The sequence below is a fragment of the Castor canadensis genome, chromosome 14 (genome assembly GCF_047511655.1).
Source record: "Castor canadensis chromosome 14, mCasCan1.hap1v2, whole genome shotgun sequence".
Classification (NCBI taxonomy): Eukaryota; Metazoa; Chordata; class Mammalia; order Rodentia; family Castoridae; genus Castor; species Castor canadensis.
Genome location: NC_133399.1, coordinates 45,015,831 through 45,160,009, shown reverse-complemented (window position 1 = coordinate 45,160,009; position 144,179 = coordinate 45,015,831). Strand labels below are relative to the sequence as shown.

General features: G+C 40.8%; 1 long non-coding RNA gene across 3 annotated transcripts; it reads right to left on the bottom strand.

Moving 5' to 3' along the window:
- Nucleotides 1-28,386: 28,386 nt before the first annotated feature.
- On the bottom strand, nt 28,387-116,848 carry LOC141416836 (uncharacterized). 3 transcript variants are annotated; one of them, XR_012441411.1, is made up of 5 exons: nt 116,700-116,848; nt 74,096-74,296; nt 67,429-67,490; nt 66,298-66,359; nt 28,387-36,074 (listed from the first exon to the last, which is right to left on the bottom strand). It is a non-coding gene; the product is annotated as an uncharacterized lncRNA (long non-coding RNA). The 3 variants fall into 3 exon arrangements; XR_012441410.1 differs by lacking the exon at nt 28,387-36,074 and having other exon boundaries at nt 59,710-66,359; XR_012441412.1 differs by lacking the exons at nt 28,387-36,074; nt 66,298-66,359; nt 67,429-67,490 and adding an exon at nt 69,484-73,095.
- Between the last annotated feature and the right edge of the window lie 27,331 nt (nt 116,849-144,179).

Below are 144,179 nucleotides of genomic sequence, written 5' to 3'. Positions count from 1 at the left end.
AGTTTGTGCAGTATATAATCTTTTCTGAACAGATGCTATAAAACTTTTAATATGTTAAATTTACTTATCCCATTTTAACTGTTATAAACACATATACTTAGAATCATCAATAAAAGTTTAATATAGCAGGGTGCCCAGTGTCTCACTCCTGTAATCCCATCTACTCTGGAGGCAGAGATCAGGAGGAGTCAGCCCTAGCAAATAATTCATGAGACCCTATCTCAAAAATACCTAACACAAAAAAGGGCCGATGGAGTGGCTCAGAGTGAAGACCTAGTACTGCAAAAAAAAAAAAAAAAGTTCAATATAACGTTCTTTGGTTCTTAAAGCAAGACAGTCCATAGTAAATTCTTAAGAAAATCTTGAACAGTCATCCAATTCATTACCTTAAAAGACATTCTGTTTATTAGTCTGATTAGAAATGATGGTACTGGTTGTTTGGCTCAGGAATTTTAGCATGGAGCTATTCCTTGGTTTAGTTCAGGATTAGAGCATAGGTGAAATCACTCTTCACAATTAAGATGACAGTGTTTATATTCCCTGTTGGCAGCTGAGACATCTGTGTGATTTAAGATGGTTTTGCAGTGGCTCAAGCCTCTAACCCTAGCTATTTAGGATGTTGAGATCAAGAGAATCATGGTTTGAAGCCAGCCTAAGCACTAGTTCAATAGACCCGACATCTCCAAAATAACAGGGCAAAATGGACTGGAGGTGTGGCTCAAATTCTACAGTGCCTACTTTGCAAGTACAAAGCTCTGAGTTCAAACACCAATTCCACCAAAAAAGAAAAAGAAAAGATTTTTTTTATGGGTTCCCATGACTCTTATGCTCTTGTTCAAACACTGTGGAATAAATAATTCTTTGCCACCACCTTGCCTTAGGTGATAGTATGTGTACCAGTTTGAACTCTGTCACCTTGTTTTCCTTTTATTCCTATCCAATAATGCTGCCTTGCTTTGCTATGTGCTGCAGTGGATCCTAGTTGCATATTAGCTTTCCTGAGTTGGTTTTCAATTTGTGTGGTAATATTGGTGTTCTGACTGTAATTTATATAACTTTAGATAGTATCACACTGTTATCCTGTCTTACTTAACTGCTTAATTTATCATAGAACAGAGGTAATATAAACTTTAGGTTCATGAATAGCTAGGAAGGGAAGGGGAATGAACTATGTAAACATAGACAACTATAGTTTATCAGTATAATTTTATGGTGCTTTTTTCCCTCAAAATATTTTTCTAGCCTTGAACTCATTTTACGTTCTTTATTCCTGTGAAGCGGTGGGTAGGGCAAGAATGAGGGGAGGTTGGTTGCTGAAATTATAGGCCAAAGACTGATAGATACACAAAACGGTTACTAACTCTAGAACCTTGGGCACTCTGGTTAACCACTTGAAGATTCACTTTCTTCATCTGTTAATTGAGAATGATCTGTGCTGCCTATGTCACAGGATTGTTGTGATGGTGAAATGAGAATATATATGCAAGATCTGTGAACAGTAAAGCTCTAAAAATAATAAAAAATAAAAGCTATACATATGCTGATAATTCCATATTTATTTCATTAGTCTTGATGTCTCCTCTGAGCTAATTTATACTCTCAAATAATGACTCAGTGTGTTCATTGAGATGTCCATATCAGACATCAACATAATTCCACACTAAAGATGGAACTCAACTGTGGCCTACCAACAGTGTTGTACACCTCACTGAATGGTGTCATTACTCAGTAAGCTAGTCAGGTCAGAATTATGGAGTCATTCTTGACTTTTTGCTCACATATTAGTACATAATTTAGCAGAAGATCACATTGACCACATTTTCAAAATATATTTTAATTCAACTACTTGTCAGAATCTCCATTATAATTACTTAAGTCAAGAAACCATTATCTATTGCTTGAAATATAACATCTTAGTATGTCACCGTCTTCCCCTCTTGTTGGGTTAAAAGTACATTCCCCATCTTACATTCAGGTAAACTCATTCATAACTTTGAATTTTTCGTGGCTTCCCATGATTGACTAAAACATACACTCCTCACTTTGGCATGCTAAATCCCATAAAATCTGGTCCTTGGATGCCTCACTGATCTCAGTTCCTACCAACTTGTCTTCACTTCCGTAACTGGTTTCTGCTCTTGCATCTGTGTGTGATTTCCCTGAGATATAGCCATGGCTTTCTGCTTTATTCCATGGGTCCTTCTGTGAGCCTATCCACGCTATGTAAAAATAAGGGAGTCACTCTGTCTATCTTATTTTTCCTTCATACAATGACGCCTTCTCATTATTATATTATTTGTATTCACTTACTACTAGAATCAAATATTCAAGACAAGTATATCTCTTTATTTGGTGTGCTGTTGCATATCAGAGCTCACAATGGTCCTGTGAAAGTAAATTTTCTAATGAAAACTTTACATTTCAAGTAATTTTATGTCTTAATTATATTCAATTTCAACTATTCATATGTCAATATAGATAATGTCTAGGTGGCTATAGCTATTCACTAAGAGATTTCTCTTTTGATTATTTTCCATTATGTGACACATATATTTATATATATATGTAATGTATATTTGAGTATCAAAAACCATTTAAATGAAATTTTCCCTTTTAAAATTGTGTTTGAGAGCATGATATACCATCCAGAGAAATATTTGCAGCAGTCCTGCCCATCAAGATTATTCTGAATTAAAGTCATATGTATGTGAATGTATAATATCAAATCTAAATTCAGAGGTGATATAAGTTAATTTGATATTACAAAATAAAATTGTTTTAAACAGTTCATCTAGAAGTGCAATACAATATAAACTTTATACCTTTTCTATTACTCATTAACCTACAATAAATCTTTCTAAGGTAAAACCAATAGCAAATTAAGCCAAGTGACTTTATCATTGGTGATTCTTTAGATAATATAAAACAATCTTGAAGTCATTAACTTTTTATATCCTGTATAATAAGATACTAAATGTAATGATTATAATGATTGGGATGAAGTACTGTCAATTAAAATCACATCAATTATCAGGTTATTATCCATTTATTCCTGTTTTCTAAAAAGTATATTTTTATCTTACCTTTAAGAAAATACATTGTTATTAAAAATATTATTCTGAATAATCTGCACGGCCAGGGCATATTAACAATCAATTTATGGAACAATTCAAATGCATAAAGACATGATTTTGATTCCTAGATATTCAGTCTTCTTTCTTCTTTCAGGAGAATCCAAAATAAGACAATGAGTTTACAACATGGGAATAAGGAATCCAGTGAGGGCTGTCAAATCCCAGCTATGGAACATAGTTCCTGTTTTTGCAAGTATGTAAGACATTTGAAGAGCAATTTTTTTAAACTGACAAGAGTGTGTGTCTGAGTACACTTACTCAAATTGTACTTCTTGGAATTAAGTGAATTCAAAATTATTTCACCTATGGAAACTAGAGAATGAGACCATAACTCCACAGGCTCCATAAGTGGTATACCACCAGTAGTAGGAAAGTACTTTACTCTTGAGACTATGCACTTGATTCCCACTTTTTGACTTTTGATTGCAGAGTTTAATCCATTTACATTAGAATTAATTATCAATATGGAGAGATTCCTTTCATTTTCCTTTCTGTTTTCCAGGTTTTTTTCATCCATAATTTCCTGAGTTTTCAGCTGGCCTCTATCTCCATGGGTACAATACTCATGGAGTCGGCCAAATAAGAATAGAAAATATTTGGTAAAACTACTGAGTATGTACATGCACAAATTTGTCTTCTCATTACTCTCTAAATAATAGAGAATGATAAACTACTTACATAGAAGCTACGTTGAACTCAGTATTTTATGTCTAGAGGTGACTTAAACTGTAAGAGCAGATGTCCGTAGATTCTATGAAGTAGTACATCATTTTACACAAGGATGCTATGGTTTGAATGAATCTTCAAATTTCATGCATTGGAAGTTTGCTCCCCAATGCAGCAAAATGTTTCCTTTGGGAGCTGGCAGAGTCATGAGGACTCTGCCCTCATGGCTAGATTAATGGATGTGTAAGTGACCACATGGATGTGAGTTTGTTATAAAAGCAAGCTCTTTCCAGCTTGTTTGCTCTGTATCAACACATGATGCCCTCTTTATTAAGATATAACTCACACACCACAAAATTCACCCCTTTAAGGTACACAGAGCAGCAGTTCTTAGTATAATAATAAAGCCATAGAGCAGTCACCAAGTAATTAATTTTAGAAAATTTTTATCATCCCCAAAAGAAATGTCATACCAATTAACAGTATCATGTCATTATTCCCTCTCCCTCATTTAGTGTCTGGAGAACACAAATGTACTTTCTATCTCTATAGATTTGCCTACTTGTGACTTTTAAAACAAGTTTGATAATAAATATGCTATTTATGTCTCATATTTTTACATAGCATAATATTTTAAGGTTTATTCATATTGTAGCATATATTAGTACTTCATTGCTTTTTGTTGCTGAACAATGTCCCATTATATGGATGTACTATATTTGTTTAACATTTGAGTTTCTACATTTTTCTACTGTTGATCACTTTCTATGAATATTTACATGCAAAATTTTATATGTATGCATGCTTTCAATTACATTTAATATATATTTAAGAATAGACTTTTAGGGTCATATATGCAATGAGTATCACTCATCTAGGTTAAAGGACCCACTGTCTACTCAGTGGTTCCACTGAAACATGTGAAAACTGTGTTCATGGTTCTCTTTTTTTGTCAGTACTGAAGTTTAAACTCAGGGCCTTATGCTTGCTAGGCAAGAGCTCTACAACTTAAGCCAATTCCACCTCCTTGTGCTTCTTTTACTATTGCTGTCAATAGTCAGTGATGCTTTCTTTCAGTTCTGCCTTAAAAGTGCCCCTTAAATATGTCTCTTGTTTCTCTATTATTCATTATTTAGTTCAAACCACTGGATTACTGCTGTAATATTCTCAGCCTGCTTATTTCCATTTTTATCCTTCTCCAAGAAGTTCTTTACAGAATTGTCTTACAGAAAAAAACAATTTTTATGATTTCCAGATAAAAATAAATGAATGATTTTTATTTTATTTCTTAAAATAATCAGAAACCTCTTAATTTAAATTAAAGGACTTTATAAAATCTGCTCCATCTCTGGCTTCTTTGTCAAATTTATGTCAGGACATTATCTTTGTTTACATGCAACTGCATATACAATTCTCTACTCTATCTACTTCTCAAACATGCCATACCATTTTCCATTTGGAATGTTGATTGTCACATATCATCTACAGAAATTTCCTTTCCACAAATCTGCACAAGGTTATTTCCTCTTTATATATCTCAACTATGATGATGTTCTCTTCAAACAGACCTCCTTATAAACAAATATCTCATATTTAGCCTACTATGATACATTTTTATTTTCTTCTCAGATATTTCATTAATTTATAATTATCTCAAGTATTATTTTATTATTAGATGTCTTCCCAGAACAAGTTTCACAAAGCAGGAATTTTGCCTGTTTTCTAATGTAAAATAAACATTGAAAATATGACTTTCTAGAAATGTGGATTTTGAAAGCTGTTACCATGAAGACCTGATAAAACTTAGAAGTGATGGTTTATCTAATACTTTAATCACTGGGCAATGTATGCATGTGTCAGGACATCACAGGGCAACCCAAAAGCATCTACAGGTATTATGTGGCAATTAGAAATGAAATAAAAGTTTTTTTAAAGATGAGATGAGTAACTCATTCTTTAGTAATGTCAGAACAAATGAAACAACTGAGCATGGATTAAGATACTATGAACAGATGTTCACAACTATTCAGCAAGATTTTTTTCTGTTAAATTCTGAAGTCAAAAGGCAGCTCCCCTGATGAATCTTAGATGCAAACAGATAAGAGAAAACTGTGACATTAAATATAAAATGAAGTTTATTTCAAGTTATGATAAAACCACAACTGAAAAATCCTGAAATCTAAGAAGAATAAACATGAATGTATTATCAATTTAAGAATCTAATTTTAAAAGGCTTAATGGATAATACTTACAGAATTTAATATACTTATTCTGAAGTCCCTAAGTAGTAAAAATGTAAGAAAAAAAAACACTGAAAGGACAAGTTACAACTCCATTTGTACCAAAGTAATAATCTAGGGAAGAGAAAGACTTAAAAATTACTCAATCATTAAGGCTGTGGTTCTTTTGTATAATTTAGACATCATACTCAGAAAAACATTCCATTAAAATTCATTATTATTTTTAAGAGTCTTTGTTTAGAGTATTTTATTCTGTTCCTATAATTAAATGTATCCTGGTTGTATACATCATAGATTAGGGTTTTTATTTTACCCCTCCTACAATTTTTAGTAGTTTTCATTATGCCATCTTCATACATTGACACAATGTACTATGATATTATTAACCCCCACAGAACCCAATTTCCCTTTTCCTGTTCCCACTTGTTCCTTCAAAGAGTTCCACATTTACATTAATGACATATATACATACATATATAGATTCCTCATATGAAAAAATATATAATATTTTTCTTTCTGAACCTGGCTTACTTCTCTTAACATGATTTTTACTTCTATTATCTTTCTTTCTTGCAAATGACATAAATGCCTTCATGTATTGAAAGACACCTAGGCTGATTCCATTAGCTTGGGTGTTATGTATAATGCTATAATAAACATGGGTGAAGAATTCTATGGTATCCTTCAGTTGTATACCCAAGAGTGGTATTGCTGGATCATGTGGTAGTACTACTTTTACTTTTTAGAGTAATCTTCATGTTCCTTTTCATAATTTACAACCCCGCCAATAGTGTATAAAGGTCCCTTTTCCCCTGCATCCTTGCCAGCATTTGTTATGGTTTGTTTGCTTGATGATAGTCATTCAGACAGGGGTGATATGAAATCTCAATATTGTTTTTATTTGCATAACTATTATGGCCAAGGATGTTGAACAAACTTCTTCCCATATTTATTAGCAATTTGTACTTGTTCTTTCTAGAATTGTCTGTTGGCCTCTTTTGCTCATTTTTAAATAAGATTATTGGTTGTTTTAGAGTTTAGTTTTTTGGCTCTTTACATATTCTTGCTACTAATTCCTTAGATGAATAACTGGGAAGGATTTTTCTCCCATTCTATAGGCTGTCTTTTCAGTCTAGTGACTATTCCCTTTGCTGTGAAGAAGCTTTTTAGTTTGATACAATCGCATTTGTTAATCCTTTTTCTTATTGCCTGACCTACTGATTTCCTATTCAGGAAGTTGTTGCCTATGCCAATATCTTCCAATATTTTTTCTGTTTTCCTGCAGTTGTTTCAACATTTCAAGTTTTACATTAGGGTCTTTGATCCACTTTGAACTGATATTAGTACAGGGTGAGAAACAGGGATATAGTTTCAGTCTTCTACATGTGGAGATCCAGTTTCTCAACATCATTTGTTGAAGATGTTATATTTTTTCCAATGTAAGTTTTTTACTCCTTTGTCAAAAATCAGATGGCTTCATGCAAAAAAGTTTGTGAGAACCCCCGTCATAACAGGAAGAAAAGTGGGCTTGGTGGCCCTGTCATGTCATCTCAGCAACTCCAAGAAGCTTAAAAAATAGAAGGGTTGCAGTCCTTAATGGTTGGGAAAAAAGTGATACCCTATTTCCAGAATGAACAGAGTAAAAAAAAATGACTGGAGGTTGTTCAAGTAGCAGAGTCCCGGCCTAGTAAGCACAAGCCCTCAGTCTCAGTTCAAATGCCAGTATGGCTTAAAATAAATAAATTTAATTTAATTTAAAAAGATGTCCATAGCTATGTGGGTTTATTTCTGGTCTTCTTATCTATTATATTGATCACATACACCATGATAGTTTTGTTAATACAGCTCTTGGGCATTATTTGAAATCACATACTGTGTGACCTCCAGTATTGCTATTTTGCTTAGAATTGCTTTTGCTATTCAGAGTCTTTTGTGCTTCCACATAAATGTTATGATTGGTTTCTGAATTACTGTGAAGAATGTCATTAGAATTTTATGGGTATTGCATTGAATCTGTAGATTGCATTCAGTAGTATAACCATTTTCCAAGTATTGGTTCTGCTGATCCATGAACATGCAAGTTCTGTCCATCTTCTACTGTCCTCTTAAATTTCTTTCTTAAAGTTTTATAGTTTTCATTATGAGTGTCTTTCACATTCTTAGTAAAATTTATTCCTAGGCATTTTGTAGAGGCTATTGTGATAGGAAATGTTTTAATAACTTCTTTCTATAGGTTAAGGTGTTTAAATAGATGATGAAGTTGCCTGAGCTTGCATTACCTCTGAGAACATTGGGTCTCTAACTTAATGAGGAAATAACAAATAAGAAATTTAGATTTGGTGTAATCATATGTGCTTTTTCCATTAATAGATATTTTGGGAGTTTTGTTTGCTTTTTTGTTGCTTTGTTGGTAGTGGGGACTGAACTAAGGGCCTCATAATTGCTAGGCAGGCACTTTACAACTTTAGCCATGTCCCTGAAAATTTTTTCTTTAGTTATTTTAGGAACACAGTCTCATTTTTGGTCAAGCTGGCCTGGTTTAAAATCCTGCCATGTGCACTTCCTTCATAACTGGGATCACAGGTACACATCACCATGCCCAGCTTACTGCCTGACATGGGACCACACTAACTTTTTTATGCAGTCTGACCTTGAACTGTGATCTCTGTCTCCTCAGTAGCTATGGGTATGAACAATAACATCCAGCCTCATTACTAAATATTTTGGAACATGTATTTAGATCTCAAATAATTTAGACCAAAACATCACTATGAAGATAAGAAAAAAAATTAAATTCTACATAAGTACAGTTTTGTGATTTTCTTCACGAATATATTTCCAAAATTCAGTACAGTGATAGGCACATTCAAAGGCCCCAATTAGTATTTCAAAAACAAGTGAATGCTAATATTAGGAAAATTACAGTGATTTTTGAAATGTAAATATAGAATTTAAACAAGTTTAGGTATAGATATATTCATAGAGGGAGTCGTAAAGAAATTTTGCAATATATTGTATTTTCTCTAAGTTATATGAGTATGGTAAGAGTCTATGACATTAGAACTTCTTCTCAAGTGTACAGAGAATGTTAACTACCCACAAGATTTTCATTAAAGAAATAAAATCAAAATCATTGATGCTTTCAGTAAAGCCTGCCTGATGATGTGAGCAGTCTAATTAAAGTTCATTGTTTAAGAAATATTAGTTGGAGATAAACAACCAGCAAATGTACTGAAATAATTAAGTCTGAAGGCTGGTTTTCAGAAGTAGAAGTTAATTTTATGTGATTTTCTAAAATAGAAGCTTAAGCAAAAAGCTTTGTTTCACTGTTACTGAGAATTCAGAGATGGAAGCTCAGCTCAGCTCAGCTCAGTAAGTGAATATTGAGATACATTTCATTTTAATACAAGGAGCATGTAAGACAGCCCCTTCCATCAAAGACACAAGAGCCATGGTAAGACAACAAGCATTTATTGAGAACTACAGTTTCATTGGCCATTGATCACTGGTAGTGGATTTTGAAGATTTGGACAGAGTTTTAGTCATCACATCATAAGCTGACCTGGCTGGGACATTGGTCCAGAAAAACAGGAAGAAAATGGTGCGCAGTTGGTGAGGGCTCCTCTGTACCATGCTAAAAGGAAATGTCACATACAATCCCAATGCCATGAATTAGACATTTTGTATGGCTTACATTTGGAGAGAAAGGACAAATTTAAATAAATTGAGGTCAAAGGATGGTAGAGAATTAGGAGCTGACATCCAGGTTTTCATTTTCTGAAATCTATAACTACATCTGAGGAGACCTAACAATATTCTAGCAAACAGGCCAAAAAAATATTCTGAAAAGTTTTATAACTTTTAGAATAAATTTGTGAAAGATTTAAGTTCTTAGGAAACCAGTCATGTGAAGCTGAAAATAAAATAGCACACATGAATCTCAAAAATTAAACTCTCTGTACACATTTTTATTTTTTTCTTTATTTCTATCCAATATTGACAAAAGCCTCTGTACCTATTTCAGCCATGAACCTGAAGGACTGAAGGACGGACTGCAGGAGGTCCCAAAAGGCGATAAGTGATCAAGGAGACACTTCTCCTCCCTAGGAAATGCCTGTTTGCATCTGAAAGGCATCTCCGCCATCAGGCAATGCAAATAGGCTATAAAACCCCACTCCCCACCCTGGCCCATGGGATCACCGGTTTCTGGGTTCCCCTGCATTCTCCAATATGCAGTCTTTCTCTTTTCTTTTCTCCAACTAAATTCTCTGCAAATAAAATCTTTCCAACCTCTGTGGTTAGAGTGTATCTGTGCTTTCATTCTCAGAGCAGGCTCAAGAACCCTGAGCACCTGAAATTCCTGTGCATGTCATCTGTGCATCATATTTGGTGACCACAAAGGGACCAGCCATCACCTGAGGTCAGTATAGGTTGTGCCAAACTGGGAAAGACTGCCTAGGAATGTGACCGTAAGCATCCAGCACTTGGGTGGAGTCTGCTTTCCAGGAGAGATCCCCCCACCACGGCCTAGCTTCAGTGGAACTCTCAGGTCGACCTTTTCTCCCTCTCTCTCTGTCTTGTTAAGGAGGGTTTCTTCCTTGGGAAACTGAGGAAAAAGTCCGAGCCCACTACAGCTGTACGGCAGGCAATCTGAGGAAACTCAGAGACCAGGAAGGGATTTATACTGCACTGCCAATGCTATGTGGGTGGTACTCGACTTCAGTGCACCAAGGCCTTTTCTTTTTTCCTCTCCTTAAATGCTAACACTCTCTTTCAAGATCTGACCAGCTTAAGGGGAGATCCAAAAACAGCTGGTGGAAAGGAAAGTTTGTCTTCAAGCCACAAAAGGTGTTCCAGCTGGGGCACTCCCCAGTGTCACCCAAAGGCTAGAGAAGCAACTTCATGACCTGCCCTGAGGCCCCAAAGGCGGCTAAGTCTTGGACCCCTCCAGCCATGTCCACAGCAAACAGACAGTCAGATCTCTTACACTACCTTCATGGTTTCTGTGGCCCGAGAGTGGAGGTCACCTTTTGCTTCCAGTGCTAAAGTACTGCCTTTGGGCAGGATCAACCTGGACAGCAGGGATGATCAATAATCTCTCATGTGTTGAGCCTGGAAACTCTCTTTTTCCCCAACCCTCAGCCTCTCCTTCCCCTTTCCCACGCAGCTCAGGATGAGTGTCCAATCCCCGCCTTTGCTGTAAATAGGAGTGAGCTTCTTTCTTCAGGGACTTTGGGAAAAATCCCTACAGGCATCAGAAAGTGCTAATTACCAATTTAGTTTTAACTGTCTTTGTCAAGCATCAGATTAACTGATTAAACAGGTTCTGCAGCCCACCCTCAGGGAAAGAAAAAAAAAAACAACAGTTAAAAGGCAAAAAACTCAGGTCTCCTCTTTTTTTTGCTTCTTACCAGAGCAAACTTCCAGATGCTCTCTCTCTCTCTCTCTCTCCTTTCATAGAAAGCATATATGCCTCACAGGATATATAGGGGGAAAAAAGTCTACTTCATCAAGAGTCCCCATCCGTGTCTCTAAAGGGGTCCTTCTTCTGGCCATGCAAGCCCTCTTGGTTACTTTGACAGAGTTATTTTTTAATTACAAGTGTTCAGCTGGGAGAGGAGAACTAGGCCTACCTGTGTTGCAGGGCAAACAGGCAAGTCAAAATAGATGAGAGATTGGTCAAAGATCATTTCAGGGGGGTATGTATAACTGAGATATCTATCTGTAAATCCTCCAAGACTCTACCCACAAGTGGCAGTGGAAGTGTTGGGGTACTTTAACTTGTAGCCCACCTAGCCTAAAAATCAGCTATAACTGGCATGACCCTTGGGTAACCTCATGAAGAGGAAGATAGACTTGAAACAGGGTTGTAAAACATGGTAAACTGTCATTTAAAAGCTGTAACCTCAGACAGAGCTGTGAGGAATTGCCCATTAGAGCCATGCAAAAGTTCGGGACCGAGATGAAAGGCACCATGCAGAGATAAGCACCCATTCCTGCCTTTCTTTGTCTCCACTTGTAAATAAACTTTTCAAAACAGGACCCCCCTGCTGTTCTTATCTAAACCTTAGGTTTCTATTCCACTACTAGTCCCTAATTTATGGGAGAACACATTCCTTGTAACCTGATAAGTAAACCTCTGGTGTTTCTCCAGTTCCCAATAAATAATCTTACCCCACCACCAGGATGTGGGCAATGTCAGGAAAATGTGACCCCAGGGGCATGAGGAATTCCTATGTGACAATGATTGATGCTTTAAAGAGTATAAGACCTGCTTAAACTTTGCATTCAGGGTCCTTGTTGAAACCTGCTGCGTCAGGCGGATGCTCAGACCCTAGCTAGCTAGAAAATAAACCTCGCCTTGTGACTTCCTTTGTCTCGAGTGTCCTTTGTCCTCTCAGAAGGTGGCCAGCCTTGTACCCTAACAGCTGGAGGCACCAACGAGATCGGCCCCTTCCTGAGAGGAACAAATGGCTCCGATACCGAGGTTTAATTGGGAAAGACCACGGAAGGAGGATTGGCCACCTCCGTTTGGAGAGACCTGGGGTCCCCATCTAAATTTGGTTGGGAATTTTCATTGAGTGGAGGGAAAGGGTTACAGCCCTGGAGGCTTCACTATTGGAAGTCATGGGAAGCGTCCCCAACAGTCAGGAGCAGCACCGACGTCCTCAGTGGACACCATTTGGGTGGTCTTTGGGTAAGGATCCTGAATCTGGTGTGAATGGAAATGCACCTGTGAGAGTAGTCTGGTTGACCAGCTGGTACTTGTGTGTGTTGGAGAGTCCTGTGTGAATTTGTTTGTCAGCTGGAATTGTCTCTTTTGTTGTTTGTTGTCTCCTTTGTCCATCTGTTCTGATCATCATGGGACAGGCCCAGGTAACTCCTAAGACCCTTCTTCTGAGTCATTTTTCAGAAATCCGTGCTAAGGGACACAATTATGGCGTGGAAATTAAGAAAGGTAAGTTTGATGCCCTTTGCTCAGTGGAATGGCCAACCTTTAATGTAGGCTGGTGTCCTCAGGGACCTTCTCCTTGGACACAATTAAGAAGGTCTGTGATGTCATGAATAAACCTGGTCTTCATGGCCACCCTGATCAATATCCCTACGTCCTTATGTGTCAGACTTTAGTAGAGGACCCTCCTTCCTGGCTGTAGCCATTTATCCATGAGGCACCTACAGACCGGCCCATGATAATGGCAGTGTTGGGGAACACCCCCACTCCTGTTAATTCCCCTAAGAAGTCTATTCTGCAGGAAGAACCGACTTCCCATCTGTCCTTGATAGACTTAGATTTTGAGGCAAGCCCCCCCACCATATGCCACTGCCGCACCACTCCAGCCAGAGGCAGTTGCCCCTCTTGAACCTCCCCATTCATCAGCCTCTCCATCTGCACCCCCCAGACTGGTCTCTGGACCGGTGAGGGGACTCAGGCCCCATAGGCAGAGAGAAGAAATTCCAGAGGAGGAGCCCTCCTCCACTTCCACCACCACCCCCCATCCTCCCAGTGCTGGCTCTGGGCAGTGCTGGTCCCGATGGGGGACGCATCTATCAGTATTGGCCCTTTTCAAGTAGTGACCTGTACAACTGGAAAGCCCAGAATCCTCCTTTTTCTGAGGATCCTAGAGGCCTGACTGATCTGTTTGAGTCCATTTTACATACTCACAGTCCTACATGGGATGACTGTCAGCAGCTCCTTAAGACTCTTCACCACTGAGGAACAGGAGCAAATTCTCACTGAAGCCAGAAAGAATGTCCCTGGCAACAATGGACAACCAACTACCCTGCCAAACCTGATTGATGACCGTTTTCCCTTAAACAGACCCAGCTGGGACTATGGGAACGCAGAAGGTAGGGAGCGTCTCTGGGTCTACCACCAGACTCTTATGGCAGGCCTCCGGGCGGCAGCTCACCGCCCTACCAATCTGGCTAAGGTAAAGATGATAGTGCAGGGGGAGAATGAAAGCCCGGCCACATTTCCTGAGCACCTTTACAATACATACAGACAGTATACCCCCCTAGATCCACTAGCAGAGGTGAATCAGTCAGCCATGATAATGTCCTTCATAAATCAGGCTGCCCCCGATATTAGGAAGAAACTATATAAACAGGAAGGACTTGGGGAAATGACTATCTGGGATCTGATGAAAGTAGCCAAAAAAGTTTTTAACACCCAAGAAAGCCCAGAAGAGCGAGAGGATAGAATCAGGAAAGAAAATCAGGAACTACAAGAAAGGATTCAGAGGGAGGACAGGGAACACCAGAGTAAGGAAAACAAGAAACAGCAGAAGGAAATGGCTAAAATATTGCTAGCAGGGTTCCAAGGTTTGGCTGGACTGGGCTCTGGATGGACTGGCCCCCCCCATCCCCAAAGAGATCAACCCCAGTTGGGCCAGGGACAATGTGCCTATTGTAAGGAATATGGACACTGGAAGAGAGAATGTCCCAAGCTCCAGGGTCGCCCAAGGCCAAATAGCAGACCCAACAATGACACCTGGGTCCTGTTAACTGAAACGGACAATGACTAGAAGGGACAGGACTCGGAACCCCTCCCCGAGTCTTGGGTAACCATATATGTGGAGGGGAAGCCCGTGAGATGCATGGTGGACAAAGGGGCTCAATATTCAGTTCTAAATAAACCTACTGGGCCACTGTCTCAGAAAATTAGTCTCGTGCAAGGAGCCACTGGGTCCAAGACATATCAATGGACTAGCAAGTGTCAGGTGGATTGGGGCCGGCATCAGGTGACCCATTCCTTTTTGGTCATTCCTGAATGCCCTGCCCCACTTCTGGGATGTGATCTGCTAACTAAGGTGAGGGCTCACATTCACTTTGAGCCGGATGGTATCAAAGTGACAGATGGACGAGGACAGCCCCTCCAAGTCTTGACTGTGTCTCTCAAGGATGAACATCACTTGTTCTCCTTGTGGGACCCTCCCCCGAAACCTATTGAGTGGTCCCCTGAAATGACTTATTGGATTCAACTCTTCCCCCAGGCTTGGGCAGAAATAACAGGTGTGGGGCTGGTGAAACATCGAACACCAGTAATAGTAGAAATCAAGGCTTTGGCTCAGCCCATCTGAGTCTGTCAGTATCCCATGTCTTCCAAGGCATGGAGGGGGATTGCCCCTCACATTAACCATCTCCTGGAGGACGGAATATTACAGCCCTGCTGTTCTGCTTGGAAAACTCTACTCCTCCCCATTAAGAAACCTGGGGGAAAAGACTATAGACCAGTCCAAGATTTAAGGGAAGTAAACAAGAGGGTTGAGGACATCCACCCCACAGTCCCCAACCCCTATACCTTGCTGAGCCATTTGCCCCCTTCCCATGTTTGGTATACCACTTTGGACTTGAAAGATGCTTTTTTTAGCATAGCCCTGGCACCCAACAGTCAACACATTTTTGCCTTCGAATGGCATGATGAAAATATGGGAACTCCCAGACGGTTAACATGGACCAGACTCCTACAGGGTTTCAAAAACTCCCCTACTCTGTTCAATGAAGCTCTTAATCAGGATCTGGACTCATATCACTGGAACCACAGTTCCATCACACTTTTGCAGTATGTAGATGACTTGCTTCTGGCAGCTGCATCTGAAGCTGAGTGCCAGCAAGCCACTGGAGACCTCCTCCAGGAGCTGGGGAAATTGGGCTATTGGGCCAGTGCAAAGAAGGCTCAAATTTGTAGACAAACAGTAACCTACCTGGGGTATGAACTAAAAGAGGGAACCAGATGGTTAACGAATGCTATGAAAGAAACTATTCTCAGACTCCCCGTCCCCACCTCAGCTCGAGAAGTTTGTGAGTTCCTGGGGACAGCGGGCTACTGCCGGCTGTGGATATTGGGGTATGCTGAACTGGCAAAACCCTTATCTGAGGCAACTAAAGATAAGGCCTCATGGGTCTGGGGGCCAGATCAACAAAAGGCCTTTGAGGAGCTCAAGACCGCCCTCCTAAGAGCTCCAGCCCTGGCACTACCAGACCCTCTAAAGCCCTTCACCTTCTTTGTAGACAAAAGCAGGGGAATAGCGAAATGGGTACTAATGCAGTGCCTAGGGCCCTGGAAGCGTTCAGTTGCTTATCTATCCAAAAGGTTGGACCCAGTTGCAGCACGCCAGCCCCCCATGCCTGTGGATCATAGTGGCAGTTGCCCTAATGGTAAAGGACGCAGATAAGCTCACTTTTGGGCAACATCTGAAGGTGGTAAGCCCCCATTCAGTAGAGGGGGTCCTAAAGCACCCTCCAGGTAGATGGATGACCAATGCCCGACTGACTCATTACCAAGGGCTCTTGCTGGATGCCCCCCATATCCTCTTCTCTGAACCAGTCTCTCTGAACCCGGCCACCTTGCTGCCAAATCCGGACCTGGAAGCCCCCCTACATGACTGTCAAGAGATCATAGCTGAAATCACCCAAGTGCACCCCAATCTTCAGGACCTAGCCTTACCCAACAGCAAGCTGGTATGGTATACAGATGGGAGTAGCTTCATCTCAGATGGGGTGCATAAGGCGGGGGCAGCAGTGGTGGACCAAGGTGGGAACATAATTTGGAGTGCCCTGTTGTCCCCAGGAACCTCAGCCCAGAAGGCCAAACTGATCGCACTGGCAGAAGCGCTCAAACGGGCTGAGGGAAAACGAGTGACTGTTTATACCAACAGCCATTATGCTTTCAGCACTGTCCATGTACATGGTGCCATCTACCAGGAAAGGGGTTTCATCACAGCATAAGGGAAGGAGCTACATAACCCCTTGGAGACCCAGAGACTACTGATTGCGGTGCAGAAGCCTCAGGCTGTTGCGGTAGTACATGTTCCTGGTGACCAGTCTTCTCAGACTCTGAAGGCTATGGGGAACCGGCAAGTGGACGAAGCATGCCAAAGCACTGCTTTGGCCTCCACAACCCTAGCGCTGACCTTACCCATGCCCGAGCTTCCGCGCTTGCCACCGCGACCCAAGTATACCCCAGAAGACAGACAGTGGATTCAAGGTCACAGATGCCCGGAGTCCAAAGGGCATCTGACGAAGGGCAACTGATCCTTCCTGAAAAGCTAGGACTATTTATCCTCTCCAATCTACATTGAGCCAACCATCTAGGCAAGAAAAAACTACTCGCCCTCCTCAAGTCGGCCTGCCTCCGGTTCCCACACCAAACAGCCCAGATTCAAAGGATTGTGAGCCAATGTACCGGGTGCCAGACTATGAAACCCAGCAAAAAGGGACTTCTACATACAGGTACACGGGTATGGGGGAGGGCACCAGGACAGAGCTGGGAAGTGGATTTCACTGAGGTGAAGCCGGGAAGGTATGTGTATAGGTATATGTTGGTTCTGATAGACACTTTCTCAGGCTGGGTGGAGGCTTTTCCTACAAAACGAAAGACTGCTCAGGTTGTAGCTAAGGTTTTGATGGAGGAAATCATACCCAGGTATGGCATCCCCAAAACTCTAGGCTCTGATAATGGTCTGGCTTTCATCAGTAACGTCCTACAAGGGCTGGCCTGGGCAGTGGGGACTAATTGGAAACTACATTGTGAATATAACCCCCAGAGCTCAGGGCAGGTAGAAAGAATGAACCGGACCCTGAAGGAGACCTTACCAAATTAGCCATCGAGACTGGCGGAGACTGGGTGGCCCTCCTACCATATGCCATCTTCCGGGTTCGAAATTCACCGTATGTGCATGGATTGATACCTTTTGAAATTCTGTATGGGGCTCTGCCCCCCATTGTCATCTGAGCTCTACCGGGCCAAGACCCCAGTATGGCCCCAAATTACTTGGCTAGCTTAAAGGCCCTACAGGAGGTCCAACAAGAGATCTGGCCCTTAGTGCGCTCCTTGTATGAGACAAAGGATGTGTCAAACCCGGAACATGGCATCATCCCAGGGGTTTAGGTATGGGTAAAGAGACACAGAGCCCGCACTTTAGAAAAAAGGTGAAAGGGCCCTTACATGGTCATTCTGGTTACTCCCACTGCTCTCAAGGTTGATGGCATTGGGCCCTGGGTCCACCACTCCCACATGCATCAAGCCAGTCAACAAGAACAGACAAATGCCAGAGAGTGGACGGCATGGCTGCAACCAGACAACCTGTTGAAGCTGAAGCTCTTGCGACCCTGAGAACATGCAGAGTCTTCGGGAACAGATACAGATGGGCTGGTTGGTCACTCTGATCTTGCTCACTGCTCAGAGCAAGAGCCTCGCAGAAACCAACCCTCACCAGCCTTATAAGCAAACCTGGATAACCACTGACGGGGAGACCCATACCGTTCTTAATGAGACCACACACATTGCCCCTACAGAAACTTGGTGGCCAGAGCTTCAATTCTGCTTTAGAGACCTCAATTTTGCCTACAAGTCCGATGCCCCGGAGCAAGCCTGGTGTTATGGTTTTTATGCTTGCCCCAGCCACAAGATAAGTAGAGATTGTGAGGGGATGCAGGACTTCTTCTGTAAGTCATGGGCATGTGTTACATCTAATGATGGTAATTGGAGATGGGGGGTGACAAGACCAGACCTGGTTAAATTTGCCTTTGTAAATAAGGAGGTATCCAGATGCCATGACTTGTCTGACTTGGACATGGGTTGTGTGAGAAACAAGAGAACTAAAAAGTGGCCATTACCCACCCAAGAATGCCAACCCATGGATGTGAGGGTGATCTGGCTGCGACATCTGTCACCCCATTGATTATCAGGGTTGATTCGGCTGATCTGGCCGGCTAGGCGGGTGTCCCCTTCCTCCCTCACTGCTCCATGTGCGTCCCTCCCGAAGCTGCGTGCTCGGTCGAAGAGGACGACCATCCCCAATAGAGGAGGACCGTTCTTCGGTCAAGGGTATACAAGTAGCTGCGCTCCCCTGCTAGAACCTCCAAACAAGCTCTCAAGAATGCCGACCCACTGACTTAGATAGAATCAAGGTCACTTTCACTGACACTGGCAAAGGGGACACCCCCGGGTGGATACAAGGCAGAAGGTGGGAGCTTGTGTATTATAAATATGGTGGACATTCTGGCTCGATTGTAGTAATTAGATTAAAAATTGAGCCCATAGGGCCACCACCTAAGATGGTAGGCCCCAACAAAGTTCTCAAGCCACCCCATGCAGAGCTGCCTCTCCAACCACCTCTCCAATCTTGCACCACCTTGGCCTCTCCCCATCCACACACGAAAGCTAACATTAAAACCCTGGGAATGTTAAGCACCAGCTCTTCCCAGGAAAGCCCCCCCATATCACACTTGGGGCCACAGATCCCCTGTGGAATCTGGTAGATGCTGCACTCCTAACATTAAACCACACTGACCCTAATATGACTACCTCCTGCTGGCTGTGCTATGATGTGAGGCCCCCTTTCTATGAGGTGATAGGGCTAAATGTTACCTACAATGCCTTAACCCATGAAAATCCCACCCAATGTTTCTGGGGAGACCATAAGAGAGGTCTGACCATACAACAAGTGAGTGGCCAAGGAACCTGCCTAGGGAAGGTGCCGAGGGAAAAATAGGACCTATGTGCTACTATAGATAACAACCCCATCTGGGGAAGAGATGTCAGATGGATAATTCTGAAAGGCAATGGGTGGTGGATATGCTCACAATCCAGGCTCACCCCTTGCCTATCAACTAAGGTCTTTAACAACTCTAAAGAATTCTGTGTCCTAGTGGCTGTGCTGCCCTGCATCATCTATCATTCCGAGGAGAGCCTATATTCATACTGGAGTATAAAGCATGTGAGAGAAAAAAAAGAGAGCCTATTTCTGCCATAACCATTGCTACCCTACTCAGCTTGGGAGTAGCCGGAGCAGGAACCGGCATAGCCTCCCTGGCCATTCAACATAGCGGGATGTCTTCACTGCACGTGGCCATAGATGAGGACATAGAGAGAATAGAAGCCTCCATTAGTCACTTAGAAAAATCCCTTACCTCCTTATCTGAAGTAGTACTTCGGAACAGACGGGACTTAGACTTGTTGTTCCTTTAGCAAGGGGGACTATGTGCCGCCCTAGGGGAGGAATTTTGTTTCTATGCTGATCATTCGGGAGTAGTTAGGGAGTCTATGTCTAAAGTGAGGGAAGGACTGGCAAAAAGGAAGCGGGAAAGAGAAGCCCAAGAAGGTTGGTTCAAAGCTTGGTTCAATAGGTCCCCCTGGTTTACTACCTTGGTCTTCACCCTGGTGGGTCCCTTGGTTATACTGCTGCTTACCCTAACTTTCAGTCCATGCATTCTGAATAAGCTAGTGACCTTCATAAAAGATTGAGTTAGTACAGTCCAACTCATAGTCCTGAGACAGCAATGTGAAGGGCTACCTAGCCCTGAAAATGTTTATGCATAATCATGCATAATGAGCATGATTCCTCATTATGAACATCTAAAGGGGGGAATGTTGGGGTACTTTAACTTGCAGCCCACCTAACCTAAAAATCAGCTATAACTGGCATGACCCTTGGGTAACCTCGTGAAGAAGAAGATAGACTTGAAACAGGGTTGTAAAACATGGTAAACTGTCAATTAAAAGCTGTAACCTCAGACAGAGCTGTGAGGAATTGCCCATTAGAGCCATGCAAAAGTTTGGGACCGAGATGAAAGGCACCATGCAGAGATAAGCACCCATTCCTGCCTTTCTTTGTCTCCACTTGTAAATAAACTTTTCAAAACAGGACCCCCCTGCTGTTCTTATCTAAACCTTAGGTTTCTATTCCACTACTAGTCCCTAATTTATGGGAGAACACATTCCTTGTAACCTGATAAGTAAACCTCTGGTGTTTCTCCAGTTCCCAATAAATAATCTTACCCCACCACCAGGATGTGGGCAATGTCAGGAAAATGTGACCCCAGGGGCATGAGGAATTCCTATGTGACAATGATTGATGCTTTAAAGAGTATAAGACCTGCTTAAACTTTGCATTCAGGGTCCTTGTTGAAACCTGCTGCGTCAGGCGGATGCTCAGACCCTAGCTAGCTAGAAAATAAACCTTGCCTTGTGACTTCCTTTGTCTCGAGTGTCCTTTGTCCTCTCAGAAGGTGGCCGGCCTCGTACTCTAACAGAAGGAGCAAGGGAGAGTGGGACGCCCTCTCCCACTAGAGTTTCTCCTCATCTGGGGATGCTTAGATAAAAGGAGAAACCTCTGTTAACGGGACCAATTTTCCCTTGATTCCATTTTTAGATGGGAAATCAAGCTTCAAGGATCCAGGAAGGATCCCCCCTTGCCTGCTTATTAAAACATTGGAAAGATCTTGATCCAGAAAGTCTTCAGCAAAAGTGACTCTAGTTTTACTGCACCCAGGCTTGGCCACAATATCCTCTGGGAGATGAGGAAAGATGGCCAGAAGGAGGGAGCATTAATTATAATACCATTCTTCAATTAGATATGTTCTGTAAAAAGGAGGGAAAGTGGACAGAAGTTCCATATGTTCAATTGTTCTTATTCCTAAGAGACCACTCAGAATGGCTAAACAAATGTAGGCTAGATACCTACATTTGCAAAAAGCCCCCAAACACTCTTGAGCAAAAAAACCAATCTAATGCTTTATCAGCTCTCCCTCTTCCCCCTTACCCAGCAACCTCACACAGTGGATGCTGTCCCACAGTACTCTACCCCCTCCAGTTAATTCCTGGAGGGGACAGAGCTCATGTTCCTTTTAGAGTGAGTGAACTTAAAGAAATAAAAAAGATTTAGGAAACTACACAGAAAACCCAGATCAGTACATCCAGGCATTTAGAGAAGTCAGCCAAAACTTTGAACTGAGCCGGAAAGATGTAATGCTATTGCTATCTTAGACCCTCACTTCTGTGGAGAAACAGCAGATTCTAGATCAGTCAGTCACATCTGGAGACAATTATCACTTAGCTAAAAGCAGCCCTTCAGGCCTGTCGCCTACTGGGCCCTCACAGGAGGAGGGGGAGGAAGAAGAAAGACAAAGGTACTGGATAACTAGAAGGGAGCCTCAATTCCCAATTCCAAGAGGAGATCAAGCAGTGCCTAGGTATGACCCTGAGTGGGACCCTGAAAATGACAAGGATGAATGGAGTTGTAAACATTTCATCCACTGCATTCTTGAGGGTCTAAGGAGAGCCAAGGTAAAATCTCTTAATTACTCCCAAGTCACAGCTGTACAGCAAGGACCCTTAGAAACTCCAGTAGCTTTTCTACAGAGACTTAAGGATGCTTTACAAAAGCATACCAACATTATACCAGAGTCACAGGAAGAGGAAATCATCCTAAAAGATAAATTTCTACCACAGTCAGCACCAGATATCTATAAAAAGCTTCAGAAATTGATGGCTGAAGGGAGCAGAGATCTGGACCAATTGGTTCATGTAGCCACATCTGTATACTATAACAGGGACTTAGAAAAAGAAAGGAAGAAACTGGAAAGGGAAAAGAGAAAGGATAAGAGGCAGGAGGCTCTGATTGCAGTGCTCAGAGAGGCTCCCCGAGGGCAAAGTCCATACCTGAGGATATGCTTTCAATGTGGACACACCAGCCATTTTAGGAGGGACTCTGTAAAAAATGGGACTCTGCCCCATTTGTTGGGGAAAACATTGGAAGGCATACTGTCCCCAGTTCTCAGGGGAACCGAGGTCAGAGCCTCCCACCCAATGATGGGTCCCAGGGCCTCGCATACAGGCTTCTGTAACCACTGTAAAAGCAGAAGAGCCCTAAACTAAGCAGCCTCCTCAAGGACCATCTCAAGGACCTCTCCTGGTTTCCCCATCAGAAACAATATCCTTTAAAGCCAGAAGTTAAGGAGGGGCTAATTCCCATAATCAAAGACTTAAAGAGACAAGGACTGCTAATAGAATGCTCCAGCCCATATAATACTCCTATTCTTGGTGTCAGGAAGGGACCTAACAAATGGAGGTCAGCCTCCTTATTGATACTGGAGTCAGCATCTCAGCTATTCCTTTCTCTTCCAAACCCAGGTCCTCCAAGAAAATTACTGTTCGAGGCATATCAAGCCAGCCTCTAGAGCATTATTTCACTCAGCCTTTAGCCTGCCCCTCGGGAGATTTCCATTTCTGTCACTTCTTTTTTATTATCCCAGAAAACCCTACTCCTCTGCTAGGGCAAGACCTTCTATCCAAATTGGGGATACAACTACTTTTACCCCCAGGAGAGTACTTTTGCTTGCCCCTAATAGAGGAATAAGTAGACCCAACAGTGTGGATGAATGGACACACTGTGGGATGGGCACGAACAGCTGCCCCAGTCCTAATTCATCTCAAGGACCTCTCCTGGTTTCCCCACCAGAAACAATATCCTTTAAAGCCAGAAGTTTAGGAGAGGCTAATTCCCATAGTCAAAGACGTAAAGAGAAAAGGACTGCTAATAGAATGCTCCAGCCCATATAATATTCCTATTCTTGGTGTCAGGAAGGGACCTAACAAATGGAGGCTAGTCCAGGATCTCCGCCTGATTAACAAAGCAGTAGTGCCTCTCCATCCTGCAGTTCCAAATCCCTATACGCTTTTAGCCCAAATACCTCTGGGTACTACTTACTACTCTGTCCTGGATTTAAAAGATGCCTTCTTCTGCATTCCCTTACACCCTAAAACTCAACCTATCTTTGCCTTTGAGGACCCCACAAGAATGTCTGGACAGGTCACTTGGACTGTCCTCCCCCAGGGATTCAGAGACAGCCCCCACCTCTTTGGGTTGGCTCTAACCCAAGACTTGGCAGAATGGCAATACCCACAAGCTACTCTGCTACAATATGTAGATGATCTCCTGCTCTGTGGACTAAATGAGCCTGTCATTTCATGAGCCACTGAGTCCTTACTAAACTTCTTAGCAGACAGAGGTTATAAAATATCTAAAGAAAAAGCCCAATTGTGTCAGTCTAGGGTTACATATTTAGGTCTTGTCCTGGAGAAAGAAATGAGGTCTCTAGGAGAAGACAGAATCCATCCAATCCTGATGTTTCCTCCACCTAAAACTCTAAAGCAATTGAGGGCCTTTTTGGGGGCCACAGGATACTGTAGAATTTGGATCCTGGGATATGTAGACCTAGCCAGGTCTTTATATCAAATCCTTAAGGAAGCACAAAAGGATATCCAACCCTTCATTGAGTGGGATGACAAGTCAGAAAATGCATTCCACAGGTTAAAGAAGTCTCTTATGACAGCTCCCACCCTGAGTCTCCCAATACAAGACAAGTTTCAATTATATGTCTATGAAAAGGAAGGACTGGTCTTTGGCATGGTGACTCAGTTCTGGGGCATCATTTCCCAGCCAGTAGGTTACTTAAGCAAAGAGTTAGATCAGGTAGCCAAGAGATGGCCAGGATGCCTCAGAGTAATGGCCACAGTGAGCCTTCTAGTGCTTGAAGTTCAGAAACTTATCCTAAACTGCCTCCTAATGGTTTATACCCCACACAACCTAGGGGGAATTTTAAACTTAAAAGGAGAACTTTGGCTACCTAACAGCCATCTACTTAAATATCAGGCCCAGCTTCTGGGAGGGACAGAAATAACTTTAAGGACCTATAAGAGCCTAAATCCTGCATCCCTTCTACCAGAGGCAGAGGGAAATCCTGAGCACTCATGTGAGGAGGTACTTATGGAAAATTTTGCTGCCTGACCTGACTTAACTGATCAGCCCTTAAAAAACTCAGATCTAGAATTATACACTGATGGCAGTTCCTCTGTCAAGAATGGTGTCAGTCATGCAGGCTTTGCAGTTGTGACAGAATTTGGCACACTCAAATCAGGTCCTCTTCCTCCTAATACAAGTGCTTAATTGACAGAATTAGTGGCCCTAACAGAAGCCCTAAGACTGTCAAAAGAACAGAGTAAACATCTATACAGATTCTAAGTATGCCTTCCTGACCCTGCATTCTCATGCAGCCATTTGGAAGAAAAGAGAAATGCTAACTACAACAGAAACAGCTTCCCATAGGGAAAAAAGTGATGTTATTTTAATAGCTTTAGGGAAAACAGCATTAGTTGCAGCCCTTGCTGGAATCAGTTATGGGGTGATTGCCAATCATATAACTGCAAAAAACCTAACGAAAGTGGTAGAGGACAGCTCAGACCAGGTAGGCCTTGCCATTAAGGACATGCAAAGGTTTTTCTCGTCCCTTGCCTGTATGGTAATGGACAACCACCTGGCCCTAGATTTTCTTTTGGCCAAGCAAGGGGAGGGAGGGCGGTAATGTGCCATCGCCAATACCTCCTGTTGCACATATATAAACACTTCAGGCATTGTAGAGGAATGTGCAGATTACATTCTCCAACAGGCTAAATGGCTCTGGGAGCAATCTCTTGAAACTCATGTTTCTACTCAGGTATGGGAACAAATAAAATCCTGGCTTCCCTCCAGGACTTGGTTCCTACCCTTTCTGGGGCCTATAGTTGCCATTATTCTCTTGCTTGTGTTTGGGCCTTGCATTTTAAACTTACTTGTCAAGTTTGTTTCTTCTCGCCTAGAATCCATCAAACTACAATTGCATCTGGTGGAGATAAATGACCTACCACCATGGTCCCCTTGACAACCCCTCTCATGGTCAGCCCTGATGCTGCAGGCCCCTTCATAGCCCCCTGTCAGCAGGAAGAGTTACTGAACAGACTTCGTAGTCCCTATCCCTAACAGCAGTTAGGGCGACCATTGAGAGGGGGGGAATGAAGGACTTAAGGACGGACTGTAGAAGGTCCCAAAAGGCGATAAGTGGTCAGGTGTCCCGTCCTGCAGGACACATCAGCGTGGGTAGTGAACCTAGAAGGGGAAGAATGAAGGGACAAGAGACATGAAGGAGACAGCAAGACAGGAGTTCTGATCAAGCTGCAAAATTTTATTGTTCACACAGGGGTATTTATGTGCTGAGGGAGTGAGGGGTATGAGGAGGTGCAGGTTGGTTGGCTGGTTCTGCTATAGGACTTCTGATAGGGTGCCCGTTCCCGCCGGCGGCAAGGTAAACTCCCGGAAGAGAAGCAGGGACGGCGCCATCTTGGGCTGGAGATGGAGAAGTTGGGACAAACAACCGCAAAATGTTCCAGGGCAAGGTCAAGACAGAATGGCTCACAAAGGGAGCCTTGTCTCCGACATTTCCCCCTTATTCTTATACAAACACGACCAGAATATGTCGGCTTATTGAGAGGGGATGACAGAGGCCCAGTTCCTCAGGGTGGAGATCATTTTTGCTTTGTAAGCAAGCGTCCTTGCTAAGTTCTCAAGAGAATCTCCTCGGCATGTTTTTTGAGGAGGCGGATTTTTTAGTAGCATGCCAACCGCCATGCACCAGGGCATGTCATACAGAGGTCTTGGGTCTGGGGATCCTAGGATCCACCCTCCTGCAGTCTTACCTGCACCCTCGTTTAGAAAAGCCTTTATGATCACTCTCCCTGGGTGCTGCCTCCCCCAAGCAGAGGGGCCCAGTGGAGGAGGGCCCAATGGGCGATGAGTGGTCAAGAATGTTATATAAGAAGAGGGGGTGGCAGAGAGAAAAATTTGGAAACCCAGATGGAGCATTTAGCGAGTTTCTATTGAAAGGAAGGTCTCAGGAGCACGGTCTTCCATATCCAGGCGATGATAATGGACCTGTATAGGCTTAGAGGCTAAGGTGTTAATTTGTTCTTTAATGAATTGTATCAGCCTGTTTATAATGCAGGGCCCTATGATCACAATTAAAAGTAGACCTAGCAAGGGGCCTAATAGTGGAAGAAGGTAGGGTAGAATTCCATTAAGCCCAGTCCAGAGGGGGTTTTCAAATATCTCCCTTCGTCTCTTTTCTAAATCTTCTTGAAGCTGTTTAATTTTGGTGCGTACTATGCCTGATTTATTGGCATAAAAGCAGCATCTTTCCCCTAAGGCCAAGCAGATACCTCCCTGGTTGGCTGTTAGCAGATCTAAGCCTCGCCTGTTCTGAAGGACTTCTGCCAGGGAGTCTATTTGGTCCTGTAAATCCTTAATGGTTCCAGATAGAGTTTGTACATCATCTATAAGTTGTTGAGATAGGCGACGGTAAGAGTGTATAGCCGTGCCTAAGCCAGCTGTACCTGTGCCTATAGCTGCTGTTATTCCAAGGCTGGCAAGGAGCGGTAAGGCTTGTATTGCCCGTTTATGTCTTTTAATTAAGGTGTCTAAGCTAGGAATGGGCAGAGGTTCATCTCCTGAGACAACAGTAATATCTGGGAGTAATAAGGCAACAACACAGCCACCAGTCCAATTTGCTGGAAGCCTGGGGAAGGCTGAGTTTCCTCCACACAAAAAAACTGTACCGTTGGGGGGACAAAGAGCTGGGGTGGGTGAGGAATAATTTAGAACTGATGAGCAATTTCCAAAAGAACTAACCCCAACGTCAATATCATAAGAATTATTTTGCATCCTGCCTTGAAGGCATACTGTAGGTGCATCCATAGGCTGTACTTTAAAGGGAAGGCCAGATTGGCAGGTATCCTGATTATTTACGGTGGAGTTAACAGGTATTGCCATGGGCATTATTGCTCCTGTGGTCATGCAAAGCCAGCAATCCTTAGCAAGGGTGGGGTTGGAAGTGTTAAACAAGGAGAAGGTACTTCCCAAAATATCTAATGTATTGGGATCTAAATCTGGAATCTGAGATTTAGGCAACATTAAGGGGTGATATGTGAGTTCAGGGATTTGGGGTTTTAAAAGCTCGATTATTTGAAGATGTTTGACAGCATCCGTGGGTCCTCCACCGTCAGAGACCCCTGTAGGAGGGCGGGAAGCCATCTGCATAGCATTTTGCCCAATTTTAACAAGTTTTAAAGTACCATTATCAAAGGGTGCACTTTTGAGAATGTCATTAATCAAGTTCCAATAAGAAAAGGCGGTCACAGGGACCTTTTCGGGGCCAAAAGATTCATAATAGTCTTTTAAACAGTCTCCGACCTGGAGCCATCTTTTACCATCAATGGTTCCTTCGAGAGGAAACCAAGGACATAAATCTCCTATGTAACAAGAGAATGACCTCAAGTCTTTTTTCTTAACATGCGCCCCTCGTGTCTTGAGGGCCTCCTTGAGGCCTGAAAGAAACAAATCATGTGACGACACTGCTTGTCCCTGGGTGGGTCACTCACCGTTCGCCGTCCTCACTCTCCTCCTGGATCTGTCTCTCGGTTGCGTTAGCCGAGGCGATCGCGAACTCTGCTTGGGCCCAAGCCTTCCCGGAGGACGGTGTTCTCCCCGCAATCAAAGGAATAGCTACAGCCACGTTGGGCGCCAGATGTCCCGTCCTGCAGGACACATCAGCGTGGGTAGCGAACCTAGAAGGGGAAGAATGAAGGGACAAGAGACACGAAGGAGACAGCAAGACAGGAGTTCTGATCAAGCTGCAAAATTTTATTGTTCACACAGGGGTATTTATGTGCTGAGGGAGTGAGGTACCGGTATGAGGAGGTGCAGGTTGGTTGGCTGGTTCTGCTATAGGACTTCTGATAGGGTGCCCGTTCCCGCCGGCGGCAAGGTAAACTCCCGGAAGAGAAGCAGGGACGGCGCCATCTTGTGCTGGAGATGGAGAAGTTGGGACAAACAACCGCAAAATGTTCCAGGGCAAGGTCAAGACAGAATGGCTCACAAAGGGAGCCTTGTCTCCGACAGTCAGGGAGACACTTCTCCTCCCTAGGAAATGTCTGTTTGCCTCTGAAAGGCATCTCCACCATCAGGCAATGCAAATAGGCTATAAAACTCCACTCCCCACCCTAGCCTATGGGATCACCAGTTTCTGGGTCCCCCTGCATTCTCCAATATGCAGACTTTCTCTTCTCTTTTCTCCAACTAAATTCTCTGCAAATAAAATCTTTCTGATCTCTGTGGTTGGAGTCTGTCTGTGCTTTCATTCTCAGAGCAAGCTCAAGAACCCTGAGCACCTGAAATTCCTGCACGTGTCATCCATGCATCAAACCTGTGTCTTATGTAATTTTAATCTCTCTTTCATCCACATTAGTTTACAGATCAAAATCCCAGTCTATATTTCTTTTATTGTGACTACTTTAATCTAGGCTACATTACATTTCATTGGGGCTATTACTTTATTTCATTTCTTTCTTCAAATCTAAGTTCCAAGCAATACTGAGGCTGGCTAGGAAATAGGGAAAGAAGCTGTTCCACTCTCAGAGTTCCAAGTTACTTTTCCCAGTACATTTCATGCTAAACCCTCTCTCTGTCACCCCAATGCTACCCTCCCTAGTGGTAAATTTCTTTTCAATTGTAAAATCTTAGCAGTTGCAGAGCCCTTTTCAGTTGTAAATTCTCTGTAGCTGTAAGTCAGGAAGCCATGTAAAATTCTGCCCTTCATTATCTCAGTATACCTTATATTTGTAATTAAAATACCTGAGAGTTAGTATTAGTGCATGTGCAGAGTGTCCTGTGTTGTATATCAAGACTTTGTCAATATTACCTGCCAATCAACCTACCCCATCCTGCAAAGACTCCCTAGAATTTTTATAAAAGCACTTTCAAACAAAGACTGACCTTTTTTCCCTTTTCTTCTATCACACCTGACAGGTGCTCACTCTGCTTTTTACAGTGTCTTCCCTTTGCCTTCAATAAACTTTACTATCACTTTCACTTCATTTCCCTGTCTTGCCTGGATGCTTCTCATGCTCAACCCAAGTACCTGGAATCTCCTGACCAGGCTTTCCTAAGACTACCCATCTGGTAACAGTATCTGTGTTTCTTCATCCTCAGCCTCCCTTGTCCATATAGCAGTAAAGATGAGCTTGTATTCAAGAGGTACTGAAACATACACCAGACTAACACTAAGCAAAGGAAGTTTGAATATTGAGTGGCACAATGTAATGTTTTGATTCATGTATACATTAAGTACTGATCAAATCAGTGTAATTAGCATAGCCATCACCCTAAAATTTCTTTATGTTTTTAAGATGAGTACATTCAAGTTCCTCTTTTCTATGTTGAGGTATGTGCTGCATTATTAAGTATATTGACCTAGTATGCCTAGAATACCAGAACTTATTCTTCCCATCTAACAATAACAGTGTACCCATTGATCGATCTCCCCCTTTCTGCTCTTCGTATTTCCCCATTGCCTGGTATCCACTAATCTATGTGCTCCCAATATCCATGAGATCAACTATTAAAAATTCCATTCACAACTACAGATTCTTGATAAATATGTACCCTAAAATGCTAGAAACATTTTCAACTGTGTTCTCACATCCATCTAAGACCTATCCAGAATTGCTTTTTGTATCCACATTTCTATAAAGAGTCTCCTCAAGTTAACCTAGGCTTTTTCTATCATGGGGCTCAAAATTCTGTTAACCTTACACATTTCCCAGTTTCAAGGCCTTGTCCATACAGCTAGGTTTCTGATACAGTGATACCCAACTTCATGACACTAAAATAAGTATTAGTTTCCTAGAAATGCTAAAATGAAGTGCCACAAACTGAGTGTCTTTAAACAATATTAATTCATTCACTCACAATTTTGGAAGCAAGAAATCCAAAATCAAGATGTATACAAAGCCACTGAGGGATTTCAGGTTCTCAGGGTTCTTGAGCCCACTCTGAGAATGAAAGCACAGGTGGACTCCAATAGCAGAGGTCAGAAAGATTTTATTTGTAGAGAAGAGAAGAGAAAGACTGCATAGTGGAGAATGCAGGGGGACCGAGAAACCGGTGGTCCCATGGGTTAGGGTGGGGAATAGGTTTTAGAGCTTTTTAATTTTTTTTTTTATTTCTTGAGGGATGAGATGCCTTTCAGATGCAAACAGGCATTTCCTAGGAAGGAGAAGTGTCTCCTTGACCTCCTGGTCAGTCCTTCAAGTCTTTCCTCTCAGTGACTGCCCTAACTGCTGTTAGGAATAGGGAACATGAAGTCTGCTCAGTAACTGCTTCCTGCTGACAGGGGGCAATGAAGGGGCCCACAGATGAACAAGAGAGGGTTTGTCAAGGGGACCTTGATAGTAGGTCATTTTTATGTCCATCAGAGGCTTTTGTAGTTTAATGGATTCTAGGCAAGAATAAACAAACTTGACAAGTGAGTTTAAAATGCAAGGCCCAAACATAAGCAAGAGGATAATGGCAACTATAGGTCCCAGAAAGGGTAGGAACCAAGTCCTGGAGGGGAGTCAGGATTTTATTTGATCCCATAGCTATGTAGAAATCTGAGTTTCAAGAGATTACTCCCAGAGCCACTTGGCCTGTTGGAGAGTGTAATCAGCATGTTCCTCTACAATGCCTGAAGTGTTTATATATGTGCAATAGGAGGTATTGGCGATGGCACATTACCACCCCCCCCTCCTTGTTTGGCCAAAAGAAAATCTAGGGCCAGGCAATGGTCCATTACCATACAGGCAAGGGACAAGAAAGACTTTTGCATGTCCTTAATGGCAAGGCCTACCTGGTCTGAGCTGTCCTCTGCCAGTTTGGTTCAGTTTTTTTGCAGTTACATGATTGGCAATTACCCCAGAGCTGATTCCAGCTAGGGCTGCAATTAATGCTGTTGTCCCTAAAACTATTAAAGTAATCTCTCTTTTATTTCTATGAGAAGCTGTTCTATTTTAGTTAACATTTCTCTTTTCTTCCAAATGGCTGCATGAGCAAGCAGGATCAGGAAGGCTGTATAGATGTTTACTCTGTTCTTTTGACAGTCTTAGGGCTTCTGTTAGGGCCACTAATTCTGCCAATTGAGCACTTATATTAGGAGGAAGAGGACCTGATTTGAGGATGCCAAATTCTGTCACAACTGCAAACCCTGCATGTCTCACCATTCTTGACAAAGGAACTGCCATCAGTGTATAATTCTAGATCTGGGTTTTTTAAGGGCTAATCAGTTAATTCAGGTTGGGCAGCATAATTTTCCATAAGTACCTCCTCACATGAGTGTTCAGGATTTCCCTCTGCCTCCGGTAGCAGGGATGCAGGATTTAGGCTCTGACAGGTCCTTAAAGTTATTTCTATCCCTCCCAGAAGTTGGGCCTGGGCATTTAAGTAGATGTCTGTCAGACAGCCAAAGTTCTCCTTTTGAGTTTAAAATTCCCCCTAGGTTGTGTGGGGTATAAATCATTATGGTTTAGGATAAGTTTTTAAGCTTCAGGCACTAGAATGCTTACTGCAGCCACTGCTCTAAGGCATCCTGGCCATTCATTGGCTACCTGATCTAATTCTTTGATTAAGTAGCCTACTGACTAGGGAGAGATGCCCCAGAGTTTAGTCAGCACTCCCAAGGCCCGTCCTTCCTTTTCATAGACATATAATTGAAACTTGTGTTGTACTGGGAGACCCAGGGCTGGAGCTGTCATAAGGACTTTTTTTAACTGGTGGAATGTATTTTCTTGTCATGCCATTCAGTAAAGGGCTGGGTATCCTTCTGTGACTCCTTAAGGATTTGATATAAGGGACTAGCTAGGCCTGCATATTCCATGATCCAAATTGTACAGTATACTGTGACCCCCCCCCAAAAGGCCCTCAATTGCTTTAAAGTTTCAGGTAGAGGAAGTGTCAGGATTGGATGGATTCAATCTTGTCCTAGTGCCCTCATTTCTTTCTCCAAGACAAGACCTAAATATGTAACTCTAGACTAACACAATCGGGCTTTTTGTTTAGAGATTTTATATCCTCTATCTGCTAAGAAGCTTAGTAAGGATTCAGTGGCTCATGAAATGACAGGCTCATTTGGTCCACAGAGCAAGAGGTCATCTACATATTATAACAAAGTAGCTTGGGGATATTGCCATTCTACCAAGTCTTGGGCTAGAGCCATTGCAAAGAAGTGGGGACTGTCTCTGAATCTCTGGGGGATTACAGTCCAAGTGACCTGTCCAGACTTTCTTGTGGGATCCTCAAAGGCAAAGATAAGTTGACTTTTAGGGTGTAAGGGAATACAAATGAAGGCATCCTTTAAATCCAGGACAGATAGTAAGACATAGCTGGAGGTATCTGGGTCAAAATCATATAAGGATTTGGAACTACAGGGTGGAGAGGCACTGCTGCTTTGTTGATCAGGCAGAAATCCTGGACTAGAGCCTCCATTTGTTAGGTCCCTTTCTGACACCGAGAACAGGAGTATTATATGGGCTGGAGCATTCTATTAGCAGTCCCTGTGTCCTTAAGTCTTTGATTATAGGAATTAGCCCTTCCTTAACTTCTGGGTTTAAAGTGTTAGGGTCCGAGAATCCTATTCCTCTGAGAGACAGAGAGTCACGCGTGAATGCAATCAACAAAGCAGAGTTTATTGAGCTGGTAAGCTAGGGTCAAGCTCCCACACAGACACACAGGTCCGATTGGGCAGACAAGACCCCGAGCCTCTTTAGGGAAGATCTTATATAGGCCCCTACCGGCCGTTACAGCAAAAGCCCGCACAGTACATAGCCAATGAGTTTGTAACACCACATACATTTCCAGCCTATCCATTTAAGAGTAGATTACTTCTTAGCCTATAGATTCAAGGGCCAGTATTCACGCACGCGGTTACATTTAGCAAGCAGGCAGGGCACATCTTGCACGTACTTCTAGTCGTCTTTCGCAATCTGCTCACATTCCTCACATTCCTCACATTCCACCTGCCCCCATCCTGTTTATCTTATCCTGCACGAGGCATCCTGTGCTGGCTTTACTGGTTTCTGCTATGGGGATCTGCTGGGTCAAAGGGCACATCCTTTCAAAAGGATATTGTTTATGATGGGGAAATGAGGAGGGGACCTTGAGATGAATTAGTACTGGACAGCTGTTCATGCCCATCCCATGGTATGTCCATCCATCCACACTGTGGGGTCTACTTGTTCCTCTCCTGGGGGTAAAAGCTGTATCCCAATTTAGATAGAAGGTCTCTCCCAGGCAGAGGAGTAGGGGTTTCTGAGACAATTACAAAGGAGTAACAGCAAAGGAATCTCCCCACGAGCAGGTTAAAGGCTGAGTGAAAAAACACTCTAGAGGCTGGCCTGATATGCCAACAAACGGTAATTATTTTGGAGGACCTGTGTTCAGGAGAGAAAGGAATAGCTGGGATGCTGGCTCCAATATTGATAAGGAGGCTGACCTTGTGCTTAACCCAGGGCTCTTCTGCTTTAATGGTAGTCATTGGGTGGGAGGCTCCAGCCTCGGTTCCCCTGGGAATCAGGTCAGTGTGCCTTCCAATGTTTTCCCCAACAAATGGGGCAGGGTCCTGGAGGTAGCTTTCTCTGGGGGCACTCCCTCTAAATATGGCCTGCTTGTCCCCATTGAAAGCATGTCCTCCTGTTTGAACTTTGCCCTAGGGAAGCCTCTCTGAGTGCTGTGATTAGATCCTCTTGCCATTTATCCTTTCTCTTTTCTTTGTCCAGGTCCTTCTTTTCTTTTTCTAGGTCCCTATTCTAGTATAAGGATGTGGCTACATGGACAAATTGATCTAGATCTCTGCTCTCTTCAGCCACCAGTTTCTGAAGCTTTTTATGGAGATTTCATGCTGACTGTGTTAGAAATTTATCTTTTAGAACAATTTCCTCTTCCTGTGACTCTGGTACAATATTGGTATGCTTTTGTAAAGCATCCTTAAGTCTCTGTAGGAGAGCTACTTGGGTGTCCTTGCTGCACAACTGTGACTTGGGAGTAATTAAGAGATTTTACTTGGCTCTCCTTAGACCCTCAAGAATACACTGGATGAAATGATTATGACTCCATTTATCCTTGTCATTTTCAGGGTCCCACTTAGTGTCATACCTAGACATTGCCTGATCTGTTGGAATTGGGAATCGAGGTTCCCTTTTATGTATCCAATGCCTTTGTCTTTCTTCTCCCTCCCCCTCCTCCTCCTGTGAGTGCCCAGTCTGAGACAGGCCTGTAGGGCCACTTTTATCTAAGTGATAATTTCTCCAGCTGTGACTGCCTGATCTAGTACATGCTGTGTCTCCAGAGAATTAAAGGTCTGAGATAGCAACAGCATTACATCTTTCCAACTCAGTTCAAAGTTTTGGCTGACTTCTCTAAATGTATGGATGTACTGATCTTGGTTTTGTGTGTAATTTCCTAAATCCACTTTTATTTCTTTAAGTTCACTCACTCTAAAAGGAACATGACCCCTATCCCCTCCAGGAATTAACTGGAGCGGGTAGAGTACTGTGGGACAATGTCTGTTGTGTGATGTAGCTGGGTAAGTGTGGAGGAGAGCTGATGAAGCATCAGATGGGTTTTTTGGTTCAAGGGAGTTTGGAGGCTTTTTGCAAATGGCATCACTCTCTCCCTTGCTCCTTCCACTGCCACCTGTGGCTAACGTTGTGAAGGATTTTTCGTCATTTTGGGTGCAGCCACCCCCCTCAATGGCCTTTAACCAATCTCTTATCTATTTTGACTTGCCTGTTTGCCCTGTGACCCAGGTAAGCCTGGTTCTCCTCTACTTGCTGAAGGCTTGTAATAACTCCATCAAAGTAACGAAGAGGGCTTGCATGACCAGAGGGAGGACCCCTGCAGAGGTGTGGATGAGGACTCCTGATGAAGTACAATTTTATACCCCTATATATCAGGCGAGGCATATACACTTTTTATGAAAAGAGGGAGTGTCTGAAGGCTTTTGCTCTGGTAAGGGGCAAAAACGGAGAGGACCTGAGGTCTGTGCCTTTTAACTGTTTTGTTTTTCTTTCCCTGGGGGCCAGCTGGGAAACATGTTTAACCAGTTAACTTGGTGCTTGACAAAGACAGTTAAAGCTAAATTGGAGATTAGCACTTTCTGGTGCCTGCAGGAATTTTCCCCAAACTCGCTGAAGAAACAAGCTCACTGGTGTTTGGAGCAAAGCAGGGAGTGGGACACCCATCCTGAACTACCTGGGAAAGAGGAAGGAGAGGCTGAGGGCTGGTGAAAAGAGAGTTTCCAGGCTCAAAGCATGAGAGATTATTGGTCACCACTGCTGTCCAGGGTGATCCAGGCCAAGGGTAGTACTGGTGCATGGGAACCATGCACCCATCACACGTGTGCCCATCACACGGAAAACATGAAGGAAGTGTAAGAAATCAGAATGTTTGCCTTAGACATGGCTGGAGGGGTCTCAGATTTGGCTGCCTTTATAGCCTCAGGGCAAGTCAGGAAGTTCTATCTCCAGCCTTTGGGTGACACCAGGGAGTTGGACCTCCTCTTAAGCAGGTCAGATCTTGAAAGAGAGAGAGAGAGTTAGAGTTTAAGGAAAGGAAAAAATAAAGCCTCAGTGCATTGAAGTCTGGTTCCACCCACGTAGCATTGTCAGTGTGGTATAAACCCCTGGCCAGCATCTGAGTTTTCTCAGATTGCCTGCCTTACACCTATAATGGGCTCAGAGCTTTTTCTCAGTTTCCCAAGGGAGAAACCCTCCTTAACAAGACAGGGAGAGAGAAGGTTGGTCTGAGAGTTCCACTGTAAACAGACTCCATCAGAGTACCGGACACTCATGGTCACATTTCTAGACAGCCTTTCCCAGTTTGGCACAACCCATACAAAACTCAGGTGACAGCTGGTCCTTTTGTGGTCACCAAATATGATGCACGGATGACACACACAGGAATTTCAGGTGCTCAGGGTTCTTCAGCCTGCTCTGAGAATGAAAGCACAGGTGGACTTCAACAGCAGAGGTCAGAAAGATTATATTTGTAGAGAAGAGAAGAGAAAGACTGCATAATGGAGAATGCAGGGGGATCTGGAAACCTGTGGTCCCATGGGTCAGTGTGGGGAGTGTTTTATAGCTTTTTTCTTTGTGTATTGCCTGAGTGTGGAGATGCCTTTCAGATGCTGCTGGGCATTTCCTAAAGAGGAGAAGTGTCTCCTTGACCTCCCAATGTCCATCCTTCACCATGTTCCTTTTGAAGGGCTAAGAGTAGAAATTATTCTACTGGCTTCTGGGGGTAGTCTGCCATTCTTAGCATTCTTTTCTTGTTAGAAACATTGTTTCAATCTCTACCCATCTTCAGGAGTTTTTCTCCCTGTATGACTGGTTTTGTGTCTTCAAGTGCCATTCTCAAAAGAAAACCAGTGCCTGGATTTAGAAACCATGTTAATCCAGGATGATGACATTTTAACTTCTTTAATATTTGCAAATACCCTGTTTCCAAACAACTTCAAAATTCACAGCTGTAGGCTCAATAGGTATTTTGGGGAGACATTCATAGACACCATAGACATTCTAGAAAGTCTTTGCCCTCACTATATTCATTATTCTTTTCTCCTCTAAAGCCTGATTTCAGCCTGGTTTCAGTCATCCTCCTCCTATGTGCACTATTTCTATTAAATTTCACTAAAACTTATCTCCATCTGTGAAAAGATACACATGTGTTTCATTTTTTATCTTAATTGGCCATTTTACTACTCCTTCCTTCTTGAATTTTTCTACTGTTAACTCATTTGATATGACACGAATGAGTATCATTTTATTCCTGCCATTTTTGGATTCATTTGTTCCTTTTTAGACTCATTTTTTCTAGCATCAACATCTGAAATTCCCTCAGGAGCGACTCTATAACTTCTTTGCTACTCACTGCATATCCATCTATAGTTATTTTCTTTCATATTATTCTCTCTAGTTTCTGCATCTTCCCTGAATTTCAGAGCCTAGTGAACAGGCATCTTTGATGTTGCCATACCGTCACTATGTCAGTAAAGCAAAAGTTGTTGAGGTTTGTAATCACAACAATGAAAGGCGTGCAAATAAGAGGTATCTACCACAGAGCTTGAGGACATTTTTAATATCATCCTTGCTGGAATATTGAGAAACACCAAAACAATGCAAACATGGCTACCTCCAATAAAAGAGGCAGAGGAAAACAAAACGTATGGCTGCTGCCCAGCACCAATGACCTTTCTGGCAATGTCCAGCACCTTCCTCCATTCCCCTTTGCAGTCATTTTTTCTAATGCCCATCCTCCTCCAACCTCCCTTTTCCCACTATAGGATGCTTAAAACACTAGCCTGTAAGAGAGGCTTTTCCTCAGCCCTCTAAGAATGTTACTCTGATGGCTAAGTGTCCCTCTAAAGTCTTCTCTCCCTAATAAAGACCTACTGCTTGCAAAGGTCACAGATTCTTTCTTGGTCTCTCTCTCTCTCTCTCTCTCTCTTGCTTCTTCATTTTCCTTCCATTTATTGCTGAAACCTGGGAGAGAGTTTTGAGAAGAGGGAATGCCTTTCTTGGGCTACTGGGATTCTGTGGCAATCGTCATATGGTTAATGGTGCACATCCATGGGATCTCCAATCCAGGGCTTATACAGAAGCACCAGGGCTAAGAGGTGCTAAAGCTCCTGAGAGGGACATGGCTGGTGTCCAACTCCATCCCCAAACCACCTAACCTCTCTTTTTTTTCTTTTTTTTTTCTTTTTTCTTTTATTATTCATATGTGCATACAAGGTTTGGCTCATTTCTCCCCCCTGCCCCCACCCCCTCCCTTACCACCCACTCCGCCCCCTCCCTCTCCCCCCCCTCAATACCCAGCAGAAACTATTTTGCCCTTATTTCTAATTTTGTTGTAGAGAGAGTATAAGCAATAATAGGAAGGAACAAGGGTTTTTGCTGGTTGAGATAAGGATAGCTATACAGGGCACTGACTCACATTGATTTCCTGTGCGTGGGTGTTACCTTCTAGGTTAATTCTTTTTGATCTAACCTTTTCTCTAGTACCTGTTCCCCTTTTCCTATTGGCCTCAGTTGCTTTAAGGTATCTGCTTTAATTTCTCTGAGTTAAGGGCAACAAATGCTAGCTAGTTTTTTAGGTGTCTTACCTATCCTCACCCCTCCCTTGTGTGCTCTCACTTTTATCATGTGCTCATAGTCCAATCCCCTTCTAACCTCTCTTTAAAACTCTCTTTCTCTCCATTCTTTCCCTCCCCACTATCATATATATGACTCTGTCACTATTATAATTTCTGCTAAGCCTCCCCATCAAAATGACAGTTCTTTTGGGCATGGGGTTAGGGGCAACTGCCTCTTCTGATTGGACATGAGCCTAAATCTATTGTTGGCTTTTTCTACCTAATAGAAACACTGCTCTGGGGCTGGGGCTTTTGGTCATACATAAGCCCCTAACAATCTGTTCCCCTGTGAGTTTATGCAGTGCCCTTCGCTGATTCCACTCCACACACTCAACACCATCTCCAACGTCTACAGGGACAGGTAAGACCTGGCATCTCCATCCTGCACTCTGTAGTGCCTCAATGTGTCAAATACCAGCCATTCCTGCCTTCAGTGTTCTTATCTCTCCCCCACCCCCGCCCCTATGGCCATTTGGCCACAATGAGTCTGGTCCCTGGATACATAAGTTAGAGATGTCTGCCTGGTTTTGTAACCTTTCTTAACCCTGACCATGAGCAATAACCACTCTATAATTCCCTCTGACACACTGCTGGGGTGTCTCATACATAACCTCACAAAATTAGGCCTAAAGGGCAGTTTAAAACAAACAAATCTCATAAATTTTTCCACACAAATTTGGCCACAATATAGATTAAATAACTCTTCAAAATGGCCTAAATTTGGAAGTTTTGATACCAATATTCTCCATGATCTTGGTACTTTTATTGTGAGCAACATCAAATGGCAAGAGGCCTCTTATCTTCAGGCATTCTTTAATCTCAAGTCTTAACCTTCTCTTTGTTCAAACTGCAGACCTCTCCAAGTCCTTCTTCTTGATTCTTACCTCTTCCCCTCAGCTCCTGCTCCTAGTCCACTCCCATCAACTTTTGATCCAGATCCCATAGATGCATGCCCTCTTTATCTGTCCCCCCTCAAACTAACTCCTCCAAGCCCCTGTCCTCTCCAGAAGACACTTCCTCCCCTCTTTCCCTAGAAAACACTTCTTTAATTGTGGCCCCTTCCCTTCTTTTATCTCCTCCTCACACCCTATCCCAATCACATGCTCCAACATTCCTACAACTATCCAGATCTACACATCCCTCTCCAACTCCCATTCCCCACCATGAGAGGTGGCAGGAGTTGAAGGAACAGTCAGAGTCCATGTCCATTTTTCTATGTTATTCATCTCCCAAACTGATCAATGATTGGGCTCCTTTTCAGACAATCCAACAAGATGCCATAAGGAATCCCTCCATCTTACTTGGGCCTATGCCCTCACATTGGGTGACACTAATACCATTATTAATGACACCCTCACAGAGAATAAAAAAGAAATAATATGGAAAGCAGCAGAACAACACACTGACCCACTCAATGAACAGCATCCCAATAGACAACCCCCCCTCTGACACTGAGGCAGTACCTAAAACTAAGTCTCAATGGAGCTATTAAGATGAGGACACAGAATGCAAACTAGTGCAACCACTCTAGAAAAAAAATATAGAGGCTTCTTAAAAATCTAAACATAGATCTTCCATATGATCCAGCAATCCCACTCCTGGAAATATACCCAAAGGAATGTGACACAGGTTACTCCAGAGGCAACTGCACACCCATGTTTATTACAGCACTATTCACAATAGCCAAGTTATGGAAATGGCCAAGATGCCCCACTACAGATGAATGGATTAAGAAAATGTGGTACTTATACACAATGGAGTTTTACTCAGTCATGAAGAAGAATGAAATATTATTCTCAAGAAAATGGATGGAACTAGAGATCATCATTCTGAGCGAGGTTAGCCAGGCTCAGAAGACCAAGAATCATATGTTTTCCCTCATATGTGGACTTTAGGTCTAGGGCAAATACAGCAATGTTGTCGGACTTGGGTCACATGCTAAGGGGAGAGCACATATGGGAGGTATGGGGATAGATAGGAAACCCAAAACATGAAAATGTCTGATGTCCCCACTGCAGAGGAGCTAATACAGAAACCTTAAAATGACAGAGGTCAAAATGGGAAGGGGATCAGAAACTAATGAAAAGGTCAGGTAGAGCTGAATCAGCTTGGGTCGTAACACACTTATGCATGGAAGCAATGCTAGGAATCTCTCTGTATAGCTATCCTTATCTCAACTAACAAAAATGCTTTATCTCTCTTATTATTGCTTATGTCTTCTATTCAACAAAATTGGAGAAAAGGGCAGAACAGGTTCTGCCTGGAAGTGAGGGGGAGTGAGGGGAGAGGGGAGAGGGAAGGGGCGGGGGCATAGGGAGAAGTGGCCCACACAATGTATGCATCTGTGAATAAATGAATAAGAAAAATAATTTAAAAAAAGATGGGGACCCAGGATCAAATTCTCAAAATTATATGATTTCCTGCCTGCTGACAGGCATGGGCAAAAATAGCCATAGAGAAGTCAACTACAGTAGAATCAAAGAAATCACACAAAATCCAGATGAAAACCCCACTCTTTTTATTAATCACCTCATGGAGTCAATGACAAAATACACTAATTTAAACCCTGCCTCCCAAGAGTGCCATATTTTCTAACATCTCCACTTTATAAGTCAGTCAGCACCAGATATATGAAGAAAGCTTCAAAAACTTGAAGAGGGCACCAAGATCCCCCAACAAATGTTAATAAACCCAGCCTTTAATGTTTTAAGCAATAGAGGTGAGGAAGCCAAGAATTAAGGGACAAAAAAACCAGCAAAAAACACCAGCAAAAAATACCAAATACAGGCCTCCATCCTCCAAAACCAAAACCAGATACCCCATACTAACCAAAAAAAAAACCACACAAGGGACCTGGCAAACAGCCCTCTGAGGCCAGATTCCAATGTAGAAACAAGGGACATGCCCACAATGTGGAAAATGGGGACACTGGAGGATGGACTGTGTCTGCAGGGAAACAACTTTTTCCTCATGTACAGTCTCAAATTCCAAATAGCCTCCCAACCGAGGATCCAATACCAATGTTTCCACTAGAAGATTGACAAAACCTGGATCATAAAGCCCTAGCCACTTGTGAGTACACTGATCCATGGGTAACTGGGATAGTATCAGGAAAACACATTTCTTTCTTCCTTGATATTGGGGCATCCAGATCAGTTTTAACCGAATATGTGGGTCACCATAAAAAAGCTTCCTTCCCTATCGTTGGAGTAGATGGCATACCAAACACACCCAGCATAGCACATTCCTCTGTACTTTACTTTTGGATCTAACATACCCTACCTGGTTATTCCAGCTTGTCCCTTTCCAATATTAGGATGAGATATACTCCATATACTCAAAACCACCATTTTTATCTCAACCATTAATTCTGTCAAGCCCATACAATTTATTTTCCCTATAGAGGACCTTCCACAACCCAAAACCTCTATCCACCTCTTACAGGAAGTCAATCCCCAAATTTGGAAAATATGCCATCCCTTCATAGTTTCACATCATACTGCCTGTTAAGATCATCCCACAATATCCTCTGTGGAGTTAAGAACATATGGGATTAAAATTAAATACAAATCAACTAAAAACCTCTCATCTCTTAATCTGTGTTAAATCCTCTTACAACACTCCCATCTCTCCAGTTAAAAAACTCAATGGTTCCATTAGACTAGTCTAAGACCTCAGAAAAATCAATGCTGCCATTCATCCCGTGGTTTCTAATCCATATACTCTTCTCTCTCAGATTCCTCCCAGGACCTCTTTCTTTTTAGTCCTAGATCTCAATGACCCCTTCGTTACAATCCACTTACATCCCTCCTCCCAACCATTATTTGCCTTTCCAAGGACAGATCCCATTACCCATTACACCCAACAATTAACCTGAACAGTTCTCCCCCAGGGATTCAGAAACTCTCCTCACCTTTTTGGCCAAGCCCTACAGCAGGATCTCAATCTCAGTTCCCTCAATCTTTTCTCAAGCAAGCTCATTCAATATGTAGATGACCTCCTTCTATATAGCCTCTCCAGATCTGTATGTAAACCCCACTCCATTATTCTCTTTAATTCATTGAAACACTGGGGATATTGGGTATCAAAAAATAAGGCCCAACTTCTATCAACTTCAATAACATTCATGGAACATTTATTAATTCCAGGATATTGTCAAATACCTCAAAACAGAAAAACTTCCATAATCCAAATTCCTTCCCTTGAGAGAAAAAGGGACATCCTTTCTTTTTTGGAGTAATTTGATATTTTAGAATCTGTATTCCTAATTATTCAATAATAACCAAACCACTATATAAGGCTGCTAGAGGGGACCTATATGAGCCTTTACCTTGCCTAAGGGCCCTTCTGACCTCTTTTTTTAAAAAATTTTTATTCATTTATTCACATGTGTATACATTGTTTTCAACATTTCTCCCCACTGCCCCCCACCTCTCTCTCTCCCAATCCTCCTTGCCCCCAGGCAGAACCTGTTCTACCCTTTTCTCCAATTTTGTTCTTATTATTAAGCAATAACAAGAAAGACAAAGACAAAGAATTTTTGATAGTTGAGATAAGGATAGCTATACAGAGAGATTCCTAGCATTGCTTCCATGTACCTCTTTTAATCTCCTCATACAATCTTTATCAAGGGCTCCTGCACTTTCCATACCAGACTCTAACAAAATTATTCATCTACACTCAGACAAAGGCTAAGCTTTGGGCCTGGTGGCCCAAAGTGCAGGAGATTCAACAGCTTTTATAGCTGACCTCTCAAAACAACTATACCTCATTTACAGAAGCTGGCCAGTGTGCCTAAAAGTATTGGCCACAGCAGCTCTCTTAACAACAGAAGTTCAAAAAATAACTTGCAATTTACCTATGACAGCCTGGTCATCTCACAACATTCAAAACATAATTAGCCACAAAGCTCTTAATGCAATCTCCCCATCTCGTGTTCAGATCTTACACTCCTTTCTCTTACAAACTGATCTAACTTTCCTGTGATGTCAGTGAACAAACCCTGCTACCCTCTTATACTCAAACATCCCACCTAACCCAGAGCCCCCAACTCATGACTGCAATGTGATACCTGATGACTCACAACTTTTCATCACATCCTAGACACCCGCATACCTGATGAACCCACCTGGTTTACAGACAGTAGCTCTACAAAGGCCTCCACTATCTCTGCAGCTAGAACAGGATGCAAAATAGTTTAGAGATGCCCAAATAATAATACATACACCATAACAGAAACAAATAGCCTTCCTCCTTTAATGACTTCCCAATAGGTAGAACTGTATGTTCTTATATGAACATTACAAAGGGAAAAAGAGAAGACACTTAACATTTATACAGACTCAAAATACACATATGATATCATCCATTCTAATAGCAAAAAAAAATGGGCTTCTTAACAACTAAGGGTACCCAATTACCAAGGCAAAACATATTATGGACCTTTTATAAGCTGTCTCTTCCTCACAAAGCTGACTTCCTTCACTGTAAGGGATATCAAAAGGATAATATGTTCATATCCATTAGCCATAATTTGGCAGACACCACAGCTAAACAGGCACCCCAACAAATGCTCTCCCCCAGGCCATTCTATCAATTCATTTTAGTTACACACAAAAAGGGATAGAACTATTAAAATCTCCTGGGGCTAGCCAACACAAAGAATACTGGTTTCTTAACAATACCCTTGTTCTACCAGAACAACAAATTAAACCCATATTAACTGCCCTCCATCAAGTCTTCCACTCTAACCCTCTATCTTTACTCCATTTTATTAAAACTCATATTGCTCCTAATCCTAACTTCCACAAAACAATAAAGGAAATCTCATCTTCTTGCAACATATGCCCCAAAGCTAACCCCCTATCAAATATCTGGCCTCCCTCCCTTCCCACCCATCAGGCAAGAGGTCACTTACCTGGATCAGACTGGCAAGTGGATTTTCCTAATATGCCCCTGGTTAAGCACAAGATATATCTTCTAGTTTTCACTGACACCTTAACAAGAAGGATTGAAGCTTTCCCCACTACTAAAAAGAGAGTCTCCACTGTGGCCACCATACTTTTCAGGGAAATCATTCCCAGTTTTGGTGTCCCAAAATTGCTATAATCAGATAATGTGGCAGAATTTACTTCTACCATTGTTCAACAATTGACCTCCTATATTGGGTCAAAAATGACACTTTGATATCCCATACCATCCAAAGTCCTCTGGAAAAGTAGAAAAGGCCAGTCACACCCTAAAAAATATACTCACTAAACTTACTCAGGAACTTCAACTAAACAGGGTCAAACTATTACGTTTAGCTCTCCTCTGCACCCAAGCCCTCCCTCTAAAGCCTCTGCTCATCAGCCCTTTTGAGGCCACGTATGGCTACCAACTAGTAACACCTGGTCTTCCTACAACAACTTCTAACATTCCCCTTCTGCTTTCTTCTTTACTACCTACTTGAGGACAATATTTTGGACTCACCTAGACACCCAACTCTCAAAACCCACCTCTCTTTGTCCTACAAACCCCAACCCGGTACAGACTAGAGAATGGCTTTATTACAAGGGACCAATACCCCTCTTCACTTACAACCTCCTTGGAAGGGCCCCATATAGGCAAGAGATATTTTAACAACTTCCACTGCCATTAAACTACAGAGATATTAACCCTGGGTACAGTCTCTTCTATAAAACAAGCCTCTTCTTCCCCCGATGCACCACCCCCTACTGCTCTCTCCTGCTATTGGACAGAACCCACCAAGATCCATATCACCCATCTGCCCTCTATCCAGGATAGTAATGAATTGACTACTTCATCTGTACCAGACCTTCCTCCAGATTCTCCAAAGCCAACTTAACAATTATTACCTACCACAAAAAAACCTCCATAGATCATCTTGGACCATTGGCTACAAGGAGATCTCATTGAGCTCACACCCAGACAAATACTCTTCTTTTCCTTTCTTTTAGAGTGAAAGAGAATATGTTTATCAGGATACTCAATGATTTCATTACTTATAGTTTGACAAATGATTTTTTTCATGTCTTTAAAATAAACCTTGGACAGTGGATTATGAGAAGCCTATCAGAACTGGACATAAGCAAGGTGAGAGGCAGCTGAACTGTTTTTCCTAAGATTCCTACAGACAGTAAGCCAAGATAGGCACAGCCCCAGCTACAGAAGAGGGAAATGCAAACAGCTGCTTCTGAGTTGTTTACATTCAGAGAAGCAGGAACACAGGTTTCACCTGTTACAATGTCATGCCACTCCCCAAGAACTGCTGCTCCACCCCGTTTACCACTGGATATATAAAACTCACTGAAGGAGGACACCAGGCTTTTGCTCTGGGCTTTTTTCCTTTGCTTTGGGCCTTTTGCTTTTGGATTTCTGATGGGGAAGGCTTCTTGGTGTGGGAGGCTTTTGGAAAGGAAAATAAATTGCTGAAGGGGAAAGATTGCTTAAGGGAAAAGGAGAATGGCTAAAGGGGAATTGCTAGCAAGCCTGAGGGCTGAGACTTTAAGACAGCTAAAGAAAGAACATGGTACAGTGCAAGTTGGCACTGAGAATTTTATACATAGGCTTTAGAAAAGCTAAGCTAAAGAAAAGCTAAAGAGAACAGTGCAAGTCTAAGGAATGGGACTTTAAGAGATACACATATGCAGTTTTTAGACGAAGCTGTTGTTTGCACGTCTGAGCACTGAGGCTTTAAGAAAGCTAAAGAAACAGTGCAACTCTAGGGGCAAAGACTCAGAGATTATGCTAAAGATCAGCAAAGAGAAAACATGGGCAGAATGAGTCTAAAGAAAGAGGTTTTAAGGAAGGTTTTAAAGAAGAACTTAGTAGCAAGATTTTAAAGAATTGTAAAGGAGTAAGGCCTTAAAGAATAAAGACAGAGAAAAGAAGCAATGAGAGTTGTGCATCTCCACATGAGTGCCCAACACACCTGATCCCACTTTCTGTCTGTCTATAATTGTGTCTTTTCTGAATCTCCAGTCACCCCTAGTTAGCCCCAGTTAGGTTCAGTAATAATTAGGAGTGAGAGAAAGCTCACTGAAACAAAGGAGCGAAAGAAAACAGCTTGCTCCAATAAAATTTATATTTTAGGACAATTTCAGATTTATGAAAAACTTAGAAAGATATAAAAATTCTCACATAACCATTATCCTGTTTCCCCCATTAACATCTTACATTAGTATTGTACATTATTTTTACAATGTACAATGAACCAGTATTGAGATACAGATTAAGAAAATTTCATAATTTATTCAAATTTTCTAAGTTTTAAGCTAATGTTCTTTTTCTGCTTTAGAATAGCATATAAGATAGTGTATATAAGATACCCATATAAGATACTTCTCTTTAGACTCCTCTTATTACAACAGTATCTCAAACTTTCTCTGTTTTTGATGATCAGAAATTTTGTAGAATGTGCTGTAATTGGGATTTGTCTGATTTTTCCTTATGATTACACTGGTGTTAAGTGTTTTAGAGAGGACAAATAAGTAGTTCACCATTTTTATTACATCAAGTATATATACTATCAACATGACTTTTCATAGTTAATATTGACCATGATCTTCTAGTTGAAGTAACATCAGGTTTTCCACTATAAAGCTACTCTGTTCTTCCTTTCCATACTGCATTCTTTAACAGAAAATCACCAAGTGTATCCTCATTTAAGGAATGAGAAGTTATCTCCTGATAGCTGGGGTTCTACATAAATTACTTGGGGTTCTTCTGTGTGGAGATTTGTATATTGCCTCCAATTTATTCAGTTATTTATTTATGCCAGTGTAGACAGACTCAAGAATATTCAGTCTATATTTTGGATTATAATCAATGTTAGTGCATTTTGTTGCTCAAATTGTTCCAGCTTTGGTCGTTTGAGTGCTATTTCCATTAATTCCTACTTCCCTTACATTTTCCCATCAATTTTTGATGGTTTTTGTTTTGGTTTCTTTCTTTCTGGCATTATCAGCTGTTCCTTTCATTCTGTGTATGTCTTGCCCTAGCCCTAGAATCAGCCATTTGTCTAGGAAGCCCTTGTTTCTTCCTTTGAACTCAAGATCTGGGTGATAGTATGCTCATTATAACTACAGTGTCTGCTTCTAGGCTTTTTTCTGTGACAGTGCAAGGAAAAACATGTATATACACATATATAACTATTCCTGTGTATAAAAATCTGTATATTTTGCCAAACATGAGTTCCTAGTGATGTCACCAGTTCTAATCCATCACAACACAACTCATTCTAGTCTCTTCCCCTTGCTTCTCTCCGGACTCTTATTGCAATAGTGAGAAACCTGGTCCGCACTATCCACCATCTATTTAATTGGTTGCTCAATTCCAGTATACATGTAGAGTGGTAACAGAATTTTTTAACTAAAGTATAGTGCATCTGTACAGTTTCTTTTGCCTTTATTTTAGTCTTAAATTTCTATATGTTTTCAGGGTTACTTAGACCATCACTCTCTTCTTCCCTCTTCCATGAGGTTGATTTATAATTTGTAATACAGTATGAATAAGTGGTTTGGAATAAAGCTGCTATGAAGAATTTCTTGCAGATTTATATGTGGACATAAGATTTCAAATCAAATCAGCAAAGAGTAGGAACAGATTGCATGGCTCAGCTTATAAGATTTTACTGGTCTTGACTTTTCACTGTTCTTTTCCTTTGGACAAAATAATCTCCTTTTAAATTTTCCTCACCCGCTACACTATCAAGTTCCTGTTAACTATTGATTCCAGGTTATATCATCTCCACAAAAGAACAGATGTAGATGTTACAGAATCACAGCTGATCATCTTTTGGGGGAAACCTAGCCCCCAGTGATCTTTGCCCCACAACTGATGAATGGATTAAGAGAATGTGATATTTATGCAAAATGGAATTTTATTCAGCAATAAAGAAGAATGAAATTTTGTTGTTTGCAAATAAGTGAATGAATCTTAAGTGAAGTTAGACTAGTGATTTTAAATATTAGTTCTTTTACTACTCACAATTTTGCATGAGACTAAATTAATCTCAAATTAATAAGATAATAATATATTTTTTTATTTTTTACAAATAAAAAAAGACTAGTGTAGTAAAAAAATTCTAGGCATCAACTCTAGTCCGCATTACCTAGTGTAATCTTCTCCTGTTGTGTGTGAGTGAAACCCATTAATATGAGATATAACTTCCATGATTGTATTAAATTATATGAAAAAATAAATACATCTCAAAGAGTAAGTAATGACATGAGTATTTTTTAAAGTTTTCTCCATTTGGTGAGCAGAAAGGACAAGCTACTTTTGATGATTGTGAAGATGGAGGATATTTTATAAGAAGGTTTTCATGTTACCTCTAGGAAGAAAAATTAGTTTGTGATTGAAACTCAGCCAGAAAACTGGCTAGTCTAATTACCTAGAGCATAAGGAACTAAATTCTACCAACAACTTGAATGAGCTAGGAAACAAATTGTTCTGCACAGACTCCTGATAAGAGCCGAGTCTGTTCAGTACCTGATTTCAGTCTTGTGAAATCCTAAAATGAGAAAAATCAGCAGAGATCTCTTAAATTTCTAAGCTACAGAATTTTGACCTAATAATTGGGTGTTATTTAAGCTGCAAACTTGTGACATTTTGCTATGCAGAAATAGAAAACTAATGGTTTTTCTGCAGGATAATGTGACTAAATAATGGGGTAAAGGTTGTAGTCATCTTTGGCTTCAGTTCTCTAACTGCTTTGATGTTTTAGACAAGAAAGAAGCAACAGAGCCAATGTAAGGATCAGAAATTTTGTGTAATTTTTGCTTGTGTCATGAACAAAAATATGATTTAATTTAAAAAATTAAATTAAATTACTAGACCCATGTTCTAATACTAGTATAGTTATCAACCTTATTTTTCCATGTCAAATTTTTCTTAATTAAAATGAGATTGCTTGCCTGGACTTGAGGGGGTAGGGAAGAGAGGGAGGGGATGGGGGAGGGGGCAGGGGGCAGGGGAGAGAAATGACACAAACAATATATGCTCATATGAATAGATTTAAAAATAAAATAAAAACAAAAAATAAAAAAACTTTCTAACTTTAATTCTTGTTATTTTTCTTCCTTTTTTCCCCCTTATCTTTAAACAAGATTGTCTTGAGATATTGGAACTATTTTTAGATGTTCTCTGACGTATGAAGTAAATGTAGCAAGTATATGTAGCAAATACTGATTGTCAATGTGTGCTCACCATTACAGTTCTTGGTAGTTTTTCATTGGTTACCCCAATTGTTCTTCTTTAGAAAATCTAAAGCAAAGAGAAGACCTGGGATGTAACAATGATAAATTTTTGAATTCATCTCTGAAAACTTCAATGATAACTTTCTTCTAGAAACCTCATGGTAAAAAAAAGAGTTCTTTTAAATAAAATCCATTTTATGATCTGTGGACTTCTTATTTTTTTCTGAAACTAGATATTCTGTGGAATCACTGAGAGTATTTATTATGATGCAATTGACTTACGATAATTATACTTTACAATAGTTAATAGCTCACTGCCTCCACCTGTATAATAACAAAGATTATGGGGAATGTAGTCTTTAAATGAAAGAACTATTCATTTTATCTCTTCAAGCTTCTCATAATGGCATTTCTTTCTGAATGGCTCATTTTTTCTGGAACTTAGGCTTTTCATATTGTTCCTACTTTATCATTCCCTTCCCATGTTCTCAAGACAGAGTCTGAAGGAGTGCTTGGTAATTGTAGTAACAGCACTTTTTGTAATTGTACTTGATAAATGTATTCTACAAAGTCCACTTTCATCTACTTTAGAAGAGCCTGATATAACAAACTCAATTTTTGATAGAATTTCTAAAATTTAAAAAAATTATAACATTAAAAAAATCACAAATACATTAAGCAAGAAATCAGATTTAATTTCTCATGTGATAAATGGTAGTGAATAAATTTCTGAGATGTAATCTATGAGCTTCCATCCTTCTTTTTAACATTAAGTATCACAGGAAGAATTTTATACTATATATACTCACATTCTGATGCACAGTGGCAATCTCTATATTTATAATTGTTCCCTTTACTTGGTCTGTGTACTGTTACCCAGGCCATGCTATTTGCTTCAGTTGTATTCTCTTGTTTAGTGCAACTAAAATATTTGTCCTCCACCTCATACAACTGATCTTATATATTGGCACTCCCATTCTCATTGGGCATGAACTATTTGTCATAATTTTGTCTCCTGTGTCTAATGATTGCTTAAAAACATCAATCCATCATTATAAATCTCACAGCAATGCAGGTAATTGAAAAGACTTAGCCAGAAGTGACTCCTGTTTTCAAAAGCTTTACTATAGAAGAAATTTAAGGCTCTTGCATTTTCAGATTTCTGTGCTATCACTGTGTACCTAGTCAGCAATTCAAGAGCAACTAGTAAAATGTGTATATATATATATTTTTGGAGAGATTGATTTTTGAGTGAACAAAGGGTAATCTTAGTCATCAACTTATTTTTAAAATAGTGATATTGTTTCAATTGAATTACAGAAGTCAAATCATTTTCTTGATATATAGTAAGGAGAAAGAGAGGGAATTGTTTGGGTAACAGAGCTGCAAATACTGAGTTTAAATGAAATGATTGTATTGTGAATAAATAATGAGCCTCAATGTGGTAAATATTTAGACATGCAAGCAAACAAAAGAAAAAATATCTTTCTTAATGTATCAGAAAGTTATTCAAAGATAACACATCATATACATTCAGACTCTACAGAAAATGCATTTTCACAATTAGAGAAGGTAGGAAAGAGGCACATAAAATATTTCAGTAAAGCATTTCAATGAGTGTTGACAAACCTGACTAGAGTTTTATTCTACAAATGGTTCATTGAGGCTAAGAAGATAGTCACAATTTTAAAGTTAATACTTTTGATAAAATTTTCTCTTTAAATAAAACAAAAATTACTGAAATGTATTAGGCAGAAAAATTGAGTAATATTTTGGTTTTAGAAAATAAATAGATATGGCAGAGATTAGTATGAATTCAAATTGATGAAATCATGAGTCTTTTAAAAGCACAGTTCAGACATAGTGAAACTGACCTTTGTTGCCAGAGAAATTTTAGATACTGATGGGATTCTTTGAGAAATCTGGATATTCCTTGGGAAGGTTCAAGGCTGACTAAGACTTCTGTAATTTGTAAAGCTAAACAGAAAATTCAAGATGAGGAAAAACCAAGATGGTAGATTGCTGGTAGACCCCAGAACACCCAGCTCCCCAAACCCTGTAAGATAAACTTAGGTTCATGGCATCAAGGATAAGTGCTCTGGTTAGTTTGCAATTTAAGAGATTGCCAATATATAGCCAGACAATATCTACAATGACCAACCTCTAAATAAGCCTTTTAAAGAACAAATCTGCCCCCAGATATGCAGGTGCCACTAGCAACACACCACATCCCCCCATTGACTGGTGGATTTTTTTTTTTTGACAAGAGTAGCCTGCAGTTCACAAAACCTCATCTGAAGTGCTAAAACTTGACACACAGGGCAATGAGCCCTGCAAGAGCCTAGAAAGTCCTGGACTGTGGAGAAAGGAACTAATCACCAGTTGTCACCCTCCAACCCCAGGGCCTGTCCCCTGCCAACCTGAGTCAACTCCAATACCAGAGAGTGATACCTACAATTAATTCAGGGGAGCTTGTTGCTTTCAATCCCAGAGTATAAAACATAGTCCAGCTCAATTTGCATGTATCTGATTGCACCATTCCAGGAGAAAGTTCTTGGGCCCAATAAACTGAGGGAAGTCTCTACCCTGCCTGGTACAAGAGGGGTGCCATGGCTCAAAGATCAGCCCATGCTCTTCTCTGTACAAACAAAGACAAGCTGAGTGTAGGTTAGCCAAGCCTGAGCCCATCCTGTGAGAAATAATAACTCATTCCATCATTTCTGAGAAGCCTAGCAATGAACTTAAACTGACTGCCTTTCCCAAAGAAAAGCTTTTGTCTAGACTACCTGAGCTACAGCTCAGACTTGCCTAGTGGAAGAGGCTGACCAGAGCTTTCTGCTCAGACCCCCACAACCACCTTGGAGAAAACCACTTGCCTCCAACCAAGAGGAGCCTGTGGCTAAAACTCCTGAATGGAGCCACCAAAACCAGCCTGATGTGGAGGGGCATTACTGATTGCCACTCAGGCAAGCATATGTATCCTAAGGAGGGCAAGCACCCAGAAAAAGCCACTCTCTAAAGGAACACAGAGGGAATACGTGAAAACTGCAGTCTTGGGGGAAGGGTCCAGAATATTTATTGAACATCTATTCCATTTTGCTGAAGTTTCTATTTGTCTATCCTTTTATTCCAATTTTTTTCAACTTTTTTGTCTTTTTTCTTCTTTCCTTTTCCTTTTCCTCTTCCATTTCACCCCACTTTATCTATCTCTTCCTTACAAATCATTCAATGAGTGTTTTTTTCTCCTGCCATCTTATATTTTTCCTATCCTTCCTATTCTGCCATAATTAACAACAGACCTTTCCACACATTAGGGTATTATTACCCTGAAACCCCCACATTCCACACATCTTCTCTCCTCTCCCTGTTGTCCTTCTTTATCTTCTCCTCTATTACCATTATTTTTATTTCCTAAAACTTAATACCTATGCAACAATTTTATTTCCCCGTCACCCCTCTGTTTATAGATAATACTAACAAGGGATTTATATTTCACATAAATTACTGGTTTGGCATTGGACTGGTGAATTTGTTATTCTTAAGTTATACCCTCAGATCAAAATAATAGCAGAAAACTTCCCAAGTCTCCAGAAAGAGATGCTCATCCAGGTCTAGGAGGCCTCTAGGACACCAACAGACATGCCCAAAATAGAAGCAATCCATGGCATATTATAATTAAAACAACAAACACAGAGAATAAGGAAAAAATATTGAAAGCTATAAGGGAAAAACATCAAACAATTTATAACAGTAAAACCAGAAAAATAACAGCAGATTTCTCAGTAGAAACCTAAAAGAAAGAAGAGAATATTCCTGTGTTTATATTCTTGATGATAGCCATTCTAACAGGGGTGAAGTGGAATCTTAACATGATTTTGGTTTGCATTGACTATTGAAGGTCTTTGTGATTTCATATGAACATTATGGTTGAGTTTTCAATATGATAAATTAATAATACAAGGGATTTTATTGTGATGATTCCATACATGCATGCAGCAGCCCTTAAACAAGTTCATCTCCTGCATTATATTCCCATGCCCCCTCTCTTTCTTCTCCCTTCTTTCAAACATTGTTTGGTAGATCTCCTTACACTGTTTTATGATATATATGTATATATATGTATATATATATACATATATATATATATATGTAGCATACTTTGATCTTCTTCACTCCTTAATATTCTTTCCTTTCCCCTCCTTGTTCCGCTTTCCTCCCAGGCAGTTACCCATTTACATTCATGTTGTTTCATTATTATTATTATCAAAAAATCATCATTTTAGGTCTAGTCTCCATAAATGAGTGAGAACATAAGATATTTGGCTTTTTGGATTTTTCTTATCTCACTCAACATCATTTCATTTCTTATGACTGAATAATATTCTACAGTATGTACATATCATATTTTCTTTGTCCACTCATTGGTTGTTTGGCATCATTTTTGTTATAAGGATTATTACAAGCAGAGGACAAGAAATTTAGACTTAGAAAACTTAAAGTTGTAAGTTGTAATTTGACTCCAAGTCTGAGGGTAAAATAAAATCAATACTGAGCTTAAAGTCAGGTTTAAAGAAAGGTTTCAATGATGTCTACCACATTAGAGAGAAATGTCTGCTTTACTCCAAATTCATGTTCTAACTTTACCCACAAATATCATCACAGATACACAATATACACAATGCATAAATAATATTTAACTAAATACTTGGGCTCAAAAGTCCATCAAATTAACTAATAAAACTAAACCTCATATGGCCTCATTTTACTTATTGCATAATAGAATACCATAACCTCTTTCACAAAAGATGCATATAGAAGATGAAGTACTTCCTTGAAATGCATTGTGCAATACTACATTACACAATCTTGTTAGTAAACATAATTAAATTAATATTAAAATCAATGGAGATATTTGAATTTAGATTGAAAAAGATCTTTTCCTTCAAATATTAACAACTTCTCTGAGAATATATAGGACAGCTGACAGTAAGCCAAAGAAAAGGCTTTACATTCCTTTTGATGACAAGACTGTGTTAACTTTGTCCTCTGTATTTCAACTATGATTTTAAAAGAAGGCTCGTATAAGACTAAACTTTTAGCTCTTACTCTTGACTTCAATTCCCTTAGCCCCCAATTATTCATCTTTATTTCTCCTACTAAACTCAAATGATCTAATGATCTAACTATTACTAAACTTCACCCCAGTCTGCTGCTTCTGCTGGCTGAACTATAACTTACACAGTGTTAGTTCCCCTGAGCATTCTAAGAATGTGAACAGTAATTAATTCTATGAACAATTTAAACTCAGAATGACATTCATTAATTTTAATCCCCTGGAGCTGTTCTTTTACATTACAATGTTTTACTGAAAATACTGTATTTTTGTTTTTCTGCCACAAAGACTATTATTGTTAGGATAAGGTTTTATTTACTTTTTCAATACAATCAGAAATAATAAACGTGGATTCTACTTTATTCTTGGTAACATAACAGAAAGCTATTAAAATGTCTTTTCAGCAAAGAAATTGTCTTATAAGATTGCTTCTGTAAAAAGACAGATTTAAAAATCCTGTGAAGCATATGTTAACTGAAAAGAAACAAAAGAGGTTTATCTTAGATGGCATTCAATTTAAATGAGGGTCTGATCTGGAGCTGTGAAAGTGGAAATGGAAATGAATGAGCTAGTAACCTGATGCAGTAAACTTATATGAGTATTTGAAATTTCATTTGCCTTTATAGTTTTGTGCTTGGACACTCTACATAGATAGGTAGAAGACAAGAATAAAGTTAGAGGTTTGGAGGTTAAGAAGGGTGTGAAATTGGTGGGAAAGGATCTATGGAGAGAAGCTGTACTTTAATTTTTAATGTAATAAAAGCATATGGAAACTTCCAAGTAAAACAACAAAAATGAAGGTCTAAGAAGAAATAACTACCAATGAATATTTTTTCAAGTTACCTGTATAGAGCGTATGTGGAGTTGAAATGTCTGTGAACAGTTTTGGAGGAAAAAGAGAAGAAGCAGGACAAAAGGCTTAAGAATAGACAAAAGCAAAAGAGAGGGGAAAGATTGGTCTATTTGATAAATCTATGGTGCCATTAATTCTATGACATAATGATTTTGTATATTATGAGGCATAAGTAATATTCTAAGATCAATATGTCCGTCTTAGAATCAAAGACATGTATTATGCTTAAGATAGAATGAAGAGCAAAGGATGGGTTGTAAATATAAAAAATAATTAAGCATTATATAGAGAATAATTTGCAATACTGAGTAACATGGGTTATATATCTTGTGTGCAATGATATATAGGTGGCTATATAGCAGCCATCTAAAAATGAAAAAGGCAAATACTTTGAATGGTTGTTTAAAGAATTCTCAGACAATATTGGGAGCCAATACTGTACCTTAATGCACCAATTTCCAAAGAAGAATAAGGTGATATAGTTATGTGAGCATAAAGATCAAAAAGTGGAACAGAGATTCTTCTAGGCCTTTCTACAATTTGAGTTTGTCCAAAAAAAAAACCCCAGTTTACACTAGAGAGTTTCACAAAATTGCTGTCATCAGGAGAAAGCATGAAAGACCTGTAGGAATAATCACTTATGAGAACTTGTAGACTGAGAGTACACAGTTATTAAATGTGGGAGAAAGATGGTTCAAATTCATTGCAGATCAATTTTCATGTTCAGAAAATGCTTAAAATCTAGTATTACATCATCAAAATATTTCTAGAAATCATTTCTCATGACTGGTGTTATTTGGAAGACATTTTGAGAAACTATCATTAGCTATTAAACACAGAATGTCTTCTGTTCCACAGTCTGAACATCCTTATTTGCACTATTTTTATTCTTACTTATATCTTATAGTAGTAATTTACAGAGATTCTACGTTAAGGAAAAAAGTCATTTAAGAAACAGTCATTTCAATGTATACAAAAATCTTTGCCATAGTATGGGGTGTTCACATGATATGTGAAGGCCAAGTGTCACTAGAATGATCTTGTTAGAAAACCAGTGTAGCTGAAAAAGGAAAGTAATGACATGCCAGATCATCCTCTTTCATTTGTCATTTTTCTGTCCCTATCCAGGAAAATGATGTGTGGCTCACAAATTTTGGTTAATGATGAAGGTTAACTCAGTGTTAATTGTAAAACAAACACTATTAAGCTTAACACACTGTATGTTAGTCCTATTGATAGATAGTAACAGATGCCAACAATGATTCTCCACTCTAAAAATTTTTAAATACTGAGTTATTTCAAGGTACCTCATCGATTCTTGGAATACTAGGAAAAATTGAGTTTATTGCCATTTGAGTCAATTTCTTCACTATCAGGGGTTTGATTGAAGCCTTAGTGTTAGGAAAATTGAATCTGATAGATTAATCTTGCTCTTTTTAAAAAACATTTTTAGCAGTGATGCATTCTCAATTACTGATTAACTGTTGCTATGGGGAAAAATTCAATCACTTATTCTTATTTTTTTCTAACTTCTGTATTGTACATGGTCTCACCTTAGCTGTTTTCAGGGTAACAATGTGATATCAATATGCTCTAAAAAAGTTTGAAAATTTTACAATTGACTTTTGTGAGTTAGTGATAACCAGCATACTACTTCATTTTCGTAAGTCAGACAATATTACTTAGCATAATATGTGGATTTTGGATTGAGATGTAAAGACATTGACTTTACCATTACCTCATACTAGTCTAGAAACTAATTTCCCTTGGCCTCTTGTTGTCTATTTCACATCCTGGTACTTATGAGATATTCACAGGAAGATGGAAGGATGATAGATAACATAGTAGCTACTGTCAATACTTTGCATTTGATGTAAAAATTGAAAATATTTTCATTGCAAGTAATTTTGCTTGAATATTAATAGAGAAATACAACAGTCCAGGCCAATCTCTAAAATTTACTTCAACTATTCATTATAACTACTTGACATTTAGGAAAGTAAAATTGAGTAAATGGTTCAAAAATTTCGTGAACAAAACCAGATGGCAAAATGCTGTTTTACCTCTCATAGTGTTAGCTTTTGGATCAATAGCTTTCTCTTTCTATAGACCTATGTTAAGCATTCTCAAGGGAATAGGGCTAATCTATTTATATCTATAAGCAACAAGAACATAATCTCCAAAAGACTCTTCAGAGGTACAGGAAGAAAAAAAAAAAGTTGAAAAAGCAGTGGTGTGTGGATGGTATGCTGTCTAACAGAGCTTTCTGTAATGATCTCTTTATCCTCTTCTGATGTGTGCATGTCAGTGGTTACAATCCAAGTGGCTGTATGACTGAAATGTGATTAATATAATTGAGGAACTGAATTTTAGATTAAATTTAAATGACTTTATGTGACTCTTACCTGCATCTTTCAACCACACAACTCTAGATTTCAGTGATAAAAAGTTCTTTTCATGAATATCTGATGTAATTTTGAAGAATAAATCACTTAAGCAATTACTTAACTTGTTAGCCAATTATATTCTCTTTACCTTACAGTAAAATATTTGTTTCAGTTACTTTATCCTATGCAGTTGCTTGCAGTTCTCAAAGAATAATTAGAGCCCTCTTAATCCACAACTATCCATTAGTTTGGAAACTTCTTGTCCTTCTTCCCTTGGAAAGTGAAAATATTGGGATAGGAAGGAGTCTGAAATGTACTCTTCCCATTAAGTGGTCTGTCAGCTAGTAATAACTGCATTTATTTAAATTTAGAGAAGAAGAAAATCTCAAATATCATTTTATATTACTTATTTTCATTCTATCCTTACTTAGAATTGCAAAGTACCCAGAAATTAAAGCATACAATTTCCACTTAAATTTGTATTCATTCATTTTAGTCACACTCCAAGCTGAGATTCCAATTATCATTTATTATGCAACTCCTAGTTAAAAATATTTAATAGTGTTATAATAAAAACATTAGTTGTGACTATTTAAGCACAATGCTAATTAATCTTACAAATGGCAACATGAAAAATAGGTATTATGACTGTTTATGAATGGAGTATAAAAAAACAAAGACCGCAATACAAATAAGTAATAAAAACAGGATTTAGAGTCAGATCTACTTGATGAAATAAAATTATATCCATAACTATAACTATGTAGCACTGTATATCAGGTAAGTAAACCAAAGTGCTCTTTTAGAATGACCTTGATATGTATGCACGTATCAGTGTGCCTGAATGTAAAAGCTTAGACAAATCCCACTTGCTCTTCCCCTTACCCTCTGGAGGTCACAGTAGCAAGGCGAAGGAACCAAGGAAGAAGAAAGCAGATCTCCTCAGTCACCAAACCTTGATTTTGGACTTTTGAGCTTTCAAAATTATAAAAAAATAATTTTTGTGCCATTTCTAAAATAAATTATGAAAATTCAGGGTTTTTTCTTTATAAACTTTCAAGACTGAGTTACAGCACTACAAACAGACAAAGAGATTATATGTGAGGGGAAAAAAAGGAAAATTAAAAACTAGTATTATTATATAATATTATTATATTATTATATATTATATTATATTTTATATAACAAGTATATAATAATATCATTGTGTTATAGCATAATTATATTATATTATGTATTTGTATAACATATTATATTATATATGTATGATATATATTATATTATGCACATATTATATATTAATTACATGTTACATATTATATATATTAATTATACATTATAAATTATTATATAATTACCTATAATATGTGATATTATATACTAATATAATAGTGTTATTACATAATATCCAAATTATATATACTAAATTATTATAGAATATCTAAAAGACTTAATGAGGCAGTTTTTGGCAATTTGCAATTCTAAATTTAAAAAAACTCATCCTGTCACAGGTAAGGTCTATAGAAAATACATGTGAAATTGATAATCATCTGGTGACTAAAGAAATTTATCTGATGTAACATTTCCAAAATGAAGTAATTTGTTTTCTTATATTTATCATAAACTGCTGAAGCAAATTTCAATTCAATATGATTGCATTGGATCAATGAAGTAGAAGCAAGAACAGATCTAGAAGGCATAGTAAAATATTTTAATTACCTGATATTAATCATCAAGAATAATGACAGATTTTGTGTTATGAATGGAATACATAAATGGTTAGAATTGAAAAGGAGGTAAAATTAAACCTGACAACTTACATTCTGCATATTCTAACTACTTCTTAATATTTTACTTCCCAGTATAGATTTCAATTTACCCTGGAACTTCAGCTTTTAGTTGCTTAAGGCTTATATTTAAAATTTTAAAAAGGAAAACAAAACAAAACAAAACGGGAGGCAGGCTGAGTAAGGTGGATCACACCTTAATTCTGGCTGCTCAGGAAGAAGAAATTGGAAGGATCAAGGTTCAAGGCCAGCCTGGGCCTGGGCAAATGTCAACAAGACCCCATCTCAGCTAATAAGCTGGGCATGGTGTTATAATCCCAGCTATACAGGAGGCATAGTTAAGAAGATCTTGGTCCTGGGCCAGCCCCAAGAAAAAAAAGGCACACACTACCTGTAAAATAAATAAAAGAAAAAGGCCAAGAGCATAGCTCAATTGAAAGAATGAGGTCCTGAGTTCAAGTTCCAGTTCCACCAAGAAAAATACAAAAAGTAAAAAATAAAGTCTATTACAGGTACGGAGTCAAGACAAACCCATTTACTCACTAAGCAAAATATATCATAAGTAGATCATAAAGAAACAAAATGAATGAATTTTAGATCTTTGATCCTACGCATATCCATAGAAAGTCTATGGATACACAAAGGCTACCAATTTAGATAACATTTACTTAATGGAAAAAAAGACATACAAATAGTTATTCAGTACATATTATCAAATAATAACTTTATCTCTGTATCTCTCTCTTTCTCTATTTGTGTGTGTGTGTGTGTGTGTGTGTGTGTGTGTGTGTATAAAGAGAGTGAGAGAGACCACTAGATAATAACCCACATTGTTGCATATGGTATATTATTTCAAAACAAACTCACTTTCCAAAGGATAACAGTGTCTAGTGAAGGAAATTGCAGCTATAGTCTAAGCCTGAGGACACTGTGTGTACTGTCCAGGCTGGAATTATACTTAACCAGGATTAGCACACTTAAACAAATGAATGTACGGAGAACAAGCCACCCTGATAATCTTCTTGTCTAAGTCTTCAGGCACAGGAATTAATGTAAAAGGCTTTGAACCTAACCACTGCACATGACAGAGATGTATTCTATTTTCTTGTTCTGATAAATCCATTCTCAATCTTTGTGCCCTTCAATCTGAGACTAATGCTGATGAGAAAGTGAATTAAATACAAACAATGATTCATTTATCATCAACTTGCTCAGAATTCCTTTTGATGGGAATGATAATGTCTTTACATTTTATTTTCTTTTTCAGCAATTGATGTAGTAGTGATATGGGAATCTTTTAATAAAAGTCATTTAAAAAGTGATTGTGTGTGTCTGTGTGTGTGTCATTGCATGTCTGTGTGTATGCATGTGTGTGTATGTCTGTATGTGTTTCTGTATGTCTGTGTGGTACTGAAGCAAGCATCTATTCTGGCAGTCATCTTGCCCCAATCTATATTCCCAGACCTTAGCTTCCTGTGACAATCTTAGTTATAGTCCAGGGTGGCCTGAAGCTTGTGCTCTTTAGGCCTCCAAAAAGTGATCTTAAAGACAGAATTAATATGGGAGATATAGGAATACATAGAAAACCCAAAACATGAAAGTGTTTGATGTCCACACTCTAGAGGAACTAATAAGAAACCTTAAAGCGACAGAGGTCAACATGAGAAGGCGATCAGGAACCAGTGTAAAGATTCAGTTAGGGATGAATCAACTTGGGTTGTAACACATTTGCACATGAAACCAACGCTAGGATCTCTCTGTATAGCTATCCTTAACTCAATTAGCAAAAACACCTTGTCTTCCTTATTATGCTTATGTCTTCTCCTCAACAAAATTAGAGATAAGGGCAGAATAGGTTCTGCCTGGAAGTGAGGGGGGAGGAGCTAGAGGTTGGGGGAGGGGGACAAGGGGAAGAAATGACACAATGTTATGCACATGTGAATAAATGATATAATAATAATTTTTTTAAAAGAAAGAATTAAAACTTCCATATCTTAAAATCGCCAGGGATTCAAAGACATGGGCAGATTTATGCTCATGAGAAACCCATTAGCTATGTGCCTTTCTTGCCTATAAAATGAAATCGATGAAAATTCTAGAAACATTGAAAACCTCTACTAGGCAAAGCATGAAAGAAAATTCTTAAACTGAATGCTGGAATAAGGAAAAAACCAGCTCCTGCTAGTTTTTTGCCTAGTGTAGCTATTGAAAAAGTTAAACACATCACTAAATAAAATACTGATAGTATTGTTGAGAAATTGAATGATTTCCCTTTTTAAAAAATAGCATAAGACAAAGCAGTATTTTTAAAAAATGACGAGGAGTTTCAGAATAAAATTTAAGTGACATATGAACCAAGTAAATGAAACAATGCTGCTCAGTAAAAAGTTCTACATTTGATTTCTGTATAGCAAATCTATATCTATTATCTGTCTATGTATCTATGTATCTGTATCTATCTATCTATCTATCTATCTATCTACCTATCTATCTATCTATCTATATCTGCTAGGCTGAGGGTCCATCCCAGGACCTTGTGCATACTGTGTAAACAGACACCACTTGAGCTGCATTTTTAATTTTACTTTGCTTTTTGAGAGATGGTCTCACCACTATGAGGCCATCAAGGCTGGCCTTGAACTCATGATCCTCCTGGCAATGCCTTCTGTGTAGCTGGTATTACAAACATGTACCACAATGCCTGGCTTATATTAGGTCAATATTTAATCAATGTAATATGGATATGAGTAAACATTAAGCAAATTTTATTACATGAAAGAAATGACAAATGTGAGAATTGTAAGTTTTGCCATCATTCATATCTTCAAAAAATATAAAGTTCCTGAATTTTATGTTTGGAACAGAGATAAAGTTAAAAGCCTTTATTAAAGTAGTGCTATACATTTGTCAAAGAATTGCCCAAAAGAGTAAAAGGAAAGAGAGAAATAGAAAGGGAGAAGATGGCAAGGAAAAGATAGAAAGTTTTTGTATGTTTATTTATTTTTCTTTAAAGGAAGGCTCCCAGATGTAAGGCCAGACAAATCCTGAAGAGGCATTTCTTTAAAGTGTCCTCTTAAAAGACAAGATATAGGCCAGGCACCAGTGGCTCATGCTTGTAATCCTAGCTACTCAGGAGGCAGAAATCAGGAGGATACCAGTTTGAAGCCAGCCCAAACAAAAAAGTTCATGAGACCCACTCAAAAAACCCTACACAAAAATAGGGCTGATGGAGTGGATGAAGGAGAAGGCTCTGAGTTTCAAGCCCCAGTACTACAAAAAACAAAACAAAACAAAACAAAACAAAAACAAAGACAAACTATACTGAAGCAGATTTAAAGCAAAGTCCCAAGTTATGCTATTTTTTGTGAAACGTTCGTAATGACAATGGAACAGTATAAAGAAGACTATAAACAATATAAACCAATACATTGAAATTAAAAGTAATATTAATGTGGTTCTTGAAACACAAAATGTTTAGATCTAAAGGACACAAAAATATAATGCTATTTTTTTCATTTATTTACATGTGCATATATTGTTTGGGTCATTTCTCCCTCCTGCCTCAGCCCTTACTCTCTCCCTCTCTCTCAACTCCCTTCCAGCCAGAACCTGTTCTGTGTTTTTCTCCAATTCTGTTGAAGAATAGAAATAAGCAATAATAAGAAAGACATAGCATTTTTGCTAGTTGAGATAAGGACAGCTATACCGGGAGAATCCTACCATTGCTTTCATGTACAAATGTGCTACAACCCAGGTTGATTCATCTCTACCTGACCTTTTCACTAGTTCCTGATCCCCTTCTCATGTTGATGTCTATTGCTTTAAGATTTCTGTATTAATTCCTCTGCAGTAGAGACATCAAATGCTTTCATGTTTTGGGTTTTCTATCTAACCCGTACCTTCCATATGTGTTCTCCCTTTGTCATATAACCCAAGTCCTACAACATGCTGTATTTGCCCTAGATCTAAAGACCACATATGAGGGAGAACATACGATTTTTGGTCTTTTAAGTCTGACTAACCTCGCTCAGAATGATGTTCTCCAATTCCATCAATTCACTTGGGAACGATAAGATTTCATTTTTCTTCAAGACTGAGTAAAATTCCATTGTGTATAAATACATTTTCTTAAACCATTTGTCAGTAGTGGGGCATATTGATTGTTTCCATAACTTGGCTATTGTGAATAGTGCTGCAGTAAACATGTGTGTGCAGGTGATTTTGGAGTAACTTGTGTTGCATTCATTTGGGTATTTCCCCAGGGGTGGGATTCCTGGATCATATGGCAGGTCTGTGTTTAGATTTTTAAGAAGTCTTTAGATTTTTTTCCAGAGTGTTTGCATCAGCTTGCATTCCCACCAGCAGTGTATGAGGGCTCCTTATTCCTCACATCCTCACCAACACATGTTGGTGGTGTTTTTGATGATGGCTATTCTAACAGGGATGAAGTGGAATCTTAGTATGGTTTTTATTTGCATTTCCTCTATAGCTAGAGATGGTGAGCATTTCTTCATGTGTTTTTTGGCCATTTGAATTTCTTCTTTTAAGAAAGTTCTATTTAATTCAGTTGTCCATTTCTTAATTGGTTCATTGATTTGGGGAGAATTTAGTTTCTTAAGTTCCCTATGTATTCTGGTTATCAGTCCTTTGTCTGATGTATAGTTAGCAAATATTTTCTCCCACTCTTTGAGTGGTCTCTTTTGTTTAGAGACTATTTCTTTTCTTGTGCAGAAGCTTTTTAATTTTAAGAAGAACAATTTGTCCATTCTTTCTCTTAGTTGCTGGGCTGCTGGGGTTCTATGGCGGAAGTCCTTGCTTATACCTATTAGTTCCAAAGTGTTTCCTGCTCCTTCCTGTACTAACTTCAGAGTTTTGGGTCTGATTTAAGGTCCTTGATCCATTTTTAGTTGATACTAGTACAGGGTAATAGACTTGGATCTAGTTTTAGTTTCTTACAGATGGATAACCACTTTTCTTAGCAGCATTTGTTGAAGAGGCTGTCTTTTCTCCATCATATATACTTGGCCCGTTTCTGAAAAATAAGGTGGGTATAATTGTTTGGATTCATATCCGGGTCCTCTATTCTGTTCCACTGGTCTTCATGTCACTTTCTATGCCAGTACCATGCTGTTTCTCATGCTATTGCTTTGTAATATAGTTTGAAATCAGGTATCACAATACCGCCAGCATTGCTCTTTTTGCTGAGTATTGCCTTGGCTATTCCCAGTCTCTTGTATTTCCCAATGAACTTAAGGGTAGATCTTTCAATCTCTGTGATGAAAGTCATTGGGATTTTGATGGGAATTGCATTAAATATGTAGATTGCTTTTGGTAGTATAGCCATTTTTACTATGTCGATTCTTCCAGTCCATGAGCATGGGTGATCTTTTCATCTTCTGTAGTTTTCCTAGATCTCTTTCTTCAGAGGTTTGTAATTCTGTTGTAAAGGTCATTAACACCTTTTGCTAAGTTTACTCCAAGGTATTTCATTTTTTTTTTTTTTGAGACTGTTGCAAATGGAATTGTTTCAATGTATTCCTTCTCAGTTGGTTCCTTGTTGGTGTATAGAAAGACAGAAAGACAGGTAGACACACACACACAACACACGCAAACACACACACACACACACACACACACACTCACACAAACACACTTAGGAATCCTGCCTGTATTTCAATGCATGTCGAATATCATCTGCAAAGGCTGAAATCCTGGCATGAACCTACTGAGGGGACACTTTCAGCACTTTAGAAAGGATCAAATGTAGAAAAACATGTGAAATGACATCAGTTCCACCAATGTTCTTGGAAGGAAGACATACTACCACCATTATGCCAAGGAACAACTAAAGCCTAATTCAGAGTCAGTGCCTGAAGACATCACTTGAATTGAAATCACTTCTAGCAGGGTAACGATGCACATACATACATGCATCTTGATAACCTGACATACATTGGCCATATTCAAGGAATGCTGAATTTTTCCTCCTCAGACAATTGATTACAGTTGATCTAGGGAATAGCAAGGCAGAGAAAAACCAGAAATTACTGCCTTCCAGGAAGCATTCTTGACTGGCATTATTAGGATCAGAGCATCTAACAGACACTGATCCAGGAAATACTTTAAACCACACATGCTCCCCCACACATAAACACAGCCACAGAGTGGCTGTGATCCATGAATAATAACTACTTTAGAGTAAGTGAATTTCTGGACTTTCATCTAAGAAAAGTACCTTTCAGCAGAACCCATACTTATGAATACCTGGAAACACTGGTGAATGAGGTGAATGTCTTCAAACCTTCACTGCCCATGGTTTAATGGACCTGCAGACCAGAGAAGAAATTATGTCAGATCAACAGGTGCCTGTGCTGTGCCTCCATGTAACCATTTCCTCCCTTCCCAGTCCAGTAGAACCACACCCTGAGATCATGTGGTCAGGATTAGAAACAAAAAGCAATGCTGCCTGTACACCAGAGCAACATCCAGAAGTCATGGAACATCACACAGCCTTGTTCATTCCATCTTTTTCCACAGAGTTAATGATACATTATGATTCAAGGAGACTTCTGCATGCCTATGCAGCAGATACACTCAACACGTGTGAAATAGTTGCTTGTATGAGAATTTATGAGAAACAGCAAAGATATTAATACATGAAGATACTGCAAAATATTAAACACAGACACAAAGACAGACACATACACAAAAAGATAACAGACAGGTAGACACACAGACACACACACACACACACACACACACACACACACACACACACACATACACCCAGGAGCCCTGCCTGTATGCAAGGCATGTCGAATGTTATCTGCAACGGATGAAATCCTTGCATTATCCTACTGAGTGGACACTTTCAGCACTTGAGAAAGGAAAAATCTTAGAAAAACACGTGAAGGGACATCGGTTCCACCAATGTCCTTGGAAGGAAGACATACTACCACTATTATGCCAAGGAACAAGTAAGACTAATCCAGAGTCAGTGCCTGAAGACATCACTTTAATTGAAATCACTTCTAGCAGGGTAACAATGCATGTACATACATGCATCATGATAACCTGACATACACTGGCCATATTTGAGGAACACTGAATCTTTCCTCCTCAGACAATTGATTACAGTTGACCTAGGGAATAGCAATTTGGAGAAAAACCCAAAATTACTGCCTTCCAAGTAGCATTCCTGACTGGCATTATTAGGAACTGAGCATCTAATGGACACTGATCCAGGAAATACTTTTAACCACACATGCGCCCCCACACATAAACACACCCTCAGAGTGGCTGTGATCCATGAATATTAACTATTTTGGAGTAAGTGAATTTCTGGACTTTCATCTAAGAAAAGTACCTTTCAGCAGAACCCATACTTATGAATACCTGCAAACACTGATGATGAGGTGCATTTCCTCAAACCTTCACTGCCCGTGGTTTAATGGACCCTGAAGACCAGAGAAGAAATTATGTTAGATCAACAAGTGCCTGTGCTGTGCCTCCTCACTATGTCTCAGAGTCCTCCTTTAGGACAGCTGGGCTGGTGTCACCTCTAGCTGTGGGGGTTGGGGGAGGGGTGACCATCATCCCCTTCTGGTTGGGGGAGGGGGGTGGGCATGCAGCCAGGGCAGGGCACGTGTCTAATGGTCTCCTTAGATATAGGTAATATGGAGGTGTGCGGGTGTGAGGTAGTAGGATCTGTGGGCCTTGGGGTCCCTAATCAGCCTTCCTCCTGTTGCATGCACCTGTTTGGACCCCAGCTTTCCAAACATGTGGAAAGCAGTCTAAGTCCAAACACCAACCCCATACCTCCCCCACCCCCATCCCATGCCTCTTTCCTCTAACAACAAATTCCTAAATCACTTGCCAGTCCGCATTCCATTACCGACTTCTCTTTCCACACTTTTTAACTACTTTTTGCTCATGATACAGTTCTTAGACAGTATTTCATCTTTTTTCCTCCAAGTACTGGAGACAAGGATTTTTAAGGACCCTTAATATTTTTCTGTTTGTGCACATTACAGCGAGGCAGGAAAGAAGAATCCCTTTTTTGTTTAAATTCTGTTTCTCTTTTTGCGTCCCCTGGGCACTTGCACCAAATCTGAACGTCTTTACATACCTTTCTGATCCATGATTTCAGAATTAACTGATTGCCATCAGGTACCAAATCTGCCCTGTGTCTGGTCCTTTAGTATATCTAGTTTATAGCAACCCCTGGGACTTCTCCCATAGAACAGCCTGAGTGTGGATTTGGAGCCTCTAGTAAAGCTGGGAGGAATCATGGGTAACACTCTTGAAAAAGACAATTTAATTGTTTTTATATCTTAGCTTCTGTACCTACTGTTAAAGTGAACATCAGAGTGCAGCCATCTTGGTCTTTCTGAAATCTCCTTTAGATTCCTTCCCAGAATTGTGATTTTTTGGATCATCTGGCAGTTCAATGTTTAGTTTTAAATAACTGGAATAACCTTCAAGGTATGTCTTAAATGGTTGTATTAAGATTTATTCTCACCAGCAGTGTACCAATGCTCCATACTTGCTATATCTGTGCCCTCTCAAAAATATATTATCCTTCAAATTTTTTGGAAGCTTGGGGGTGGGGTGGGCAGAACCAGGGTTGGAACTCAGGGCTTCATTCTTACAAAGCAGGCACTTTACCACTTGAGCCACACTTCCAGATCATGTTGATGTAGTTATTTTGGAGGTGTATTCCCCAAAAAACTTTGTCAGAGCTGGCCTCAAAACTGGATCTTCCCTATCTCGGCCTTTCAAGGAGAGAGGAATAAAGGACTATACCACTATTGCCTGGCCACTCAACTTCTTGATAATAGCTATTGTGATAACTGTGCTCAGGCTCTATGTTGTCTGCTATTTGGCACAAAAATCCCCAGGGCAAAGTTGTCAGAAACCAGGCTGTCAAGTAGCCAATGGAGGACTGTACCATGAACCTCTTAAGGGAAAATACAGGGATCTCTGCTGAAGCTTAAACCTTCTCTGTCCATAGAAATGTCAGTGTGCCTATTTAAAACTGATCATTTAGGGGATAGGGAGAATAAAGAAGAATGGTGGAGTGGGTGAATTCAGCTAAGATACATTGTAAGAATTTTTGTAAATGTCACATTGTAATCCCAGTTCAACAATAATTTTGAATAAGTAAAATAATAAATGAAAAAATCATTCTTCTCCAATTCAGAGAAATTACTAAGTGCCCACTCTGCTTTGCTCCGTAGTTTGGAGGATAAGGATGCATTCCATGGAACAGAATGTGTTACAGCTGCAGGGCCAGTTCATGGACAAACTCCTTTCAGGACAACTGGTCATCTGGAGTGTCAGTGTGCTGTACTGTGGAGGAGCCACAGAAGTGCTGAGTGCCTGTCCAGACTGGTTGAAATATACTGGTCTAGGGGAAATGAGGGTAGTTGGATTTATTTATTCTTTTAATTTATTCTTGTCCCTCTCAACTGCCTGCAGCTGGCTAGATGGAAACTCAACTGTTGGCTGTTTTGCAAACTGTGCTGGAAATCCCTTGCATGGAGAAATTGGGTTTTAGCCTCTTTCCTCCCTTTTTCTAGACACTGAAGCCCATGGAAGTACATATGCATGACCAGTAACAGCACCACATTTTTGGTGGTCTGAAAGACTCATGTATGCATAGTGCTGTCTGTAACCAGTACTAGGTGAATTTTACAACCACATACCACTTTTGAGCCAGGGAGTAAAACTCTGTTCCCAATCTTTCTCACTTCAGAGTGATGCCGGGTGTTTGGCATTCTTTCTTGGGCATATTGCCAGGGTAGGATACATGCCAACCTGCCCCTGACCTTTCCATGCTCTTTGGATGTGGATGTTTTCTCAGCTGCCCAGGGTAGAGGTCTCTCAATGCCTTTATGACTTTTACGGGGACTTGAAAGTGAGTAGATGTTTATTTAGCTTGTCCATTAGTGGAGGGATAGTTGAGCACCCTATAGGTGCTATAGAGGCTGGGAGTTGAACTCAGGGCTTTGCACTTTCTGGGTATACACTCTTCCACTGTACTATGTCCTCAGTCACAAAATCTGCCTTTTTTTGAATTATTTTGTTTATTCACACTTAATTTTATTTTTCACATAGTAAACAATACAGAACTTATATCTAAATACATTCTTTTATGAATATTTACATTGTGATACCTTGTTGTTTATTATTTCAATATGATAGCCTTATAATTTACATTAGTGTCATGTAATGATAGATTTTATGATAAATTTAAATTTTTCCTTTACAGAACATGTCCCCATGTAAAACAACATACACACATGATACCTATGTCAAACTGAGGTGTTGCTTTATAATGTTTGCTGCACTAGATGTATCAGACCTAGAGAGGGTTGGTGGAGTGGCCTGAGTTCTTGAGTGCTGGCTTAGCAAACCTAGGAAATCTAGGAAGTGTGAGGCCCTGAGTCCAATCCCCACTATCACCGAAAAAGAAGAAAAAAGACGTAGGGGGCTGACAGGCTCTAGTCATTCCTCACACTTTCTTGTTTAACTCTTTTTTAAAAAATTTATTTTGGTAATACTGTGGTTTGAACTCAGGGCCTCAAACTTGTTATTCAGGGGCTCTGCTACTTGAACCACTTGGCCAGCCCTATTTTATATTGGATATTTTCAATTTAAGGTTCTGTGAACTATTTGTCCTACTGGGCCCAAACTGTGATCGTTCTGATCTCTGTCTCCTCAATAGCTAGGATGGCAGGCCTGACACACTTGTTCCCTGCTACTTTATTTGTATTTTGAGACAGCATCATACTTTGTAGACCAGACTATCCTTGAACACACCATGTAACTTAGGCACACCTGAAACTAGTGATCCTCTTACCTCAGCTTCCAGAGTGTTGGGTGTACAGGCTACTGGCTCCATGTCTGTATTGGTCAAAGTCTTAACTTACACATTCAGTTCTACACATTTTTTGATGTCTTGGGTGGCTCTGAAGTTTGAACTTGAGCTTACAATTCCTATGCAAGCAAGTACTCCACCACTTGTGCAGATCCCCTTGCCCTCTACACAGCATCCAGTGATTTTTTTAGTGAGAATCTGTGTGTGAAAAAGTAGCAAGTGTCTATGGCATGTCTGGAAATTTCCCCTCAAAGACATGGAACACATAGTTCTTTGGTTGTAGGATATGTCTGTCAGTTGCATATTGAGGCACTTATTTGTGTTCCTGACACTGGCAGGTCAGAAAACTATCAAATCAGTATGATGACCTGATGGTGTACTGAACTCTCCATCATGAGAGCCTGGTGTTTGGGGCCTTTATGGAAAGTGCTGATCTGTTCGTTTATAAGATATTGCCATATACTTACCCACTCAAAACACTATTGTGTGACATTCACAGTCAAATCCTCAGTGGTCACTTCTACCAAGGCACCAGTGTCTCAAACCTGTAATTCTAGCTACTTTGAAGGCATAGATCAGGTGGGTCATGGTTCAAATACAATCGAGCAAATAGTTCTTGAGATCTGATCTCAAAAAACTCCATCAAACACAAAGAGGATCAAACTGTGAACCTCCTGACCTCTGCATGCTGTCTAATTACAGGCATGAGCAAATGGTGCTTAGCAAGAAATGCATTTTTGATAAGGCAAATATCATAAATGGAGTATCCTCTGGACTGAAGATCATGAAATTAGGATGTGTTATAAGGTCACCTGTTATTTTTCTTTCAAATAAGTGTCTTAAACTGTTCTCTTAAAACAATAAATGTTATAGTTCTGACTTTGCTTCTTCTTGAGTTGCCTGCTCATAGCATTTAAACTTGGTATCTATCAAGGAAATTAAATAGTTGAAAGGATCTCACCACACTAAGTGACCAGAAGTAGCTCATTCCATCTTTAGATTTTATACAAACAAAACAATATCCATCCATTCAGACTTAAATTCTGTTCCATCTTAGAAAGAGGGTGCCTACATGATTCCCCAAAATTACAGGGATTCTCTAACACACTGTTTGAGAGCAGGTTATACACACTGTCCCATATTTCCACATGAGCCCATTACATATGATTATACTGAGAAGTCATGAAACTGGCCTCTGATTTTTCTGAGACAAAATTTAATTGTGCACTATTAACAGTAATGGAAAAATACTTTGCCATCCTAAAGAACAATATATAGTAAATGTTGCGGTCCACTTTGTCTACTTAGATGTTGGTCCAGACACCACAGGCAATAATTTGTCTTCCTCACTGAATGAAGATATAAGCATGAGCTCCTATGGACCTGATCTGGTAGCAGAATTACTAATGGCCATGTCCCTTTGGGGACAACCAGGCAGCATGCTGATACCTCCTGGCCTGACTCAGAGGTACTCCTGAACAGCTCCATACAGATCATTGTGGAGCCATTTGATAACCCTGTCTTCTTGGACCAATAACAAGTGCACCATTCCTTGAGCAATGGCCTATACCTCTGTGGGATGAGAGTGGGTGCAGGAAGGTCTCCACAGGTCTCCGCCAAGGAACCAAGACCCAGATGGAAACAAGGTGATACCTCTGTGCTCTACCCTGTGCTTTCTCACTCATGTGACCCCCATTCCAGGTTCCAGTGAAATCTTGTCTCCTTTACTATCCACTGACAAATTTCCAGGAATGCAAAATCACACTTTTCATGTTTATTGTAACTTTTCACTAATCCAAACAATCCTGTTCCAAATACCTCATGTGTAAGTCAACACCACCCTTCCAAAATTTATACAAGACTTAAGAATCAGCAGCCTTACTCTTGTAGGATCCTACAGTCTCTAATCAGAATATTCCCACATGGAAACATCCAGGCAGGAGACCTGTGAGTATAGTAAGGGAGGTAATGGAGTTTATTATAGATAAAGGAAAGGAGTTACAAAGGCCATGATGCAACTATGTGGTTACAGAGAGAGCATCTTCTTCTCCAGATGCTTTTAAAACCTTCACTAGCTGGGTGACTGTGGCTCACACATATCATCTTAGCTACTCATGAGGGAGAGATCAGGATGATCACGTTTTGAGGCCAGCCTGGGCAAAATACTTCAGAGACCCTGTCTGGAAAAGAAAACCATCACAGAAAAGGGACGTTGGAGTGGATCAAGGTGTAGGCCCTGGGGTTAAGACATAGAAGAGCAAAAAAATGAAGAAAGAAAACCTGCTTTAGCCTGGTGATTCCCAACCACAAATAATCACTGAATGGGGAGGGTCATGGGTTGTCCCCTAATGAAATGCAGGTGATGTAAGTAGTCTGCATCCCAGGTGTGCATAACCTATATACATTTACAATTGAAAAAAAGACTGAAAGAAAGAGAACTTTCCACCTGAAATGCAATATTATGTCATGTATGTTGTAAGAGTCCCAAACTTTTCTTATTAAACTGCCATGTTACAGGAGAGATTATTTTTCACAAAGAGTAATGGTTACACAAAAAATAATATCAAACTATTTCACACATTTATTGACAACACACCATCTCAAATAACTCCTCACTCTAGCACCATCAGCATATGTGGCTTCATTCATGTTCATAGTTCAAGGAAGAAGCAATATTCCAATAGGAAATATCATTTCTTATTACAGTGCATGCTTTTAGTGGTAGAGAAATCTGATGTCATCCAACTTGTATTCTCATTTAGTTCCTGCAGAAGAAAATTCTATGTGTCTCCTAAAAGGCTCAATGAGCTTCTGAATGCTGTCATTTAATATCACAAAATTATTCTCCTCATAATTCTGGAATATCAAGATTTTACATGGCATTGTTTCTCCTGAGATCTCTCTCCTAGTTTGTATGTTGTCATGTTGATCTCTGTGTTCCTGTCTTGTGACTATCCATGTCCTGTTTGTTTCCTGTAATAAGGAATGTGAAGGAATCAGATTGCCCCCAAACACACATAATTAACTGGGTTAAAATTAGTTTTGAATTTGAGGAAAATACATCCACAATAGTTGTACAGTCTAAGCTACTATTGTAACTAAATGCAATGAATTCAGATCATGGTGACAAAGAAAAGAGAGCAAGAAGTTAAGAGAAATGCTTCTGGATGCTTATCTTACATGCTAAAGGTGTCCATAGTAATGGGGATAAAATGATAGACTTTCGGCCTTTAGATGGTGACCTGTAGCAGCTTGGTGCAAGTTCCTCATATGTCCAGCCGAGCAACAATGTGGTTTGCGCTGCTTCTGGAGGTGCTGGTGTGGATGGTTCAATTTCAGCTGCATGGCTGGCTCGGCACCGGTCCAACAGCTAGTCTTCAACTGCAGTCAGCAAAGAAAAAATGACAGTTCAGGTTGCCTTAGTGAGGTTTATTGCTGGTATGACTCCTGTTTAACTTAGCTGATAAACCTGTGTTAGAAAATCAAAGTTGCTTTTTGGAGAAGACACAATTCACCTCATAACATATACTAGCCTGCTGCTCTAAGTCATAATCTGCTACCACCTTCAGGATAGTACACGTGTTGTATAAAATAGATAGGTCCTCCCTTCAGAACCTGCAGCTTGGAACTTGTCATTGTGACCTCGCTCAGTTATGAAGCTATGGATTCGTGCGATTTAACGTCACTCAGGGCTTCAAGACCAATCCAATATGGGCATGCTATGAGGACTGCCCAATCACAGAAAAGGGCGGGTTTTATGATATTGTGGAGAAGGGGGGTGGGTCCTTTAACTGAATTTATGATCTGCCACAATCGTCAATTATCTCCAGGTTGTATTTTCTATTCAGATGTTCAGGTGACTTTGTCACAGAATCTGTGGCCCTATAAATTGTTGGACTGAGACAGATCCATAGGGAGGACACCAGACACCCAAACACAAGGATAGTGCGTGTGGGCCACCATCCTGATTAGGAAAGGAGGCTGTTTGTGACCTGCGGGAGTGCGTGTCCCCATCATGTGCTCAGGACTCTACAGGCCAGGGACCTCCTTTAGACAACAAGAATGGGGGACCCCCTCTAGCTGTGAGAATTCGGGGGTATTATTAGTGGATAATACTGTGGAAAGGGGAAGTCTGTGTTGGGGAATGCTGGCTGGGAGGAGCATATTTAGGGATTTCTGGTTAGAGGAAAGAGGTGCTGGACATGGGGTGGTGATGGTTGTATTTAAGACTGCTTTCCACATATTTGGAAAGTTGGGGGCGAAACAGGTGGGCCCCACAGGAGGAAGGTAGCCTCCTGGGGTGTGCGTGAACCACAGATCCTACCATCTCCACATGCCCGCTCACCTCCACGTCGTCTCAAGTAAGGACAGCGTTAGGCATGCGCCCTGTCCTGACAGCCCCTCCCACAGCCAGAAGGCGCTAAAGGTCGCATCCCCAGCCACCAAAGCCAGAGGCGACCCCGGTCCAGCTGCCCTACAAGAGGACTCAGGAGCACAGTGAGGAGACGCAAAAAGCCAGTTACAAACGGCCTCCTGTGCCCTGCAGGAAGCAGACCTGCATGTCCTATCCTTGGTTTTAGTGTGCCCAGCTACCTCCCTGTAATCTGCTTGAATCTGAGAATTCTCAGTGGTACCTAGGGTGTGGCAAAGAAACCTAAACATCCTCAACAGAGGAGACAGCCTGAGAGAATTCCCAGATGATTTGACAGCAAGTTTCAGTTAAAAACCCACCTAACATTCAAGCCCGCCCCTTTCCTCTGTATCCGTGTCTGATTGGGCACTCGCATACTGTGCCTCCAATTGGACAGGGTTTAAGGCTCTGAGTGACATTAGGTCACACCAATCCATAGCTGCATAGCTGCATGAGGTCACAATGACATTTTTTTATGCTGCAGCTTTGGAGGTGGAGGAGGTAAGGACCTAGCTCATCGTAGCACAGTTTTATTATCTCGTTTTGAAGATCATACCAGAATATGAATTATATAGGAGGTTGGTGTATGTTATGAGCAGAATTATGTCCCCCCACAGAAAGATTCACCTCAACTTTTGTACACAGTGATAGCAGCTAAGTGAAACAGTTGTCAAAGGAAGACTACTACTTGATAAACTCACTTTGAAATTGTTCTTTTCTTTTTTGGCTACACGTCAAAGACAGGTAGTTGGGCTAATGCAAAGCCAGCGCTGCGGTCAAAAGTGCAGAATTCACACGAGTGCATCCAAAAGCAGCGCAAACCACACTGCTTGCTGCCCAGCTGCAGGAACTGCCCCAACCAACATGACCACAGAGATCAAAATGAAAACTACAAACCAAGAGATCCCAGGAGAAACCATTTTTTCCAAAACCTTGATGTTCCAGAATAATGATTAAAATCAGTATATTCTATTTAATGACAGCCTTCAGAAGCTCATACAGCTTTTTAGGAAACACTTATTTTCTCTGCCACAATAGAGTTGAATGACATGAAATTTCTCTAGCATTGAAAGCTTAACTGCTATAAGAATTGATATATCCTGTTGAAACATTTCTTCTCCCTTTGGGTATGCACAAGCATGAGGACACAGCTGTCAATACACTTGTGAAATAGTTTTACATCCTTTTTAGTGTAAACCTCAATCCTCGTGAAAAACCTGTCAACTAATACTGTTGATATGTAAGTCTTGGATAATTTCTGGAAGAGCATGAAGCTGATTTGTAGATGGGGTAATTTGGACCGGTATGTAAGAGCAGTAGCAACATGCAGATTCCTTCTGAGTAGAGTAAAGTGAAAACAAATGTATGATCCAACATTCTGTATTTGTGCAAGTTTGGCAGTGGGTAGTAAAGGCATAGAGATTCTGTTGAAGTCTCTACTGTGGATAATTCACAGAGTCAAGCCAAGGGACAGATCCCAGAGGGACCCATAAATTTGAATGTGAGACTTGGTCCCACACTGGTACTCTATAATTTCTGTTGAGGTTAGGTATTTTTTATTTGTCCCCTATGGCTTTGAGTTGCAATCATCCTTATCTCTCCCTCTGCTGTAGCGAGAATTACAGGTCTAAGATTTCAGTGCCTGGCTCCTTCTAATACTTAATTACCCTGATAGGAGCCAAGGTCAATGTGATGAGCAGGCATTTAAAAAGAAGAGCAGTGTCAGTACTCTAATATTTACTGTTTATGAGTACAAATTTAAGACAAATACCAATGCCAGGATTGTGGCATGACTCACAATCCATAGGGTTGTTTCTATTCTGCTATTGCTCTTATCAATAATTCATTTCTTCATCTCAATAACTATGGACAAATACGTGATTGTAAAGAGAAAGACCCTGATGACCAAGTCATGTAAAAATGTTTGGAGACCAGAATCATGGGGACTTCTAATGAATTGAAAAATGTAACCTGTGCTGTTTCATCCTTCCTGCTCTAAACATTATGCACGGTGTTTTCGGTGTCAGTGATCTTTAAGGATGTGAATTTGCACCTCAAAAGGTGTGTTTTAACCAGGTAAGTTTTTGATTATTTCTTAAATGCTAAAGAAACCCAATACTTTCCATAAATGTGTCCCACACTTGGCCTTGGAATGGAGATTTCAGTAGCCTTTCAGGTCATCATACTGGTTTGACAGTTTTCTGTTCTGCCAATATCATTCAAAATACCTCAGGACCTCAATATGCAACCAAAAGATTTTTCTGCAATGATTAATATCCTGCAATGATCCTTTCTCAAAAACCAATGTAGAATGCCAATGTAGGTGAGGCCTATAATCCTAGCTATAGAGGAGGCACTATTCAGGACGATCATGATTGGAGGGCAGTCCAGGCAAATAGTTCAGGAAACCCCATCTTGGAAATATCCAACTCAAAACAGGGCTGAAGGTGTGGCTTAAGAGGTAGAGCACCTGCTTAGCAATCATGAAGCCCTGAGTTCAAATGCAAGTACCACAAAAACAAGAGAAGAAATAAGTGGTAAAATATTCAGTGTGGGGAAAGTTCCAGAGCCTACCCTCTCACAAGGTCTTATATATCCAGTACAACAAATAGTGTTAGTACTGCCTAAGTTACATATAATGTCATATGCATGAGTTGTTTCACATTGGACATTTTGAAAAGGAAAAATTGTGAATTTAGGATTAAATAAAATAGTAAAAAGGGACATAAAAAACTTGTTTACATACTTCATGTGTGTAGATAAAACTCATCATAAGTTTAAGTATTCCCCTAAATCAATTCAAATGTCAACATATATAATTTTAAATAAAGAAACAAAACTCAAATTCTAAACAGATCTGAATGTGTATGTGTGTATGAAATTAGCCTAGAAACTTCTTGATTGTAAGGATAGGAGTAGCCATCATTAACTGACACTAATGTACATTATTAAAGTCTAATGTTGAAACAATGCACACCAGGTAATCACAATACACACAATATTCACAGAAGAACATATGTGTACATAAGTTTCCTATTGTTAACCATGCGAAACTTAATATTAAAAGTGTCCTGCAATATTAACACAATACACACGAGGACCTCAATACTGGTCTCAGTAGAATTTAAATGAGAAAAGATTAAGAAGTACAGATCCCTTAAAAGGGTTTTAGGTAAAGTCCTCCAGTGACTTTTTTTTCCTGCAGTACTGGAGTTTCAACTCCCAAACTCTACCTTAAGTCATTGCTAAAATCTTTTTGTGATTTTTTTTGCAGTTAAGTTCTCACAAATAATTGGCTTAAAATGTGATCCTTCTGATCTCTGCCTCCTGAGTAGCTAAGATTACAGAAGTGAACAACCAGCACCCAGCCTCCAGTGACTACTTGAAACCATGGATTATACCAAATTTGACTTGTGGCATTCTACCTCTTTACAACTATGCCAGCCCTGTTTTGTGTTCAGGATTACTGAGATATGGTCTCTTGAGCTATTTGCCTGGAAGCCATCCAAATATGATATCCTGATCTCTATCCAGAATAACTAGGATTATAGGCATGAGCCACCATTGCCATTCTATTTTGGTTTTTGAGACAGAATCTTACTGTGAAGCCCAGGCTATCATTGAACGCACCACGTGACTCAGGCACCTGAAACTAATGATCCTCCTATCTCAGCTTCCTGAGGGTTGTGATGACCAGCCCCTGGCACCATATCAATTTTGGTCTAAGTTTTGATATTATTTTGTCACTCACCCTCTGCTACACAGTTTTTGATGTCTTTTGAGGGTACTTTCATTTGAACTTAGATTCATACTTTCTAGGCTAGTACTCTGTCACTTGAGCCAGGTGCCCTGCCCTCCACCTGGACATCCAGAGATTTTTTTTAGTTCACCTCTATCTGTGGCATACTAATATTATTCCATGACATACTTGGAAATGTTCCATGGAAACATGGAACACATAGTTGTTCTGTTGCAGGATATTGATCATTGTGGATATGCGTGTTGGTTGCTTATAGAGGTGTGTTGTCTGAGACTGGCAGGACAGAAAGCTGTCAAGCCAATATGATGAGCTGAACTGCTACTGAAATGTACATTCCATGAGCTAATGGTTGGGACAGTTTTGGAGGGAATTGGATTTCTAATGGTATATAAATAGTAGTCACAAAGTTACCCCTAAAAATACTATTGGGTAAGGTTCAAAGTCACATTCTTTAAGGTCACTGACTCTTAAAACACTGTGCATAATAGAGAAGGAAGGGCAAGAGAACTGAGGATATTGCATTCAATTCCTGAAATATTCCCATGATTCCAGTCTCCTAACATTTATTCCATGACTTGGTCATCAGACTCTTTCTCTCTACATTCATGTCCTTCCCTACAGTCACTGAGATGAAAAAATGAATTACCAATAAGGGCAATAGCAGAATAGTAGCACTTTTCTGGATTGTGGGTGATGCCAGGTCACCTGTAATATCTCTTTCCACTACCTGTTCTAAAGCTGTTCTCACAAAAGAGTAAAGTTAGCAAGGTGCTAGTGGCTCATGCCTATAATCTTAGCTACTCAGGAAGCAGAGATCTGGAGGATTCTGTTTCAAAGACAGGCCAGAAAAATGACTTGCAAGATCCTCTCTTGAAAAACGTGTCACAATGAAAAGAGTTAGTGGAGTGGCTAAAGATGTCATTCCTGATTTAGAAGCCAGGTACGCCAAAAAAAAAAAAAATCAATGTACTGACAGTAAACATTGCAGTGCTGCTGCTTTTCTTTCTTTGAAATGCCTGCTCATAACACTTTACCTCATGCCTATCAGGGTAATTAAATATTTTAAGGGGAAGGGCGTTGGTGGCTCACAACTGTAATCCTAGATACTTGTGAGTCAGAGATTAGAAGATTCCCAGTTCCAAGCCAACTGGAGCACATAGTTGGTAAGCCACTATCTTGCAAATACCTAATTCCAAAGGCCTGGTTCAAGTGGTAGTGCACTTGCTGAGCAACCATGAGGCCCTGATTCCAAATCCCAGTGTCACTAAAAATTTTTTGAAGGGATATCATCACACCAAGTGTTCAGAAAAACCACATTCCATCTTTAGAGTTTATGCAGATAATATAATACATGTTACACTTCTGCTTTCTTTCAAAGTTTGAAATTGTATAACATTTTTGAAAGAGGGTATCTACATGATTCCTCAAAATCCTATGAAGGGACTGATCAGTGAGTCTCTAAGGCAGTAACTCTGTGAAAACATTCTATATGATTATACTGAGAAGTTATGAAAATGGTGACTGGTTTCTGGATCAAAGCCATGTCCATTTGAACACAATCAGGCAGGGTGCTGATGCCTCCTGGCTGACTGATTCACACTGTTATGTAGAGCTCCATGCAGATCAGCGTGGGACCATTTGATATCCCAGCCTCCTTGGTCCAACAGTAGGTGCACCACATCACCAACTGTGACCTGTGCATCTGTGGAATGAGAGTGGATAAAGAAGATCTCCACAGGAAGCAATTAAAGAGTACCGGGTTGGGATCAAGACCCAAGTACAAGGACAGGAACTCTTATGGTCTCTGCCCTTGGGATTAACCACTTGAAGAACACACAGTACAGATTCCAACAAAATCTGCTTTTCTTCACTACCCACTGGCAACTTGCACAAATCCAAATCTCAGATGTTTCATTTACTTCACACTAGTCAGTATGAATCTACATGTTGCTATTGCTCTTACTTACCTATTTTATTTAACTGTCCCAAATACTGCATGTACCTGTCAGCTCTTCAAAAATTTATGCAAGATTTACAATTCAACAGTCATCCCAGAGAATTTTTTCACAAAGAAGTGATGGTCACACAAAAGGATATGAAACTGGTTCAGAAGTTTATTCACAGCTGTGGCCTCATTCATGTTCAAGGTCCAAGAATGCAGCAATATTTTTTTCTCTTTTACTTTTTTTAACTTATTCACATGTGCATACATTGTTTGGGTCATTTCTCCATCCTGCCCCCTCTCCCACTCTTCTCCCCTTCCCCTCCTCAGTTTCAGGCAGGTCCCGTTCTGCCCTTATCACTGATTTTGTTGAAGAAAGGACATATGCATAATAAGGAAGAGAAAGTGTTTTTTCTAGTTCAGTTAAGGATAGCTATACAGAAAGATTCCCACTATTGCTTTCATGTACCCATGTGGTACGACCCATGTTGATTCAACTCTAACTGATCTTTACAGTGGTACCTGTAAAGTGCTCGTGATAACCTGTTGTTTTAAGGTTTCTGTATTAGTTCCTCTGGAGTGTGGACATCAAACGCTTTCATGTTTTGGGTTTTCTACCTATTCCTATATCTCCCTTATGTGCTCTCCCCTTGTCTTATGACCCAAGTCCAACAACATTGCTGCATTTGCCCTAGATCTAAAGTCTGCATATGAGAGAGAACATATGATATTTGGTCTTCTGAGCCTGGTTAACCTCACTCAGAATGATGTTCTCCAGTTCCATCCATTTACCTGCAAATGATAAGATTTCATTTTTCTTCATGACTGAGTAAAATTCCATTCTGTACAAGTACCACATTTTCTTGATCCATTCATCAGTAGTGTAGTGCATTTGTGAATCAATATATTGCACTGGATGGTGATATGAATGAAGCAGTACATTATCAACTGAAGTCCATACTTTGCATATTGTGTTGTATGGTTTTGTAGGGTTTTTTTTTAGTTTTGTAGTTATTGACAAATGAATGTCACATCATGCTATCTTACAGAATGAATTTACTGCCCTAACAATTTCCTCTGCTCCATCTGTTCATTGTGCCACAGTCCAGTGTGCCCCCATCCAGGACAACTTGTCTGGCAACCACTTAACTATTTACTATCTGTAGTTTTGTCTTTTCTAGAATGTTGTGTATGTGGAATTGTGCTGTAAATAAGTCATGTAGCTAGCCATTTTGCTTTAGATATTTTTCAAATAGGGTCTTCCTTTTTTGCCTGGGCCTGACCTAGACTCCTCCTATTTATGCCTCTTGCATAGCTGGAGTGACAGATGTGTGCCACCATGCCCAGGTTGATTGGTTGAGGTAGGGGTCTTGCTAACTTTTGCCTGGGCTGGTCTTGCAGTGTGGTCCTCCTGATCTCTCCCACATGGGTAGCTGGGATTATAGGCATGAGGCCCTACAGCTGGCTTACACCTGATTTCCTTCTATTGCTGAATAATATTCTATTATGTAGATATCCACAGCTTATTGATTTAACTACTCAAAGGCATGCCTTGGTAATTCTAAATAAATCTGCTATTAATCTTCCTATGAAGATTATTAAGTCTTCCTATGAAGACTTGTATGTGAACCTGGGCTTTCAATTCATGTGGGAAAATAGCTGTGTGATTGCTGAACAGTGCAGTAAAACCATGTTTATCTTTGTATGAGTGTTCAAGACTGTTTTCCAAAGTGGTTATTTTCCATTGACACTAGCAATGAATGTCCTGTGCTTTACATTTGGCTGCCATACTAGGTGTTTGCTACACTAGGACAAATAGTTCACAAGACCCGACCTCCAAAATAACCAGAGAAAAATCGACTGGCATTGTGGCTTAAATGGTGGAATACATGCTCTGCAAACAAAAAGCACTGAGTTCAAACCCCAGTAACCCCCCAAAAGAGTAAAATTTAAAGATACTGAAGAGGGGCTGGAGGTAAAACTAAAGTGGTTGTGTCAGTACTGCCAAAAAGATATTGAAGGTTAACTATCACAGAGTTATATGACAATGCCAAATGCTGGTGTTTTTTTTTGTGGTACTGGGGCTTGAACTCAGGGTCTACACCTTGAGCCACTCTACCCAAGAAGGTATCTCAAACTGTCTGCTCAGCTGCCTTTGAACTCAGATCCTCCTGATCTCTGCCTCCTGAGTAGATAGGATTACAGGCGTGAGCTACTGCACCCATCTCAAATGTTGGTGCTTTTAAAGGAATAATAGAATGGAAAGAGTTCTATTAAATTTGATATAAAACCCCTACATTTTAATTATGTATTATATAATTGGAACACATGTATACACACATTCACCCCTCACAAATAATGGGGATACCACATATGAAATGTGTTCTTAAGTGATTCTGACATTGTACAAACATAATAGAGTGACTTACACAAACCTAGTTTATCTACCACACATCTACACTATATGTTACAGCCACAGTCAGATACAAAGTCTGCTGATAACTACAACATCTTTCTGTGTCATATGACTGTAGGTTACTAAGCTATAGCAATCAGCGTGGACCTGGCAAGGAGATGAATAGATAAACCTGCTGAAGACAGACTTTAAAAAGACTCTTGTATTTGAGACACATGAATAACAGAGACTGCATTGCAGAGAAATAGAAAAACAGGCATTCTTTCCAATGAAAATTGCAGGGACAATGTATCTGTATGACTAAAAAACTATACACTATTGTGTCATACAATAAAACATGTTTAGAGCTAATAAATACCTGTTAAAGCAAACTAAGGGATTCAAAAGGTATCATGGAAAGTAAGATTTCATTTCAAAGTTACACAAAGCAGGGCTGGAGTATGGCTCAAGTAGTGGGGCACCTATCTAGCAATGAGAGGCCCTGAGTTCAAACCCCAGTACTGACAAAAAACAACAAAAAACCAAAACAGTACAGCAAAAAGTTACACCACACAGTATTAAAAATATTAATAAATTAGAGCATACTAAAATAAAAATCTCATGCATATGAAAGCATTAAAGCATAAAAGGGAAGTGACAGTATGAGATATTAATTGCATCAATATGACAAAATACTTTTTTTGGGTCATGCTGGGGTTTGAACTCAGAGCCTTGAGCTTGCAAGGCAGGTGCTCTACCAGTTGAACCACTATCCCAGCTGACAAAACACTTTTAATAAGAAAGGAAAAGACAGGACTGGCAGAGTAGTTCAAGTGGTAAGAATGCCTGCCTAGCAAGTGTGAGGCCCTGAGTTCAAACCCTAGTGCTGCAAAACAAAACAGGAAAAGATACACAGTCCAGAAAAAAGTAGGCAAGAGACTTGAACAGTCAATTATGAGATATCTAAGTGTTCAAAGGACATTAAAAATCCTTATCTTAGTAATTAGAGAGGTAAACATTAAGTAAACAGTTAAACAGTACTGATGAAGACATGGAACACTGAAACATTCATGAGCAGAAGATGGAGTTTAAGTTGTTATTATCCATTTGGGGAACCTGGCTGTTGTGGAGGCAAGATGCTCACCTACCACAGGCATGGACTTACAAACTAGTGCAGTGTGCCGTGATAACAATGGAGGGTACAGCAGTTTGGTCCAAAGAGTTGAATCCCAGAGCATGGGGGTAAGAGGTACATTCAAGAAAAACAAGAAAGTGGGGGCATGTTCTAAAATCCAGCCTCTTTCTAGGTCTTTTATATCCAGTGCAACAAATAATACCAAACATTGCCTAAGTTTGATATAATGTCACACACATGTGTTTCTCATGTGGACATGTTTTGAAAAGGAAAAATTGTGAAATTAGGATAAAATAAAACTGGACAAAGGCACCTAAAAAACTGGATTACATAACTCAGGTATGTAGATAAAACTCATCACAAATTTAACCTTTTCCCCTCAAATCAATCTAAATGTCAACACACATTATTTTTATTAAAGACACTAAAAGCAAAATTCTAAAACTCACCTGAGAGTCTGTGTGTGTGTGTGTGTGTGTGTGTGTGTGTGAAATTAGCCTGGAAACTACCAAATTGTAAAACTAGGAGTAGCCCTCATTCCTGACACTAATGTACATTATAAGGCTACAAGGTTGAAATAATAAACACCAAGGAATCACAGTACACAAAATATTCATAGATGAGTGTATGTGGATGACACTTTTATATGGTTAACCTTGTGAAAAATAACATTAATTGTAAATAGACAAAATAACACTCCAAAAAAGCATGTCCCATGCCTGAGGGCACAGCACAGTGCTAAGAGTGCATGCCCAGCATTTGCAAAGCCCTGGGCTCAATTCCCACCACCTATAGCACCTACAGGAGGTGCCTGACTCTCCCCCCACCTGTGGACAAGCTAAATAAACAGCAGCTCCCTTTCAAGTCACTCTCAAAGTCATCAATGTCTTGGCCGCTGAGGAACCATCCCCATTAAATGAGCATGGAAAGGTGGGGCACACATGGGCATGATCCTGACCTGGAAATATGCCTAAGGAAGACTACCAAACCCAGCATCACATCTGAAGTGAGAAAGACTTTCAGGAACATGAATGTGTCACCCTGAGTCCAAAGTGCTCTATGGGTGGATAGTTCACCTAGCACTGGGGGAGGACAGCGCTATGCATACACAGGTCTCTCCAGATCACAGAACAAAGGGGTGGTGTCAGTTACATGGTCATGCATATGTCCTTCCACACTCCTCTTTCCCTAGGATGAGGGCAGATAAGAGCTTAAAACCCAATTTGCCAGTGCAAGAGATTTCCAGTATATTTTGCTAACTGTTCAGCAGTATCTAGTCAGCTTCAGGGAGTTGATAGGGCCAAAAACAAAACCACAAAAACCCTCTGCCTCCAATCTAGTAGACTTCTGCACTTCCCAGTACCTCCCCCAGCTCACCCCACCAACAACTCCAGGTCTACCAGTTCTTCCTGGAAGTAATTTGTCCTTGCACCAGGTGTTTCAGCTATAACACAGTTTAAGAGGCACAGATTGCAGAAAAACAAATGGTTTTAAATGTGTGTGCCAGCATTTGTATGGGCAGAGAGGGTTTAAGAAGCACAGATCCCTGTGTATTCAAGAGGTATATGACTACTTGATAGTGTGGGTTCTTTTTTTAATTATGCATACCCATGGTGGTTGTGGTGGAATTCACAACAGTCATGTTATAGGATCAGCTTAGGTGTGCATCAGTGACTGAAGGGATAGAGAAAATGTGGAATGTATGCACAATGGAGTTTTCCCAGCTATAAGGAAGAATGAACAGAACTAGAGATGACTGTGTTAAGTGAAAAAGTCAATCTTGGAAAGACAAGTATACATTTTTTCTCATGTGGATCTAAAGGGGGAGGACATGAACACAAAAGAGGGACTATAAGGAATATGACAGTGGAAATGGGGTGGGAAAGGATAAAGAGAAATAGACAGACTGAACATGCTCAACTATATTATATGCATATATAGATGTGTCATAATGAAACCCCTTCTTTGATACAGACTGGGTTGTAACAAATTTGCCTTGGGGATGTAATGTGCCAAATAGCAGACCACCTACAGTCTTAGCACAGCTGTCAGAATGGCTATTATTAGACAGTTGAGGGGCCAGATGCCATCAACACATCTCTATAATCACAGCCACTTGAAATGCTGAGATCTGAGTTTGGGTGGATTGGGGATCAAGACCAGTCCTGGCATATCCTTTGGGAGACACTTCCTCAAAAATAACCTCAGAAAAGTGCAGTGGTGGTGTGATTCAAGGGGTACAGCACCTGATTTGCAGGAATGAAGTCCTGAGATTAACCCTACTTCCCTCCTAACCCCTGCTACTATCCATAAATGAAGATATAGGACAACCTGCATTTGAGAGGACCTGGATATAGCAAGAAGGGAGGATGGTACACTGCTGGTGTGAATACTTTTAGTACAGCCATTTTTGAAAATAACTGGAAGTTTACTCAAAAAAACGAAACACTGAACTTCCAGATGATCCCCAAATCATAATTCCAGGTATGATCCAAAACAATGGATTTCAGATTATTCAAGAAAGCTGTGGTCTGATGTCCAATGTAACACTACTGACTGCAGCTAAAATATGGAACCCAGTAAAGTGTCTTTTATGTGAGTGTATAGTCTGAGATTCCGCACAGCTGCTTGGAGATGCTCCAAAGCCACACCTCAGGATTCTCTACAGGAGATGCCCCAGAAACTTCTATTCACTAGAAACGCCAAGGGACCAGACACAGGGCACCTGTGGGCACCTGGTGACAGTCAGTCAGTCATTTCTGAAACCCTGAACCAGAAGAGTCTCCAGAGTCATTTTGGTCAGGTGCCTGTGCAGGGGGGAGACAGAGCAGAAGCAAAAAATTTTAAACAGGCAGTAAAGTGATTTTTCTCTACCTTCAACTCATGTGAAATGTTCACAAACAAAAATATTAATCATTCTTTAAAAAATTCTTCTCAGCAGTACTTGGAGGAAAAACAATGAAGTACTATAGCGGTGGTGGTTGGGGTGGGGGGGGACATATAGATTTAAGACATGGCTTTCCACATCTCTCAAAGCTGGGGGTAAAACAGGTGGGTCCATCTGGACCAAGGCAGACTGGGCTGTGCATGGACCACAGTTCCTACCATCGCCACACACCTGCACACCTCCTGATCATCTAGGGAGAGGGAGCAGCGGGGGCAGGTGGCCAGAGGTGGCCCATGGGAGGTGAAGTCACAGGACATGTGCCCTGTCCTGACTGCATGCCTAGCCCCTCCCGAACAGTGACAGGGGTTGAAGGTCGCCCCCCCAGCCCCCACAGGTGGAGGGGGTCCTCCATTCTTGCTGCTCCAATGGAGGCCCAGGTCTGTAGACTCGTGAGCATGGGTTGGGCAAATGCACTCCCGCAGGTTACAAACAGCCTCCTTTCCTCATCAGGACGCTGACCCTCACACACTATCCTGTGTTTGGGTGCCCGGTGTCCTCCCTATGAATCTGTCACAGTCCAACAATTCACAAGACACAGATTCTGTGGCAAAGCCACCTGAACATCCTGAATAGAGGAGACAATTGAAGAGAGTGATAGACTGTGAGCCTCAGTTAAGGACCCGCCCTTTTCTGTGTCTGTACCTGATTGGGAAATCCTCATAGCATGCCCATATTGGACTGGTCTTGAGGCTCTGAGTGAAGTACATGTCACCAATCCATAGCTGCATAGCTGAGCGAGGTCACAGTGACAAGTTGTATGCTGCCTCTTCTGGAGTGAGGACCTAGCTTTATCATAGAACAGGTGTGCTCACCTCATATTGAAGATGGTAGCGGATTATGAATTGGAGTAGGAGGCTAGTACATGTTATAAGCTGAATTGTGTCCGCTCGAAAAATTCAATTTGAATTTCTAACACACAGTGTTAGCGGCAAACTGAGACCGGCGTCATAGGAGCAATACTCCTCGAATAAGACTGCCTAAACTGTCTTTTTCTTTTGACTGCAGGTAAAGACTGGCTGTTGTACTACGGCCGAGCCACCCGTGCGGCCGAAATTCCAGCATCCACACCAGCGCATCCAGGAGCATGGCAAACCACACTGCTGCGCGGCTGTACACCTGACCAAATCGCCTGGCGCTAAACTGCTGCATGGCGCCATCTATAGGCCGAAAGTCTAACGTGCCACACCCATTACTATGGCCACCTTTAGTATGTAAGCTGAGCATCCAGAATCATTCCTGTTGACATATTAATCTCTTTTCTTCGTCACCACGATCTGAACTCATTGCATTTACTTACAATAGTACCTTAGAATGACCAACTGTTCGGATGTATTTTCCCCAAATTCGTAACTAATAATAATTCAGTTAATTGTGATGTGGGACACAAAGAATGTGGGAATCTTCTGATCAGAGACTGCAGGAGCCTACAAGAGTAAGACTGTTGATTTTTAATTCTTGTATAAGTAGTATAAGTTCTGGAGGGGCAGCGGAGTTGACTGACACATGAGGTACTTGGGACAGGTAACTAAATAATAACAGTAGCAACATGAAGATTTTTGGACTAATGAAAAGTGAAAATAAACATGAGAACTGAGATTTGCACACATGAAAGTTGCCAGTGGATACTAAAGGAGACCTGATACCATTGGAACCTGGAATGGGGGTCATTCAAGTGGTCAAGCCCAAGGGTAGAGCCCAGAGGAGTTGCCATATTTAAATCTGGGTCTTGGCTCCACTCTGGTGGAGACCAATGGAGACCCTTCTGCACCCACTCTCATTCCAGGGCACAGGTCATTGCCCATGGAATGGTGCACTTGCTATTGGTCCAAGGAAAACAGGGTTATCAAATGGCTCCACAATGATCTGCATGGAGCTGTCCAGGAGTACCTTGGAGTCAGGCTAGGAGACACCAGCACACTGCCTGGTTGTCCCCAAAGACACATGGCCATTAAAAATTCTTCTACCAGGTCATGTCCATAGGAGCATATGCATACATCTTCAATTTGGGAGGAAGACAAATTATAGCCTGTGGTGTCCGAATCAACATCTGAGTAGACAATCTTGTCCCCAACATTTACTAGTAAATTTTTCTGTTAGCATGGCAAAGTATTATTTAATTACTGTTAGTAGTGCACAATTAAATTTGGTCTAGGCAAGTTTCATGACTTCTCAGTCATAATGGGCTCATGTGGCAATTTGGGACAATGTGTAGAAATAGTTTCCAAGCAGTGTATTAGAGGCTCCCTGAGATTTTGGAGGGATCATGAAGCACCCTCTTTCTAAGACAGAACAGAATTTCAATCTGAATGGAAGAACACTGTATTGTTTGTGTAAAATCTAAAGATGGAATGAGCTAATTCTGGTCACTTGGTGCAGTAGGATCCCTGCAAACATTTAATTTCATTGATAGATACCAAGGTCAAATGTTATGAGCAAGTGTATCAAAGGAGAAGCAGTGTCAGAATTGTAACATTTATTGTTTTAAGAGTACAGCTTTAAGAAACTTATTTGAAGGAGAAATAACAGGTAATCCTGCAGCACATCCTAATTTCATGACTTTAAATTCTGAGCGATGCTCCATTTTATTATTTCCCTTGTCAAAAATTAACTTCTTGAAGGTGCTGGTGGCTCATGCCTATAATCCTAGCTACTCAGTCTGCCGAGATCAGGAGGATTGCAGTTTGAAACCAGCAGAGGCAAATTATTTTCAAAACCCTATCATGAAAAAAACCCTTCACAAAAAAGGGCTGGTGCAGTGGCTCATGGTCTTAATGTATAGGCCCTGAGTTCAAGCCCCAGTACTGCCAAAAATTCATTTCTTCATCTCAGTGACTACGGGGAAGGACATGAATGTAAAGAGAAAGAACGTGATGACCAAGTCATGGAATGAATGTTTGGAGACCAGAATCATGGGAACTATTCATGAACTGAATAAGAAATTCTGTGTTGTACTATCTCACCCATCCTGCTGTATACATTATGCATGCTCTTTTAGGAGTAAGTCATCTTTCCATGTATTATTTCCATACAAGGGCTGGAACTCAGGGCCTATACCTTGAGCCTCCCCACCAGCCCATTTTGTGTGTGTGTGTGTGTGTGTGTGCGTGTGTGTGTGAGATGGGTTGTTTTTGAGATGGGAGTCTCATAAACTATTTTACCAACTGTATTTGAATTGTGATCCTCCTGATATCTGCCTTCTGAGTAGCTAGGACTACAGGTTTGAGACACCAGCACCTGGGTAGTATCTGACCTTTGAGGATAAGACAATGAACCTCACCCAGTAGTGTTTTCAGTGGGTGTTTGTGACTATTCTTTTCTACCAATAGAAATCCAGCACTTTCCAAAAACACCCCTGCCAGGCTCTCAGGATGGAGATTTCAGTAGCCCTTAGGTCATCATACTGGTTTGATAGTTTTCTGCCCTGCCAATATCAGGCAATGTAACTAAGGGCCTCAATATGCCAAGGACAGACATAACCAAATGATCCCTATCCTACAACTGAAGAAGTATGTATTCCATGTTTTTGTGGGGTTATTTCCAGGCATGCCTTGGATACACGGTAGTTTTTCATGGATAGCTCTTACTAAAAAAATCACTGGATGCTGTGAAGAGGGCAGGGGGATCTGGTGAAGTGGTAGAGTACTTGTATAGCAAGTGTGAGCACAAGTCCAAACCCCAGTACCACCCAAACACATCAAAAACTGTGCTGAACTTAATGTGTGATCTAAGACTCTGACCAAAACAGATATGGAGCCAGTAGCCTGTCATCCCAACACTCTGCAAGCTGAGTTAAGGGATCAATAGCTTCAGGTGTGCCTAAGCTACATGGTGTGTTTAAGGATAGTCTGGGCTACATAATAAGTGTTGGAACCAGACTGTGTGAGTTGGTATCTGTCCTTGTGCAAAAGCCAGATGTCCAGAAAAGCAGTATTCAAGGTTTCCAGATGGCTTTGTGTCCTTCAGATGTAAATAAGAAACTTATGCTGACAGTGTGCTTCTCCTGTTTCTCTGTTCCTGTTTTAAAGGAGACATAACAAAGAGTTAATTTTAACTGTGTTTCCCTGTATTAATGTAACCTTGACATGTAATACTTGGCATGCTTTTTCTGACCAAATGCTCTGTGTGTAAAAGGAGTTTATAAAATCAGTAGTATGCTTCATTAAAGTGGCTATTGAGAAGGACTCAGTAGTCCCCCCAGTTCTTTTATGGCTTGGTCACCCAGGTTCCGCTGGCAAATGGCTTACAAATAATATCCTTTCTCAAAATACAAAGTGGCAGGGAGCCAGTGGGTCAGGCCTGTCATGCTAGCTAGTAAGGAGGCAGAGATCAGGAAGATCTTGGTACCAGCCTAGTAGAACAAATAGTTTACTAGACCCTAACTTGAATATACCCATAGAAAGTAGTTCTGGCCGAGTCGTTCAAGTGGTAGAGCACCTGAGTAGCAAGCTTAAGGCCCCAAGTTCTAAACTCAGTATCACCAAAATAAATTTAAAAAAATAGTTAAGGAAGAAAGTGTTAGGAATGTGTAGAGCCCAGCGTCCCTCTGGTTCTTTGATTTTTCTTTTTTGGTGGTAGTGGGGCTTGAATTCAGGGCCTTACACTTGCTGGTCTTGCTAAGTTTGCTGTGCCAGCACTGAACAACTTGAGCCACTCCACCATTCCTCTCTAGGTCTTAAAGATCCAGTACAACAAACAGTATTAAGGACCACCACGTTTCATATGGGTAGCACATGCATGTGTTGTTTTATATGTGTACATGTTTTGTAAAGGAAAAAATGTGAATTTAGGATAAAATACATCATTATTTTATACTAGTGTAAATTATAAGGCTGTAATATTGCAGTAATAAACAACAAGGATTCACAATACAATAAGTATTCATAGAAGAATGTGTGTGGATATAAACTGCCTCCTTCCCCTTCACAACACTGACCTACACACACTACCCTTGGTGTGCGGTGCCAGTGTCCTCCCTATAGATCTGCCAGAGTTCAACAACTCACAGGGCGACAGAGGCTGCAGCAAAGCCACCTGAAGCTCCTCAGTAGAGGAGAACTCCAAGACCTCAGGCAGAGCTGTGGTTCAGTTAAAGACCCGACCAAGATCGTTAAAGCTCGCCCCTTTGCATCTGTGTCTCTCCGGTGCCTCCCATTGGTCAGGCTTGACATTAGATTGCACCAATCCATAGCTGCATAGCTGAGGGAGGTCACATGACAAGTCCTACTCTGCAGCTTTGAGAGGGAGGACCTCTCTCCATCGTGGAACAGGTGAACTGAACTCGTATTGAAGATGATAGCACATTATGAATTGTAGCAGGAGGCAAGTATATGTTAAGAAGTGAATTCCGTCCCCTCCGAAAAATTCGCTTTTTCTAACACATAGAGGTAGTGGTTAAATGAAGCAGGCCACTATCCACCTGGATTAAGGCACCTCTATTTTTTTTTCCTTTGGCTGCAAGTAAAAGACTGGTTGTTAGACAAACGCTGAGACAGCGCTACAGACGACATCCCAGCATCCCCATCAGCGCCTGCAGAAGCAGCGCAAACCACAGTCCTGCCTGGCTGCACCAAGTGGCCCAACCTGCCTGGCACTAACCTCCTACAAGACGCCATCCCTAGGTTGCAAGTCTAGTGTGTCACAATCGTTACCATGGCCACCTTTGGGACTCAAGCTAAGCATGAAGAAGCGTTCCGGTCGCCATTTCGCTGTTTGTTTCCTCCCGCAGATCTGGACCCATTCAGTTAGAATAGTCTGAGCAAAATAATTTTGTTGTATTTAATGACAGTCCTCAGAAGCTGATACAGTCTTTTTGGAGACAGATTTTCTCTGCAGGAAGTATTTTTGTGAATATAGTTGAATGACATCAAATTTCTGTTGCTTTGAGCCTCCTGCCCTGCTATATAAGCAATGTTGTTTCTCCTGAACACCTGTGGCTCACACCTGTTACTCACCCCTATAATCACGCCTGTGATGTGGAGTATCTTTTACATCCCAGTTCCACTCTAGGTCTTATAGATCCTGTACAACAAGTGTTATTAGCACCACTAAGTGTAATATAGTAACACATGCATGTGTGGTTTCACATGTGGACATGTTTGAAGAAAGGAAAATTGTGAATTCTGGCTAAAAGAAAAATGGACAAAGGCACATTTAAAAAAAAACACTGGATTACATACCACAGGTGTGTAGTTAAAACTCACACAAGTTTAAGTTTTCTCTCCAAATGCAATCTAAATGTCACCATATATAGCTTTTAATAAACAGCCTAAAAGGAAACTCTAACCTCATCTGAATGTGGGTCTTTGTGTTTGAGATGAAATTACACTAGAAACTTGTCAATTGTAAGGAGTAGCCATCACTGCTTGACACTAATGTACATGGTTAGGTATAATATTGAAAAAATAAAAACCAAGCAATCACAATACACACAATATTCATGTAAGAATGTATGTGGATATATGTTTCTTATTGTTAAGCATGTGAAAAGTAACATAAATTTGTCCCGGCAATGACAGACTGTAACACACAGGAGGACCTCAATATGATCCCAGTAGCATTTATTTGTGGAGAGATATTTAAGAAGCACAGATTCCTTAAGAGGTTTATGGCACAGTCCTCAGTGATTAATTTTTTTTTCTGTGGTACTGGTGTTTGAACTCAGGACCTCCACCTTGAGTCACTCCAACTCCTCTTTTTTGTGTTAGATAGTTTTGAGTTTGTGTCTCACACACTATTTGCCTGGGTTGGCTTCAAAGAGGATCTAGGATTACAGGTGTGAGCCACCAGCATCCTGCCTCCAATGACTATTTGACAGTCTGGAATAGAACAAATTTGCCAAATCTACCAAACAGCAGACCACCTGCAGTCTGAACACAACAGTGAGAATGCCTATTATTAAGAAGTTGAGGGCCAGGTGCCAGTGGCACAGCCCTGTAATCCTAGTTACATGAAAGGCTGAGATCTGAGATCTGGAAGATTAAACTTGTAGACCAACACTACCAGAGATTCTAGGAGAACACACATCAAAAATAATGACAGCAACCTGGACTGGTGGCATTTCTCAAGGGATAGAGTGCCTGATTTGCAAGAAAGAAACCCTCAGGTCAAACCATGGTCCTCCTACTAAATCATATTTTCCATTCACAATAAGACATTGGAGGATAACATGTGTTTGACAGGACAAGGATAGAGCAAGAAAGGAGCCCTGGTACACTACTGGTGAGAATAAATCTAAATACACCATTTTGGAAAATAGCTTGAAGGGTCTTCAAAAAACTAAACATTGAACTGTCAGATCCAAAAAGTAAAATTCTACATATGCATCCCAATAATGGATATCAGGATGTCCAAGATGGCTGCACTCATATGTTAAGTATAGCACTCTCACAGCAGGTAAGGAAAAGAAAGAAGTAAATTGCCTTTGACATGAGTATATACACAGAGATTCTTCCCAACTGCTCTGAGAGACTCCAATCCCACTCCTCAGTGGGATTGTCCTCAGACTACTCCTCAGGACAGGTCCTAGGGACATCTATTCACTAGAAATGCCAAGGGACCAGACACAGGACAGATGTGGGCACTTGATGACAGTCAGTTCTGAAACCCTGGGCCAGAACTGAACTGCCAGATTATCCAAATGTTCTAATGAGGTGCCACTGCCTCGGGGACACAAATAGAGAGATAAAATTTATAAAAAAACAAAAGGGGTCAAGTGATACATTTCTGACTTACTCTCTTGTGAAATGTGCACAAACAAAAATATTAAGCACCCTTTGAAAAGGAAAAAAGGATGAAGTACTGTCTGTTAGAACTGTATCATGAGCAAGAAATAGTTGATAAACTGTGGAAAGGCGAAGGTGGTGTTGAGGAATGAAGGCTGGGTGGAGGATATTTAGGGATTTATGGTTAGAAGAAAGAGGCTCTGTTATTTGGAGCTCTGGGCGCGAAACAGTTGAACCCAAGAGGAGGAAGGCAGCCTGGGGTGTGCATGAACCACAGATCCCACCATCGTCACACACCTGCACATTTCCTCTTCATCTACAACTAGGGCGAGCGTTAGGCGTGGACACTGCCCTAACAACCCACTCCCATGGTCAGAAGGCCACAAAGGTCATCCCTTCCCAAACCCCCAAAGCTTGAGGCCACCCCCGACAAGCAACCCTACAGGAGGACTCACGAACACATAATGGGGCGACACAAACTGATGATTAAAAACTGCCTCCCCCTTCTGCCTCAGGATACTGACCTGCATGTCTTATGCTTTGAAATGCAATCCTCCTAATCTCTGCCTCCTTTGTAGGAAGGATAGAAGGTGTGAGCCACCACTGCTTGGCCCTTTGCAATACTTAATCACCCTGAGAGCAGCCAAAGTCAATGTGATGACTAGACATTTAAAAGGAAGAGCAGTGTCAGTACTCTCATAATTTATGGTTAATAGTACAATTTTAAGACAAGTGTTAAAGCCAGGATTGTGGCATGAGCCACAATTCAGAGAGGTGCTCCTGTTCTGCTACTGCCAATGTCAATAAATCATTCATTTCTTCCTCTAAGTGACTACAGGTAAAGCCATGAATATATAGAGAAAGAGCCTCATGACCAAGTCAGGGAATAAATATGTGGAGACCAGAAGCATGGGGACTTCTCATAAATTGAATAAGTTATCCTGTGCTCTCTCACCCTTCTTGCTCCATACATTATGCATAGTGTTTTAGGAATCAGTGATCTCCCACCCAACCCCCAAAGCATGAGGTGACCCCCCCTCCCCCATGCAGCTGCCCTATAGGAGAACTCACAAACACATAGGAGAGGCAAACCGCAGGTTACAAACTGTCTCCCTTCCCCTTCAGGATGCTCACCTGAGACACTATCCTTGGTTTGGCTTCCTCCTTATAACTTGTTTGAGCCTGAGAATTCACAGGGCAAAAGAGGCTGTGGCAAAGTCCCCTAAACATCCTCAGTAGAGGAGCCAGCCTGGAGATCATTTCAAGAGGATCTCTGACAACTAGCTTCAATTAATGACCCGCACAAGATTCAAGTTGGCCACTTTGCCTCTGTGTCTGGGCCTAATTGGGCAGTTTTCATGCAGTGCCTCCAAGTGGACAGTGATTGAGGTCTTGAGTGACATTAGATGGCACCAATCCAAACCTGTATAGCTGAGGCACCTCACAATGACAAGTCGTAAACTGCAACTTTGGAAGGGAGGACATAGAACAGGTGTAGTAACATCATATTGAAAATGATAACAGATTATGAATATTCCAGGAGGCTAGTATATGTTATGAGCTGAATTGTGTCCCAAAAATTCACGTTGATTTTTCACACACAGTGTGAGTGCCTACTTGAAGCAGATGTCAAAGGAGCAATTCCTTTGGATTAAGACACCTTTAAATTTTTTCTTCGGCAGCAGGTAAAGGATTGCTCTTTAGACTAATGCTGAGACAGCACTGTGGATGAAATCCCAGCATCCCCATCAGTGCCTGCAGAAGCAGCGCAAACCACAGTCCTGCCTGGCTGCACCAAGTGGCCCAACCTGCCTGGCACTGGCCTGCTACAGGACGCCATCCCTAGGCTGTAAGTCTAACGTGTCACAGTCATTACTATGGCCATGTTCATGATGCAAGCTAAGCGTCAAGAAGCATTGCTGTCACCATTTTGCTGTTTTCTTTGTCATCAGATCTGGACCCATTCACTTAGAATTGTATGAGGATAATCATTTTATACTATTAAATGACAGCCCTCAGAAGTTCATATAGCCTTTAAGGAGAAACGTAGAATTTTCTCTGCAAGAAGTATATGTAAATACAGTTGAGTGACATCAAATTCATCTAGCTTTGAAAATCTGCCCTGCTATAAGAAATGATACTTCTGCTGGGTACCTGTGGCTCACGGCTGTAATCCTAGCCATTCAGCAAGCAGAGATCAGGAGGATTGGGGTTCAATGCGAGCTTGGGCAAATGCTTCTTGAGACTCTGTCTCAAAATAACCCACAAAAATAGGGCTGGTCAAGTGGCTCAAGTGTGGAACCTGAATTCAAACCCCAGTATCACAAATAAACAAACAAAAAAGAAATTTTTCCTATTTGAGTATTGCTTCTCTCTTGGACTATGAACATGAATGAGGCTACAGATGTGAATAAATTTGTGAAATGCTTTGATATCATTTTGGGTAACCAATACTCCTTTGTGAAAATATTCTCTGGTAAGACTGTTGATTTGTAAATCTTGCATCTGTTCTGGAACAGCAATGCAACTGATTGGTACATGGGGTACTTGGGAAAGGAAGTAAAACAGTTAAGTAAGAGCAGTAGCAACATGCATACTCACACAGACTAAGGCAAAGAGAAAATATAAGATCTGAGATTTTGGATTTGTACAAATTGTCAGTTGGTAGTAAAGGACATCAGATTTTGTTGGAATCTGGACTGTGTGTCATTTAAGTGGTTAAACCCAAAGGCAGATGCCATAGGGTTTCAATGTTAGAATGTGGTCTTGGCCCCACCCTGGTACTCTTTATTTGCTGCCTGTGGAGATGATCTGCACTCTCTCTCTCTCATTCTCACAGATGCATAGGCTGGTGATGTGGTGCACCTGCTATTGGTCCAAGGAGACTGGGAAATCAAACAGTCCCATGCTAATCTGCATGGAGCTCTACAAAAGAGTGCTCATCAGTCAGCCAGGAGGCATCAGCACCCTGCCTGGTTGTGTCCAAAGGGACATAGCTGTGCTCCAGAAACCAGTCACCAGTTTCATGACTTCTCAGTATAATCATATAGAATGTTTTCAAAGAGTTAGTGCATTAGGGACTCACTGATCAGTCACTCCCTATGATTTAGGGGAATCATGTAGTCACCCTCTTTCCAAGATGTTGCACAATTTTAAACTTTGAAACAAAGCAGGAGTGTAACACATGTTTTATTAGTTGCATGATCTCTAAAGTTGGAATGTGGCATTCTTGGTCACTTAGTGTGCTGGGATTCCTTCAAATTTTTTTTCAATGATACTGGGGTTTAAGTGTAGGCTCTCCTGCTTGCTCAGCAAGTGCTCTACCACTTGAGCCCCTCCACCAGAACTTTCAGGTTAGATATTTTCAAGAAAGGGTCTTACCAACTTGCCAGGATTGCAGAGGTCCTTAGCCTGAAAGGGCTCAGGGCAGGAATGAACAAGACACAGATCGAGTGGGCTAGTAGGCTGATGACCAACTGGCAAAATTTTATTTTTCTCAGCTAGCTTTATATAAAAGAGGAAGAGACTTAAATATTAAAAACACTTTGACCTAGTTACAATCTTTCTGTTTTTTCCATCCTGCATTCTTACTGCCAGTGTCCTTGACTGAGTATAAACTTTTTTTCTAGTCAAGGGAAACCATTTAGCATTCCTTCCCATTGTGATAGAGACATGGTACTCCTGCAGATTCTGACTTGTTGGACTGCTGCTAAGCCACAGTGACCTTGTCAGATTGTGGCTTTAGGTTCCCAAGACCAACTGTTTGCCCCAGCTGGTTTGGAACTGAGATTCTTCTAGTCTCAGCCTCTCCAGTAGCTAGGATTACAGGTGTAAGCCAGCAGTGCCTCACCCCTTCAAATATATAATTACACTAATAGGAGAAAGGTCAAGTTCTATGAGCAGGCATTTCATGAAGGGAACTGTCAGTACTGTAATGTTTACTTTTTTTTTGCAGTGGTGGAGAATGAATTCATGACCTCCATATTAAGCCACTCCCACAGCTCTTTTTATTGTGGAAGGTTTTTGGAGATAGGGTTTTGCAAACTATTTGTCTGGGATGGCTTTGAACAGGGATCCTCCAGATCTCTTCCTCCTGAGCAGCTAGGATTACAGGACTGAGTCACCAGTGCCTCTGTTTTATGAGTACAGCTTTTATGAGTACCACTATGTTTCCTGTTTTATGAGTACAGCTTTAAGATAGGTATTAGAAAGAGATATTATGATGACCTGGCATGACAGACCATCCAAAGGGGTGCTCCTATTCTGCCATTGCCCTTATCAATAATTCAGTTCTTAATCTCAGTGACTGTAGGAAAAGACATGAGTGTATAGAGAAAGAGCCTGATGACCAAGTCATGCAATGAATGTTTGGAGACCAGAATCATGGGGACTTCTCAGGAATTGAATGAGGTATCCTCTGCTGTCACACATTTCCTGCTCTGTACATTATGCATGGTGTTTTAGGAGTCAGTGACTGCTTTAGGAGAATGTGACTTTGAACCTCACCCAGGTCAGTTTTTAGTGGGCAAGTTTGTGGGATTTCTATATGAATAGATATCCAATACCTTCCATAAATGTCCCCATCAATGGCTTTTGAAATGTAAATTTCAGTAGCATTTCAGGACACCAGACAGGTTTGACAGCTTTCTGTTCAGCCAATCTGAGAAAACACACCTCAGGAGCTATATGCAATCAACAGACATATCCATAATGATCAATATCCAACAACAGAACAACTATGCATTCCAACTTCATGGGAGAATTTCCAGGCATCCCATGCATCCATATTATTATACCATGGATAGAGGTCAACTGAAAAATCCCTCGATAGCCATGTGGAGGGCAGGGGGTCTGGCTCAAGGGATGAGTACTACCATAGCAAGTTTGAGCCCAAATTCACACCCTCCAAAGTACCCTCAAAAGACATCAAAACCTGTGTAGGACAGAGGGTGAGTGATAAGATTATGTCAAGTCTTAGACCAAAACTGACACGGAGCCAGAGGTTGGTCACTGCAACATTCAGGAAGCTGAAGTAGGAGGATCACTAGCTTCAATGGTCTGAGCTACATGGTGTGTTCAATGTAGCCTGGGCTACATAGCAAGGTTCTGTCTCAGAAAACAAAGTAGCATGGCAATGGTGGCTCATGCCTATAATCCTAGTTACTCAGGATAGAAGTCAGGACGATCATGGTTGGATGGCAGTCCTGTCAAATACTTCAGGAGGCCATATCTCAGAAATAGCCAGCACAAAACAGGGCTGGCAGAGTAGCACAGTATGTAAAATGACACAAGGCAGTTTTGTTATAACCAGGCTTTCAAGTAGTCACAAGAGACTGAGTACTGGTGGCTTACTCCTGTAATCCTAGGTACTCAGGAGGCAGAGATCAGAAGGATCACAGTTGGAAAATTGTTTGTGAGACCTTAACTGGAAAAAAATCACAAAAGGGTTTTAGGAGTGACTTTATGTAGAGGTCCTGAGTTAAACCCCAGTACCACAGAAAAAATAAAGTCACTGGAGGACTGTGCCAAAATCTTATGAAGGGATGTGTATTTCCTAAATTTCTCTTCTTATCTAAATGCTACTGTGACCATATGGAAGTCCTCATGTGTATTGTATTAGAGTAGCAGGACACATATAATGTTATGTTTCACATGGTTAACTGCAGAAAACTTGTATTCTCATATACTCTTCTGTGAATGTTGTGTGAATTGTGATTCCTTGGTGTTTATTATTTGAATATTTTACCTTAATAATGTACATTAGTGTCAGGCAATGATGGCTACTTCTATTCTTACAATGAAGAAGTTTCTAGGCTAATTTCATACATACACACACATTCAGATGAGTTTAGAATTTGATTTTAGTTTCTTTAATAAAAGTTAAATATGTTGACATTTAGATTGATTTTGGGGGGAAAACTTAAACTTGTGATGTTTTTTCTACATACATGAGATATGGAACCCTGGTTTTTTTGTGCCTTTTTACAGTTTTATTTTATCCTAAATTCACCATATTTCCTTTGAAACATGTCCCAATGTGAAACAACACATGCATGTTAGGTGGTGCTAATACTATTTGTTGTTCTACTGGATGTATAAGACCTAGAGAGAGGCTGGGCTCTAGAACTTGCCCTAAACTTACTACTTTATTTAATTTTTTTTATTATGGTGGTACTTGTGTTTGAACTCAGGGCAACAGACTTGCTAAGCAGGTGCTTGAACTCTTGAGTCACACCTCCAACCCTGTTTTCAGTTGAGTATTTCCAAGATGGACTTACATAAACTATTTGCCTGGACTGGCCTCCAACTTTGTTCATCCCGAACTCTGCCTCTTCCATAGCTATGATTATAGGCCTGACCCATATTGGCATTCTACTTTGGTTTTTGAGACAGGATCTTTCATGTAATCCAGGGTATAGCAAAACACATATGTCAGTAAGTTACCTGAAAATAGTGATCCTCCTACCTCAGATACTGAGTGTGATGATGACAAGTCCCTGCTCCATATCAGCTTTAGTCAAAGTCACGACCTTGTTTTGTCACTCACACTCAGTTCTACACAGTTTTTGATGTCTTTGGATGGAACTTTGGTTTGAACCTGAGCTCATACTTGCTAGGCAAGTACTCTACCACTTGTGTAAGCTCCTCTGCCCTCCACGTGGACATAAAGTGATTTTTCAGTTGAGCCCTATGTGTGGCATATTGATATGATTCCATGGAATTCCTGAAAATGTTCCCTTGAAGCCATAGAACCCATAGTTCATTTGTTGCCTGATGTTCATCACTGTAGATATGTCTGTTGGTTGCATATTGAGGTTCTGATGTGTGTTTTCTGGGATGGGTGGACAGAAAGCTGTCAAACAAGTGTGATGACCTGAAGGAATACTGAAAACTCCATTCCAAGGCTAAGTGTGGGGTGCATTTTTGGAAACCATTGGGTTTCTATTAACATTTAAGAAATAGCCACAAACACCTGGTTAAAACACACCTTGTGAGGTATAAAGTCACGTCCTTAAAGATCACTGACACCTAAAACACCATGCATAATGTATAGAGCAGGAAGAATGAGACGGCACAGGTTACATTTTTCAATTTATTAGAAGTGCTCATGATTCTGGTCTCCAAACATTTTTACATGACCTGGTCATCAGTCATTCTCTCTACATTCATGTATTTGTCCATAGTCACTGAAATTGTGGCAATATCAATGGGTTTGGTACCTTAGACTTTTGGCCTATGGATGGCAGGAAGCAGTGTGGTTTGTGCTGCTTTTGGGTGTACTTATGTGAATTCTGCAGTTTTGGCCCCAGCACTGGCTTTGCATTAGCCAACTAGCTGTCTTTGACATGCAGCCAAGAGAGAAAATGGCAATTTCAAAGTTTCTTAATCAAGTAGCATTGCTCCTTTGACACCTGTTTCACTTAGCCACTAACAGTGTGTACAAAAATTAAGGTGAATTTTTCTAGGGAGGGCACAATTCCACTCATAACATATACCAACCTCCTTTATAATTCACATTCTGCTATGATCTGCAAAGCGAGGTAGTACACTTCTGCTGTGATGAACTAGATCATTCCCGACAAAGCTGCAGCATAAAAATTGTCATTGTGACCTTATTCAGCTATGCAGCTATGGATTGGTACAATCTAATGTCACTCAGAGCCTCAAACCCTGTCCAATTGGAGGCACAGCATGCTGAGTGTCCAGTTAGACATAGCTACCAAGGGAAATGGCAGGCTTGAATGATGTTGGCAGGTTTTTAACGGAAACTCACTGTCAGAGAGCATCTGGGAATTCTCTCCAGGCTGTCTCCTCTGTTGAGGATGTTCAGGTTTCTTTCCACAACCTAGGTACCTCTGAGAATTCTCATATTCAAGCAGATTACAGGGAGAAAGCTGGGCACACTAAAACCAAGCATAGAATATGCAGGTCAGTGTCCTGCTGGGCACGGGAGGCAGTTTGTAACTGGAGTTTTGCATCTCCCACTGTGTTCGTGAGTCATCCTGTAGGGCAGCTGGACCATGGTTGCCTCTGGATTTGGCAGTTGGGGACGCGACCTTTAGTGCCTTCTGGCTGTGGGAGGAGGCTGTTGGGACAGGGCGCGTGCCTAACGCTCTCCCTACTTGTTGACTACATGGAGGTGAGCGGGCATGTGGAGATGGTAGGATCTGTGTTCATGCACACTCTAGGTTGCCTTCCTCCTGTTGGGCCCACCCCTTTTGCCCCCAGATTTCCAAATATGTGGAAAGCAGTCTTAAATCCAAACACTACCCAGTCCACTGCCTCTTTCCTTTAATCATAAATACTTACACCAACTTCCCCTTTCCACAGCATTATCAAATAATAACACCTCCGAATCCGCACTAGTTTCCCCATGCTTGCTGCTTTAATGGAGGCACCAGGACTGTACACTCGGAAGCACATGGTGGGGACATGTACTCCCGCAGATTACAAACAGCCTCCTTTCCTCCTCATCTGGATGCTGACCCATACCCGCTGTCCTTGTGTTTGGGTGCCCAGCGTCCTCCCTATGGATCTATCTCAGTCTGATATTTCACAGGGCCACAGATACTGTCGCAAATCCACTTGAACATCCTGAGTAGAGGAAACAATCTGGAGAGAATTGAGGATGGCAGCAGATGGTGCGCTTCAGTTAAAGTCAAGCTCCCCCTCGCTGAGCAATATCAGAAAACCCGCCCTTTTCTGTGATTGTGCAGTTCTCATAGGTGGCACTTATTGGATTTGTCTTGAGGCCGTGAGTGACATTAGATCACACGAATCCATAGCTGCATAGATGAGTGAGGTCACAATGACAAGTGCCTTGCTACAGCTTCTGGTGGGAGGACCTAGTTTCATCACAGAACAGGTGTTCTATCCTGTTATTGAAGATGATAGCGGATTATGAATTAGAGCAGGAGGCTAGCACATGCTACGAGCTGAATTGCATCCCTTCTGAAAAACTCACTTTGATTTTCTAACACATGTGCATTATAGGAGCAACACTCCTCGAATACAGCTATCTGAACTGTTTTTTCCTTTTGACCGCAGGTAAAGACTGGCTGTTGTACCATGGCCGAGCCACCCGTGCGGCCGAAATTCCAGCATCCACACCAGTGCCTCCCAAAGCAGCGCAAACCACACTGCTGCCCGGCTGCACACCTGACCAACTCGCCTGGGCTACCCTGCTGCATGGCGCCATCTATAGGCTGAAAGTCTAACGTGCCACACCAGTTACTATGGCCACATTTAGCTCTTAAGGTGAGCATCCAGAATCATTCCTGTTGACATATTGATCTTTCTTCGTCACCAGGATCTGAACTCATTGCATTTAGTTACAATACTACATAAGACTGGACAACTGTTTGGGTGTATTCCCCTGAAATTCATAACTAATATTAATCTCTTAAGTAAGTGTGTGTGTGTGTGTGTGTGTGTGTGTGTGTGTGTGTGTGTTTGGGTAATCTGATTCGTTCACTTTCCTTAAAACAGGAAACAAAATGACGTGGACAGTCACAGAGACACAACAGGAACACAGAGATCAACATGACAATGTATAAACCACGTGGACAATGTACAAACTAGGAGAGAGATCTCAGGAGAAACCATGCCATGCAAAATCTTTATCTTCCAGAATTATGAGGAAAATAATTTTGTGGTAGTAAATGACAACACTCAGAAGCTCATAGAGCCTTTTAGGAGACACATAGGATATTCTTCTGTAGGAAATACATGAGAACAGAGTTGAATGACATCAAATTTCTCTACCATTGAAAGCCTGCCCTGTAATAAGATATGGTATTTCCTATTGGAATATTGCTTCTTCCTTGAACTATGAACATGGATGAGGCCACAGCTGCTGATGGGGCTAGAGTGATATGTTGTGTGAGATGACATGCTATCAATAAATGTGTGAAATAGTTTGCTATTCTTTTTGTGTAACCATAACTCCTTCTGAAAAAAATCTCTCCTGTAATGTGGCTGGCTAATAAGAAAAGTTTGGGACTCTTAAAACATACATGACTTAATATTGCATTTCAGGTTGAAAGTTCTCTTTCTTTCAGCCTTATTTTCAATTGCAAATGTGTATAGGTTATTCACACCCTGGCATGCAGACTATTCACACCACCCTCATTTCATCAGGGGACTACCAATGACCCTCCCCATCCATTGATTACTGGTGGTTGGTAATCACCAAGCTAAAGTAGGTTTTCTTGTCTTCTTTTTTTCTTTTTGCTGGTTCTGGGGATTAACCTCAGGGCCTACACCTTGAACCACTCCAGAACCCTTTTCTGTGATGGCTTTTTTCTAGACAGGGTCTGAAGTATTTTGCCCAGGCTGACTTCAAAACGTGATCCTCCTGATCTCTCCCTCATGAGTAGCTAAGATGATATGTGTGAGCCACTGTCACCCAGCTAGTGAAGGTTTTAAAAGCAGCTAGAGAGGAAGATGCTTTCTCTCTTGTCACCTAGTCACATCATGGCCTTTGTAACTCCTTTACTTTATGTTTAATAAACTCTATTACCTCCCTTCCTACATGCACATGTCCAGCCAGGATGTTTCCATATGGGACACAAAGAATGTGGGAATCTTCTAATCAGAGACTGCAGGAGCCTACAAGAGTAAGGCTGCTGATTTGTAAGTCTTGTGTAAATTCTGGATGGGCAGGGAGTTGACTGACACATGAATTACTTGGAACAGGCAATTATTTAGTTACCTATAGCAACATGAAGATTTTTTGGGACTAGAGAAAAGTGAAAATAAACATGAGAACTGTGATTTTGCACTCCTGAAAATTTGCCAGTGGATAGTAAAAGAGACCAGATCCCTTTGGAGCCTGTACTGGGGGTCACATGAGTGATAAAGACCAAAGGCAAAGCAAACAGGTACCTCCACGTTTGAATTTGGGTCTTGGTTCCAGGCTAGTGAAGACCCTTCTGCACCCATTCTCATCCCATAGAGTCAGAGGTCATTGCCCATGGAATGGTGCACTTGCTACTGGTCCAAGGAGAGGTTTATCAAATGACTTCTCCATGATCTGCATGGAGCTGTTCAGGAGTACCTCAGAGTCAGACGAGGAGACACCAACATGGTGCCTGGTTGCCTCCAAAAGGACATAGCCGTTAAAAATTCTTCAACAAGGTCAAGTCCATAGGAGCTCATGCTTACATCTTCAATCTGGGAGGAAGACAAATTATAGCCTGTGGTGTCTGGGTCAACATCTGAGTAGACAAACTGGTCCCCAATACTTATTAATAACTTGTTCTGTTAGGATGACAAAATATTTTTTCATTATTGTTAGTAGTGCACAATTAAATTTGCTTTAGGAAAAACCAGAGGCCAGTTTCATGACTTCTCAGCATAATCATATATAATGGGCTCATGTAGCAATTAGGGACAATATTTAGAAACTGTTCCCAAGCAGTGTGTTGTAGAATCCCTACAAATTTGGGGGAATCATGCAGGCACACTTGTTCCAAAATGGAACAGAATTTCAATCTGAATGGAAGGTTATTGTATTGTTTGTATAAAATCTAAAAAATGGAATGAGCTACATCTGGTCACTTAGTGTGGGGCAATACCTTGAAATATTTAATTTCCTTGAAAGATATAAAGCTCAACTGCTATAAGCAGGCATTTCAAAGAAGAAGAAATGTCAGCACTTAACATTCATTGTTTTAAGAGTACAGCTTTAAGATACTTATTTGAAAGAGAAATAACAGATAATCGTGCAGCACATTCTACTTTCATGAACTTCAGCCCAGAGGGATGCTAAATTTATGTTATGTGCCTCATCAAAAGTTCATTTCTTGCAGGGCACTGTTTTTTTGTGCTTATAATTGAGTGCTTTGCAGAGATGAGGAGGATGGCAGATCAATCCTCTTTTGTGTGTGATGGGTTTTTTTTTCACATCGAGTCTCATGAACTATTTGCTCAATTGTATTTGAACTGTGATCCTTTGAGACACCGGTGCCTGGGTAGTAAGTGAATTTTGCAGATTTACTGTGAACCTCACCCAGTAGTGTTTTGAGTGGATAAGTTTGTAGCTATTTCTTATATAACAGAAATACAATACTTTCCAAAAATACCCCACACCCCAGGATCTCAGCGTGGAAATTTCAGTAGACTTTCAGGTCTTCATACTGGTTTGAAATTTTATGCCTTGCCAATATCAGGCAACACAACTAATGGCCTCCATAAGCAACCAGCAGAAATAACCAAAATGTTCCATATCCAACAACTGAAGAACTATGTGTTCCATGTCTTTGTGGGGAAATTTACATACATACCACAGATACATGTGTTTTTTTCATGGATAGATCTCACTACAAAATCAGTGGATGCTGTGTAGAGGGAAGGGGACCTGGGACCTGCTCAAGTGGTAGAGTACTTGCTGGCATAGGAAGTGTGAGCTCCAGTTCAAACCCCAGTAAAACCCAAAGACATCAAAACTGTGTAGAACTGAATGTGTGACGTAAGATTTTACCAATACAAACATGGAGCCAGAGCCTGTATACCCAACACTCCAGAAATGGAGTTAGGAGGATCACTAGCTTCATGGTGTGTTCAAGGATAGTATGGGCTACACAGCATGACCTTATCGCAAAACACAAATAAACTGGCAGGGTGCCAATGGGTCAGGCCCATCATCCTAGCTAGTGAGGAGGCACAGATCAGGAGAATCACAGTTTGAGCCCAGGAGGACAAAGAGTTTTCAGGACCTTACTTGAAAATACCCAATACACAACAGGGCTGGCCAAGTTGTTCAAGTCGTAAAGCACCTGAGTAGCAAGTTTGAGGCCCTGAGTTCAAACCAGTGCAAAGTGAAAATAAATATATGATCTGTTATTTTGGATCTGTGCCAGTTGCCAGTCCATTGTAAAGAAAGGCAGATTTTGTTGGAATCTGGACTGTGTGTCATTCAAGTGGTTAAACCCAAGGACAGAGTCCACAAGAGCCCAATATTTGAAAGTGTGTCCTGGCCCCACTCTGCTATTCCTTAATTGCTGCCTGTGGAGATCTTCTGCACCCACTCTCTTTCCAACCTGTGGCCCACACCTGTAATCCTAGATACTCCGGCCAGTGCGGTTCGATTCCATCTCTGGCAAACAGTTCTGGAGACCATATCTCCTACTTTCCCAACACACAAATAGTGCTAGTTGAGTGGCAAAGTTGTGGACCCTTGAGTTCCAACTTCAGTAAAGCAAATAATCAAAAAAGGAAAGATAGTTCCTATTTGAATATTGCTTCTCTCTTGGAGTATGAACCTGAATGAGGCCACAGCTGTCAATAAATTTGTGAAACTGTTTGATATCTTTTCATGCAACCATCACTCCTTTGTGAATTTCTCTGCTTAGACTGTTGATTTGTAAATCTTGCATAAGTTCTGGAACAGCAGTGCAGGTGAACAGTACATGGGGTACTTGGGACAGGTAAGCAAAACAGGTAAGAACAGTAGCATCATGCAGATTCCTTTTGACTATTGTAAAGTGAAAATAAATATAAGATCTCAGAGTTTGGATTTGTGAAAGTTGCCAGTTGGTAGTAAAGCAAAGCAGATTTTGGAGGAATCTGGACTGTGTGTCATTCAAGTGGTTAAACCCAAGGGCAGAGTCCATAAGAGTCCCAATATTTGAATGTGGGTCTTGGTCCAATCCTGATACTCACTAAATGTTGCCTGTGGAGATCTTCTGCACCCATTCTCATTCTCACACAGGCACAGGTCATGGTTGATGATGTGGTACACCTGCTATTGGTCCAAGGAGACTGGGATACCAATGGTCTCACATTGATCTGCATGGAGACCTAAAAATGACTGATCATCAGTCAGCCAGAAGGCATTAGTACCCTACCTGGTTGTCCCCAAACAGACATGGCTATGCTCCAGAAACCAGTCACCAGTTTCATGACTTCTCAGTATAATCAATTAGAGTGTTTTAAAAGAGTTAGTGCATTAGAGACTCCCTGATCAGTCACTCCCTAGGATTTTTCAGAATCATGTAGGTACCCTCTTTCCAAGATGTTACACAATTTCAAATGTTGAAAGAAAGCAGGATTATAACACATATTATACTATTTATATAAACTCTAAAAATAGAATGTGGTACTCCTGGCCAATTAGTGTACTGGGATCCCTTCAAAATATTTTTTAAAGCAATACTGGGGTTTGGACTCAGGCCCCATATTTGGTCAGCAAGTGCTCTACCACATTAATCCCTCTACTACTGCTTTTGTGTTTAGGCATTTTGAAGACTAATCTTACCAACTATTTGCTCCAGCTTACTTGAACTGTGATTCCTCTGATCTCTGCATTCCAAGTAGCTAGGATCACCAGTGGGCGTCACCAGTGCCCTGTCCCTTCAAATATTTAATTACCCCAATAGGAGCAAGTTCTAGTGTTAGGAGCAGGCATATCAAAGACAGAGCTGTATCAATACTGTAATATAAGTGTGTTTCAATGGTGGTTGGGGTACATACAAAGATTTTGTCTCAAACAACAGAGAAGCATGGCAATGGTGGCTCACCACCATAATCCTAGTTGCTCAGGAGAAGAGATCAGGATGATCATGGTTGTATGGAAGTCCAGGCAAATAGTTCAGGAAACAATATCTCAGAAATACCCAAGGCAAAATGGGACTGGCAGAGTTGATCAAGAGGTAAAGTGCCTATCTAGCAAGTATGAGTCCCAGAGTTCAAAACAGCCCAACCAAAATAATAATAAAAAGGAAGAGTCAAACAAGAATGTGTGGGGCACCTTAAGAGCCTAGCCTCACACTAGGTTTTATATATACAGAAATGCAAATAGTGTTAACACCACATAAATTTCACTAAGGTAAATTTCACACATATGTTGCTTCACATGTGGACATGGTTTGTAAAGGAAAATTGTGAATTTAATATTAAATAAAAAATATAAGTGCACATAAAAACAATGAGATACATACCTCACGTTTGTAGAGAAAACGCATCCTGAGCTTAAGGTTTTCCACCAAAATCAATCCAAATATCAATATGCATAATTTTTAATGAAGAAACTAAAATCAAATTTGAAACTCACCTGAATGAGTGTGTGTGTGTGCATGTGTGTGTGCATGTGTATGATGTTAGAAGCCAAAAAACTTCTCAATTGTAAGAATAAGAGTAGCCATCATAACCTGACACTAATGTATATTGCTAAGGTATAATATTGAAATATTAAACACCAAGGAATCATAGCATACACAACAATCATGGAAGAGTGTATGTGCATGTAAGTTTCCTATTGATAACCTTGTGAAAAATAACATTCAATATAATCTTCCAATCTCAGACAACACAGATGAGGACAGCAAAATACACAGTGTAGCATTTATATATGCAGAGACATTTAGGAAGTACAGATCCCTTCAAAGATCTATGGCACAGTCCTCCAGTGACTTCTTTTTATTTCCTGAGGACTGGGGTTCGAACTCAGGACAGCCAACTTGAGTCATTCCAACAATGCTTTTTTGTGATGAGTTTTTATGAGTTAGCATATCACCATCTATTTGCCTGGGCTGCCTTCACACTGTTATCATCCTGATCTCTGCCTCCTGAGAAGCCAGGAATACAGGCATCAGCCACCAGCACCCAGTCTACAGTGACTACCTGAAAACATGGATTATAACAAATTTGCCTTGTGGATATACTGTACAACACAGCAGACCTCCTGCATTCAGAACAGAGGTCAGAATGGGTATTATTAAGAAGTTGAGAGGCCAGGCATCTGTGACACACCAATGTAATCCTAGTTTTTTGAAAGGCTAAGGACTGAGATCAGGAGGATTAACTTTCCAAACCAGACCTCCCAGGGAGCCTGGGAGACCCCACATCAATATAACCACAGCAATGTGAACTGCTGATGTTGCTCAATGGGAAGAGTTGTTGCTTTTGCAACCATGAAGCCCTGAGGTCAAACCACAGTCCTCCTACTAAAAGAGAAGCACAATTGAAAATAACAAAACCCCAAAGGGGTCAAGTGATTCTTCTGTGCTTTCCTCTCCTCTGAAATGTGCACAAACAGAAAAATATTAAGCACGCTTGAAAAAGAAAAAAGGATAAATACTGTCTGTTAGAACGTATATTGAGCAACAAATGCTTCATAATGCTGTGGAAAGGGGAAATCAGTATGTGGGCTGCTGCCAGAATGCGGGCTGGGAGGAGGATATATAGGGATTTATTGTTAGATGAAAGAGGTGCTGGACTGGGGGAGGTCGTGTTTGGATTGAAGAATGCTTTCTACATATTTGGAAAGCTGGGGGAGAAACAGGTGGGACCAACAGGAGGAAGGCAGCCCGGGTTGTGCCTGAACCACTGATCCTACCATAGCCGCACATCCACACACTTCCCCATCATCTATAAGTAGGGAGAGCATTAGGCAAGGGCTCTGTCCTGACAGCCCCCTCCCACAGCCAGAAGGCACCGAAGGTCGCCCTGCCCAACCCCAAACCTAGAGGCAACGCCGGGTCCAGCTGCCCTGTAGGACGCGTAAGGAACACATAGTGGGGAGATGCAAATGAGCAGTTACAAACTGCCATCCTTCCCTTCAGGACACTGACCTGCATGCCCTATTGTTGGGTTTAGGGTGCCCTATGTCCTCCCTATAATCTGCTTGAGTCTGACAATTCACAGGGCGACAGACACTGTGGCAACGCCACCTGAACATCCTCAATGGAGGAGTTGCCTGGAGATGATTACCCTATGATCTTTTGTAGAAAGCTTCAGTTAAAGACCCGCCCAACATGATTCAAGCCTGCCCTTTCCCACAGTGTCTTTGCCTGATTGGGTAATCTTTTTAGCCGTACATCCAATTGGACAGGGTTTGAGACCCTGAGTGACATTGGATTACACCAATCCAAGCTGCATAGCAGAGAAACCTCATATTCCCAAATTCTATGCTACGGTTTTGGGAGGGAGGACCTTGTTCTTCATAGAAGAGGTGTACTTACCTCTTACTGAAGATGCTAGCAGATTATGAATTATAGAAGAAGGCTACTATATGTTAGGAGCTGAACTGTATCACCCCCAACAAATTCACATTGATTTTTTAACATGCAGTATTAGCAGGTTCTTGAAACAGATATCAATGCAGAAATACTACTGGATTTAGGCACCTTGAAATTCTCCTTTTCTTTTTTTGGCTTCACCTAAAAGACTGGTTGTTGGGCTAATGCTCAGCCTGGGCTGTCTCCCAAAGTGCAGAATTCACACAAGTGCCTCCAACCAGTGAAAAGCACAACGTTTGCTGTCTAGCTGCAGGAACTGCCCCAATTTGCCCGGCGCTAACCTGCTACAAATTGCCATCTATAGGCCGAAAATCTAACATGCCACATCCATTCCTGTGACCACATTTATGACATAAACTAAGCCTCTAGATGCCTTCTTTCTGCATCTTGCTGTCATTTCTTCGTCACCAAAGCCTGGAGCTCATTGAATCTGTTACTCTAGTAAATAAGACAATAGTTTCCACACATTTCCCTCAAATTCATGACTAATATAAATTCAGCTAATTGGGCATTGGGCCCTTATCTGGTTGTGTACTTTCCCTATAACAAGAAAGGTAAAGAACACCCACAGTCACAGAAAAACACTAGAACAATGAGATCAAATTGAATATGGATAAACCAAGAAAGAGAGCTCTCCAGAGAAACCATTCCATCTAAAAACTTGATATTCTGGAACAATGAAGCAAATAAATGTATGCTAAGAAATGACAGCCTTCAGAAGCTCATAAAGTCTTTTAGGAAACACTTAGACTTTTTCTGCAAGTATATGACAATATGGTTGAAGGTCATGAAATTTCTTTAGCACTTAAAGCCTACACTGCTATAAGAATTGATATTTTTTATTGGAAGATTGCTTCTCCCTTGGACTATGAAAATGAATGAGGCCATATCTGTCAATAAATTTGTGAAATAGTTTGATATCTTTCTTTTTGTATCCATTACACCTTGTGATTAAAATCTCTAGTAATACCTTTAATATGGAAGTCTTTGATAATTTCTGGAAAGGCAGTGCTGGTGATTGGTACATGCAGTACTTGTGACAGGTAAGTAAGTGTAGTAGCAACATGCAGATTCCATCTGAGTAGTGTAAAGTGAAAATACATGTAAGGTCTGAGATTCTGGATTTGTGAAAGTTTGCCAGTGGGTAGCAAAGGAATGCAGATTGTGTTGAAGTCTGTACTGTGGATAATTCAAGTGGCCAAACCAAGGACAGAACCCAGAGACATCCCATATTTGAGTGTCGGTCTGGTACCCACACTGGTATTCTTTTATTTCTGTAGGGGTTAGGTATTTTCAAGCTAGGTTCTTACAATTTGTCCCTGCTGGATTTGAGCTGCAATCCTCCTGTTCTCTGCCTCCTTTGTAGGATGGATTACAGATGTGAGCCATCAGCTCTTAAGCTCTTTAAAATATTTAATTACTCTGGCAAGAGCCAAGGTCAATGTGATGAGCAGTCATTTAAAAGGAAGAGTGCAACACAGAGAAAATAAAGCAGATACTTTAAAGCAACTAAGTCCAACAGGAGAAGGGGACCAGGAACTAGAGAAAAGATTAGTTCGAGAAGAATTAACTCGAAAGGTAACCCACATGTACAGGAAATCAATGCGAGTCAACTCCCTGTATAGCTATCCTTATTTCAACTAGCAAAAAGCCTTGGTCCTTCCTATTATTGCTTATACTCCCTCTTCAACAAAATTAGAGATAAGGGGAGAATAGTTTCTGCCTGGTAGTGAGGGGTAAGGGGGGGGGTAAGCGAGGGAGCAGGGTGAGGGGGTATGGGAGGGGATGGGGGAAGGGGGGAGAAATGACCAAAACATTGTATGCACAGATGAATAAAATAAAAATTAAAAAAATAAAAGGAAGAGCAGTGTTAGTACTCTAATAGTCACTTGTGACAAGTACAGCTTTAAGACAAGTATTAAAACCAGGATTGTGGAATGACCCAAAATCCAGAGAAGTGCAACTATACTGCAAGTGCCCTTATCAATAATTCATTTCCTCATCTCAGTCAACTTTGAAAAGACATGAATGTAGAGAGAAAGGGTCTGATGACCAAATGAAGGAATGAATGTTTGGAGACAAGAATCTTGGGACCTCTTGTGAATTAACTAAGATATCCTGTTCTGTCTCACTCTTCCTGCTGTGTACATTTTGCAGGGTGTCTTAGGAGTCCTTGTCCTTTAAGGATGTGATTGTTAACCTCACACAAAAGTATTTTTAGTTGGTATGTTTGTGACTATTTCTTAAGAACTAATAGAAATTCAACACTTTGCATAAATTCCCCCCCCATTCTTGGCTCATGCAATAGATATTTCAGTAGCTCCTCAGGGAATCATACTGGTCTGATAGCTTTCTGTCCTGCCAATCTCAGACAACACACTTCAGGACCTTAATATTCAACTAACAGACATATCTACAATGATTATATGCAGCAACAAATGAACTATGGATTAAATATCTTCGTGGGAACATTTCCAGATATGCCATGGAATCACATTAGTATGCCATTGATAGAGCTCAATTCAAAAATCACTGGATGTCCATGTAGAGGGCAGAGATTCTGGCTCAAGTGGTAGAGTACTAACCTAGCAAGTATGAACTCATGTTCTAAACATAGTACCAGCTAGAAGGTTAAAAAACTATGTGGAACTGAATATGAATGACAAAACAAAGTCAAGACATTGACCAAAGCTGATATGGAACCAGGAACCCATCGTGACTACACTCAGGTAGCTGGCATAGGCGGTTTCCAGTTTCAGGTACCTGAGCTACATAGTGTGCTTTCTGATTCACAGCAAAGTCCTATCTCAAAAACCAAAGAGAACGGCAATGGTTGGTCTGGTCTATAGTCTGAGCTACTCAGGAGGCAGAGTTCAGAACAACTCTGAAAGTTCAAGATACACCATAATGGAAATTCCCAACTCAAAACAGGCCTGGAGGTGTGGCTCAAGAGGTAGAGCACTGGCCTAGGACGCATGATAAACAAGTAAGTGTGGGGCAAGTGCCCGAGCCCACCCTCACCGAGTTCTTATATATCCAGTATAACATATAGTATTAGCACCACCTAAGTTTCACATAGTATCACATGCATGTGGCCATGTTTTGTAAAGGAAAAACTGTGACTTTACAATAATATAAAGTGGACAAAGGCACATAAAAAAACTGTTACATACCTCAGGTATGTAGATAAAACTCACTACGTTTTAGTTTTTCCCTTAAAATCAGTTCAAATGTGAAGATACATAATTATTAAAAAACAGAAAGGAAATTCTAATATCATGTCAATGTGTGTATTTTTCTGTGTTTATGAAATTAGCCTAGAAACTTCTCAATTGTAAGAATAGGAGTAGCCATCATTACCTGATACCAATGTACACTATAAGGTATAATATTGAAATAATAAACACCACGGAATCACAATACACACAGTATTGATAGAACAACACATGTGAACCTAAGTTTCAGATGGTTATCCAGGTGAAAAATAACTTTACATGTGTCCTGCCTATCTTAGACAACACCCACGAAGACCTCAATATACGGTCAGAATCAGTATATGTGCAGTGACATGAGGAAGCAAAATCCCTTAAGAGCCCTATGACACAGTCCTCCAGTAACTACTCTTTTGTGGTAGTGGGGTGTCAACTCAATACTTTCACTTTTAGTCATTCCAACAACACTTTCTCTTGATGTTATTTTAGAGTTAGGATCTCAGAAACTTTTTGCCTGGGCTGGCTTCAAAGTGTGATCCTCTGATCTCTGCCTCCTCAGTAGCTAGATTTTTCAGGCGTGGACCACGAGGCCCAAGGCACACGCCAGTCCCAGCTGCCTGCCAGACCTCTCCTCACAGTCGGAAGAAACTGAAGGCCGCCCTCCCCCAATGCCCCACAGCTAGAGGGGTCGGGAAAAAGGTGAACAGAAAAGAAGACAGAAATGGGAGGCTCGGCTCAACAGCAGAGGCAGGTTTATGTCAGGATGAACAAGAGAGGACTCTAGTCAGAGGGAAAGACCAGAGTGCCCTCCAACAGGCTTGGGATTTATGGGGCTGTACAGGGTGTTTTAGGGAGGTGGTCTTCAGGGCAGGTGTGCAGGAGGTCACGGTTAATGCGGCTGTGTTAGGGAGGGGTTGCATCTTTCAGCTCTGGACGGTTGGTGCATCGCTTACTGGACACTGACAGTGGCTGCGTCACTTAAGAAAAATGACTGCGGGGAAACAAGGCAAGGTAAGGTGACGTCAGAAATGGCAGAGTGGGAAGGCCAGCGGGTGAGCCTTAAGAGGCTGCCTGGTTTTAGGATGACCTTACTCTTGCCGAACAGAGGGGACCCCGGCGCAGCTGCCCTAAAGGAAGCCGAGCCTGTAGACTCGGGAGCACGCGGTGGGGAGAAGCACTCCCGCAGTCACGGACGCCCTCCCTTCCCCGTCACCACGCCACACGCACGCACTGTCCTTGCCTTTCGGGGTGTTCGCGTCCTCCCTAAGGGTCTCCCTGCGTCCTGCAATTCACAGGGAGAAATCGGATGTGGAAAAACCACCTGAGCATCCCGGACACAGGACACAGCTGGAGACGATTCCAAGCTAGCGGTAAATGGCGAGCTTCAGTTAAGGACCCGCCCCAGATCGCAAAAGCCCGCCCTTTCCTCTCTGTATCTGTGCCTGATTGGACAGTGCTCATGCGGTGCCTCCACTGGACAGCGATTGAAGTCCTGAGTGACATCAGAACGCACCAACCAATAGCTGAAAGACGTCACAATGTCAAACTCTCTGCTGCAGCTTCCGGAGAGAGGACCAACCTTCAAAACTGAACAGTTGTACGACCTCGTATTGATGATAGCAGGTTATGAATTATAGAAGAAGGCTAGTATATGCTATGAGCTGAATTGTGTCCCTCAGGAAAAAAATCATGTTGATTTTAAAACACAGTGTTAGCGACTAAGTGAAAATGTCTTCCCAGGGCAATATTTCGAGATTAAGGGACACTTTAATTGCTCTTTTTTTCAGCTGTTGGGCTAATGCCCAGTCGTTCCTGTGCCCGAAATTCCAGAAGTGGCTCAGAAGCCTCGCAAACCACTCTGCTGTAGGACTGCACTGACTGGCCCAACCTTCCCTGTGCTAACCTGCTACAGGACAGCATCTCTATGCCACCCATCTGACGTGTCACAATCGTTACCATCGCCAACTTTATGACATAAGCTAAGCGTCCAGAGGCCTTCCTGTCACCATTTTGCTTCCAGACCAGCAATCCCAGAGAGTCTTGGAGACCCCACCTGCAAAATGACCACATCATCCTGATCTGGTGATGTGCCTCAAGGAGTAGAGTGACTGCTTTGCAAGAACAATGCCATGCTTTCAAACCAGAATTCCTGCTAACTCCTGCTTTTCTTCCACAATAAGAAATTGTAGGATAACCTGTTTAGGATGACGTGAGTATAGCAAGAATGGAGCCCTGGTATACTACTGGGGAGAATAAATTGTAACACAGCCATGTCGGAAAACAAACAGAAGATGCTTTACAAAACTGAACTTTGAACTTCAAGATGATCCCCAAACCACAATTATAGGTATGCATCCAAAGAAAAAATTTCAGGATGAGAAAGACAGCTGCACTTCGATGTTAAGTTTAGTAGTGATACTCATGGTAGGTAAGAAGCAGAAACAACATGCCTTTGAACGTGAGTGAATAGCCCGAGATTCATCCATCTGCTCTCTTGGAGACTCCAAACCCATGCCTCAGACAATTCTACAGGAGAGGTTCCAGGGGCTGCTATTCATTAGAAATGCCAAGAGATCCAGACACAGGACAGCTGTGGGCACCTGATGACAGCTGTGATGTCCTGGGTCAGAAACGTCTCCAAATACAACCAGGCAAAGAGTTCTCAAAACCCCATCTTGGAAATTCCCAACTAAAGTAGGGCTGGAGGTTCATAGCAAGAATGAGACCTTAATTCAAACCAAATACCACCAAATTAAAAAATAAATAAGAGGGAAACATGTAAGTGTGGGGAAAATTCTAAAGCCAAGCTTCACACTAGGTCTTATATGTCCAGTACAAGAAATAGAATTAGCACCACCTAAGTTTCATATTGTGTCACATGCCTGTGTTGTTGCATATATGGACGTTTTTTGAAAAGGAACAATTGTCAATTTAGGATAAAATTAAAATGGACATAAGCACATAAAAAACTGGATTACATACCTCAGATATATAGAGAAAACTCCCCAAAAGTTTAAGTTTTCCCCCAAATCAATCTAAATGTCAACATATTGAATTTTTAACAAAAATACTACACTTAAATTCTAAACTCATCTGAATGTGTGTATGTGTGTGTATGAAATTAGTGTATGTATGTGCATGAAATGTGTGTGTATGAACCTTCTCAGTTGTAAGAAGTCATAGCCATCATTAACTGATACTGATGTACATTATCAAAGTAATAATATGAAAATAATAAAAACCTAGGAATCACAATACAAACAATATTCAGAGAAGAACATATGTGAATATTGTTATTCACAATAGGAACGTATGTTTCCTATTGTTACCCAGATGAAAAATAACATTGTGTCCTGCCAAGTTCAGACAGCATACATGAGGACCTCAGTATGGAGGCAGTAGCATTTGTATGTGCAGAGACATTTAGGGAGCACAGACCCTTTCTTTGACTTTTGTCACAGGCCACCAGTGCCATTTTTTTTTTCAGGAGTACTGGAGTTTTAACTCAGGACCATGTCCTTGAGTCACTCTAAAAACCATTCTTTTGTGATTTTTTTTCCAGTTAGGGTCTCACAAATAATTTGCCTGAGCTGGCTTCAAACTGTAATCCTCCTGATTTCTGCTTCCTGAGAAGCTAGCTATCAGCTGTGAGCCACCAGCTCCCAGCCTCCAGTGACTACTTGAAAGCCTGATCATAACAATTTAGCCATGTGGATGTCATGTAAGAAAAAGCACACTATGTGCCATTGGTACAAAGATGTCAGAGTGGCTATTATTATAAAGTTGAGTGGGCAGGCACTGATGGTACACCTGTCATCCTAGGGATGTGAAAGGCTGAGCTCTGATATCCAGAGGATTAAGTGTCCAGACCAACCCTTCAAGAGTCTGGGAGACCCCACCTCCAAAATAACCACACAACTGTGGACTGGTGGTGTGTCTCAAGGGGTAGAATGCCTGGTTTGCAAGCATGAAGTGCTGAGGTCAAACCACAATCCTCCTACAAAAAGAGAACCACAATATAAGATCGACAAAAACAAAAAGCGATCAATTGAGTCTTCTCTGCCTTCCTCTCCTGTGAATTGCACACAAAAGGTAAATACTAAGCACCCTTTGAAAAAGGAAAAAGGATGCAATACTGTCTTTTAGACATAAGCAATACATAGTTGATAATGCTGTGGAAAGGGGAAGTCAATTTTAGGGAAAGTGGACTGGATGGAGGGTATTTGGGACTTATTGTTAGAGTAGTTGGACTGGGGGTGTTGGTGTTTAGATTTAAGACTTCTTTCCACATATTTGGATAGCTGTGGGCAAAATGGGTGGGCCCATCTTGAAGATGGCAGCTTGGGTGTACGTGAACCAATGATCCTCCATGTAATCTAGAACTAGGGAGAGCATTAGGCACGTGACCTGCACTGACATCCTGATCACAGAGCGAGAAGGCACTGAAGGTGGCCCCACCCCAATCCCCACAGCAAGAGGTGACCCATTGTGCACGTGTCCTATAGGAGAATTCACAAACAAAGAGGGGAGTTACAAACCACAGGTTACAACCTGCTTCCCTTGTCGTTCAGGTTGCCGACCTGCTACTCTGTCCTTGGTTTTAGGGTGGCCCGGAGTCCTCCTTGTAATCTGTTTGAGTCTGAGAATTCATAGGGCAACAGCAGCTGTGGCAAAGCTACCTAAACCTCCTCAACAGAGGAGACAACCTGGAAATCATTCCAAGAGGATCTCTGACAAGAAGCTTCAATTAAAGACCCGCCTAACATGATTCAAGCCCGCCCCTTTCCTTCTCTATATGCACCTGATTGGAAAGTCCTCATTCTGTGCCTCCAATTGGACAGGTCTTGAGATCCTGAGTGACATTAGAGAAATGTCACAATGACAAGTGGTATGCTTCGGATTTGGGAGAGAGGACCTAGCTCATCATAGAACAAGTATACTAACCTCATAGTGAAGATGACAATGTAATATGAATATTCCAGGATGCTAGTATATGAGCTTAATTGTGTCCTCTGAAAAATTCACATAAAAATTTTAACACACAGTGTTAGTGGCTACATGAATCAGATGTCAAAGGACAAACACTACTGGATTAAGGCACCTTTAATTGTTACTTTCTTTTTTGACTGCACATCATAGAATGGTTTCTAGGGCAATACCCAGTCAACGCTGTGTCCAAAAGTGCTGAATTCACACATGTGCCTCCAAAAGCAGCAGAAACCATAGTGTTTGCTGTTCAGCTGCAGGGACTGCTCCACCTGCCTGGCTCTAACCTGTTACATTCAACATCTATAGTCTGAAAGTCTAATGTGCCACACCCATTACTATGGCCACATTTATGATGTAAGCTCAAGTTCTGGAAGTCTTCTTTCTGCATCTTCTTTCTGTCACCAAGACACAGGCTCAATGCATCCCTTACAACAGTCATTGTAATGACATTAACTTTGTCAGACTCAACAATGCTTTTGACATATTTCCATCAAATTCATAACTAATATAAATTCAATTAATAGGGGTTTGGGCCCTAAACTGAAAGAAGTTGAAGATAACTTGTGTTTGAGAGGACATGTACAAGAAGGGAGCCCTGGGAAATTGCAGATGAGAATAAATTTTCATACCACCATTTTGGAAAAGAGCTTGAAGGTTCATCAAAAAACTAAACATTGAACTGCCAGATGATCCAAAAGTTACAATTCTGGTTATGAATCTGTAACAGTGGATATCAAAAGGTACAAGATGGCTGTACTCTGATATTCATTGTAGCACTATTGACAGTAGCTAAGATATGGAAAAGGCACTTGCCTTTTACATGAGTGTACAGTCAGATAATCCTCTAGCTGCTCTGATGAACTGCAAACCCACACCTCAGGCCGCTCTACAGAGCTCCCAGTGGCTGCTATTCATTAGAAACTCCAAGGGACCAGACCCAGGCCAGCTGTGGGTACCTGTTGACATTCAATTCTACAGTAGTATACATTATCAGGCTCTAATATTGAAATAATAAACATCAAATATTACAATATACACAGAACTCTTTTTTGAGAATTATTGGAAGTAAGTTTCCTATTAAACATGTAACAAATAACATTAAATGTGAATAGACTAAATAACGCAAACAAAAGGTAGATGTTGTGACTGAGGACATAGCATAGTAGAAAGAGTGTATGCACAGAATTTGTAAAACCTTGGACTCAATTCCCAACACCTACTGCACATATAGGTGTTGGGAATTGAGCCAACAATGGATAGGTCCTAACTATCTCTCCACATGTACACCAGTAGGTAAATGAAAATCTATTCCTTTCAAATCACTCTCAAAAGCATAAATAGTTAGAGATTTCTGTGTACTGGGCAGGACAGAAAACATCCACATTAAATGGGCATGGAAAGGTGTTGGACATATGGAAATGAATCATTCTCTGGGCAGTGTGCCCAAGACAGAAAGTCAAACACACAGGATCGTTCTAAGTGAAATGCTGGGAACATAATTGTATCACCCTGACTCAAAAGTCTTCCATGTGTGGATTATTCACTGAGCACAGGGAGAGGACAGCACTATGCATACATGAGTCTCCCCAGACCACAGAACAATGTGTGGTGTTACATGGTCATGCATATGCTCTTCCCTAGGATGAGGGCTGAAAAGGAGTTAAAATTCAATTTCCTCTTCAAAGAGATTTCCACCTTAGTTTGATCAGTTGAGTGGTTATACATGAGTTGTAGGGAGTTGATAAGGCAAAAAGCAAGCAAAACAACAACAAAAACTCCCAACAACCCCCCTTACCTCAATCCAGTAGACTTCAACCATCCTGGACAGCAGATCAGTACTTCCTAGGGCCTCCCCCTGCTCACCCCTCTAATGACTCCATGTCCACCAGTTCCTTCTGGAAGGAGTTTGTTCATGCAGTGGGTATTTCAACTGTAACCCATGCCACTGCAGGGAATATATCCTAATTCTCCAAATCCTGCCAGTAAAGCAGAGGGGACAAGTGGTAACTTCCTGGGATTGGAGAAAAACAAATGATTTTAAAGGTGCATGCCAGTATTTGGTCAGAGAGGGTGTTCCAAGAAAAGATCCTCATGTATTCCCTTAAGTGGTTTACAGTACAAACCACCAATAACTACTTAACAGCCTGAGTTCTAACAAATTTGTCTCAGAAATGTTCTGTACCAAAGAGCTGACCACCTGCTGCATGAGCACAGCCATCACAGGGGCTATTATTACTTTTAAAATTATTTCTTATTATTCTATTTTTTATTTTTGTGATGAGATAACATTTTGAGGATTACAAAAGTCCTTAAAATATGTTAAACATATCATACTTGAATTCTCCCCTACCAACATTCTCCTGTATCCCTGCTCCCACCATTCCTGGACTAGTTTATAGGTCTCATTTCTCCATTTACATAGATTGTACACAGTATTTGCACCATATTCACCATCATACACCCTTTCCCCACTCCTCCCCCTTCCCACTACTACCAGTGCCACAGGGAGGACCGGTTTTGTCCTCCTATTCTCCAATTTTAATAAAGAAAAATTGACATTTTTGTTTGTTTAAGGTAACAGTGAGTTTCCTCACCTAATTGGTACTCAGTAGTAGAGATCAGGATGATCATGGTTGGAAGGCAGTCATGGAAAAAGCTCAGGAGACCATATCTCAGAAATACCCAACACAAAACAGGCCTGGTTAATTGCTGAAGGTGTAGAGTATGTATCTAGCAAGTGTGAGTCCCTAAGTTCAAACCCAGCACAACCAAAATGATAAGAAAAATGAAGAGGTAAAGAAGAAAGTGTGGGGCACCTTGAGAGCACAGACACAAGGTCATACATATATACGGTAAGATAAATAGTAGTAGCAACACCTAAGGTTCACATAGGTGTCACATTTACATGTTGTTTCACATGCGGACATGTGTGTAATGGAAAAATTGTGAATTGAGCAGTAAATTAAAATGTACAATGGCCCATAAAAAGACTATGCTACATATCTAGATAAAACTCAGCACAAGATTAAGTTTTTCTTCCAAAATCAATCCAATTGTCAACATACATACCAAATTCTAAACTAATCTGAATGTGTGTTTGTGTATCTGAAATTAGCCTAGAAACTGATCAAATGTAAGAACAGGTGCAGTCATCATTACCTGACACTAATGTACATTATTAAGGTGTAATATTGGAACACCGAACAAGAAAGTTTCCCAATACACACAATATTCATGATAAAATGTTTGTGGATATAAGATTCCTATTGTTATCCACATAAAAATAAAATTAAATATGTCCTTCTAATCTCAGACAACATACATGAGGACCTCAATATGGTCACAGTAGCATTTACATGTAGTGAATATTAGCAAGCACAGATCCCTTGAGAGGTTTATGGTGTAGTACTCGATAGACTACTCTATTTTTCCTGCAGTACTGGGTTTTAACTCAGGACCTCCATCTTGAGTCACTGTAAACTGTATTTTGTGATGGGTTTTTTCAAGTTAACATATCACAAACTTTTTGCCTGGGCTATCTTCAAACTATGATCCTTCTTATCTCTGTCTCCTGATTAGCTAGGATCACAAGTGTGATCTCACAGCACCTGGCCTCAGGTGACTACTTGACAGCCTGGATTATAGCATATTTGACTTATGGATGTACTGTACCAAACAGCAGACCACCTGCAGCCTGAACACTGCAGTCAGAATGACTATTATTAAGTTAAGGGGCCAGGTTCTGCTTGCACATCCTGTAATCCTAGCTACTGGAGAGACTGAGATTGAGATCTGGAGGATTAAGCTTCCAGACCAGCACTACCAGAGTCTGGGAGACCCCACCTCCAAAATAATGATAGCAACCCAGACTGATGGCGTTGCTCAAAGGGTAGAGTGCCTGCTTTGCAAGAATGAATACCTGACATCAAACCACAGTCCTACTAATTCCCGCTTTCTTTACAATATAAGAATTAAAAGGGTAATATATGTTTGAGAGGACATGGACATAGCAAGAATGGAGCCTAGATAAACTGTTGGTGAAATAAATTTTAATAAAATCATTTTGGAAAAGGGCATGTAGGTTCTTGAAAAAGTAAACATTGAATGGTCAGGTGACCCTAACAGCACAATTCTAAGTATTCATCCCAATAATGGATATCAGAATGTCCAAGATGACAGAACAGTGATGTTAAGTATGGCAAGACTCACAGCAAGAAAGAAACAAAAACAAGTAAAGTGACTTTGATATGAGTGTATAGACTGAGATTCTTCCCAGATGCTTTGACGGGCTCCAAACTAATACCTCAGTCTGCTTCTCAGGAAAGGTCCTAGGGGCCTCTATTCACTAGAAATGCTAAGGGACTTGACACAGGGCAGCTATGGGCACCTGATGACAATCAGCTCTGAAGTCCTTGGCCAGAACTGAACTGCCAGATGATCAAATGTTCTGATGAGGTGCCAGTGCCTAGGGGACCCAAAAAGAGAAGTAAAATTTATGCAAACAGAAAAAAAAAGGGGTCATGGGATTCTTCTCTGACTTCCTCTCATATGAAATGCACACAGTTAAATATTAATCACCCTTTTTAAAGGATGAAGTACTGACAGTTATAACTGTACCATTAGCAACAAATAGTTGATAATTCTGTGGAAAGTGGAAGTCAGTGTTGGGGAATGCGGGATAGGAGTATATTTAGGGATTTATGATTAGACTAAAGAGGTGCTGGACTTGGGGTGGTGGTTAGATTTAAGATTGCTTTCCACATTTTCTGGAATGCTGCGGGTGAAACAGGTGGGCCCAACAGAAGGAAGGCAGCCTGGGGTGTGCATGAACCACACATCCTACCATCTCCACATGCCAGCTCACCTCCACGTCATCTACAAGTAGGGAGAGCGTTAGGCATGCGCCCTGTCCTGACAGCCCCTCCCACAGCCAAAGGGTGCTAAAGGTCGCATCCCCAAGCCCCAAAGCCAGAGGCGACCCCGGTCCAGCTGACCTACAGGACTCACCATCGCTGAGTGGGGGGACGCCAACCGCTTGCGACAAACTGCCATCCTTCTCCTTCAGGACGCTGACTTGTGCACCCTTTCCTTGGTTTTAGGGTTTCCAGCATACTCCCTATTATCTGCTTGAATCTGACATTTCACAGAGCGACAGAGGCTGTGGCAAAGAAACCTGAACAAAAGGCAGGAGAAAATTCCCAGATGACCTCTGACAGGTTGTTTCTCTTAAAGACCCGCAGAACCTCGTTAAAGCCAGCCCAATTCCCTCTGTGTCTGCGTTTGATTGGGTTGTGTTCATCTCGTGCCTCCAATTGGACAGTGCTTGAGGCCCTGAGTGACATTAAGTCTCACCAATCCATTGCTGCATAGTTGAGCAGCTTCACAATGATGACTTCTATGCTCCCGATTTGGGAGGTAGGAACTAGTTCATCATCGAACAGATGAACAAAACTCAAATTGAAGATGATAACGAATTATCAATTATAGAAGGAGGTTAGTATATGTGATAAGCTGAATTGCGTCCCCCCAGAAAAATTAACCTTGATTTTTTTAACATACAGTTTTAGAGTGTACGTGAAGCAGATGTCAAAGGAGCAATATTACTGGATTAAGGCACCTTTAAATTGTCCTTTTCCTTTGGTTGCATGTCAAAGACTGTTCGGGTAATGCGCAGTCAGAACTATGGTAAAAGTGCAGACTTCACATAAGTGCCTCGAAAAGCAGCGCAAACCACACTGCTTCCGACCCAGCTGCACAATCTGCTACATGTCCACACCGATAAGCCGAAAGTCTAAGGTACCACATGCATTACTATGGCAACACTTATGAGGTAAGCTAAGCTTCTAGAAGTCTTCTTTCTGCATCATGCAGTCTTTTCTTTATCACCAAGACATGGGTTTATTGTATCTGTTTCCATAGTACCTCAGACTGGACAATCATGTCGACATATTTCTTTCCAATTCATAACTAATCCAAAATTCAGTTAATTGGGAGTTGGGACCTAAACTGATTAGTGTGTTTTCCTTATAATAGGAAAATAAAGACAATCGACAGATACAGATAAACACAAGAACAAAGAGATCAAAATGACAATGCCCAAAATAAGGACAGAGATCTCAGGAGAACCGATTCCATCCAAAACCTTGATGTTCCAGAATGTTGAGGAAAATAAAAATTGCTATTAAATGATAGCTTTCAGAAGCTCATACAGCCTTGTAGGACACACTTATGTTTTCTCTGCTGAACTGAATAACAGTAGGTTTAACTGACATACAATTTCTCTAGCATTGAGGGTATGAAAATAGTTTCATATCATTTCTTGTGTAACCCTCACTCCTTGTGAGAAAGCTCTCTGGTAATACTGTTGATCTGCAATTCTTCAATAATTTCTGGAAGGGCGGTGCAGCTCTTTGGTTCATGGGGTACTTGGGGCAGGTAAGGAAGAGCTGTAGCAACATACAGATTCATTCTGAGTAGTATTCCATGAAAATAATGTAAGGTCTGAGATTCTGGATTTCAGCAAGTTTACTGGTGGTAGTGAGGGCAGGCATATTCTCTTGGACTCTGTACTGTGGGTCATGCAATTTGTCAAGCCCATGGACAGATCTGAGAAGTCCCCATATTAGAATGTGGATCTTGGTCCCACCTTGGTACTCTTTAATTTCTGTTGGGGTTAGGTATGTTTCAGATTGGGTCTTACTATTTATCTTTGCTGGGTTCAAACTGCAATCCTGATCTCAGCCTCTGCAGTAGGAAGGGTTACAGATGTGAGCCACAAGTGCCTGACCTCTTCAGATTCTTAATTACTCGGAAAGGAGCCAAGGTCAATGTGATGAGAAAGCATTTAAAAGGAAGGGTAGTGTCAGTACTGTCATGTTTATTGTTTTATGAATACAACTTTAAGACAAGAATTAAAGCCAGGAGTATGGCATAACTGACAATCCAGAGGGGTGGTCCTATTCTGCTATTGCCCTTATTAATAATTCATTTCTTCATCTCAGTGACTATGGGCAAAGACATGAATGCAGAGAGAAAGAGTTTGATGACCAAGTCAGGGAATGAATATTTCCAGACCTGAATCATGTAGACTTCTCATGAATTGAATAAGATATTCTGTTTTGTCTCATTCTTCCTGCTCTTTTGGCTCAGTGTTTTAGGTACAGTGACCATTAAAGACATGACTTTGAACATCACCCAGTAGAGCTTTTAGTGTGTAAGTTTTTGGTTATATCTTAAATATTAATAGCAATCCAATTCTTTCGATAAATGCCCCCTACCCTTGGTCCTTGGGTGGGAGATTTCAGCAGTCCTTCAGATCTTCATACTGGTTTGACAGCTTTCTGTCCTGAGAATCTCAGACAACACACCTCAGGATCTCAATATGCAACCAACAGACACATCTACAATGATTAATATCTGGCAACCAATGAACTATTGGTTCCATGTCTTCATGGGAAGAGTTTCAGACAGCTCATGGAATCATATTAATATGTCATGGATAGAGCTCAACTCAAAAATCATTGGATGTCTGTGTGGAGGGCAGGGGAGCTGGCTCAAGTGGTAGAGTATTTGCCTAAAGTATGAGTTTAAGTTCCAACCAAACTACTATGCAAAGACATCAAAAACTGTAGAACTGAGTGTGAGTGATCAAACAAAGTAAAGACTTTGACCAAAGCTGATATAGAGGCAGGGTCCTGACATCATCACACTCAGAAAGCTGAGCAGGAGGATCAATAGTCTCAGGTACCTGAGTTACATGGTTTGTTTTGTGATACCCTGGGTTTCATAGCAAGATCCTTTCTCAAAACTCAAAGGAGAATGCCAGTGGTGTATCAGGCCCATCATCCTTGCTACTGAGAAGCCAGAGTTCAGGATGATCATGGTTGAAGGGCAGTCCAGGGAAATAGTTCAGGAAACCCCATCTTGGAAATACCCAACCCCAAATAGGACTGGAGGTGTGGATCAACAGGTAGAGCACCTGCCTAGCAAGCATGAGGTCCTTAGTTCAAACTCAAGTACCATCAAAATAAATAAATCAGAGGCAAATATGAAAATGTGTGCATCTTCTAGAGCCTAGCCTCACTCTAACTTTTAATGACAACAGATGGTATTAGCACCAACTCAGTTTCACATAGTATCATATGCATATGTTGTTTCACATATGGATGTGTTTTGAAACAGAAAATTTGTGAATATAGGATAAAATATAAATGGAAAAAGGCACATGAGAATCTAGTTACATAATGCAGTGTCTATATAAAACTTATCACAAGTGTTAGTTTTTCCCCAAAAATCAATATAAATGTCAACATACATAATTTTTAATAAAGGAAATCAAAGCAAATTATAAACTCATCTGAATGTGTGTATATGAAATTATCCTAGATCCTTCTCAATGGTAAGAATAGGAGTAGTCATCATTACCTGATACTAATGTGCATATTTGGGTGTAATACTGAAGTTATAAACACCAAGGAAACACAATACATACAATTTACATAGAAGAAGATATGTGAATGTAAGTTTCCTATTGTTAACCATGGGAAAAATAAAATTAAATATCTCCTACAATCTCAGACAACAAACAAGGGGACCTCACTATGGGGGCAGAAGCATTTATATGTGCAAAGACATTTAAGAAGGACAGATCCCTATAGAGGCGTTGGCTCTGTCTTCCAATGACTACTTTTTTGTGATACTGGGGTTTGAACGACACATTGGAGCTGTGTGCACCTGACGAAAGTTAGTTTGTAAGCCCTGGGCCAGCACTGAACTGAAAAATGATCCAGTGCCAGTGCCAAGGCAACACAAAAAGAGAAGGAATTTTTTTAAAAGCACAAAACAACCAGGGGTCAAGAGACTGTTCTCTGGCTTCCTCTAACGTGAAATGTGCACAAACAGAAAAATACTAAATACCCTTTGAATGGGATAAAGCATGCAATAGTGTCTGTTAGAACTGTGCCATGAGCAACAAATAGTTGATAATTCTGTGGAAAGGAGAAGTCAGTGTTGTGGAACGTGGGCTGGGAGGATGATCTTTAGGGACTTACGGTTAGAGGAAAGAAGTGCTGTACTAGGGAGTGGTGGTGTTTGCATTTGAGACTGCTTTCCACATATTTCGAAGGTTGGGGAGAAACAGCGGGGTCCAACAGGATGGAGGCAGTGGGAGCCGTGCATGTATCACAGATCCTACCATTGCCACAAACTTACACACCTCCAGATCATCTACAACTAGGGAGAGCATGGGGGATGTGAACTGTCCTTACACCCCTCCCATAGTCAGAAGGCACTGAAGGTCACCCCTCAAACCCCCAAAGCTTGAGGTGAAATCTGGTCCAGCTGCCCTACAGGAGGACTTGCCAACCCAGAGGGGTAGATGCAAACCATTGGACAAACTGCCACCTTCTTCAGGACTCTGACCTGTATTCCCTATTCTTGGTTTTAGGGTGCCTGGTGATCTCCCTACAATCTGCTTGAGTTTGACAATTAACAGGGCCTCAGAGAATGTGACAAAGCCACCTGAACATCCTCAACAGATGAGTAAGCCTGGAGAGAATTCCCAGAAGATCTCTGACAGTAAGTTTCAGTTAAAAACCCACCCAATATCAGTTAAGCCCGCCCTTGTCCCTCAGTTTCTGTGCCTGATTGGGCAGTCCTCATGTCATGCCTAATTGGACAGGACTTGCTGCCCTGAGTGACATTAGATTACACCAATCTTTGGATGCATAGCTGAGAGAGATATCAATGATTAGTCCTATGATGCAGCATTGGGAGGAAAACCTAGCTTCATCATAGAACAGGTGTACTAACCTCGTATTGAAGAGGTAGAGGATTATGAACTATCGCAGGAGGCTAGTACATGTTATGAGCTGAAGTGTGTTCCCATTAAAAATTCACATGAATATTTTAACACAGTGTTTTGGGCTACATGAAACAAATATCAAAGGAACAATACTACTGCATTAAGGGACATTTTACTTGTCCTTTTTTTTGTTGGCTGCATGTAAAAGAGTGGATGTCAGGCTAATGCCCAGGCAGACATGCAGCCAAATGTGCAGGATTCACACAAGTGCCTCCAAAACAGCAAAAACCACACTGCTTGCTGCCCAGATGCAGGAACTGCCCCAACCTTCCTGTTCCTATCTGGCTACAGGTCCTCATATATAAGCAGAAAGTCTAAAATGACCTCACTGTAGGTCACATAATTTTCTCTGTAACATGTTAGGAATGAGAAGAAATTTGAATGACATCAAATATCTCTATCATTGAAAGCCTGCACTAATATTAGAAACGATATTTCCTACTGGAATTTTGATTCTGTCTTGGACTATGAACATTACTGAGATCACAGCTGCTGATGTGTTCTGTGAGATGACACCCAGTCATTAAATGTGTGAAATAGTTTCATATTATTTTGGTGTAACCATGGTTCCTCTTTTTGATAAAGATTGCTCTGTCAGACTTGTAAGGCTTGTGTAAGTTCTTGCATTTGACTGGTACCTAGGGTACTAGGGACAGGTAAGTAAAACAATAACAGCGATAGAAACAAGTATATTCTTTTGGATTAGTGAAAATAAATGTGAGATTTGTCATTTTGCATTTATGCAGGTTGCCAGTGGGTTGTAAAGGAAGGCAGATTTTGTTGGAACATGGATTGTGGTTCATTCAAGTTGTCAAGCCCAAGGACAGAGCACAGAGCAGACCCAATATCTGAACCTGGGTCTCAGCTGAACCCTGATGGAGACCTGTGGAAACCCTTCTGCACCCATTGTCATCCACAGAGGCACAGGTCCTTGGCTTTGTGTCCCTGCTATTGGTTCAAGGACACCACATTATCAAATGTCTCCATACTGATCTGCATAGAGTTCTGCAAAAGAGTGGTCCTCAGTCAGATCTGATGAACCCTGCCGGTTTGTCCCCATAAGTTCATGGCCATGACAAATTCTTCTATCATGGTCAGATCCATAGTAGTATATACTTACATCTCCAATCAGAGAGGAAGACAAGTTATAGCCTGAGGTCTCTGGACCAACATCTGTATAGAAAAAAATGGTAACCAATACTTACTGGAAAAAATTTGTGTTAGGATGGCAAAAGGTTTTTTTCCTTACTGTTAACAGTGCAGCAGACTGTTTCATGACTTCTCACCATAATCATACAGAATGAGCTCATGTGGTAATTTGGGACAATTGTATGTTTTTCAGCAGGTAGTTCATTGAAGACTCACTGATCACTCATTTCCTGAGATTTTTGGGGAATCATGGAGTACCCTCTTTCCAAGATGTAACAGTATTTCAAAATCTGAACAAAAGCAGGAGTCTAACAAATATTATGTTGTTTACATAAAGTATCAAGGCAGAGTGAGCTACTCCTGGCCACTAGTGTGGTGGGATGGCTTCAAATATTTACTATGTTTTGTGAGGAGCAATGATCAAATGTTGTGAGCCCCAGTTTGAAAGGAGAAGTATTGTCAGTACTGCAATGTTTACTGTTTTTTGGGTATAGCTTTAAGTCACTTACTGGAAACAGAAATAAGAGGTGACCTCAGCACATGACACAAAACCCATAGGGTACTCCTATACTGCTATTGCAATTACCAGTAATTCATTTCTTCCTCCAGAAGTACTGTGGGGAAGGACGTGAATGTAGAGAGAAAGTGTCTGACAACCAAGTCATAGAATGAATGTTGGAGACCAGAATCTTGGGAATTTCACATGAATTGCACAATCTATCCTGTGCTTTTACCCTTCCTGCTCTATATGTTATGCATGGCATTCTCAAGTTAGTGAACATTCTTATTTACTAATAGAAATTCAATACTTTCCATAAATGTCCACCACCACTAGACATATCCGTAGGGATCAATATCCTACAAAAGAAGAACTATGTGCTCCATATCTTTCTGGGAACATTTCCAGGCATGACATAGAATCATGCTCATGAGTCATGGAGAAATCCGTGGATATCTGTATTGAGGGCTTGGGGATCTGATTCACGTGGTAAGGTACTTGCCTAGCAAGTGTCAACTGAAGTTCAATGCCCAGTACCACACAAACACATTAAAAACTGTGTAGAACTGAGTGCCTCACACAAATTGAAGATTTAGACCAAAACTTATATGGAAGCAGGGGTCTCTCATCACAGTACTCAGGAATCTGAGTTTCAGGTCCCTGAGTTACATGGTGTGTTCAGTGATAGCCTGGACTACATAGCAAGGCTATCACAAAAAACCAAGAAGCAGTACAATGGAGCTTCATACTACATGAAATAATCAAGCTACTCATGAGACAGAGATCAGATGGATCATGGTTGGAGGCCTTCTAGGTAAAGAGTTCACCAGTCCTTATCTTGGAAATACAAAACAGAAAAAAGGGCTTGCTGAGTGGCTGAAGTGGTAGAGTGCCTGTCTAGCAAGTGAGAAGCTCTGAGTTCAAACTCCAGTACAACAAAAAAGAAAAGATAAACAAGAAAGTATGTGGCACATTTGAGAGTCCAGCCCCCCTCTAGGTTTTATATATCCACGACAAGAAATAGTATTAAGCACCACCTAAGTATCATATCCTTATCACATGTATCTGTTATTTCACAGGTATACATGTTTTATAAAGAAAAATTGTGAATTTAGGATAAAACATATGATTACTGGATAGTAATGTATATTATTATTGGTAATAGTAAAATAATCTACACCAAGGTATCACAATGCAAACAATATTCACATGAATGTATGTGCATATAAATTTCATATGTAAAATAATTCCATGTGAATAGACTAATCCAAACAAAAGGCAGATGATATAGCTGAGGCATAGCACAGTGGTAATTGTCTATTTCCAGAATATTGAAAGCCCTCAGTTCAATTACTACCACCTTTAAAACCAGGTTTTGACTAGCCCTCTACCTATGTATAAGCTAAATAAACATCTCTTCCCTTCAAGTCACTCTCAAAGTCATCAATGACTGGAGAGACTTCCATACACTGGGCAGCTGTAAGAACATCCACATCAAATGAGCATGGAAATTGAACACATGTGGGCATGAATCCTGCCCTAAGCAATGAACCCAACAATGAATCCCAAACACACAGCATCACTCTGAAGTGAAAAAACTGGGAACATAAATGTGTCACCCTGAATCGAATGTACTCTATGGATGAATAATTCTCCTAGCCTGGCAAAGGATAGCACTTTTCCTACACTGGTCCACTGACAGCAGAAAAAAATGGTGGTGTGACATGTCCCTCCAAGGGCTTCAGTCCCTAATATCAGGAATTAAATGCTTAAGCCTAATTTGACAGTGTAAGACCTTTCCAGCATAGTTTGTTAACTGTCAGTTGTTTCAAAAGTTGAGCAAAACAGCTGACAGATGAACTTGTATCTAACCAGATGTATGAAGTTTATGGGACAAAAAATAAAACCAATGACCACAACAGACTTTCCCCCTAACCAGTAGACTTCTATCACCCTGACCAGGAGCTCAACACTTCCCAGGACTTCCACTAGCTCACCCCACTGACAACTCCATGTCCACCAGTTTTTCATGGAAAGAGTTTGTCAGTGCTTTAGGTGTTGCAGTTGAAACACATTCCATTTCAGGGATGAATCCTAATCCTCAAAACTGAGAGAAAAACAGAGTTGGGCACATGCTAATTGCCCTGGAGTGAAGAAATACAAATTGTTTTATTTATTTGTTTGTTTTGAATCACTGTTGTACTGAAGGGACAATGTGACATTTACAAAAGATCTTATACAATATCATAGTTGAATTCACCCCCTCCACCATTCTACTTTATCCACCCTGCATCTTTTGTTATGACAGTTTCAAATGGGCACACTGGCATGTGTGTGGGCAGAGAAGGCTTAAGAAGCTTGGATCCCAGTTATTCCTTTAAGAGCTTTATGGTAGAGTCTCCCAGTGGCTATTTGACAGCCTGGGTTCTAATAACTTTGCCACAGGATGTTCTGTACCAAATAGAAAACCACCTGCAACCTGAGCACACCTGTCACAATGGTTATTAACAAGATGTTCAGGTGATTGGCACTTGAGCCAAATTTTGTAATCCTAGGTACTTGGGAGGTTAAGATCAGAAGGATTGAGATTGAGACCAGCCCTGCCAAATAGTTTGGGAGAAGCCTCTTTCAAAATAACCATATCACGTGGACAATACTGTGTATCAAGTGGTAGAGGGCTTTCTTTGAAAAAATGAAGCCCTGGGTCCTAGTACTCTCTCATTGCTCACTCCTCCAAAAAAAGAACACGAGGATAACTTGTGTTTGAGAGGACTTGTATATAGCAAAATGGTGCCCTGGTAAACTGTTAGTGAGAATAAATTTTCATACAACCATTTTCTTAAAGAGCTTGAAGATTCTTTAAAAACTGAACATTGAACTGCCAGATGACCCAAGTCACAATTCTGCTTATGAATCTGATCCAGTGGATATCAGAAGGTATAAGATGGCTGTACTCTGATGTTCATTGTAGAACTTTTGACAGTAGCTAAGATATGGAAAAGGCACTTGCCTTTTATGTGAGTGTATAGTCAAATGCTCCTCCTAGTTGCTCTGGCAGGCTGCAAACCCACAGATCAGGCTCCTCTACAGAGCTCCCAGTGGCTGCTATTCAGTAGAACGGCCAAGGGACCAGACACAGGCCAGTTTTAATATACTTTATAAGGCTCTAATATTCAAACAATAAGCATCAAGAATCACTATACACACAATGTTCATTGGAGAATTAAGTGGAAATAAGTTTCATATTGTCAAACATGTAACAAATAACATTAAATGTGAATAGACTAAATAACCCCAAAAAGGCAGATGTTGTGACTGAGGATATAGCACTGTGGTAAAAGTGCATAGCCAGAACTTTCAAAACCCTGTGCTCAACTCCCAGCAGCTACAGCACTAATAGAAAATCCTGATTATCACTCCACCTCTACACCACAGCTAAATAAAATCTACTCCCCCTCAAATCACTCTCAAAGCCATAAATGAGTTGATAGACTTCTATACATAGGGAGGAGAGAAAACATCCACATCAAATGAGCATTGAAAGATGTTAGACATGTGGAAATGAATCCTTCCCTGGGCAATGTGTCCAATAAAAATGCCAAACCCACAGGATCATTCTAAAGTGACAAAGACTGGACCATAGTTCACCCTGACTCAAAAGTCTTGTGTGTAAATTACTCAGTTAGCGCTAGGAGAAAACAGCACTATGCATACATGAGTCTCCCCAGACCACAGAACAAAGTGGTAGTGTTACATGTTCATACATATGTTCTTCCCTAGTCTGAGGGCAGAAAAGGAGTTAAAATTTAATTTTCTCTTAAAAGAGATTTCCACCATAGCTTGCTCATTGCTGAGCTGTTATCTGGGATTTGTAGGGAGTTGATAAGGCAAAAAACAAGCAAAACAACAACAAATACTCCCAACAACCCTCCTTACCTTCAATCTGTAGATTTCTGCCGTCCTGGACAGTAGTTCAGTACTTCCTAGGGCCTCCCCTAGCTCACCCTTCTGATGACTCCAGGTCCACCAGTTCCACCTGGAATGAGATTTTTTTTTTACAAAATATAAATTTTTATTTTGTTTATGGTATTTGCAGTACCAATTTCTTTTATTATTCATTTACTCACATGTGCACACATTGTTTGTTCATTCCTCCACCTTGACTCCCTCCCCCACCCTCTTCCCCCTTCCCCCCTCAGTTCCAGGCAGGTCCTTTTCTGCCTTTATCATGCATTTTGTTGAACAAAAGAGACAACAATAATAAGGAGGACAAGGTGTTTTTGCTAGCTGAGTTAAGAATAGCTATCCAGAAATATTCCTAGCATTGCTTTCGTGTACACATGTTATGACCCATGTTGGTTCATCTCTAACTGATCTTTACCCTAATTACTGATCCCCTTCTCATGATAACCTCTGTAGCTTTAAGGTTTCTGTAGTAGCTCCTCTGGAGTGGGGACATCAAACACTTACATGTTTTGGGTTTTCTACCTATTTCTGTATCACCCATATGTGCTCTCCCCTTGTCACATGATCCCAGTCCATAGTCTGTTCCACAGTCTTCATGTCTGTTTTTATGCAAGTGCCATGCTGTTTTTATTGTTATTGCTTTGTAATATAGTTTGAAGTTGGGTATTGTGATACCTCCAGCATTGCTTTTTTTGCTGAGTATTGCCTTAGATATTTGAGGTCTCTTGTGTTTCCAAATGAACTTTAGAGTAGATTTTTCAGTGTCTGTGATGAAAGTCATTGGGATTTTGATGGGAATTGCATTAAACATGTAGAGTGCTTTCCGTAGTATAGCCATTTTTACTATATAGATTGTACAGATCCATGAGCACAGATCATCATTCCATCTTCTGTAGTCTTCCTTGATATCTTTCTTCAGGAGTTTGTAATTTTCCTTGTAGAGGTCATTCACATTTTTTGTTAATTTCACTCCTAGTATTTGATTTATTTTGAGGCTATTGTGAATGGAATTGGTTCCATATAGTCCTTCTCAGTTTGTTCGTAGTTGGTATACAGAAAAGCTAATGATTTTTGCAGTGGGTATTTCAACTGTAACACATGCCACTGCAGGAAATACATGCTATTTCTCCAAACTCTACCAGTAATACAGCATGGGTAAGTGGTAATTTCCTGGGATTGGAGAAAAACAAAAACAAATGATTTTAAAGGTGCACACTAGCATTTGTAAGGGCAGAGAGTTTTTGCAAAACTGAAATGCCTGTGTATTCCCTTTATAGGATTATAGTACAGAACAGCAATGACTACTTGATGGTTCTAACAAATTTGCCTTAGGAATGTTCTGTACCAAAAAGACAACCACCTGCAGCATGTGCACAACTATCACAGTGGGTATTATCATTATTTTTTAAATTAATTTTTATTGTTTCCTTTTTTATTTTTGTCCTGGGATAACATTGTGAGGTTTACAAAAGTCCTTATATTATGTTAAACATATCATACTTGAAGTCACCCCCTCCATTATTCTCCTTTACCCTGCTCCCTTCAATTCCTGGACTAGTTTACAGGTTTCATTTCTCCATTTACATAAATGTATACACAGTATTTGTACCATATTCACCATCCTACAACCTTTCCCCACTCCTCCCACTTCCCACTACTACCAACCCTCCAGGGAGGATCTGTTCTGTTCTTCTATTCTCTGATTTTGTAAAAGAAAAAAGTGACATTTTGTTTGCCTAAGGAAGCAGTGAGTATCCTTGTGATATCTATATCTATATCTGTATTGGTTAATCTCTTCTACACAATGGCTATTATACAGAGGTTGAGAGGCTGGAGCTGGTGGCACACCCCTGTAATCCACCTAACTGCTACTCAGTAGTAGAGATCAGGATGATCATGGTTGGATGGCAGTCCAGGCAAATAGTTCAGGAGGCCACATCTCAGAAATAACCAACAAAAGACAAGGCTGGCAGACTTCATCAAGATGTTGAGTGCCTATCTAGCAAGTGTGAATCCTTGAGTTCAAACCCAGCACAACCAAAATGGTAAGAAAAATGAAGAGGCAAAGAAGAAAGTGTGGGGCCCCTTGAGAGCACAGACTCACACATAGTTGTACATATATACGGTTAGGTAAATAATATTAGGACCATGTAGGTATCACATGGGTGTTACATGGACGCGTTGTTTCACATGTGGACATGTGTATAAGGGGGAAATTGTGAATTTAGCAGTAAATAAAAATGGACAATGTCACATAAAATAACTGAGCTACATACCTCACATGTGTAGATAAAACTCATCACAAGCTTAAGTTTTTTCCCCCAAATCAATACAAATGTCAAAATACATGATTTTGAATAAAGAAATTGAAAGCAAATGCTAAATTCATCTGAATGTATGTGTGCATCTGAAATTAGCCACGAAACTGCTTAATTGTAAGAATAGGTGGAGCTATCATTGCTTGACACTAATGTACATAATTAAGATACGATATTGAAGTAAAAAACACCAAAGAACCACAATACACACAATATGCATGAGAGAAGATATGTGGACGTAAGTTTCCTATTGTTAGCCACAAGAAAATGACATTAAAGTGGCCCTGCAAATATCAGACCACACTCATGAGGATCTCAATATGGTCACAGTAACATGTGGATGTGTGGGGACTATTAGGAAGCACAGATCCCTTAAGAGGTTTATGGCACAGTCCTCCAGAGATGACTCTATTTTTCTTGCTCTACGGGGGTTTATACTCAGGACCTCCCCCTTGAGTCACTGTGACACCCCTATTTTATGATGGGATTTTTCAAGATAGCATCTCAAAAACTATATGGCCGGGCTGGCTTCAAATTATGATTTCCTGATCTCTGCCTCTGCAAGGATTACAGGCATGAGCCAAGAGCACCCAACTTCCAGTGACTACTTGAAAGCCTGGATTTTAATGAATTTGCCTTCTGGGTGTACTGCAGAACACCTGAGTCTAAACACCGGGATCAGAATGGCTATTATTAAGAAGATGAGAAGGCACTTGCCAGTGGCACACTCCTGAAATGCTAGTTACTTGAAAGGTTGATATATGACATCTGGAGGATTAATGTTCCAAACCACCACTACCAGATATTCTGGGAAAATTCACCTCGAAAATAATGACAGCAGCATGGACAAAAGTTATTGCTTAAAGGGAAAAGGCCAGCATTGCAAGAATGAAGACCTGTGGTCCAACCACCTCCTCCTACTAATTCCCACTTTCCTTCCAAAATAAGAGGTCAAAAGGTAAGATGTGTTTGAGAGGACATGGACATAGCAAGAATGGAGCCCAGGTAAACTATTGGTGAGAATAAATTTGGATACAACCATTTTGGAAAATGGCCTGAAGGTTCTCCAAAAATCTAAACATTGAATTGGCAGAAGATATTAACAACACAATTCTAGGTATTCATCCCAATAATGGATATCAGAATGTGCAAGATGGCAGCACAGTGATTTTAAGTATAGCACTACACATAGCAAGAAAGAAGAAGAAGCAAGTAAAGTGACTTTGACATGAGCGTATAGACTGAGATTTCTTCCAGATGATTTGAGAGGCTCCAAACCAGTACCTCAGTCTGCTCCTCAGGACATGTCCTAGGGGCTTTGATTCACTAGACATGCCAAGGGACCAGGCACATGGCAGCTATGGGCACCTGATGACACTCAGTTCTGTAGCTCTGGGTCAGAACTGAACTGCCAGATGACCCAAATGTTCTGATGAGGTGCCAGTGCTTAGAAGAAAAAAAGAGAAGTAAAATCACTACAAATAGAAAACAAAAAGGGTCAAGAGATTCTTCTCTGCCTTCCTCTCATATGGAATGTGCACAAACAGTCAAATATTAAGCACCCTTTGAAAAAGGAAAAATGATGGTACTACTCTCTGTTAGAAATGTCACATGAGCAACAAGTAGTTGCTAATGCTGTGGAAAGGGGAAGGTGGTATTGGGGAATTTGGGCTGGGATGAGGATACTTAGGGATTTATGGTTAGAGGAGAGAGGTACAGGACTGGGGGTGGTGGTGTTTGGACTTAAGACTACTTGCCACAGTTTTTGGAAACAGGTGGGCCCAACAGGAAGAAGGCAGCCTGGGATGTTCATGAACCTGTGATCCCCTCTCACACCTCCATGTCACCTACACCTAAGAGAGCATTAAGCACACACCCTATCCTGACAGCCCCTCCCACAGCCAGAAGACACCAAAGATTGCCCCTCAACCCCCAAAACTAGAGGTGATCCCCAGTCCAGCTGCCCTAGAAGAGGACTCAAGAACACATAGTGGGGAGACATAAACCACTGTTTACGAAAGTCCTCCCTTCTTCACGATGCTGAGCTGCGCACCCTATCCTTGGTTTTAGGGTGCCCAGCATCCTTCCTCTAATCTGCTTGAGTCTGAAAATGCACAGGGTGACAGAGGTTGTGGCAAAGCCACCTGAACATCCTCAACAAAGGAGCTGCCAGCAGATCATTCCTACATGGTCTCTGACAGGGAGTTTCAGTTAAAGACCCACCCAATATCATTCAAGCCCTTCCACTTCCCTCTGTATCTGGGGTGATTGGGAACTCTTCATCTCGTGCCTCCAATTGGACAGGGTTTGAGACTCTCAATGACATTAGATAGCACCAGTCCATTTCTGCACAGCTGAGCACATCAAAATAACAAGTTCTCTGCTGCATATATGGGAAGGAGGACCTAATTCATTGTAGAAGAGGTGTACGAACCTGAAATTGACGATGATAATGAATTATCAATTATACCACCCGGCTAGTATATGTTATGAGCTAAATTGTATTCCCCTGCCCCTCGCCTGAGAAATTCACATTGGTTTCATAACACACTGTTTTAGCAGATACATGAAGCAGAGGAGAAAGGGATTAAGACTCCTTTATTTTTTCCTTTGCTGCTTTTGGCTGCCATTCAAAGATGGGTTGTTGGGGTCATGCCCAGTCAAAATGATGAGGAAAATAAATGCATACCATTAAATGACTGCCTTCTGAAGCTAATACAGCCTTTTAGGAGACACTTAGAGATTTTTTTCTCTGGTGCAGGTATAGGACAGTATGGTTGAATGACATGAAATTTCTCTAGCATTGAGAATTTGAAAATAGTTTCATATCCTGTTCTGTGTAACCCTCACTCCTTGTGAAAAAACTCTCTGGAATACTGTTGATCTGCAATTCTTCAATAATTTCTGAAAGGGCAGTGCAGCTGATTGGTACATGGGGCACTTGGGACAGGTAAGTAAGAGCTGTAGTAACAAGCAGATTCATTCTGAGTAGGGTTACATGAAAATCAATGTAAGGTCTGAGATTCTGGATGTTAGCCAGCTTGCTAGTGGGAGTAAAGGCAGGCATAATCTGTTGGAATCAGTACTGTGGGTCATGCAACTGATCAAGCCATGGGACAAATCTGAGAGTAGTCCCCATATTTGCACATGGAACTTGGTCATAATGTGATACTCTTTAATATTTCCTGTGGTAGGTATGTTTGAGATAGGGTATTACAATTTTTACCCACTGGCTTCACACTGCAATCCTGACCTCAGCCTCTGCAGTAGCAAGTATTCCAGGTGTGAGCCACAGGTGCCTGGCCTCTTCAAATACTTCATTACTCTGACAGGAGCCAAGATCAATATGAGAAGGCATTTCAAAGGAAGAGAGTGTCAGTACTGTAATGTTGACTGTTTCATGAACACAGCATTAAGACAAATATTAAAGCAGTGATTGTGGCAGGACCCACAATTCAGAGGGGTAGTCCTATTCTGCTATTGCCCATATCAATAATTCATTTCTTCATCTCAGTGACTATGGGCAAAGACATGAATGAAGACAGACAGAGCCTGAGGACCAAATAAAGGAATGAATGATTCAAGACCTGAATTGTGTGTACTTACCATGAATTCAATAACAAATCCTGTTTTGTCTCCTTCTTCCTGCTCTTATGTTCGGTGTTTTAAGAATCAGTGACTATTAAGGATGTGACTTTGACCCTCACCCTGTAGAGTTTTTAGTTGGTAAGTTTGTGGTCATTTCTTAAATATTAATAAAAATTCAATTCTTTCAATAAATGCCCCCACACTTGGCCCTTGCATTGGAGATTTCAGCAGCTCTTGAGTTCATCATACTGGTTTGACAGCTTTCTGTACTGCCCACGTGACACAACACAACTCAGGAAGTCAGTAACTCAATATGCAAACATCTGGCACATCTACAATGATAAATATCCAGAAACAAATGAACTATGGTTTCCATGCTTTTGTGGGGATATTTCTAGGCATTCCATAGAGTGATATCAATATGCCATGAATAGAGCTCAAAAGGAAAATTCTGGATCTGGAACAAGTGGTAGAGTTATTGCTTAATAAAGGTGAGCTGAAATTCCAACGAAAATGCTATATGAAGACAGTGTATAACCAAGTGTGTGACAAAAAGTAAAGTCTTTGACTGAAGCTGATGTGGAACCAGGGAACTGATATCACCACACTCAGTAAGCTGAGGTAGAAGGATCTCTAGTTTCAGGTACCTGAGCTACATGGTGTGTTTTATGATACCCTGGGTTTTGTAGCAAGCTCCTGTCACAAAAACCAAAGGAGAATGACAATGGTGTGTCAGACCTATGATCCTATCTATAGAGGAGGCAGAGTTCAAAACGATCATGGTTGAAGTGCTGTCAAGGGAAATCATTCAGGAAACCCCATCTTGGAAATACCCTACAGCAAACAGGGCTGGAGTTGTGGATCAACTGGTAGAACACCTACCTAGCAAGCATGAGGCCCTGATGTCAAACCCAAGTGTCACCACTATAAAAAATCAAGAAATGAATACGTAAGAGGCAAATAAGAAAATGTGGGGCATGTTCTAGACCTAGCCTCACTCTAGGTATTCTCTATCCTGTATGACAAATGGTATTAGCAATACCTCAATTTCACATAGTATCCCATGCAGGTGTTTCACATGGGGACATGTTTCAAAACAGAAAATTTGTGAATTTAGGATAAAAGACAAATGGAAAAGAGGACATAAAAATCTGGGTTACATAACACAGGTGTGTAGATAAAACTCACTACCACTTTAATTTGTTCCCCAAAAATCAATCTAAATATCAACATATATAATTTTTAATAAAGAACCTTACAGCAAATTCTAAAGTCATCTGAATGTGTCTGTGTGTATGAAATTAGCCTAGATTCTTCTCAAATATAAGAATAGGAGCATCCATCATTATCTAATACTAATGTATGTTATTAAAGTATAATATTGAAATAACCAACACCAAGAAATCACAATACAAACAATTTTCACAGAAGAATGCATGTGAATTTATGTTTCCTATTGTTAACCATGTGAAAAATAACATTAAATGTGTCCTGACCATCTCAGACAACACACACAAGGACCTCAGTATAGGGACAGAAGCATTTATATGTAGAGACATTTAAGAAGGACAGATCCCTTAAGAGGTGTATGGCTCAGTCCTCCAGTGACTACTTTCTGTGTTGAACTGGGGTTTGAGCAGACCCAGGGCAGCTGTGGGCACTTGATGAAAGTCAATAAGGAAGCCCTGGGCCAGAACTAAACTACCAGATGATCCAAATGTACAGATTAGGTGCCAGTTCCAAGGAGACAAAGAAGAGAAGGAAAAGAAAAACACGCGGAGACAACAGAGGGCTCAAGAGATTCTCTGCCTTCCTCTAACTTGCAATGTGCACCAACAGAAAAATACTCAGCACCCTTTGAAAAAGGAAAGAGGAGGCAATACTGTCTGTTAGAACTGTGCCATAAGCAACAAATTATTGATAATGCTGCGGAAAGGGGAAGTCGGTGCTGTGGAATACGGGGTGGGAAGAGGATGGTTAAGGATTTATGGTTAGACCAAAGAAGCACTGGACTGGGACGCGGTGGTGGTTGTATTTAAGACTGCTTTCCACATATTTGGCAAGTTGGAGGCAAAAGAGGTGGGCCCAACAAGAGGAAGGCAGCCTGGTGTGGGCATGAACCACGGATCCTACCATCTCCACATGCCCGCTCACCTACACGTCGTCTACAAGTAGGGAGAGCGTTAGGCACGCGCCCTGTCCTGACAGCCCCTCCCACAGCCGGAAGGCGCTAAAGGTCGCGTCCCCAACCGCCAAAGCGAGAGGAGACCCAGGTCCAGCTGCCCTACAGGACTCACCGAGGCATTGTGGGGGACGCCAACCACTCGCTACAAACTGCTGCCCTTCTCC